The sequence below is a fragment of the Panthera onca genome, chromosome D1 (assembly GCF_046562875.1).
Source record: "Panthera onca isolate mPanOnc1 chromosome D1, mPanOnc1 haplotype 2, whole genome shotgun sequence".
NCBI classification, from domain to species: domain Eukaryota; kingdom Metazoa; phylum Chordata; class Mammalia; order Carnivora; family Felidae; genus Panthera; species Panthera onca.
Window position 1 is genome coordinate 114039203 of NC_138348.1, and position 120625 is coordinate 114159827.

The 120625-nt window shown below is 47.8% G+C and overlaps 2 protein-coding genes across 2 annotated transcripts; one reads left to right on the forward strand and one right to left on the reverse strand.

Moving 5' to 3' along the window:
• Nucleotides 1-17835: 17835 nt before the first annotated feature.
• TMEM123 (transmembrane protein 123) lies at nt 17836-76455 on the forward strand. The gene is made up of 5 exons (XM_060604556.3): nt 17836-18041; nt 23072-23128; nt 71617-71877; nt 72780-72933; nt 74516-76455. Exons 1-5 carry the CDS (start codon nt 17942-17944, stop codon nt 74538-74540), a joined length of 597 nt encoding a protein of 198 aa, XP_060460539.2. The 5' UTR covers nt 17836-17941; the 3' UTR covers nt 74541-76455.
• A 5642-nt stretch (nt 76456-82097) lies between these two features.
• Nucleotides 82098-109925, reverse strand: BIRC2 (baculoviral IAP repeat containing 2). Its single transcript, XM_078432660.2, has 9 exons — nt 109824-109925; nt 106173-108331; nt 105982-106081; nt 102541-102619; nt 101894-101942; nt 85412-85654; nt 83356-83610; nt 83040-83081; nt 82098-82930 (listed from the first exon to the last, which is right to left on the reverse strand). The coding sequence occupies exons 2-9, from the start codon at nt 107068-107070 to the stop codon at nt 82737-82739; spliced, it is 1860 nt and encodes a 619-aa protein (XP_078288786.1). The 5' UTR covers nt 107071-108331; nt 109824-109925; the 3' UTR covers nt 82098-82736.
• Nucleotides 109926-120625: the final 10700 nt, after the last annotated feature.

The window sequence follows — 120625 nt, forward strand, 5'->3', positions numbered from 1 at the left end:
TATTTAGACAAGAATAAAGCAGGACAGGCTTCCTAATTAATTTTTTAGAGGCTATCTAGTAGAACAAAGCTCATCAATACAGCATTTGAATATTAGAAGATGGTACCATTAGTATTGACGTAAAGGTGCTGTGCCAGACCCTTACTGGGATTGCTTCTTCTTTTTTGGCTGATGTCATCAGGTACCTACTGAGTGTTGGCACTGTTCTCAGCATGCTGCGGCCGCATTGGGGCCACCAGCCCTTCTTTCCATTATAAGCATTGTCATCCTTGGCTACAGAAGTAGGGGGACACAGGTAGAGCCGATCAGAACTCCTCACCCCTCTGGTGTCAAGGGCGGCTCCAGAGGTGTGCTTATGGTACACATAGAATATATCCACTTTCCCCAGAATTGTTCTAACTGTAGGTAGCAGGGAAGTAGCCTTTTTTCCTTTGTCGTGCGTCATTAGGATGCAGGACAGACTGCCGGTAAGACCCCCCCCCCCCGCCCCATGCCTGGAGAGAATCTGTCTGACATAGTAGGTAACAGGTCAGTCCAAACTATGGGGATGCAGAAGATACAAGAGCAAGGGAGAGACTCTCAACACTGTCCGTAGGATTCCCTGGGGCCAGGTCTCCCCTGGAGCCCGCACCCTCCCTTCCCCTCCCTAGGGCTTGGTTTCATTCCTAATTCCCAAATTCCTGTTTTAGTTTAAGGTAGTTCGATTTCTTTTTCTGTCATTTTCCACCCAAAAGCCTTCGCTAGCACAGATCCTCAGTGAGAGGCGGGTGTGGTAGAAGGAGCGAGGGCCAGAGAAGGGACAGGTGCAGCCTTAATCCTGTGACCACTCTTCCCTTGGCCTCTCCAAGCTTCACGCGCTTTGTTTGCAAGCTGGAGTTTGAAACAGCCCACTCCTGAGAGTTCCACTCAAGCTCTGGAAGGGCAGGGAATACGTCTCACCTCCCTTCGTATGTCCCCAGCACTTAACCAATTGTCACAGACTGGGCCCTTCATAAATATTTATTGGATGAAACAACAAATGAAAGTTTAAATTGGGAGGTAAATGCCAGAGCGCTAACGCTCCTACAACGGATGGCGAGCGCATGGGAGGCTCACCTTTCTCTTCCGTGGGAAGACAGAAAAGAATCTGTCTCTACTCGCATCTGCTTGTCACTCGTCCCTAGTAGAAACTTCTGACTCACCATTTCCCCCCAGGCACAGTGCCTGGGAAAGGGCAGCTGGGAAAGTCAAGGCTGCAGAGCCAGCTAGAGGGAGGGAGGCCCCAGGCCGCCAGGAGACTCCTGCGACTACACTTCCTACCCACTGAGGAAGAGGCATGGCTGAAGGAGGAGGGCCAGGAATGATGACTGGTATGTGACCGGCTTCCAGAAGGAAAGAGAGAGGAAGAAAACTAAGAGGACACTGGAATCTCCAGGCCTTCGCTCTTTGCTCTCCCAGGCCCTGGCCCCTGTGTCCTTCAAGGGCTCCTGCAGGGGAGGAAAAAAGTTTTCCACCCCTCTCAGGGTCCCTGGTTGGATCTGGAAAGTAAACCGACAAGGACAGATTAATAGGAGCAAATAATACAAATTCATTTAAGAGAAGTTTTACGTGACCTGAGAACTTTCACAGGGAAATGACCAGCGTTTTTACACCAGGTTTGATGGCGAGGGGACAGGGTGGACAAGTGGGTTAGGACAAAGAGGATGAGGGGGTGAGCTGGAGGAGGCCTAGCCAGGCCTGCCTGTTGGGATTCTTCTCCCTCACCCTGGAGGTGAGGCTGCTCCTTCTCTCCTCGTATAGGGAGGACCCCTCTCACTGGAGGGTCTCATGACCTGCATCGGGGAGAAGGGTCAGGGGAGGCCAGAGAGACCGCCCGCTTCTGCCCTCTTCTAACACTGTCCCTCATCTTTCAGGGTAGTGTGTCCTGAACCCCGTCACTTGAAAACCAGAGGTTGGTTTAGCAAAGGTCCTCATGGAGAAAGCCAGCTCTTTGGCCTGTTTGTATTTTTGCTTTTCTCACTTCCCATTTAGCCTTTGAAGATTCCTAACTTCATCAATTTGTTGAAGTCTAGTTTTCTAAATGTCCCTTTATCCTTTATCCAACATTTGTATGCGTTTTCGCTGTGAAAGTCAACTGAGGTGTCTAGGATGTTGTATTGTCAGCGACACTGGTAATTCTACTTGACCATTCGCACAGAGTTTCACTGATTTCATTTCAAAAAGGTTCCCTTTATTTAGTGTTCTCTCTCTTTGTTATCATGGAAAATCTTAATGTTTTAGTCTACCTGGTCTCTCCTCTCATATTTCATCATTAATTCTAGGGTTTCCCAGACTTCTTAAAACTTTCTGATGTTTAAAGCAAATACGTGCTCAGGAGTGTATACAGTTTTTATAAAACAGTCAGCAAAGTAGGGGCGCCTGCGTGGCTCAGTCAGTCGAGCACCCAACTTCAGCTCAGGTCACCAAGTCACGGTTAGTGAATTTGAGCCTCCTGTCAGGCTCACTGCTGTCAGCACAGAGCCCGCTTCAGATCTTCTGTCCTCCCTCTCTCTCTGCCCCTCCCCGATTCACGTGTGCACGCTTTCTCTTTCTCTCAAAAATAAATAAACATTAAAAAAAATAATAATAATTTTAAAAATAAAATAATCAGTCAAACAAAGTAGTTAAGAGCATGAGTTCTGGACGCAAACGTCCTGGCTTTAAATACCCTTTTCCACTTAGCTGTGTGGCCTGTCCCTTGCACTTCCTCGTGTATAAAAAGGGGATGATAATAATAGTACCCCTCCTTGTTGGGGACTGAGTTAGTTAATATATGTAACGTTCTTAGAACCGCCTGCCACTCATAAGAGCTATATTGTGTTGATTTCATTCAAATTATAATTCTGACCAAATTATTAAAATTATTACTGCTATCCAGCACCTGTCAGTGACAATATTTATAAATCAGTAACATTTTTGCATAATCCTAGAGGCTTGAGCCTTACTGGAGAAACCGTATGAAACCATGCTCCTAGGAAGCATAGGGAAGCTAGACCTAAGTGTTTTAGACGAAGACAGAAGTAACACTGACCACTTGCTGAGCCAGATGCAACAGTAGGGGTTTTCTATGAATTGTCTCATGTCTTCTTTCTAACATCACTTTGACAGAGGTGCTCTTATTATTCTCATATCCCAGCTGAAGAAATGGAAGTTCTGAGAAACTAAGGGGCTTCCCTGATGCTTGCAGATGAGGCAAGGACAGATGGAGAATCGGGCTTTGGACGCCACAGTGAGTATGTTTAGCCGGGCAGATGCCCAGCCTCACATCTCTGGAGTCAGCACACGCTCGTGTCCCCTGAATTCATGGGTACGGTTCCACGTTGCTGTTGGATGGGACATAAGACACTCCTTTGTCAAATAAGTCCTCCTGGGGCGCCTGCACGGCTCAGTCGATTAAGTGTCCGACTCTTGATTTTGGCTCAGGTGATGATCTCACAGTTCGTGAGTCTGAGCCCCACGTCAGACCTCGTGCTGACAGTGCAGAGCCTGCTTGGTATTCTCTCTCTCCCTCCCTGTCTGCCCTTCCCCTCCCCTCTCAAAATAAATAACTAAACTTAAAAAAAATAAGCTGTTTCCAAAACGTGTGTGTGTATGTATGTGTACACACACACATATTTATCAGTACTCCTCATTCTCATTTCACCGAAGAGGAAACTAGAGCTATACGTCTGTGGCTTGGGCTCCACAATTAGAAGTGGCAGAAATGAGGCCAGAAATCTGGTCTTCTAACACTTAACGGCAGTGTCATTCACTGTGCCTGTCTTAACCCTGAAGTCAGGCTTTTTTCATTGGTGTTTCATAAATACAGTATCTGATTTATTTGATATGGGGAAAATACAAATTGTTTTGTTAATACAGAAACCCAGGGAGTTGAAAATTAGATACTTTATTATTGTTAAACTTATGGTTTACAAGAAGCAACAAGACAATTCAAAACCAGACAATCTGAACATAAGTACCTTCAAAGAAGTAACCGGTATCTAACTATGTCAGATTATAATGCCACTGTCCTTACAGCCATAGCACCTTTCTGATATGCTAGAGGGTCACCTAAGCCATCTGGTTAATAAGAAATAATATTTTAAGCCTCAGTACAACTTCCTTCTTCCACTGAAGCCTACTCACCTGTGAACAGATAGAATACAAAATACAGTATAAATTAAGACCAAGGCCACCCTGAATGAGACCGTGGGTCACCACCTCCTCAGGAGCTCACGTCACCAGTCCCTGAGCTCCAGGCACCCAGCGAGGCCAGCGCTCGGTAACGAGAGTGCACAAGACCCGGAGGCCCTCAGGCAACTCGGATTCCGACGTGTTATCTCTGACACCTGGAGACTGGAGTGTCGCAGCTAGCTGAGCAGCTAAGCCTTCCCTTCCCCCAGCCTGTGGGGGTCCTCGTGTTCCACAAGGAAGGGAACTTGACGTTCTCCTCTTCGTGTCCCCAGGACCGGGCACAGAGTCCTAATGCAGAGTGGGCGGGGATACCTGTCTTTGGAACGTTGTAACAGGTGAACAGAGGAATCAGTGAGTTCACGGATGTTGCTGTGACCGTGTGACTGTGTCAGGGACAGGATGGTTCAGACGTGGCATCTTCCTCCTGTGGTCACAGACAAGGTCCATGTGCAAACACCAGAAGATTTCTGTTCACCTCAAACTCAATATAAACCAGTCATATGAGATGTGGCTGATAAAAAATCATGAAATAACTTGCAATTGAGTTAACTGGAGTATGGTGCTCAAAAGGGAGAAAGTTAATAGGGCATTCTTCCCTCCACAGTCACTTCCAAATGTTCCAAATGCCATGCTCAATTCAAAGGGGAGTGATCTTTCTTTCCCAGACAGACACTCTCCCCATTGTTCTGTCTTCTTTTCTTCCACTGGCTTGGAGCTTTGTTTGGTCCTCTCTTTCTAGTTCCTTTAGGTGTAAGGTTATGGTGTTTATTTGAGACTTTTCTTATTTCTTGAGCAGGCCTGCATTATTATAAACTTCCCTCCTGGAACCACTCTTGCTGCATTTCAGAGATTTTGGACTGTTGTATTTTCATTTTCATTTGTTTACATGTATTTTTTAATTTCTTCTTTGATTTCTTGGTTGACCCATTCATTCTTAGTAGCATGCTGTTTGCTCTGCCTGTATTTGTGTATTTCCAGAGTTTTTCTTGTGGTTGACTTCAAATTTCATAGCGTTGTGGTCAGAAAAGGTGCATGGTATGACTTCAGTCTTTTTGAAATTTTGAGACTTCTTTTGTAGCCTAAAATGCAATCTCTTCTGGAGAATGTCCCATGTGCACTTGAAAAAAATGTGTGTTCTGTTGTTTGGGGATGGGCATGTTCTGGATATATCTGTTAGGTCCATCTGGCCCAGTGTGTCATTCAAAGCCACTATTTCCACACTGATTTTCTGTCTGGATGATGTATCTATTGATGTAAGCGGGGCATGAAAGGATCCTACTATTACTGTATTACTGTCAATTTCTTCCTTTATGTCTGTTAATATTTGCTTTATGTATTTAGATGCTTTCATGTTGGGTGCATACGTATTTACTATTGCTACATCCTCTTGTTGGATTGTCCCCTTTATCATCATGTAGTGACTTTCTTTGTTTCTTGTTACAGTCTTTGTTTTAAGGTCTATTTTGACCAACATAAGTATTGCTAACCCAATTTTTTAAAAAAAGTATAATATAACCTCAAGATTGAGTTAACGGTAGCATGGTGCTCAAAGGAAGAAAAGTTGGTAGAGGATTCTTCACTGCTGTGGCCACTTCCCAGACATTCCAAATGCGATGCTCAATTCAGAGGGCAATGATCTTTCTTTCCCAGATAGACCCTCACCCTCTTGTTCTGTCTCTTCTACCCACAAAAATCCTTCTCATCCTATCTTCCATCTCTCCATTGTCCTCAGAATTCTCTCCTGTTCCACAATACCACTCCCCACAGCACCAATTTATTTCTCTTTCCCCTAAAGCCCTGTTATGTTATGGTGCTTATCTTTTTTACCTAATTTTTTCATTATTTATTTACACCTTATTTATCAAAAGAACACAAACTGCAAAGCACTGATCAAAGGCAATTGATTTTTATTATTTTTGTTGTACTTGCTCCCATGTGCATTTCATAGCATTCGATTGCGATCTTCTAAAGGCCAGTGAGAGACCTTTGTCATTTCTTTCTTTTTAAATTACACACCACACCAAGCTAGTTGTTCTGGGAGAAGAACAGAAGTTACTTATCTTACCGTTGATTCAGACATCTACAAGCCACGACAAGAGGAAGCTGATACACTGGCCAGGAACAAGAGCAAACATTCTCACCAAGCCAGGAGCTGGGTTTTGCAACATCTCTTAGTTTATAGATCTATAGATATATTTTCATGTACATAAATAAGAGTTAAGCAACTAAGGATGTAAACACGTCGTTCCCAGAAGAGGAAATACAAATGCCTAATAAAATAACCAAAGGTGTGCTGTCTCAGTTAATAAAAAGAGAAATGCAAATTGAACAAAATGAGACTCCATCACTTGCCTATCACGTTGGCAAAAGACAAAGAGGTAATGTTCAGTGTCAGCAAGAGTGGGAATATAAATTTGAAAGTACATTTCACAATGCTGATCAGAATTTTTAAAACACACATGCTCTGACTGAATAATCTCCTTGCTAAGAATACACTCCTCAAAATCACTTTTTCTGTGTCGCCAGGATATTGGCTGAGGGATGCGCGCAGTGCCGTAAATTAAAATTAGGAGAAATCAGAGATAACCTAAATATCTGTCAAAATAATTAATTTTAAATAAACTATACCCATGCACTGATGCCACGCTGTCCTCGCAAAGGAGGAAGCATATCTCTTTGTGTAGCTATGGAAACATGATCACAATATATTGTCCAATTAAAAAAGCAAGTTGTGAAACAATAACTACAGTGTAATTCTTTTTTGTGGAAAAAAACCTGTTGTATGTTTCCATGTTCATATAATTGCACGTACAAATCTCTGCATAACTGTATGTGCAAAAACACACATACAAACAAAAACAGAGGTCTGGAGAGAAAAAACCTAACACCTGTGGTTACCCCTAGGGAGGTCAAACAGGAAGGACTTTTTTTCTTACAGACTTCTGTGTATTGTTTAAATTGTCTTTCAACTTTCATGTGATACTTATGACTCCTTTTGAAATAGAAAATAAACCTAGTAAAAGTAGAGGCTTTTAAACGTTGTTATAAAATGTTTGAATATTCAAGGAAGCAGTGATCAAACTTCAGAGACTTCATGCATGAAAAATCTCTTTATTTTAAGCATTCTTTAGAACTCTGTGCTCACAAAATTATTCACATATATTTGTGTCAGTTACAGAAAACTGAAACCCTGTGTGGTAGCCCAGAACAGTCCCTTCCGTGTGGTAGATGAGGTGAAAGGAACTAAATTAAGAAAAACTTCTCTGGCACTTTGCTTTTAAAGCATTGACAACCCAAGTGTAGGGCTCTCAGAAACAATTCACCCGATCATTGGTTGATGCGAGGGGCCCCAAATTCAAATGCCACAGGACAGGCAAGTCAGGTAGCAACATCAGTGAGGCCAGCTGGGAGTAAGTAAAGAGGGAGGGATGTTTGGGGCGAGCACTGTCTCTAGCTAGTTGGGACTACATCTTTCAATATTTCAAGAGGAATTAGACATGAGAATTTTTTATCGCGATACCCCTGGGTTTTACATTTTAGCAACAAATTATTTAAAATCTTAAGTGCTATGTTGGTAAACTGCAAAAGCCAAACAAAACACCTCTCCCCGCTGGACTTGGCCCGCAGTCTCCCACTTGCCATAATTGGGCTCCACTGTCCTCACGGAGTCTAGGGGACTAGTTACAACACATCCTTCGTGGCCCACATAGGCTTGCTCTTCTTTCATGAGCCCTTCGGCCATGGTGTTCTAGAACATGAGTTCAAAGATAGTTTAGATATTTCTAAATCACTAACTGGAATCACATAATATTTGTCTTCTACATCTGGCATATTTCACTTAGCATGTTTCCAGAGCCCATCCATGTTTCAGAACTTTGTTCCCTTTTGCGGCTGAAGAATATTCCATGGTATGGTGTATAGTGGGATTGTTTTTTGAAGTAGGCTCCACGCCCAACCCAAAATCAAGAGCGCACGCTCTACGGACTGAGCCAGCCAGGCACCCCGTGCATACTGGTCCTCATTTCCCTTTCCAGCAGGACAGCATCTAAATAAAACTCGTGGAACTTCCGAAGTCTGAGAAAGTTCAAGGTGTCTTTTGTTATGTTAACGAGGTGGTTTTTGGAAAGTCCCTCAGTCACTAGCGCAAGATAACTCGTTGCCAGGGGCACCAGCCAGGTGACTCACAGAACGGGGGACTGCAGTCCCAGCCCCTGACCTCCAGGGAGGGGAGAGGGGCTGTAGGTAAAAACACGGCCCACAGGTGATGATTGCATCACCGTACCTATGTAATGAAGCCTCCATTAATACCCAGAAAGGACAGGGTTCAGAGAGCATCCCGGTTGGTAAACACTGTGGAGATCTGGGGGCCAGTGGCTCCCTGGAGCAGGCGAAGCCCCATGCCCTATCCCCATTCCTTGCTCTGTCCTTTTATAGTAAGCCTGTCTGGTGGTTCCTGAGTTCTGTCCTTTTATAGTAAGCCAGTATTCCAGTGACTAAAGGGGTTTCCTGAGTTCAGTGAGCCACTCCAGTAAATCGAACCCAAGGACAGGCCCTTGGAACCTCTGATTTATAGCCAGTCGGTCAGAAGCACGGCTAACAACCGGGGTGACGGGCAGCTGGCCACCGAAGTGTGTGTATTGGGGGTGGGGGAATTGAACCCTTCACCTGTGCCATCTGAAGCTCTCTCCAGGTCGGTAGTGTCAGAGGTGAATTAAACTGTAGCGCATACAGCTGGTGCCTGAGCATTGCTTGTTGGTGTAGGGAACTGAGTGTCGAACATTTTCCATGCGTTTACCACATTCGGTTTATCTGTTCCTTTGCTGATGGATGCTCGTTTCCCTTTGTCAATATTGTGAAAAATGCTGTAAATATTGGATTTACGATATCTGAGTCCATTTTTCATTCCTTTGAGTATATACCTGGGAGTAAAATTGTTGGGTAATAGGATAATCCTGTATTGGACTCTGGGGAACTGCCAATCTGTTTTCCACGCCATCTGCAGCATTTTACATTACCACCAGCAGCGCATGTAAATCCCTTGTTTTTACGATGGAGAAGTCAAGAGTAAAACTGGTTAGATAGCTTGACCTCATACACGGTAAGTCAGCTGCAGGGCTGAGATCAGAAACAAATACTGAAGTCCCAGGACGATCTTCTTTCCGAGGTTAACCTCACCAAGATACGAGTCATATGATCAGGCAAATGGCAGCGATGTCTGCACAAAGACCGGACCTTTGGAAAGAGTCTCCTTAATATATCTGGGGGAAAGAATTTGAACAAGTTTTGGATTTCGCTCTCCATCATAGAATTTTATTTTATTGTTTTCTTCCTCGGGTCTAAACTCAAGAGAAGATTAAATCATGCTTATCTTTCATCTAGTGCCCAACCGGGTGCCCAACACATTTTTTATCATTATTACACTTACAGTTCTAAAATTAAGGCTTAAAAGTATTACGTTATATGTAAAAATTTTAACTTTAGAAAAATGGGAAAATTAACAAAAGTGGAAAGGAAAAAAAAAAAAGATTACCTGGAGAACTATCACCCCTGAGTGCTTTTTCCCCTTGCTTTTTTTTTTTTTTTTTCTAAGAATGGTGTTTTTTGTTTGGTATATATGGTGGAATTGTAGAATCTTCAAGTTTAAGAAAATTATTACAGTTTGGGAGAGGCAAACTTAAAAAATAGAACAGGAAAAAGAGCTATTCATACCCAGCAAACCACAGACAAACCCTCCTACCAACTCAGCAGCCCTCATAGTCTTATGACATCCCTTTTGGTGGTATATTATTACTTATGTGTCCTATGGAAAACTTTCATTTATCCAAATATAAGAGCCTCAAGAGTTTGGCCACAGCTTATACCATTCTGTTCCTTCCTCCATGATGTCATTACAGTAGGTGCCCCTCAAAGAACTTGTGGATGATTTCTACTGACTTCACATCACCTTTGAGGTTAATACTCCCCTGAGTCTCGGATAAGGGGTGACCCAACCCAGTCCCTGAAGGGCTTCCCGTTCCGTGTAAGAAATTAGTTCAGTAATCACAGGCCGTTTGAACGTCATCCGAATCTTTGCCTAACTTGAAGAATACTGAGTGTAATTCCACACGTAACGTAATAGCGCTTCATCCACTTGGCCCCATCCATCTCTCTGGGAGTCTTCAGCCCACAGGTGACTCAAAGCCCCGGTCTCAAAAGCGTCACCGAAAACTCCCTCTAAATGTCATCCCTGTGTTTCTTCGTTTTGCTTTTCTTTTGCTTCTTCCGACCAATAAATTATAGCCCTTTGCATCGTCTTGGTATCCGTTCTTGCTTCTTTGGCTCAGCCCCTCTCTCCTGGGCCACTGCTTCTGCTTAAAGAAAGGTTCAGGATGGGGCTGGCACACTCCCCCCTCTCCTGGAAGGGGACTTAGGAGGTAGTTAGGACTGGGGGGAAGGCCTGGGAGAAATCACAAATGCCTATAATGTATTACCTTGCTTTTATTACATGATGAAATTCTCATATATCATGTATTATTTATTTGGGGTGGGCTACATGAAAGGTCTTGGGAAAAATTACGTGGCCACTTGAAAAGGTACAGTGATGAGTTTTCTTTGACGATGGAGGCCACTGCCTCCCTACCGTCCCTTCTTCAGGATGTCACCTTGAGGACACAGCAGACCTGGTAAAAGTGGCCTGAGCTTGTGATCTCACAAAGCAAAGTCTTGGGCCTCCTGACCCCTGAAAGTGTAAACACTTACTGAGTCAGCTCACAGTCTCCCTCAGGTATGATGAGACCATCACAGGGTCTATCCTCTCGTCTCTCCTGCCTCTCCCCTACTTTCTGTATAAATTTACGTGAAAATCTCTCCAGACTCTGTAGTCACTTGTAGCTTACACCCATGCTATCGCTGATCATGCCTACCCAGCATTGAAACCATGTTCTCTTTCTCTTCTATGTTGTTACAGAGGGGGCTTTTGTTGGAATCTTTCTGTTCTATTTCCCCAGCATTGCAATGATCCTCCAACAACCAGTTTCGTCTCTTCAGCTATAGTTCTTACTTCCCGTCTGCTGTCACTGCAAGTGATACCCCACGTGCACCTCTCCTGGGTGACAGTGGACTTCGGTAACGCCCAGCGCTGCCCAGACAGAGCACCGCTGACCACGGAGACACCAACACACGATCATCGAAACTTGGTTCTACCGTGGCTCGCTCTGCCCGCGTTCTGGAGAGAGGCTGTCTTGCGGGACTTAGAGACGACAGAGGGACGTTGAGGCCAAGTTCTGAGAATGCGTGTGGCCATTCCAGGGAATGGGACGTGGAGCTGTCGCCCACCCAGGTGCTCAAGCCACAAACCGAGGGGTCAGCCTTAATCTCTCTTTCTGTCACCTGCCACGTGCAACCGACTCCACACCCAGTCCACATCCCAAACCCATCTGCGGCTTCCGTTGTCGCCACTTCTATGGTGGTTGGAGACGCCACGCAGTAGGCCTCGGACAAGATTCCCCGTTTCTACTCTTGTTCCTTTAGAAAGCTGGTGTAGTCTTTTTTATTTTTGTATTTTTTAAATTTTTAAAAATGTTTATTTATTTTTGCAAGAAAGAGAGCCAGGGAGGGGCAGAGAGAGAGGGAGACACAGAATCCAAAGCAGGCTCCAGGCCCTCAGCTGTCAGCCCAGAGCCTGACACGGGACTCGAACTCCTGGCCGGTGAGATCATGACCTGTGCTGAAGTGGGCAATTAACCGACTGAGCCACCCAGGAGCCCCTGGCGTAGTCTGTTTTAAAAATATAAATCATAACATATCACTTTGCCAATTCTCGAATGGCTCTCCATCATATGTAAGTTAAAATCTACACTTCTCGCCTGAATAACCCCAACCCTCATCTTGTGCTTCTCTGCCCTTACTCACCAAGCTCTGGCCACAGTGGCTTCCTCTCTGCTCTCCCAACACCCCAGGCTTGGTTGAAATGTACTTCCCTTGGTTTTTTCACAGACCTCCTTTTAAGGACTCGGCTTGACAGTTACCTTCTTAGAGAAAACTCCCCTGAGTACCTGTCCTGAAGGAACCACCCAGTTCCACATCACACTGCTGTTTCCTCAGCACAGCGCTTACTTCTGGCGGGGCCTTGTGTGTATGTGTGTGCCTTCAGTCTCAAACTTCTGTGGAGTGGATGAAAGCTAAGGCCTATTCCTCCATCTCCCCGGTGGGAGACAGGAACTACTGAGCAGGGGTCAAGACTGTCAGAACTTTGTGGGGTGCACGGTGGCTCAGTCGGTGAGGCATCTGACTCCGGGTTTTGGCTCAGGTCATGATCTCATGGTTGTGGGCTCTGGCCCCACATTGTGCCCTGTGCTGACAGCTCGGAGTCTGCTTGGGATTCTCTCTCTCCCCGTCTCCCTCTCTCTCGCTCCCTCCCTCTCTCCCTCCCTCTCTCTCTCAAAATAAATAAACATTAGATAAAAAACTGTAATGACTTTATTTCAGATTTTTTTTAACTTCCTCATCATAGCTATTTTATCTTTTGTCAATTTCTTCATCATGATTAGCCCTGAAACTCTGGCCATAGAAAGGGCTTATGATCCGTGCAGCTGGCAGCGGTGGCCTGGGGACTCGCGACCATGTCCATATGCAGGCTCGAGGAAGGAAGGGCACCGAAGAGCCGGGGTGGTCAGCTGTGACTTGAACGAGGAAAGGAAAGTGAGCCGAATCCCCGTGGCCTCCTCCAGAGAAGGTCTGACAAACAAGCAGGGACTAACCGTGAAAGAGCTCAGGGGGCTTCCCCGTGTCCACCGCCAGAAACCTCTGATCTCGGATCTCCTCTTCCTCCCATCCTCACGACATGATCCTGCCCGGATCGCACACCGAAAACTCCCCACCCCCTCCTCTCCCCCAGACAAGTGCTGTGGTTTCAGACACAGCTCCCCCCTCCCTTTTGGAGAATTAATTCCTTCTAAACTGTCGTCTGCCCGGAACTTTCTTCTCTGATCTCCTGGTTTGGAGAGCAAAACCCAGTTGTGTAGGAGTTTATGGTCTCTGCCATTGGATCTTCACCTTTACTTGGTTTTTGCTTCTTGTGTTCTTTCTTTTGCTCTTGTCTTAATGCACGAATCCTGCAGAGCATTGAATACAAAATAGACACCCAGTAGATCCTTTTGAATTAATTGTACTCTGGGGGAAGAAGCACGAAGGAAGAACGAAAAGCAGAGGGAGGAAGAAGGTGTGAGTAGAGCAGGGGCTCCAGCACACAAGGGAAGGCAGCAGAGTACAGGAGAGGGAGGAGGCCCAGAGAATCCGCGTGCCCTGTGAAGACTTAATCACAGTGGATGCTCCCGTGCTGTGGATCTGCTAACATGGAAGTTGACAGGAAATTGGCAGCGGCAGGGAGATGGCCACAGACCAACCCACACTCTTTTGTTCAGTCCTCCCACTGCCTTGTCTTATTAGCTGCTCCCTCACGGTCTCCAAGTCTGGAAACTCGGGCTCATTCCTCATGCAAATACTGATTTATCAACAGATTGGTTTATGTGCAGTTAGAAGGTAATTCCTTTATTACCTCTTTTTCTTTGAATGAATAAAAATTGACCATGGGATGTAAGGAATTGCAGTGATGGAACATGAAATCTCCGTGTCTTTTGTGCAGACTTAACAAGCAGCTTCTGTCATTCCTATCTGGAGACCATTGCCCTTTCCAACCACTCACTGGGGTCTGTCATTTTAGGAGGCGGGTAGATCTGTGCTATTTGCTGCTGTTTCCCAGCACCCAGCACCGCGCTTGGTAGATGACATGAGTTCAGTAAATTTTTGCATATTGACTGATTGAATGAATGAATGAATGAATGAACGAACGATGGTCCCAGTCTCTACTTCATCCTCAGGTGACCTTACGTCTAAGACACAGATGTATGGGAAATACAGAATGGGTGGGGGAAAACATGACTGAGGGAGAAAAGTACCGTAGTTTGCTCTCTTTATGTCCAGCCCACGTTCGTTGCACAAATACACACACATTGAATGCCTTCTCTATGTCGGAAAGTGTGTTACACTCCCAGGTACAAATGCCAAGACACAGACCCTCATTCCAGTGCGTACTGGTCCAGTATCACATCGTGGCATCCACCACCCTCTGTGTCAGTGACTAGACTCTGCCCATGGCGTCTGTCCTCCCACGAGACTGCCAAGTCTCGTCATCAGGACACTGTCCATCATACTGTAAGCACGCAGCATTGACAAAGCATCTAGTGGAGATTATAGCCACCTGGGGGTGGGGGGAAAGGCGTGTACAACTGGATAGAGCCAGCGTCCTTAGACAGGAGAAGGAAAGCTGCCCCTTGCTGACCTGGCAGGAAAGGAGGACATTGAAGATGCTGGGTGGCTCTCAGGATTGGTGGATGGTGTAGAGAATCATGACGGAGGCTAAGCCTCCAGGAATAATGCCCCAAACCCTGCAGAACTGGTCCCGTGAGAAACTGTTTCCCCTGCAGCTCCCCACCAGTACCACATCTGCATCAGACACTGGGTCTTATGTCCCCGTCCCCCGGGGAAGGGATGTTGCTGTGAGTGCTGGCCTCACAGCCCCCTGCGTCTGCTGCTGTTGGAATCCGCAGAGCTGGGCGCTCCAGGCCGGCCTGGTGCCTCTGCCTGCTCACACCGGGACTGAAGCTTCACGTGCACGAGTCGGATTGGCACAGCCTCTGACACATGCTGGAGCCCAGCCGCAAAGAAGGCTGAGGATTTGAGATAGAAAAGCAGACAAGCTATTCAAAAGATGATGAGTGGCCATAAGTACGACCAGTGTCCACTGTGTTACAGCAATACAGGATAGGAGCCGAACCAGAAACCTGCATCCAGAGACAGTCTTCGGTTCTCATGGGACCTGCATCCCTGGAGGAGAGACAAACACTGAGCATATACGTGAGCGTGACGATGGAAAGTGGTAGGTGCCACCAAGACACATAAAACTGTGAGGTGCAGTCTCCAAGAAAAGCTTTTCTGAGATGAGCAGAGAGCTAAATGACATGAGGGGGTGGTAAGCAGAAAGGCTCTGGGGTGGGAACTGATGTGGCATTTCTAAAAAACTAAAAGGAGGCTGGGGCTGAGTAAGTGAAGGGGGAGAGGGCAAGAAATGGGGCTCGAAGAGCAGCCAAGGACCATGTTGCGCAGGGCCGTGATTTTGAACTCTGGAAAGTGGCAGGCAGGGGAATAGCATCATCTGACTTATATTCTAGAAGGATCACTCTGGCTGCTGTGGGAAGAGGGTAGAAGTAGGGTGACCAAGCTGGTCAAAGTATGAGCGGGGAGATCTGAGCACCAAAACCTGCCTGGGTGACTGGGGAGAAGAAGAGGTAGGAAGGGAATCTCGAAAGGTGACTGAAAACTGACCAGGAGAGGACGTCAGAAGGCATCCTGGCAAAAGGAAGACCAAGAGCAAACACGCAGGGCACAGAAGGCCCCGGAACATTTGGAGAACTTCGAGGAGTCCAATGAGGTTGCAGAGAGGGATCCAGACATGAGGCTGGGAAGGTGGGGGACAGCTAGATCGCCAAGGGCTCCTGTGCTGTTGTTTGAACTTTTCACATCAGCAGGGTCTAATGGTGCAGGGGTGGGAGCAGAAGCAGATCTCCCCGGGGAGGGCAGACCTCCCCTGGGACTTTGCAGGAGGACAGGAAGGACATGGTCCCTTCCTTCCCCAGCCCCCTCACACTGGAGGAAACTGTGGGCCCACCCACAGTTCTGTGCCGTTACTACCAAAGCAAAGCTGGTGGTGCGGAAATCAGACAACAGGATGGAGGTCATTCAGGTCAAGGTCAGTTCCAGAAGAAACTGTCATGTTCACATTTTGTCTTCCAGACTTTCTCATTTCTCTTCTGGGGGCATCTTCCATTCTACCCCAGATTCCCAGGTGCATGTACACCGAGCCTGAAAGGAAGACTCACATGTAGGATGGTCGAGAGAACAGAGGGGGGCATTTCAGAAGGAGAAAACAATGTGTCCCAATGCCAAGGAACTGGAAACCTCCCGTGTGCGTGGGTGGCCAAACCAAGGCTGGAGAGGCACGTTGAACCTGGGCTGTGAAATGCTTGGTCAGTGGGCTAAGCAGTTGCCAGAACAATTTATTCCTAACCCAGACTCCCCAGTGGAGCTTGCTGCAGGGTGGAGGCCAGGGAGTGCTTGCTGGGATAGATTGCCCTCTTCAGTCTCTATGATCAGTCAAGTCCATATTGATGGACTTTGTGAGATCAGTAAGTATATCCCTCCTAACATAGTTTTGGGAACTTAACATTTCAAGGCAACGATGTGGCCTTTATGACATGAAATCTGGGTCAGATATCAAAGATCTGCAGCGTGTAGAGAGCGGTAGCTTGGGGATTCATAGGGATTTTAAGTGTCCTGGATCCTGCTGTTTTCCATCTCAGCTGAGGGGTCCCACTCACTCTTTGTCGTCCTGCATCAGCTACCAGTGCCTACAGGTCCCTTTAGGGCTCTTAGCAGGAACAAAAAGCTGACTTTAGAGTCACTGCAAGTCAAGACAAGTGAGTGGAATCGGCGCCATCGGCTTGAGAGGGACTTGGCCCCAAACTATTCCGAACAGGTTATTCCATGAGAACTGGGCAGCAGGCCCGAGGGAAAGAAGGGAGGAGCAGGGTCTGGGTGGCTCCCCTCTCCACTGGGCTCTGCAGGCACAGAGCTGGAGGGCACGGGCGGCCAAGGATGAGGTACAGCGTGGGGTACAGGACCCCCATGGAAAGTGCATCGTTCCTACAAGACCGAAATGCCGAAATGGTGTCGGGGAAGAGCGGCCCAGAACGTAATGGCTTCTGTCCTAAAAGCAAGCTCCTCCTGGATTTGTTACAACGGGTACTGATGCAGATCCTTCCCGAAAGCCCAGTGGCGTAAAGGGGGGTGCACCTGTCCAGATCGTGGCTGTTTTATGTGTGGATTTAAACTAGGAATTTGTAGAGCCCCCACCACAGCTGAGACTGGGTCCCCCGAAGAGAAAGTCCAGGGGGTCACGACCCCAACAAGAGGCCTCCCCCGGGGCGCGCAGCTCAGCCAGTCTGCAGCTTCCCCGGTGCCGCTGGGCCACGCGGCCCGGGCCCCACCGACCACCACCCAACAACTCCTTCCGGAGGCCCAGCGCCCGCTCCGGTCCCCGACAACAACACCGCCACTTCCGAGAAGAAAGGAAACCGCTGAAGCTTCTGGGGCTCGCCCGCGAGGCAGGGGGGCCTGGCGCCTCAGCGTCCGGGTGTCCGGGCCGCGCCCCCGACAAGCCCCGCCCCAGCAGAGCTCCACCTCCTACTCGGCCCGGGCCCGCTCCTCCGCCTCCGCCAGGTCCCGCCTCCGCCAGGTCCCGCCCCCGCGCTCTGCTTTGCCTCGCAGGCCCCGCCCCCGACCCCGCCCCGCCCCGTCCCTGCGCGCCCGGCTGGGACCGCTGCCCGAGCCAAGCCCCGCCCCCCGCGCCCCTGCCCCTTCCCGCCTCCCCTCCCGACCCCGCCCCACCTCGAGCCCCAGCCCCTCTCCCGCGCGCCGGCCCTGCCCCGCCCCTCCTCCAAACCCCGCCCTCGCCGACCCCCGCCCCGCCTCCCCACCAGGCCCTGCCCCTCCCTCCGCCAAGCCCCGCCCCTGCGCGCCCGTCCCGCCCCCAGCCGGCTCCCGCGCCCTATTTGGGCATCTGGGGGGCCGGCGCCCGTGCGCAGCGGGGCGGCTGTGCGGCGCGGCGGACGCTCGGTCGGGAGCCGCGGGGCCGACGCGTCCCGCCCTCGGAACAATGGGAGCGGGCGCGCGCGGCGGCTGGGCCGCGCTGGTCCTATGCGCGCTGCTGGTGCTGGCGCTGCTGAAGGCCGCCGTGGACAGCGCGGGCCTGGACGGTAGGTGGCGGCGCGGGCTCCCCGGGAAGGTTGTGCGCGCGGGGGGCCCCCCGGACGTGGCCGGGGAAACTGAGGCTCGGGCCGGCCGCCGTAGCAGGCCCGGAGGGGCGCGTAACCTGTTGAGTGACCCAGGCGCGGGCTCGCGGTTTCCTGTCCCCTTCCCGCGCCCCGAAGTTGGTGTGTCCCGGGGGGGGGGGGGTAAGTGCCCCCGGGCCCCCCCCCTTCTGGAAGCTGGGTCGGGTTCCTGCGCACACGTGCCCGCCGGGTGTGCGGAGCCCTTTAGCGCCGGGCTGCGCGGCCGCGGACTGAGGCCCCCAGACGCGAGGTGGGACGTCGCGGGGGGGCGCGCTGCTCCCCGGGCGCCCCCGCGGATGCGCCCCGCCCCGCGCGGTGGGCACCTGCCCCGGCGCGCACCTGCCGCGCAGCCCTCGTGCCACCGCCAGCTGTGCGCGCCCCCGGCGCAGGGCCCTCGTCGTTCTCGGGGTGGGGGTGGTGAGGGGGTCCTTTTGGGGAAGAGCCGGGAAGCTGGGGTTCGCCGCGTGCTTTCCGTGTTCCCTTTGTCAGCCACTGTCGCGGTCGGGTCACCGGGCAGTGGTCGGGAAGCTAGGGTAAGTTCTTTTCAGTGACCCAAGTCCTCCGTAGTTTTAAATTCCGTCCACCTGCTGTGTGTTTAGCGAGGGATGGAGGCTGCGGTTCAGGCGCAACACCTGCTTTGGCTAGAATTATCTGGGTGAAGTTAAGACAATAATACTTTTTGTTTGTTTGGCTGGTTGTTTTGTTGGTTTGCTGTGCTGAATTGTGCGTGTCCCGAGCGGGCTTTGCAGCCCTGAGTTTGGTGATCAGTAAATCACGTCCATCCTATTTTCCATACTAATGAGATGTTTCACTGTAAGGTGAACAATCTGGAATGAAACAGTCTGTTTTGGTGCTAATTTTATACCAGTATTTATAAGGGCAGGTCTCCATTTTTTTTATTTGTTATTTTGTGAAAGTAAACTTTATTGTTTCTGCGGTGAATTTCTGGTCAGAGAAACTGGTTACAGTGTCCTTGCTTTCTTTTTTTTTTTTTTTTTTCCCCCTAATAACAGATTGCCTTGTTTTAATACTCACTGTTGGACCGTTCTGTTTATTACTTAACGTCTCACTAGAGGTGAGCGCTGTTTGGAAATCTGGGAATGAATCTCTGCTGCAGGAGAGCCTTCATTTCATGAACCAGTACAGCAAACAGGAGCTGGAATCCCCGTCTACAGAGGCTAATGTCACTGTGAAATTAGACTAAAAGACGGTTCTGTAGAGAACTTCTCAAAACAAGGAAATGTTTCCTGGCCTTCCTGTGGAGTGTGTAATGTGTATAAAGTATCCTTGTGAAGTACAGTAATTTTTAACAATCATACTAGGGCACGGGGCGCCTGGGTGGCTTAGTCAGTTAGGTGTCCGACTTTGGCCTGGGTCATGATCTCACAGTTCGTGAGTTCGAGCCCCACGTCGGGCTCTGTGCTGGCAGCTCGGAGCCTGGAGCCTGCTTCGGATTCTGTGTCTCCCTCTCTCTTTGCCCTCCCCCCAGCTCATGCTTGCACTCTGTCTCTGTCAAAAATAAATAAACTTAAAAAAACAAAAAACAGTCATACTAGGGCTTTTACAGTGTTTTCAGTAGGCAGTTTCCTGTGTACGTCCTGTCATGCTAATAGGATAATCCTCATCCTGATGAATCCTGACAGTATTCTTCCCATTTTATAGATGAAAAAAACGGAGGCTTAGACCTTACTTAATGTATTCAAAGTATGAATATATTCATACATGTTTGATTTCAGAGATTAAAATCCAAACCCTTAATTAACCATTTTGCCATTAGGTCACTTTAGGTGGTGTTGGCTGTGCGGGTAAATAAAGCTTCAGTCTCCAATGTGCTATTACCTGGAATATTGCAGGAGAAGATCAAAACATTGAAATTCTTGTTTAAAATCTCCTTCAGTCTGCCCTGTAGTTTCGTAAATATCTTCAGTTGGAGGTGTGGGGAAGGCTGTGGACATGTTAGCGAAGCGGCAAGCAGGATAGATGGGGGCGGCGTCCATCAGGACCCTTGGTGGTAAGTCACAGAAACCCACCTTGAACAGCCTTAGTGCAAAGAAGGGACTCTGTTGAGTCTTGGACAGAAAAGTCCAAGAACAAAGGTGGCTCCAGAAACGCGGGAGTCAAGAGTTCAAACAGGTTGCCCGGAGATGGCCACTTGCGGCTCTCTTGATGACCTGTGTCTACTCTCAGGAAAGCCATAGTTCACATTTCTCAGCCCCGGCGAGTCTCAGGGAGGGACTCCTAGTAACTGGGACTTTCTAAAGTGAGTCCCAGGCACCAAACACCACCCTCCTGGGCAGCCAGTTAGGGGATTAAATTAATCCCCAGTGAGTCTGAACCACTTGATGAATGTAACTTTCTACCATTCAGCACATTATTGTATGTTAATGTTTGGTTTCCGTCACAGAAAGCATCAGCCTCTTTGTAGTTAGGTGCTCGGTATCTTTGTCTCCTAGGATGCAAAACCTGCCTACCCACGGTACCTGCTTCATAAGTAATTGGCTGCAAAAAGGAAGAAGGTCCTCGAACTGCAAAGATCATCTGCTTTTGTGTCTTTATCAAGCAAAAAAGGTTGCCAGGAAATGATGCCTCGTAAGAGTGACAATGGCAGGGACACAGAAACAGTAGCCTAGGAGAAAGACAACGGTGTGTTGGGAGTGTAGACAATGCGTGTATTGCTTATCTGTTTGGGGGTGGAACTGAAACCCCTTTGCTAACAGAGGACTGGGTGAGGGAGTGGGGAAGAGGAGTCGTCCAGGCATGACCTCTTGGTCTGGGTTTGAACAACTGGAAACACAACAGCCAAGAAGCCTGGGAAGGAAGCAGGTTTATAGCAGAAAATCAACCGTTGGTTTTCAACGCAGGGGCTTTGTGGTCCAGCAGCCTGGTCCCCATCCACGCTCTGCCCCTTTCTAGCGGGGTGGCCTTCTCTGGACCTCCCTTCCTGGCCCTGACGATGGTATTCCTATCTAGGACCTGTCGGCAGGGCTGGGTGAGCCAGTGCCAGTCACGTGCTCCCCCGCAGTCCTGGCGTGCAGAAGGTTCTTCCCAATATCGGCCAGCATTCGATACCAGCTGCCGGATACGTGAGGACGGTACAGTGAGGCGAACACGCGCCGCTGGGACACTGCCTCGTTTTCACCGGGAGTCACTCGTCCGTGAATGCTAGTGCCCCCCTCAAGGCTGCTCTTAGCAGACACGGGAGAAGGACGGTCTGCAGGCCTTGATCATCCGATTTACCTTCACACCAAATGGAATAGTTCATTAAGAGAAAGAAATGTGCGCACACAGTGACAATAGATCCTTCAGACTCATTACTGCGTACCTTGTGCTGTGAGGGGTGTTTGGGTCGGGGAGGGCTATCTTCGTGGGTAATATACTTGCTCTCTTCCTATGTGATGTGTATATTTTATACTCCATGATACCAAGAGCTGGGTTGAATAAACCCCTCTGAAAAGTTGCTTAACTGGGGCATAGAATTCTTCTAAACTTTTTCCAAATCTTAGAGTACTAGTTAGAAATTAAAAGAATCGCACTTCTGTGAGAAGGCTTGCAATTAAAAATGAAAATCCTAAGGGGCTAATATCCAAAATAGATGAAGACCTTAAGTTAACACCAAAACAATACAATTAAAAAATGGGCAGAGGACCTGAATATATATTTCCCCAAAGAAGACATCCAGATGGCTAGCAGACACACGAAAAGATGCTCAACGTCACTCATCAGATGCAAATCAAAACTCCAAGGAAAAACCACATCACACCTGTCAGCATGGCTAGAAACAGGCAAAAAAGACAGGTGCTGGTGAGGATGTGGAGAGAAAGGAACCCTCATGCACTGTGGATGGGAATGCAAACTGGTACAGCCACTGTGGAAAACAGTATGGAGGGTCCTCAAAAAGTTAAAAATAGGGGCGCCTGGGTGGCTCAGTCGGTTGAGCGTCCGACTTCGGCTCAGGTCACGATCTCGCGGTTCGTGAGTTCGAGCCCCGTGTCAGGCTCTGGGCTGATGGCTCAGAGCCTGGAGCCTGCTTCCGATTCTGTGTCTCCCTCTCTCTCTGCCCCTCCCCCGTTCATGCTCTGTCTCTCTCTGTCTCAAAAATAAATAAACATTAAAAAAAAAAAATTTTTTAAGTTAAAAATAGAACTACCCTATGGCCAGCAATTCCACTTCTGAATGTCTATCAGAAGAGAACGACACTTACTTGAAAAGGTGCATGCAGCCCTATGTTCACTGCAGCATTATTTGCAGTAGCCCGAATACGGAAGCAGCCCAAGTGTCCCTCGGCAGGTGACGGAGAAGATGTGCGCACGCGCGTGATGGGATATTCCTCCGCCGTAAAAAAGAGTGAACTCTTGCCCTTGGCAACCACGCAGATGGGGCTAGAGAGTATGACGTTAAGTGAAGTAAGTCAGAAAAGTATATGATTTCACTCACATGTGGACTTTAAGAAACAAATGAACAAAGCAAAAAACGACAAAGTCTAAAATACAGAGAACAGACCGCTGTTTGCCAGAGGTGAGATGGGGGAAAAAAAGAAAATCCTACCCAGGTCGTCTGCTCTCTGCTGTCCAAAGTCGGGGGTCTTGGTGGTGCAGGACCTCCTGGGCGGTCCACGGTGCTCGGCCGAGCAGAGGGGTCAGTAGCAAAGATTGGTTTCTGTCTCGCTCCTCGCCGTGTCCGCGGGCAGGTGGACGACTTTTCGGTAGCTGGTGCATAGCAAGTACTGCGTGAGTGTTGGTTACATGAGCTGCGTGTTTTCTGTCTTGAAGGACTCCAGTCACACGGCCCCGCTTTTACTGACACTTACTTGAAAGGTACGTTTCAGAGCAACAGTGGCAAAAGTGGACCCTGCTGTGGACATCCGCCTTCCCCCCGCAGCACCACCACCCGATGCCAGGGGCCTCAGATAAATATCAGATGGTTTTTCATCACAGGACATGTTTTTATTTTTACAGGAGCTCCAGACGCAAGGAAGTTGGTGTCTCCAGGAAACAACAGTGCTGACTCAACAGGTGAGTTTAGACAGGTTGGAAAGCATTGGTTTTCATCTGTCTCGGGGACGGGGACAGAAAGTGAGATCGGCAGGGGAGCACGAGGAGCTGGGACGGTGACCTGTTTGGGCCACGAGTCCCTGATTCATAGGTCGCCGCACCCTCCTTCCAGGGCTGCGCTTAGTGGGCGGCAATAACGGGTAGCCCGCCAGGTCATATTCTTTCTCGGGCCAGCAAGGAGCTGAATGAATGCTAACACTTTTGTCTTACTGGAATTTCTTACTGAGCTTCGAAGCCCGTTTTTAGACGTGAAGGTCTGGCACCATGCTGTGGACGGGAAACCTGAGTACTTGAGTCTGCCCGTGTCGCCGGTGCGACGAGCCGCTCCAGGCCCATCCGCCGTGGGTGACTCCAGGGAGACCCTGCTTACGTTTCCAGCACCGGTCAGGTCGCAGCCCCCCGACTTGCTTTTCGTTGACACATGGGTATCTTGGTGGGAACTGAGAGCCCACCGGCATGGAGGGATCTGGGAACCACGCTGATGTCCCGGGCGTCAGCAGTAAACCGTCACGGCACATTGCTTGCACTGAGGTCGAAACCAGAACAGGTACGAAGGTCCCCTCACCAGACCTGTGGTCTCCACTTTTCATCCACCGAGTGGTTACAGAGGGTCTGGAATGTGCAGAGGCGTTCTGGGTGCCCAGGACACAAGGTTGTCCAAGCCCTGACTTCTTGGAGTTCTTGTGGTTTTATTTTATCTCGTTGTGGAAAAATACACATCATGTGAAACCCGGAATGTCAACCATTTCTAAGTGAACGGTTGAGCAGCTTTACGTACCTTCGCATTGTTGCGTGGCTTTGTGGAGTGCCGACTGCCGTCAGCGTCTCCGTGCTCTGCGTATGTCGTGTTCTCAGTTACCTCTGTGCTTCTCATCGTGTCTGCCTCCCCGACTGGCTTCTGGCTGAATAGAGAGCACTCTTCTGTGTTAGCTTTAGTAATTCTGGAGGCAATTCTTCGTCTGGGGAAAAAGACTAGATAGATTACCCCCAGATGTCATAACGATTATTGCCAGACAGTTGTATGAGGGTTTTTTAAAAAATATCTTAACTAGGTTATTAGGTGACTTTTCCTGTTGGCCTTTACTGAATCTAATTGAGTACCGCTGAGCATCAACTTTGCACAAACCCAGGAGGTAGAGGAGAGGTAGCAGTAACAACCGTGTTAATTGCCAGCATTTACAGAATGCCTGCAATGCCTAAGAAACTTGTCACACGTTTGCTGATCTAAGTGCAGATGGGAGGTGTGGTTCTCTGTCACACAGGAGGAAACTGAGGCCCAGGGTGGTTTAGAAGCTTGCCCGAGGTCCCATGGCACTGCCCAGATTTGAAACTCACTTCCTGGGATTCGAAACCTGGGCGCCCTCGCGGCATTTCCTGAAACCGTGGTGTGGTCTTACCTTTAAAAACCCTGTTCAGTGAAGAAATACCACTGCTGACACTTGTGGACAAGTTGTTAAAGATCAATGCCTCTAGTCAGTGGGATGATTTCACACGCCCTCTCCTCTGGCACCAGGAAATTTGTGGAGTGAAAAAGAGGCATGGCCTCAAAAGGTTTTTCTTAAGACATCGGATAATACAGTTGCTATAAAAATTTTTTGGTTGTTCAGTGTGTAACCCTTTCCGTGACTGTTAACTTGTTCCTATTACAGCCTCTTTGGATCTTGAAACACATAACGTGTTGCGGTTGTGTGTTTTTATAGGACGTGATGCTTACTATTTTGTCTTCTGTAGTAACGCAAACCCTTCTATATTGGAAACATTGTTTTTAAACATCACCAATTTACTTGATGCTGTTTGTCCAGCATGGTTTATTTGGCATCGATTCCAAAAGGAAAAGAACACTTTTCTTTAGCACACTGCTGTCTTTTGTGAACTGCAGGATGGTGTTCTTGGAAAAAGTGCAAAGTGCCAGCAACACTGCTGGAGACATTGGTGCCTGTCCGTTTTTGAGGACTCCACACATTAGATTCAGCAAATCTTTTTTCTCTGTTTGGTTTGTTTTTAGTCTCCATCTAAGTTCCTTGAGAGTGGTGTCTATGACTTGATCATCCCAGGCTGTGCCCGGTGCATAGGAGGTAACACGTGGGTTGAACTGAATTGTGGAACCAAATATGTGTTTTGTCACTGCTGACTGACCTCATCAAAGAACCACTGTATGTGTTTTGCAGACGTGACTGGTCTGTGCTCCAGTGTTCTCCATTATTATAGCTGCTTTGTTGTTGTTCGTAGAATAATGTCAATGCCTGAGGTCAGAGAATCAGAAGTTGAGGTCCCTTTGGGGTTGTGCCACTCAATTATATGTAAGGGTTGTATTTTCATACGCCCCCATCGTCATCTGATGAGTATTAGCTATATTTTTGACACTCTTTTCTAGAGGGTCTTACTTCGTTTTAGTGATTCTACAGAAATTTTTAATTGGAGGGGGAAAGATACGTTACCTAAAATGTAATAATGATTGTTGTTGGGCAATTGTGAGAGCGCTTTTTAAAAAAATGTATTTTATCAGATCTTGGGACACGTCTTCAGCCTGTAGAGAAAACAGTTCTTCTCATTTTACATACGGTCAGAGGGCTTCCATTTTAGAGTCTGGATGAATTTATTGTTGACGGTGCAAGGATGCCACATGCCCAGGTTACCTGTTAGCAACAGGTTTGGGCAGAGATACAAGGGAGCTGGACATGGTTCAGAAGAGACAGCATTTCTCACCGGCGACCCCTTATCACTGATGCTTCCCCAGGACAGGGGATCACCATCCAGGCTGAAGCTCTTTCCTTGGGCCTCATCTGCTCTGAGTTCGTCTCCCTTCACGTGCGGTGCACACAGACTTGCCTGGGGCCTGGTGACACATCCCGGGTCCGGCCCTTCCCACGTCTGTAGTTGGCGTGGTTTTGTCCACAGACGTGGCAGGACCAGAGCGATTCCGAGCACACAGACCTGGCTTGAGCTCTGATTTCTGGACACGAGGGTGGCAGAGTTTCCCAGACTGCCCCGAGGAGCTTGCTTGCTCTTACAGAACCGCGTCCGTTTCTGAGACTTTTTGTCGTGTTCAACTCCTGTTTTCAAGATTGCATTTCAAAACTGATGGTGATTTTTTTTTTATTTTTTTTTTAACGTTTATTTATTTTTGAGACAGAGAAAGACACAGCATGAATGGGGGAGGGGCAGAGAGAGAGGGAGACACAGAATCGGAAGCAGGCTCCAGGCTCCGAGCCATCAGCCCAGAGCCCGACTCGGGGCTCGAACTCACGGACCGCGAGATCGTGACCTGAGCTGAAGTCGGACGCCCAACCGACTGAGCCACCCAGGTGCCCCACTGATATTCATTCTTAATATTATGGTGGACCTTTGTATTTTATTTTTATTTCTTTTTCTTTTAATTTCTTAAATGTTTATTCTTGAGAGAGTGAGAGCATGAGCAGGGGAGGGGCAGAGAGAGAGGGAGAGACAGAATCTGAAGCAGGCTCCAGGCTCCAAGCTGTCAGCACAGAGCCTGAGGTTGGGCTCTAACTCATGAACCATGAGTTTATGACCTGAGCCGAAGTCAGACACTTAACTGACTGAACTACCTAGGTATCCTTTAATCTCCTAAAGTATTTTGTGGTTTTGAAACAGAAGTATTGTTTTTTTAAAAAAAAAAAAAATGTTTTTTAACGTTTATTTATTTTTGAGACAGAGAGAGACAGAGCATGAACGGGGGAGGGGCAGAGAGAAAGGGAGACACAGAATTGGAAGCAGGTTCCAGGCTCTGAGCCATCAGCCCAGAGCCCGATGCCGGGCTCGAACTCACGGACTGCGAGATCGTGACCTGAGCTGAAGTCGGACGCCCAACTGACTGAGCCACCCAGGCGCCCCTTGATGGTGATTTTTAACCTCATCAGATGCTGTCTTCAGGAATGTAGGGCGGGAACGTCACGCGTACTGTGTCCACTCGTGTTCAGTGAACAGGTGTTCGTCTCGTGTGCCACCCGCCCGTGGCCGGCTCCGGCATGGGCTTGTCAACAGGACAGCCCTGCCCGCACGAAGGATCTCACAGCGGGTGTAGACGCCATGGAGATAAAAGGCCGAGGAAGGTGTTTTCGGGTGGTGATTTAAAGAGTAAACAGGATGGAATGAACATACACAGAAGTGAAGCAGGAAATGAGGTGGGGGAGCCCCGGAAGGGCTGCTTCAGATTAGGCGGTCAGGGAGGACTTCCCAGAGGTGGTGTGGTCTGGGAGACCTGCCTGTCGGAGGGGGACAGCCCCGTAAGTCCAGGGGAAGGGCGCTCTGGCCAGAGGGACTTGTTGGCACAGGGGCCTGGAACGGGACTGAGCCTCTTATGTGGCAGGGGCACAGGCAGGTCTTGGCTGGCACGGTGAGGCGATGACACTGCGGTCACATCGCCACATGTAGGAGATCAGGGCATGGAAATAGTATTTAAGAAGTGAGGTTTTAGGGGCGCCTGGGCGGCTCGGTCGGTTAAGCGTCCGACTTCGGCTCAGGTCATGATCTCACGGTCCGTGAGTTCGAGCCCTGCGTTGGGCTCTGTGCTGACGGCTCAGAGCCTGGAGCCTGTTTCAGATTCTGTGTCTCCCTCTCTCTCTGCCCCTCCCCTGTTCATGCTCTGTCTCTCTCTGTCTCAAAAATAAATAAACGTTAAAAAAAATTTAACAAAAAAAAGAAGGGAGATTTTATTTGGAGACCTCAAAAATACAGTAGAGCAGGCTTATAAGAAGAAGAGACCAGAAGTGTGGATTGAGGCAACTGTGCTAAGTTCTCTGGGCCTTTCCTGGGCGGGGGAAGTCAACCGTTCAGGGGTTTCGAGCTGCGGCGTTTCTGAGCTGCCGTGGGCCCCGCGATGGCAGGCATCACGGTGGAACTGGTTGGTGTTCTGTTTCCCGAAGCGCCTGCCAGAGGCGTGCTTCGGACTGGAGTCAGGGCCCCGGATCACGGAGCGAGCTGCCGCCACAGACGTTGTCCTGTGAGCCACGGGGAGGTGGCCGCAGCCTCAGGCCTCTGCCACCGTTTCCGGGCTCGCGGCCGCAGGGCTCGGGGACCCACCAGTCCGCGAGGTGGGGGAGAACCCGGGAGCAGTGCCTGTCGGCTGCCGTTCCGGGGGCCGGGCGGGGGGCTGGGCGGGAGAAACCGCGTGAAGGACGTGGACGAAGAAGGCGTGCAGGGATCCAGCAGTGCTGACAAGAACTCCACAGAAAAGGAAATGAGAAAAGTCCAAGCGGGGGAGTTGTTCCACGCTCTTGCCTTTCAGAGGCAGGCAGAAGCAAACACGGTGGAGGTGAAACTCGGCACCAAGGGAAGACCCGGGGCAGAAGAGCCAGCACCCAGACCTCTGGGTGGCGTTGGGCGGGGCATGCCAAGGGCTGGGGTCCGGCACACACGGGGTGCAGGAGCGCCCCCCCCCCCCCGAGTCTGAAGGCCAGTGTGGGGAGTCAGAGCTGGGACTCAGCTGGGACCAGATCCACAGCACGTCTTGCTTTATGTCTGTTGTTTGGTAAATACTCCTTTTCCGTAGGAAGCTGGCGGGCTCGCTCTGGACTCATGACCCACCCCAGCGTGCAGCAGTGCATGGTACAGTGGCCAGAGTCGCGCACTGATGGGCTTCGGGTGCTCAGGGTTGGGGTCCTCTGTATCTCTTTTTTCTTACTGTGTAACTTATTCACAACTAATTTTAACACACAACGCACGTGCACGATAAGAAATTTCAGCAGTGCTTGGAAATATGCCGAACGTGGCTCCAGTCTTCCTGCACCGAGCCCCGCCACGTCCTTTCCCAAATGGACTGTACCAGCTCAAAGCTAGACTCCTTGCCCACCCAGACATCTTCTCCTGGTGTATCCCAGTTAGGGGAATAGCCATTCATGTAGGGTCTGGAGCCGGAAAGGTCTACATTTCCGCAGGTATCCTTGCAAAAAATCGCGTACGCGTGATCTGTCTATGGTGTACACGTTGGCCATTAACATGAGTGGGTGACGCCAGGCACACTGTTGGCTGCCCAGCTGGTCTCACTTAAATCTCGTCCTTCCTCACGGCCACGTGGTAGTGCACACAACAATCACAGCACAGACCTCGTCCTTCCTCACGGCCACGTGCTGGCCCACAGGACAGACGCAGCCTAACTCACTCACGCACCCCCTGGTGATGCACACGTAGGTCATCTGCACTTCGGTTTTAAGCAGGGCTGTGGCGAGCACCTCTCCTGGCCTATCTTGGTGCACACCCGTGCGAGGGCGCCCGTGGGCTCTTTCCTGCCGGCGGAGCCGCTGAGGCAAATGGCGTATTACTTTAATTGGTGACTTTTGCTAAATTTTCTTCCAAGAAGGTCACATTTGTTTCCTCCCACTGGCAGTAAAAGGGGCCTGTTTCCTACAGACTCCAGGTAATAGACATTCTACTGTTTGCTAATCTGAGATGTGATTCATAAAGTCTGTTAGGAGCTAAATTCCTTCAACTGAGTGGGGAGTATTTTCGTACTGGTTTGGGGGGCTTTTCATGGTTCTTTTTTATCTTTATTTTTTTTAATTTATTTTTTTTTTTAACGTTTATTTATTTTTGAGACAGAGAGAGACAGAGCATGAACAGGGGAGGGGCAGAGAGAGGGAGACACAGAATCTGAAACAGGCTCCAGGCTCTGAGCCGTCAGCCCAGAGCCCGACGCGGGGCTTGAACTCACGGACCGCGAGATCATGACCTGAGCTGAAGTTGGACGCTTAACCGACTGAGCCACCCAGGCGCCCCGATTTATGGTTCTTTTTTAAAAACCGCTCTCTTGACGTAAATTTCGCATGCCATACAGTGGAGTGGTTCTCCGTGTACTCACGGATACGTACAACCGTCCCCGCGGTCCATTTTAGGCCATTTTCATCATCTCAGAAAAAAAAAAACACTTTGCCTTTGAGCTGTTACCCACTGTGTCCATCCTGCCTACCTGCCCCCAGCCCCAGGCAGGCCCCGATGCACTTTGTCTCTGTGGATGTCCTTCCAGACTTTGATAGGAGTGGAGTCGTGAAGTATGTGCTCTTTGGAGACGGGCGTCTTGGCGTTAGCAGTGTTTTCTAGGTTCATGCAAGTGGTGGTGTGGCCAGCGGTTCGTTCCCTTTTGTGGCTGAGTACTGTTCCACTGGATGCATAGACGACAGTCTGCTCCTCTGTCCATTTGTTGATGGACGCTTAGGCCGTTTCTACCTTTTGGCTGTTGGGAATCACGCGGCTGTGAACATTTGCGTACACATTTTTGTGTGGATGTGTGTGCTTGGCTGTACTACCGAGGAGAATCGCTGGGTCCTGTGGAAACGCCGTGCTCAGTGACCTGCCAGCCTGCTTCCCACATCATCTGCACCCTTTACATTCCGACGGGCGGTACATGAGGATGCTGTCATGTTCGGATTCTACCTGTCCCCAGGGGTACGTGCGGTCCTGAGATTTGTAAGAAATACATACGGGTCATTCGGATTACCCAAGTATATTCCTCATGTGCTTTCCGTCTTCCTCCATGGTTCCGGCTCACAGCTAAACCCACAGGTGGGGCCGGCCCTACCCTGTGGTTGGTTGGTTGGTTGGTTGGTTGGTTAGAGCTTTCAGTCTCCAACTCTGGGAGGAGAGGTTGGGGGCAGGAGGCTCAGTTGGCCTAGGCTAATGACTTAGTCAGGCGTGACCAAGTATGAAGCCTCTTGGGAAACCCAGAAGAGTGCGTTTGTAGAGCTTCCTGGTGGTGAACAGGGAGAGATACCGGGAGAGTGTCACCTGGCAAGGGCATCAGAGCTCCATGCCTCTTGCCAGACCTCGTCCCCTGTCTCTGTGCGTCTGGATGCTGCCTTGTGTCCTTTATTCCCCGGGTTCTGTGAGCCGCTCTGGCAAATTAAAAGAGCCTAAGGGGTCATTGGAACCTCCAGACCGTAGCAGGTGGTTAGAAGCACAGCCAGCGGCCTGGGGGTGGTCTTGTGGGACCCAGCCCTCGCCTGCAGGATCCCATGCTGTGTCTGGGTGGGTAAGTCAGAACTCAGTTTCCGGATACCCTGCTAGGGTCCCAAGAACTGCGTGGTGTTCCAGGGGGGTGGGGGGAATCCCTCTCACATTGAAATGGGGTTGGGGAGCCCCAGTCTAGCATGAGACAGTGTCTCATTTCTTTGTTGACTCACGAAGGCATGAATCTGTTCTGTGTTTATTGGCCATTGGTTCATCTTGGAGAAATGTCTCAAGTCCTTTGCCCATTTGTTGATTAGGTTGTCATTGTATTAGCTTGTCTCTGCCTTATTTTTTTTCTACCTATAAAAATAGTGTATGATTCCTGTGGGAATTTGGGAAAAGTTTTTTTTTTAACCATTATTCAAATGACTTCCACTAAGTGTTTTTAGTTCTTTTCAACTTGAACTTAACTACATGGGCACCGATTCTTAAAAAGGGAATTAATCGTCTCCTGCAAAACATTTCACTGTGGTTACGTCTTACAACATGAAAACACCTAGTTGGAAAGTGACGGTTTTAGTCTCTCAACTGACCGTAGTGAGAACTGGCTTGACTACTTTCACTCCACAGTGAATTTGATTCACGAGTTTTTCATGTCTCCCCCCTCCCCCAGCCAGTATGCATGCCCTTGTTTCAGGGAAGATAAAAAAGAAGAAATAATTTCTTTGCTTTGAAGTGAGCTTGGGTTAGTTAGGTACTGTCCTGGTGCCTCAGTGCTTTCTGTCAAGTTCAGGTGCAATCATGGGTTAGGTGAGGTAACATGTGAATCAGCTGCCTTTAAAATGGCACCTGGCACAAATGAAAAACTAAATGTGTTCCTGCTTGCTATTTGGCCACAGTGACCCTTTTTTGGTCCCTCCTGTGTTCACCTTCTCTGCCACAGTGCCTTTGCATGTACTGTTCTCACTCCCTGAAGAACTCTTCCCTCCTGCCTTTGCCTGGTGAACATCCATTCAGCTTTCCAATCTCAGCTGAAACTTCCCTTCCTCAGGGAACAGTCTCTGACCAACTGCGTCTGGTTGAGGGTTTAAGTCGGCCTCCCCAGCCCACAAGTCCGTTCTGTCACTCACCACCTCCTCCTCAGTGCTCAGCACAACACCTCGTGTACCTTTCCGTTGAAACAGGAGAAGCCAGTTTTAACGCTTGCTACCCCAGTCTTACTTGTGAGATGAGCTGGGAGCTCCTTTGTCAATGCGAACCCTTCCCTGCCCAGCGTTCCTTGAACTGGATACAGGGCCTTTCACTTTACGGTTGTGAAGAGCGGCCTTAAATGTTAGCGGGAGGGTTGGTGGTCGTGTTACCCGGTCCCGGGGCAGCGGGCAGTGTGTTCTTAGTTCAGGTGAAGTCTCCAAGGAGGGCGGGGATGCGAGGACCCAGGAGGTCAGTGGGGATGTGGCCCGGCTCACCAGGGTTGTGCCCCAGGCCGTCTTCCTGCTGAGTCAGGTGCCCCCCCTCCCCCCCCCCCAGCGGTCAGGCCAGTGACCTTGTGGCCAGGCAGGAACATCTGAGCTCTGCCCTGATCTGAAGGAGCTTCCTGCGGGTGAAGGCGGGGCTGGGAGGAGAGGGACGGGGTCGCCGAAGCCCCTCAGGGAGTTCGGATTCGCCGGCCATGAGGTGGGAGGCACTGCAGGATTTTAAACAAATCAGCCCAAACAGATACCCTGCCTGGATGGCCGTGGTGGAGCTGGAGACAGGTGGTGCTGGATCGTGGCGAGGGGACGGCCAGCCGCGGGCTCAGGGTGTGAGCTCAGGGCGCTTATTGGCCCGGTCCGGTCCCCACAGCCGGGCCCGCGGATCTCAGGGGTTGTCACGGGTCACGGTGAAGAAGGTACGGCTGAGAACAGCTGCGGGCTGGCGGGCGGAGGGGCGGGTCCCAGGAGGGGCGGCCTCGGCCCCTGCCGGCCGGAAGGGGTCAGGACCAGGCGCTGCCCGGAGATGCTGTGGGGGGTGAAGCGGCCCCTGGTCTTGGAGAAAGATGGGGGGACGGCGTGGGAAGTACACAGTGTGAACTGGGTGGGTGACCTCAGATTGAAGCGGTTTCTTGCGGGGTAAACCTCAGAGACGTCCCCTGTGGTTATGTTATCCCATCGGCATGTCGAAAACCTGCAAGCCTTAGAGCAAGGCTCCTCGCGTGTGTCAGCACATTAGAATTGCCTGGAACGTTACAAATACTGGTCTGGGGGCACCCGCGAGCCGTGAGACCTGAGTGGGGCGCGGAGCACGTGGCCAGGGCTGCGGCGCGGAGTCAGGGTGACGGTCACGACGGGACGTGGGCAGGTGGGCGCCAGCCTTTCCAGGGAGCCCCTGCTGAGTCGGCGTTGTTTGCCACGGGGGTGCCCTTTTAAAACTGACTGCCTTGGGAAAGAACGATAAGATCTTACGTGGGGAGAAAGGCAATCCAGGGGTCCTCCTCTTGGACTCACCCCCATGAGGTCGGGGAGGGGGACACGGGGTGCTCTTAGTCCTACCGTGATTTTGTTTTTTTTTCCAGTTTACTTACTTTGAGAGAGCAAGAGAGCGCGGGGGAGGTGCAGAGAGAATCCCAAGCAGGCTCCTCACCGTCTGCGCAGAGCCCGATGCAGGGCTTGAACTCACGACTGTGAGGTCGTGACCTGAGCTGAAACCAAGAGTCGAACGTTCAACTGACTGAGCCACCCAGGCGCCCCTCATTTTGTTATTTTTATTCCCATTGTTTTGATTGGATAGGAGCCCAGTAGTTATCAAGGAAGGGTAGGGACAAATGCCTTGAGAGAAGTCTCATAACCGAAAGACTTATTTACCTGAAAAGCTGCACAGAATAGTTGCAGCCCGTTCATAAAGTTTTTTGTTTGTCACCCTTAACACACCTGTTCTTCACAATCGTGCCTGGTGAAAATTCCCGAAGGTGTTAAAGCAAACTGCCTGAGTTACTTAATCCCGTTAAGTCTGTTTAGTGTGAAACAGAAAGAAAATGGAAGGAGCAAACAGCAGTTAACTTTACAGATAATGAAAACATGAATCATTTGTGATTTTCTCCACAGGAAACTGGCTGAAAACCCCCTAAGGAGTAGTTTGGCTTTTATCATGAAGGTGTGTGTATTGAGATTGCTTGTTTCACCTATAAACGAGAGGACACTCTTTTTTTAAACCATCGTAATGCCACCGTTAGACTTAACATTTTCTACGGTTTCGACGAGAATAGTTGACATACAGCATTGTATAAGTTTAAGGTATAACTGTAATGATTTGATTTGGATTGTGAAGACCATACTAAGTTAACATCCATCATCTCATAGGTAGAAAAACCCAGAAAACAAAACAAACAAAAAAACGGTTTTTTGGTTCTTGTGATGTATGTGGCCTTTGAGGATTTACTCCTAGTTTTGCTGTATATCCTACTGCAGTGTTAATCATGGTACTGTTACACATCACAGCCCTAGTACTTATCCTACGTTGGAAGCTTGTTCCTTTTGACCACCTTCATTTGCTTCCCCTCCCCAACCCCTGCCTCCGGTGACCACACCTCTGATTTCTTTTCCTGTGAGCTTGGTTTGTTTCTTTATTTTAAATCCCGAAGGTAAGTGAGATCATGGAGTATTTGCTTGTGTCTGATTTACTTTGCTTAACGCGATGCCCTCGGGGGTCACTCATGGTGTTGAAAGTGGTGGGATTTTGTCCTTTTTTGTAGTTGAATAATATCCGTTGTGTATGTATCACGTATCAGAACTTCCTAACCCACCCGTCCCCTCATGGACCCATAGGTTTCCATGCTTGTCTGGCTGTTGTAGATAAGCTGCTGTTAACCTGGGGGTGCAGGGATCTCTTCGACACAGTGTTCTTGTTTCCTTTGGGCAAATGCCCAGAAGTAGAATTGTCGGACCATAGGGTATTGCTGTTGATTTTTGGAGGGACCTCCATGCTGGTGTCTCCAGTGGCTGTGCCACTTGACAGTTCTACCAACGGCCCTGGAGGTTTCCCTTTCATCCACATCCTCGCCAGCATTTATCAGTGGTCTTGATCTTACCCGTGCTAACAAGCATGAGATGATGCGTCGGCACAGCTTTGGTTTGCATTTTACTGGTACCGAGTGATAGTGAGCATCTTTTAATGTACTCGTTGACCACTTGTATATCTTCTCTGGAAAAATGTCTGTTGAGGTCCTTCGCCCATATTAATTGGATTAGTGATGTGTTGCCGTGGAGTTGGAGGAGTCCTTTTCGTTGTCTTTTTGGAACTGTAGTGGACATACGGGTTTAGTTTCGGCTGTACGACGTTGTGATTCAACGTGTGTGTACGTTACAAATTGCTCAGCACAGTAAGTCCAGTTACCATCTGTCATCAGAAGTGTTACAGAACGGACTGTACTCCCCATGTTGTACTTTAAATCCCTGTGACTCGTTTCTAACTGGAAATTGGTGTCTTTAATCCCCTTTTCCTGTTTTACCCATCTTCCCGTCCTCCGCCCTGCTCACAGCCACGAGTTTGTTCTTGTATTTGAGTCTCTTTGTGTTTGTTCATTTGTTTTCTTTAGATTTCACGTGTGAGTGAGATCATGTGGTACTTCATTTCTCTTTCCTTGCATTTCATTTAGCATAATACCACTAAGTCCATCTGTGATGTTGCAAATGGCAAGATCTCATTCTTCACGGCGAAGTCCTATTCCGTTGTACGACGCACACACATTATGTGTTCTTTATCCATTGATCTATTCATGGGCACTAGGGTTCCTTCCATATCTTGGCTGTTGTAAAACTGTGGTAAACATAGAGATGTGTGTGTTTGTTTGTTTTTTAATTAGCGTTTGCATTTTCTTCAGTTAAGTACCTGTGAGTGGAATTGCCGGATCGTATGGTAGTTTAATTTTAATTTAATTTTATTTTTTTTTTATTTTTTAAATGTTTATTTTTGAGAAAGAGAGAGAGTGCAAGCAGGGGAAGGACAGAGAGAGACAGGGAGACACAGAATCTGAAACAGGCTCCAGGCTCTGAGCTGTCAGCACAGAGCCTGACGTGGGGCTGGAACTCCGGAATGGTAAGATTGTGACTGGAGCGAAGTTGGGCACTTCACTGAGTGAGCCACCCAGGTGCCCCATATGGTAGTTTTATTTTTAGTGTTTTGAGAAACCTCTGTACTGTTTTCCATAGTGGCCGCATCCATTTACATTCCCACACACTTTTTATTTCTTTTTGATGATAGCCATCCTGACAAGTGTGAGGCGATAGCTCATCGTGGTTTGGTTTGCATTTCCATGGTGATTAGTGATGTTGAGCATCTTTTCATGTGTGTGTTGGCCATTTGTATGTCCTCCTTGGGGAAAAAAGTGTATTCAGGTCTTCTGCCCATTTTTTAATCAGATTGTTTTTTGTGTTGAGTTGTATATGTTCTTTGTATATGTTGGACATTAACCCCTTATGAGATATATCATTTGCAAATGTCTTCTCCCATTCTGTAGGTTTCTTTTTGTTTTGTTGATGATTTTCTTTGCTGTGCAAAAGCTTTTTAGTTTGAGGTAGTCGCATTTGTTTATTTTTGCTTGTTTTGTCTTTGAGGATAAAACTACTATGACTGCTATCCACAAGTTTATGCCTCTGTTTTCTCTTGGGAGTTTTATGATCTCAGGTCTTATGTCTAGGTCTTTAATCCAGTTTGAGTTTATTTTTGTGTGTTTAAGAACGTGGTCCAGTTTGATTTTTCTGCATGGAGCTGTCCAGTTTCCCCAGGACCGTTTACTGAAGAGATGTCTTTTCTCCATTGTATACTTTTACCTGCTTTATCTTAGATTAATTGACCATTTGAACATGGGTTTTTTTTCTGGGCTCTCTGTTGGGTTCCACTGATCTATATGTCTAGTGCCATACTATTTTGATTACTATAGCTTTGTAGTATAGATTGACACCTGAATGTGATACCTCTGGGTTTGCTCTTCTTAGGATTGCTTTCACTTTTTTGTGTCTTTTGTGGTTCCCTATGAGTTGTAGGATTGTTCCAGTTCTGTGGAAAATGTTACTGGTATTTGATAGGGATTGCATTGAATCTGCTCCAGGTAGTACGGATGCCCTAACAATGCAGGCACGCATCAAAAAAATAACAGGCTTGGTTCCAGACCACTGCAATAAAGTGAGTCAAATGACTCTCATGGGTTCCCAGTGCATGTGAAGTTATGTTTACACCATAGTCTGCTAAGTGTGCAATAGGATTATGTCACTAAAAATGTATATACCTGAACTTAAAAATACTTTATTACAAAAAAGTGCTAACCATTATCTGAGCTTTCAGGAGTTTTAATCACTGATCACAGCTCACCGTAACAAATAAAATGAGAGTATATTAACTACCTTGAGAATAACCAAAATGTGACAGACACGAGGTGAGCAAATGCTGTTGGAAAAATGGCACCAGTGAAATCGCTTGATGTAGTACTGCTACAACCTTGACTCTGTAAAAAAAACAAAAAAAAAAACAAAGACCTCATTATCTGTGAAGCACAGTAAAGCAAAGTGCAACAAAACGAGGTCAGCCTGTATAAATTCCATGAACATGGCGTCTCTTTCCATTTATTTGTGTCATCTTCAGTTTCTTTCATCATTGCCTTACTGTTTGCAGAGTATAGTGACTTGGTTAAAGTGATGTTTTGTCCTTTTTTATAAATAGGATTGTTTTATTTGCTTTTGTGTTTGTTACTCGTGGATGGAAATGCAACCAGTTGATGAATATAAATTTTGTGTCCTGAAACTTTGTTGAATTCATTTATTCTACTAGTTCTTGGGTAGATTGTCGAGGATTTTGTATGTACAGTTGGCTATAGGACCAACTTGTGTTGACTGTACTATGTTGAATAAATGTGGTGAGAGTGGATGTCTTTATCTTTTTTCCAGATCTTCAGCTTTTTACCACTGAGTATCATGTTAACTGTGGATTTGTCACATATAGCCAATATTATGTTGAGGTATGTTCCCACATGGCACTTCGTTGAGAGTTTTTATCGTGAATGGATGTTGATTTTTGTCCATTGCTTTTCCTGCGTCTATTGAGATGATATTTTTATTCATCATTTTGTTAACATTGTGTAGCACGTTGATTTGTAGATAGGAAAACATTCTTGTATGCCTGGAATATGTCCCATTTTGTTGTGGTGAATGATCCTTTTAATGTAGTGTTGAATGCAGTTTGCTAATATTTTGTTGAGGATTGTTGCATCCTTGTTCATCAGAGATATCGGTCTATAATTTTCTTTTTAGTGTATCTGTCTGGTTTTGGTTTCAGGGTAATGCTGGCCTCATTGAATGAATTTACAAACATTCCTTCCTCTTCAGTTTTTGGAATAGTTTGACTAGGATAGGTATTAACTCTTTTTCAAATGTTTGGGGGAATTTGTGAATCCATCTGGTCCTGGAGTTTTGTTAGGAGTTTTTTCATTACCAATTCAACTTCTTTTCTAGTAATTGGTCTGTTCAAATTTTTCATTTTTTCCTGATTCACTTTTGGAAGGTCGTATGTTTCTAGGAATTCATTTCTTCCAGGTTGTCCAGATTGTTGGTGTAATTATGCATAGCAGTTACTCTTACCCCTTGTGTTTTTGTGCTGTTGGTTGTAATTTGTCCTGAGTTTCTGATTCCGACTTCTCCCTTTTCCTTGATGAATCTGGCTAAGGGTTTATCAATTTTATGTCTTTAAAGAATCAGCTCTTGGTTTTATTGATTTTTTTTTTTATTAGTCTGTTTCATTTTTCAGTTTCTTTAGGTATCAGTGTTGATGGGCAATTTTCTTGTTTCTTGAGGTAGGCCTGTATCACTATAAGCTTCCCTCTTAGAATGGTTTTTGCTGTGCCACAGATGGGGGGAACTCAGGAACCGTGAGATCATGACCTCAGCCGAAGTGGGACGTTTAACAGACTGATCCACCCAGGCGCCCCAAGGCATTCTTTCATTGCCTCTTGGTTGTCTTCCTTGACCCACTGGTTGTAGTAACATACTGCTGAACATCCACCTGTGTCTGTTCCAGTTTGTTTCTTGTAATTGACTTTTGGTTTAATACTTGTGGTTGGAAAAGATGCTTGATATGATTCGAGTCTTAAATTTTTTAGACTCGTTTTATGGCCCATCATGTCCTCTTTTCTGCACAGTGTTCTGTGTAACACCCAAAAGAGAATGTGTATTCTGGTTTTGGATGGAATGTTGTATATCTCTCTCTTAGGTCCATCTGGTCTAATGTGTCATTTAAAGCCACTATATCCTTATGGTGATCTGTCTGGATGATTAATATAAATGAGGTTTGAACATCCCCTGTTGAAGCATAGATGCTTTCAACTTTCTTACACCATACACAAAAATAAATTCAAAATGTTTGAAAGCCCTAAGTGGGAGACACGAAACCATCAAAATCCTAGAGGAGAACACAGGCAGTAACCTCTTGGATCTTGGCCAGAGCAACTTCTTACCAGAAAGATTGCCGGAGGCAAGGGAAACAAAAGCAAAAATGAACTATTGGGACCTCATCAAGATAAGAAGCTTCTGCACAGAGAAGGAAACAGTCAACAAACCTAAAAGGCAGCCTAGGATGGGAGAAGATATTTGCAAATGACATAACTGATAAAGAGTTGGTATCCACAATCTATAAACACCGTATCAAACTCAACACCCAAAAAAGGAACAACCCAGTTAAGAAATTGGCAGAAGACATGAATAGACACTTTTTCAAAGAGGACATCCAGGTAGCCAACAGACACGTGAAAAGATGTTCAACATCACCCATCATCAGGGAAATATCAGTCCAAACCACAATGGGCTATAACATCACAGCTGTCAGAATGGCTAAAATTAACAACACAAGAAACACCAGGTGTCAGCGACGATGTAGAGAGTGGGGAACCCTCTTGCACTGTTGGTAGGAATACAAACTGTCGCAGCCCCTCTGGATAACAGCATGGAGGTTCCTCAAGAAACTAAAAATAGAACTACCCTACAGTCCAGCAATTGCACTATTAGGTATTTACCCAAAGGATACAAAAATATAGATTCAAAGGGGTACGTGCACCCTGATGTTTATAGCAGCATTATCAACAATAGCCAAACTATGGAGAGAACCCTAGTGTCTATTGACTGATAACATGGATAAAGAAGATACGGTGTATATATACAATGGGATGTTACTGAGCCGTCAAAAAGAATGAAATCTTGCCATTTGCAGCAACATGGATAGAACTTGAATGTGTTATGCTAACTGATAGAAGTCAGAGAAAGACAAATACCAGATGATCTCTCTCATATGTAGAATTTAAGAAACACAACACATGAACATATGGGAAGGTGGGGGCAAGGGGAGAAGAGAGGGAAACAAACCACAGGAGACTGTTAAATACGGAGAACAAACTGAGGGTTGATGGAGGGAGGAGGGTGGGGGGGGATGAGCTAGATGGGGGATGGGCATTAAGGAAGGCCCTTTGTTGGGATGAGCGCTGGGTGTTGTATGTACGTGATGAATCACTGGGTTCTACTCCTGAAACCAAGAGTGTATTGTGTGTTAACTAGAATTTAAATTTAAAAAAAAAAAAAAAAAGTCCCTGACTGTTACTGCCATTTTCTCCTATATTTGGGTGCTCCTGTCTCAAGTACATAGCCATTAGAATTGTGGTGTCCTCTTGTTGGATAGCTGCCTTTATCATTATATAACACCTTTCTCTTGTTACATTTATCTTGCACAGTCCATTTTGTCTGGTGTGAGTATTGCTTCCCCAGGTTTCTTTTGACTTGATTTCCAGTGCAGGGAATGTCTGTTTCCGTCTCCTTGCTTTCACTCTATGTGTGTCTTTAAACCTGAATGAGGCTCTTAAATGCAGCCTGTGGATGGGTCTCTTTTAAATTTTTTTTTTAATGTTTATTCATTTTTGAGAGACAGAGGCAGAGCATGAGCGAGGAAGGGGCAGAGAGAGAGGGAGACGCAGAATCCGAAGCAGGTTCCAAGCTGTCAGCACAGAGCCCGATGCGGGGCTCGAACTCACGAACTGTGAGATCATGACCTGCGCCGAAGTCGGGCGCTCAACCGACTGAGCCACCCAGGTGCCTCTGGGTCTCTTTTAATCCCTTTAATCCCTGTCTTGGAATTAGAGCATTTACATTTAACATAATTATTAATACATTTGCACTTATTGCCATTGTGTTGATTCCTGGTTTTGTAGTTCTTTGTTTCTTCTCTTGTTCTTCACTTGTGATGTGATAAAAATTTCTTCAGTGTTTGGATTTCTTTTTCTTTAGTTTTTGTGCACAGGCACACCTTGAAGATACAGTGGTTTCAGTTCCAGACCACCACAGTAAAGAGAGTTAAATGAATTTTTTGGTTTCCCAGTGCATTTAAAACTTAGGTTCACACTATAGCCTATTAAATGTGCAATAGCATTCCATCTAAAAAAGTACATATCTTAATTTTAAAAAGTTTATTGCTTACAAAATGCTCATCGTCACCTCAGCTTGAAGTGAATCCTAATATTTCTCCTGGTGGAAGGTCTTGCCTCTGTTGTTGGCGGCTGCTGACTGATCAGGGTGTGGTTGCTGAAGGCTGTGGATTTATTAAAATAAGAAGACAAATCTTGCCACATTGTGTGACCTTTTTTTCCCATGAACGATTCCTTCTGTGTCACGCGATGCCATTAGATAATATTTTACCCAGAGTAGAACTTCTTTCAAAACTGGAGTCCATCGTCTGAAACCATAACTGAAAGTCCATCTGCTTTATGAACTAAGTTCGTGTCCTATTCTGAATCCTGTGTTGTCATCTCAACAGTCTCCACAGCATCTCCACCAGGAGTAGATTCCATCTCAAGAAACCACTTCCTTTGCTCGTCCGTAAGAACCAGCTCTTCATCCGTGTACGTTTGATCAAGAGATTGTGGATGGATCCGGTCTGTCTTCAGGCTCCACTTCTGACTTGAGCCCTCTGGCTGTTTCCTCCACATCTGCAGCAACTTCCTCCACTTTGCTCTTGAACCCCCCACAGTCCTCCCTGAGGGCTGGAATCAACTGTTGTGAAGCCCTGCCCCCCCCCCCGTTTTTTTTTAACATTTATTTATATTTGAGAGAAAGAGACAGAGCGTGAGCAGGACAGGGGCAGAGAGAGGGGGAGACAAAGGATCGGAAGCAGGCTCCAGGCTTCTAGCTGTCAGCACAGAGTTGGACGCGAGGCTCGAACTCAGGAACCACGAGATCATGACCTGAGCCGAGGTCAGATGCTTAACTGACTGAGTCACTCTGGTGCCCCCAGCCCCACCGTGAAACCCTTTTTAATGTTGATGTTTTGACCACTTCCCATGAATCGCTCATGTTCTTAATGGCATCTCAAATGGGGAATCCTTTCCACAAGGTTTTTCATTGACTGTGCTCCCATCCATCAGAGGAATCACTGTCTGTGGCAGCTACAGCCTTAGGAAATATATTTCTTTCCTTTTTTAATTCCACCGTAGTTACGGTGTTTTACCGTAGTTTGGGGGTTTACCGGTGTTTACCGTAGTTACGGTGTTTTATTAGTTTCAGGTGTACAACATAGTGATTCAGCACGTCCACATATGACTCAGTGCGCAACATAAGCGTACTCTTGATCCCCTTCACATAATGAAAGGTATTGCTTAAATAACAACACTTGAACGTAGAAATTACTCCTTGGTGCATGGGTTGCAGGGTGGGTATAGTGTTGGCAGACATGAGAACATTGACCTCCTTGGACATGTGCATCACAGCTTTCGGATGACCAGATATCTTGTCAGTGAGCCCTGATTTTTTTTTTTTTTTTTTTTAAGATTCCATTTTTAAGTAGTCTTTATACCCAGCGTGGGGCTTGAACTCACAACCCCAAGTTCAAGAGTCACACGCCCTACCCACTGAGCCAGTCAGGTGCCCTAGCACTGATATTTTTAAAGGAAACTATTCTTCTGAGCACAAGCTCTCAACCTCGGGCTTAAAATAATACAGCGTGGCCTCTGGGCCAATAATTCACCAAAATGACCGACACAGAGGGAAAGAGGAGAGGCGCCCACTGCGTGTTCTCTGGCTTCCTAGAAAACGTGGCCATGTCCCTGTAGCCACATATCTGTGAACCCAGGGGACGCTGTGGACGCGGAGGGAACGGGCTCCGGTGAAAGGAGCGCCCCCTGCAGGTGCCGCCGTGGCCACACCGGAAGTGTCTGCAGAGACTCCCAGCATGCTCCTGGTACCGTGGCGAGCAGGCCGGTGAAGGGCAGGATTCGGCCGAGAACTAGGGCACGTGGCGAGCCGCCGGCTTCCCGAAGCGCGGGAAGGAACGTGACTGGGAAGGAAGGAAGCCACGCAGCGAGGTGCTGGGGCTCAGCGGGGGCGCCGGCCTGGCCGGGGACCCCGTGGGAGGGCCTGAGCTGCTGGGGCCCGGGCCCTGGGAGTACCCGCGCGGGCGGTGTGAAAAAAACAAAAACCTCTGGACTGTTAAAATACTAAAAATGAAAAGCTCGAGCGCTGCCGTAAAGAACAGTGCCGTCATCGGGCTTTGCTGTTCCAACCGGGGCCCGGGTGGGGTAGCCGGGGCGGCACCTGCAGAGTGGCCCCTGGGCCCCGGGCCCCCGCGCGGTCATCGCCGCCCTGGCCCTAGCGGGAGGGTCGGCCTGTCCTGGGAAGCCGGGCGCTGACCCGTCTCCGGCTAGGACATCCTGGGCGGGCCCTTCAGCGGGGGCCGTCTTGTCCACACTGAAAATCTGTCGTTTAGTGTAGCTCCCTCAAGTGGGCCATCCCAGTGAGTCGGCGGCCTCTCCACCGGGTGGCTGCGCTGGGGCGTCGTGGAGACGGCCTCTTTCCCGAGGCCTCACGCACCCACCTGGCCAGTCTTGAGCTCTGTGGCTTCCTCACAAGTGCCCTGGGTGACACTTTGGCGTAAGAGAGCGTCGTGGCTGGTCTGATCCTGTATTGGGACCTTTAGATCGTTGTCCATACTGGCAGTAAGGCCGCCTCACTCGCTCTCTTGCTCGTGTGCTCACCGGAGCCGCGCCTTCCACGTCTGTGTGGAACCTCTCTGCTCACAGCTCGCCGTTAGGCCGCAAGTGAGGCTTTCCTCACTAGGGCCAGTCACTTGCAGCGTTCGAGGCGAGTGGAGGCCTGAGACCCTTCTTTGCACTTGAGCGCTTAGCGGCTGGCACGAGCAAGAACATCCTGTCCCCTTGAGGTCGTTCCAGCCGGACTGAGAGTCAGTTGGACATGAGACGTGAGCAGAAGAGCGCATTTAATAACGTATGTATGAGGAACCCACACAAACATACAGACTCCAGCAACACACACAGTGAGGTGTGTCCGTCATCCTGAACCAAGGGGGTGGGGGTCTGAGTCTTGAAGGAATGAGTCCTCGGGAAGAAGGAGGCGTTTGCCGCGCCACTCACACGATGGGCCTTGCTAGGCTCCTCCCTGTCCTCCGTCCCTCATTCGTACTGGCGGCTGTCTGTGGTGACCGCTGGCTTCCTGGGGCAGGCCCGGCCCCTCCTGTAGGTTGTTTGAGGTTGTTGAGGGCTGGTGGGGGTGGAAGAGCCTCTGCTAAATCTGCTGGTTCCTGATGGCTTTTAGCTCAAAATGGTCTTCGTGCCGAAGTGGCCCCTCCCCCTGTGGTGCAGCCTGCCCTGGGCTCCTGCGAGGCTGTCGGTCTGCTTCCCATACCGTTGTGTCTCAGGGAAGAGGGAGAGACCAGAACGGCGGGTCAGGGCGGCGGTCAGAACACACACACAGGTGCGGTTTGTGGCGCCCCGAAAGAATTAAAATAGGAACGCCAAAGATGACTGGTCGCCATAACAAATGTAATAACGTAAAAGCAGGACACATTGCCACGATCGCCAAAATGTGGCACAGACACGAAGTGAGCAAATGGTGTGGGGGAAATGGTGCTCGTTCGATGCAGGATTGCCATAAACCTTGAATTTGTTTAAAAAAAAATAATAAAGCGGTTGTAAGGTACAATAAAGGGAAGCACGAGAAGAGGTCAGCCTGCATCCCTTACGGGTTTTGGGAGTTCATATAGAACACCGTGTATCTTAACAGTCTCTCCAGTTGGTGGTCCCTGAGGTCAGAACACATCCTAAAAGCACTACGGTTTTACTCTCCCCTCCACGTTTTATGTATTTGACATCATATTGTATGTCTTTTTATTTCATGTGCCTTCTAACTATTACAGATACGGTTTATTTTTACCCCTTTTGTTTTTTAACTTTCATGCCAGCTTTTTTTTTTTTTAAATATTTATTTATTTTTGAGAGACAGACAGAGCGTGAGTGGGGGAGGGGCGGAGAGAGGGGGACACAGACTCCGAAGCAGGCTCCAGGCTCCAAGCTGTCAGCACGGAGCCCGACGCAGGGCTCAAACCCACGGACCGTGAGACCATGACCTGAGCCGAAGTGGGACGCTTAACCGACTGAGCCACCCAGGCGACCCTCATGCCAGCTTTAGAAGTGGGTCATTCGCTGCCTTTATTATATGTGTGCTTTTGCCAGTGAGGTGTTTTTTCTTAATTTTCCTCTAGTTATGGCCTGTTCATTTCTCCTTTAAAAGGTCCCTTTAACAGAGGAACTCCTTTAAGTTTTCCTTGTATGGGAAACTCCTGATCTTTCCCTCAGTGCTAAGCGATAATATTGCTGGGTAGAGTGTTCTTGGTTGTAGGTTTTGTTCTTTTTACTTTTTTTTTTTTTATATTAGCCTTTTTTTAAAGCTACTTATTTTTGACAGAGAAAGAGAGAAAGAGCGCACAAGCAGGGGAGGGGCAGAGAGAGAGGGAGACAGAGATCCAGAGCAGGCTCTGCACTGAGAGTGGAGAGCCCTATGCGGGGCTCGAACTCACGAACTGCAAGATCATGGCCTGAGCCGAAGTCAGACACTAAACTACTGAGCCACCCAGATGCTCCTGTAGGTTTTTTTTTCTTAAGGCACTTTGAGTAGATGCCTCTCCCTTGTGACCTGAAAAGGTTGTGCTGAAAAATCAGCTTGTGGTCTTTGAAGGCTTCCCTTTTATGTGACTGGTTGCTTTACTGTTGCTACTTTGCAGCTCTTTCTGTCTTTGTGGACCTCTTTGGGTTTTTCTTGTTTGGGACTCTCTGTGTTTCCTGGGCCTGGACATCTCTGTCCTTCCCCAGGATAGAAAACATTATCCCTTCACATACCTTTTCAGCCCTTCCTCTCTTCTCCTCCTGGTTCCCCTGTAATGTGAATGTTAGTATGCTTCGTGTCATTCCAGATACCACGTCAACTTTCTGTATTTTAAAAATTCCTTTTTGTCGGGGCACCTGGGGGCTCAGTCGGTTAAGCGTCCTAAGCGTCCGCCTTCAGCTGAGGTCATGATCTCACGGCTCATGGGTTTGAGCTCCGCGTCAGGCTCTGTGCTGACAGCTCAGTGCCTGGAGCCTGCTTTCAATTGTGTTTCCCTCTCTCTCTGCCTCTCCCCCGCTTATTCTCTCTTTCTCTTTCTCCCTCTCAAAAATAAATAATAAACATTGAAAAAAATTTTTAATTCATTTTTGCTACAAATTAGATAAAATTCCTTTCTGCTGCTGAGCTTGGGTGATTCCCACCACCCAGTTTTCCAGATCTCGGATCATTTTTCTGCCTCCTCTGCTTTGCTGTTGATTCCTCTAGTGTATTTCTCGTTTCAATTATTGCAGTTTTTCTGATTGGTTCTTATACTTTCTAATTCTTTGAAGTTCTCCATATGTTCATCCATTCTCCTAATTTGGGGGATTACCTTTTGACTCTCACTTTGAACCCTTTCTCAAATTGTTCATCTGTTTCATTTAGTTATTTTTCTTGAGGCTTTGTCTCATTCTTTTGCTTAGAACGTATTCCTGTGTGTCCTAATTTTGCCTTTGCATTCATCTCTTCTCTTAGGTAGATCAGGTATGTCTCCTGATCTCGAGGGAGTGGCCTTCTACAGAAGGCATCCTGCAGGGGTCTGAGGCACAGTCTCCCCGGGCCACCACAACTGGGCACTCCAGGGATGTCCCCTGTGGGCCTCATGCACTGCCCCTCTTGTGGCTGAGTCATGACTGCTGCTGGTGAACTGGTGGGGCAGGACTCCCCCATCCCCCAGCTGGAGCTGCTTTGGAGGGGGGCGGGGGCTCGTCCTGTCTGAGGCCGCCCACTGAGTATGGCAGGGAGGTGCTTCGGAGGGGCCCCGGTCCCAGCTGAAGCTACACTCCAGGTGTGGTGTGGGTGCCTGCCAGGGTGGGCAGTTTGAGCAAGGGGGCTCTGCGGGAACACTGGGGTTACAGGAGTGACGCTCACACGGTGGGTGGGGAGTGTCGGAAGTGTTAGCAACTGGTGTTGGGTCAGCTAGGCAGAAGGAGAGCGAGAAAAGGTCCTCTGCTGGCCCTTCTGTTCCCGGAGAAACTCCCACGAAGATGCCCCTGCTTGGACTTGGTACGACTTGTCTTGCGGCCTGTGGAACATACAGTCAATGCTAGAACACGTTCCCCGTGCTCTTGAGAAGAATGTGTATTTTGTTGTCGGACTGATTTGCGTATGTCTCTTGGGTCCATCTGCTGTGGGACATTCAAACCTCCTGCTACCTTAGTAATTACTGTTTCTCCTTTTGCCCCTTAGTTTTTGCTTTACATATTCTGCAGCGTTTGGGTACATAAATAATTATAATCGTTGCTGCTTTTGAGACAGCAAGAGCAGAGGAGAGGCGCAGAAGGAGAGAGAGAGAATCCCACGCAGGCTCCATGCTCTCAGCAAGTAGCTCGACTTGGGGCTCGATCCCATGGCCTGAGCCGAAATCAAGAGTCAGGCGCTGAACCGACTGAGCCACCCAGGCACCCCAACAGTTGTGACATCTTTTTGAGGGATTGGCTCCTTTATGATTACATCATGGCCTTGTCTGTGTATTCTTGGCACTTTCAGTTCAAAGTGTATTTTTGTGTCCCCTAGTGTAGCTACTACGAATTCTTCTGTATACCATTGGCTTGAAATCTCTCCCATTTGTTCACTTTCAGTCGGCGTGTGTCTTCAGGGCTATAGTGAGTCTCTTGTAGGCGGCATGTCCTAGATCTTGTTTTTTTGTGTGTTTGTTTTTAATCTATTCGGCCATTCTATGTCTTCTGATTGGAGACTTTAATGCATTTATATCAAAAGTACTTGTTCGTAGGTAAGGATTTACTTTCGCGTTTTTGTTGATTTCTGGCTGTTTTGTAGATCCGTTGTTACTTTTTTCATATCCTGCTTTTCTGTGTTTGATGTTTTTTGGTGTTTGAATGCTTTGACTTCTTTATCATGTTCTTTTGTGTAATTAACTGTAGATTTTATCTCGTGGTTATTATGAAGCTTACATAAAATATTTTAAAATTTAACACCCTGTTTTAAGCTGATAACAACTTCAGTAGAATTGCTAAGGTTGACACTTCTACCTCTGGTCCCCCTTACACTTTAGATAATTAATGGTAGTTTATGGTTTTTTTATGTCGTGTAACTTGTAACACATCTTTGAACATATGGGTATTTTCTTATCGAACTTGTAGAGTTCTAAATGAATTCTGTACCACCGTTACCACAACAGTATCAGTGAGTTTTACACTACCTTTGTAAGTTTTTGTGATAACTTTTGTTTTTATTTTTTTAAAACGTTTATTTTTGAGAGAGAAAGAGAGGATGAGCAGGGGAGGGGCAGAGAGAAGGGAGACGGGGGATCCAAAGCAGGCTCTGCATGACAGCAGCAAGCCCAGTGTGGGGCTTGAACTCACAAACCACGAGATCATGACCTGAGCCCGTCAGACGCTCAACCGGCTGAGCCACCCAGGTGCCCCGACAGCTTTTTTCCCATCAGTATTTGAGTGTATCCTTCCCTTCCTTCCCTGCCTGGAATACTCTTGTTGAGAACCCTGCCTGTAACCTCATGGGCATTCCCTCATATCTGATTTTCTTTTCTCTTACTGCTTTAATGAAATCGTTTTTTGTTTTGTTTTGTTTTTTTTTTAAGGAAAAAAAAATCATTCTTTGTCTTAGACTTTGACAACTTAGTCATAGGGTGTCTCGGCACAGCCCTATTCGTGTTTGACCTTTCGGGGCTCCTTGTGGCCTCCTGAACCTGGACGTCTATCTGTCTCCTGGGGTTTGGGAAGTTGGAAGCTAGTAATTTGTTCCTTTAGTGTGACGCTCATTCAGTTGTTCGTGATTCTGCGTGTGTAAGCAAGCCGTTGTCTTCTTCTAGAGAGTCAGGTCTTCACCCGATGTGTCTGTTTGGGTTTGTGAACGCGGGCAGGTGGGCTTGCTCTTGGGGTCTGTGCAGTCGGCCGCAGAGAGATGGGCGGGACTGGTGGCTGGGTTCCCTGCCTGGGCGAGGCGGCATGGTGGGCACTGTGGCTGCCTGGACTTGGGTGGGGCTGGCCGTCCGGGCTGTCCACAGCGTCTGGGCCATCCACGCTGTCTGCACCGTCTACATTGTCGGGGCCATCCGTACCGTCTGGGCCAGCCGCACCAGCTCCTGAGCAGCCGGGGGCTGGGCTCTGAGCCAGTGTCTCTGCCGTGGGGGGCCGGGCGCTGCCCTGACCGTGTGGGGCCGCCAGCTTTTCTGCAGGTCCATTGACCCACCCGCCGTGCGCCGTGAGCAGCCCTGAGGACGGCCCGTGATGCGTGCCGTGTGCGGTTTTGTCTCCACGGCTGAGCGGGCTGCAGGGGGAACAGCGCTGGAAGGGGTTGCGAGGGCGCGTGAGCAGAACGAGCTCCGGGGCCCACAGGGCTCGTGTCTGGATTCGGGGTGACTCTCTGGCTGAAGCGGGCCACCGGCTCTGTCCTGCGGGCTGACCCCCGTGTGTGCTGCTCTTCAGACTCCAAGCGTTTTGCGGGCCTCCCTGGTGGGGCGGGGCGGGGCTGTGGCTCTGCTTTCCCACCGGGACAGGGCCGGGGCGAGCTTCCCGGCAGGCTGTCTGGGCAGGAAGGGGCCCGAGGCCGCACCCCACGGTTGACCGGCCTGGGCGGGGGCAGGCCGGGCTGCAGGGCCAGCAAGTGTCTTCATTTGAGGACCCGCAAAAGGCAGGGCTGCGGGGCACACGCTCCCTCGGCTCACCCCTGCCTGGGCGCTGCAGATGAGCGGGGTTGCTGGGCCGGCCGGCTGGGCCCTGCGAGGGGGACGTCTGTTTGCTAAGATCCCCGTTGGGCACAACCTGAGTGGGGGCTCCCGAAGAGGCACTGGCGGGATGGGGGAGCTGGATATGCGTCCCAGGTCCTCTCCCGCCTGGAGGGACCACAGGTACGGGGGCATCTGCCTGGTGCAGCGCTGGCCTGGGGGAGGGGCACTGCAATCACCCGTGGCCGCCTCCTACCTCCTGATGTGCTCTGTCTTCGGCCTCTGCCTCACGGTCTGGGACTCTGTCGCCGGTGTCTCGGGTGTGAGTAGTTGTTGAGCGTGTGAGTAGTGGTGGTTCTCGGGGTGGGGGGCACAGAAGCGTCCTGTGTCGCCGTCTGACGCCCTCATTCTCGAGGATTTCTTACCAAATGCCGACGTGCAGTCCCTGCTGTTGGAATTTTTCCTCATCAACATGTACTGCTACGTAGTTTAGGAAAAGGAGTCGTACAAGTATTTTTTAAGTAAAAGTGTGGATTTCTAATGTGTTTAAAATGTGGACCTTGTTGACCTACCTCCTTTTATTGATGAGAATCTCCTTTTTCACTGAGTAAAAGAACACGCGACTCCTGTGTACAAGGAATACGGATGGGCTCGTGATACAGCTGCCAGACGGGATCCTTGACCTTTCCACAGTCATACCCTGTGGTCATGAGAAACTCAGGAAGGACTGGCCAGTACCATGTGATGTGTGGTCTCCAGGGTCAGTGAGACCCCAGAATAAGGCACTACCTTTGCCAGACTGGAACAGCCCCTCCAGCGGGTGATGCAGGGCGGGGTGGAAACTGAAGAACACTGTGGAATCCGCACCCTCAACCCCCCGGGAAAGTAAACACTTACACCCTGCTACTTAGAGACAGATGGTATAGACTTAATCTGGACAGTGCCCATCAAGTGTCTTAACAGGCAAAATCCAAGGGACTCCTCAGGGTATCGTTCTGGGGAGACCACAAGATTTAGGAAAGATGTCGGCAGGAAACGTCACTTTGCCTTACTCGTAGGATTTATCTTTCCGTGTGTTAAGCCCTATCCTGATGCTCAGCTGTGTGATAGTCACTGTGTCAGCTCACGAGCACCCTGCAGCTCTTGCCTGAACCCTCAGACTGAACGAGGAGAAAGTGTTGAGTGGTGCTTGTTGGCAGTTAAATGGACGATTCTAGGCATTCGCTTTCCTTGGAAGTGTCGCCGTGTGATCCAGATTTGGCGTGACTTCGTCCTTTCCGTCCACAGAGCTCCTGTTTCAGGGTCGAACAGTCTGGAGTGATTCTGTACCCAGGACGCTGTGTAAGCGTCATCATGTTGGTGAGACTTGGCACCACACATACGGTCCGTGTGTCACTGTCTCTGCAAAGAGTGTAGCCTCCCTTCCTGCTGGGTCTCCCGGGGTTGCTGCTCCTAATCGAGGCTCCAGGTTAAACTTCTTAGACTAAGTGCTTCAGGCGCTAAATCCCTGTGAATTCAGGGAGTCTGGCCGCGTCCGAAACCTATGCCGGCTTACCACCAAAACGTGCTGTGTGTAAAATGTAAAACTTGTGCTTAGTGCAGTGCTCTGATGGCAGCAGTCGGCTTGGCTTAAGTATGGTGACATGTGGCAAACAAGACAGGAGTTTCTGTTTCTGTGTTCATTTTAGGAAATGTTTTTCTCAAGGCTGGAGTGGAAGATTCAGAGAGGGGTGCTGAAGACCATCTCCAAGAGAAAAGTCTAATTGTAGAAGCTTCCACTTGATTCTCCAGAACTTACCGTGTAACAGAACACTTTCTATAACTGTCCCGCAGGCACAAGCTGAAAAGTGCATTCTGGGGGTGCCCGGGCCGGTTAAGTGCCAGGTCTGGGGGTGACCAAGCTTCGGCTCAGGTCATGATCTCATGGTTCATGGGTTTGAGCCCCACATAGGGCTCTGTGCTGACAGCTCAGAACCTCTTTGTGGTTCTCTCTCATTTCTCTCTCTCTCTCTCTCTCCCCCTCCCCGCTCAGACCCTCTGTCAAAAATCAACATTTTAAAAAAGTGCATTCTTGTAGAAAGACAATTTTTGAAAAGGATAAACCATAAACACTATTATGAAGAACCAGAATAAAATCAAGAAGGAAGTGGCCTCACCTGAGTTATTACTACTTTAGGGCTGGAATGAACAGAAGATCTCTTACAGTGTGGCCACCAGTGTGTCTGTGTGGATTGTGTTCCATCTGGGGAGAGGGACAGGCTGGTCTGGTCACTTGTCTGTCCGCCGTCCCTCAGCCCCACAGGGGGAGCCGGTGGCCCCTGTCGCGGATGGTCGTGGATGGTGCTGGCCTCCGGTCCCTCCAGGACCCTCCATCGCCTCTGTGCTCACCCGTGAGCTGCGGCAAATGCGCTGTGTCCCCTGGAGTCGGTGAGTGGTCACGCCCGTGACCCGCGGGGTGTCGGGTCCTGCTCAGCAGGAGCGTCTCCAGGGAGTCAGTTACCCTGGAGAGGCTTCCCCGTGAGCTCTTCCTGCGGCTTCTCGCAGGTGCAGCTGTGTGCCTTCTCCAGTCTTCACAGATAGGACGTCTCGTCCTGTTCCTGTCCTCTCGGCGGGATGTTTCCTGAAAACTGATGCCCTCCCTGCCCCTCCCCTGCGGCAGCCACCCTGTCCCCTCGCTCCCGGGCCACGGGGGCCTGGGCCCGCCTGACGCTCGCCCTAGTCGGCAGAGGCCAGGGAACAGCAGCCGAAGTGTGTGCAGTGAGCACGGCCACACTGGACACCAGACGTTGTCCTGCCCCGCGCCGCCCACGGGCACGGTGACCAAGAAAGTGGGGGAGCGGACATGCCTACTCTGTCACCGGTGTCCCCAAGCGCAGGACGGTCCCAGAGGTGCACGCCATGCGCGCCCCGGAGAGCCGCCAAGGTCTCCAGGGACAAGTGTGCACCCAAGTTCACCGGGAAGAAGTGGGAACACACATCCTGCCCCGAGGAAGAGGGGGAGCGGGCAGCGAGCTGCACAGGGAGGGCAGGGAGCCATGTCATCGGTGGAGAGGATGGAAGGACGCCCCTGTGTTCCCAACGCAGCCCGGAGGCCTCAAGGGGACCAGGACACAACCTTTTCTGGGGCTCCTTCCCCTGCGCACGGGCTGGTGCGGCATCAGACCGCAGATGCACGGCCCCTGACACACACCTGCTGGTCCACAGTTGGCTACTCCCGTGGTAACAACCCGATGTCCTGGCCCATGCTGGAGCCACCTGACGCCGCGTGACGGACGGGGTGTCCCCAGACCGATAGAAGTTTTCTCCCCGTGTCCGTCTTCACGGGTGAAGGACGCCCATCGAGACATGGGGATCAAACGGCCTTTGACACACGATGCCGCAAGCTCATTGGGTCTCATTTCTCACGCTGCAGGAAATTGGCCCTCGCTGTTACACAGCAGTTTCGGAAGGGATCCCAGATCGTGGCGTGCATTATTGGTTGTGAACCTGCTGCTTTTTTCCATTTCTATGAAGTTAAAGACCATCTCGGTAACTTCCTGGAGACAGCTAAGACTCCTGAAGTCACCCCTTCAGGGAAAAAGTGGAAAGAACTTGATCCTAGGGAAACTTGCACCCAAGACGATGGCTTCACTTAGATGGGTTTTCCTGTTTGTAAAAAATCTGACTATTTGCCCTTTGTTAATGTGGTTCCCTGCAGAGCAGCTGACGGCAGGCGGGCAACCAACCAACTCAGCAGATCGGTGGGAATAGATTATAGCTGGTAGAAACTTCTGCCTTGGTGGGGGGGAGGGCATAAGTGTTAGTAGCCCTTAATTTAAGAATGGGGGAATGGGAAATAAAACAGGCATCTGATTTTAACCTGCAGGGGTTCTGTGAAAATTGACGGAGGCAAACTGTCAAGAGTGTAGCGATGCTTGGGAAACTCTTAGTTCACGAGTGCATTTTTACTTAACTTTTTAAATGTTTAACCATTTTTTGACAGAGAGAGCACAAGTGGGGGAGGGGCAGAGAGCTAGGGGGACGGAGGGTCCCAGGCAGGCTCTGTGCTGTCATTAGAGCCTGATGCAGAGCCCAGACTTGCCAACTGTGAGATCGTGACCTGAGCCAAAATCAGAGCTTCACCCCCAGGCGCCCCCACAATAGCATTTTTGAACTGTTGGCTCTGTTGACTGGTCCATTGGCCTTGCTTTTTCTTACCTTAGTTCAAAGCAGAAGAATTACGATGTGACCTGACACATCTGTGTGCCTCAGTTTCCCTCTACTTAATGGGGTTGTAGTGCGGATTACGTGGGTGACTGTTCGTGTAAGTGCTGGCTCTTGTTCTGGCGCACACACCGCGGTCGGGGGCCGGGGCAGCGGTGGGGGGGTGGGGGGGTGGGTCCGAGCTCTCAGAGGTCACTGCGGATCCTCAGACTCTGCCTCGGGAACCCGGCTGGTCTTGGATCCGAGCCACCTGACGGTTCTGCGGCCCCTGATAGGCCCATGACGTTCCCTCGCCGCGTCCTCCGTGCGCCGGGCAGGGTGCGAGATACGGCGGGAGCCTGGGACCTGATGCAGGCAGTGCCCTTACCCTGCTTGAAGTGTAAGTGAAAAGGCAGGAAAGAAACTGCCCTACCGAAAGGTGAGTGGGCGAAGTGCGGCCCCACAGGGAGCGCTCGGAACAGGAGAGGTGGCTTCCAGGTAGAGGGTCCGGAAGGAGGTCGCTCCTGAACTGGCGAGCGGATGTGCCCATCAGAGACACCTCCTGGGGGAAGAGGTGAGCACGGCAGTCAGGAGGAAGCGGGTCTGTGCCGCGGCCGCGTCTGTGTGCACGTCCCCTGTGGGGATGGAGGCCGTAACCATGGCAACCGCTGGGCTCTCAGGCCGGGCTTGGTACAGGTATCTCCCCTGTCCCCGAATTCCGCACGGTAACCGGGTGAGAGGAGGAGCGTGGCCCTGCTTTAGAGGCGGGGTACGCGGGTTGGAAAGTGTGTGGCCGTTTGAGCGCCGGAGGCGTTAATGCACGAGCCTGTGACGTCCGGCTGCCTCCGCAACGTGTCTCGAGTGCTCGATGGACAGAGGGTCAGACGCGTCACAATTGTCCTTGTTCCCACTGCTGTGTTTCCAACACGCAGGTTCTCTGCCACCTCGGGCGTTTGCCGAAGCCTGTTCTGAGACGTGCCTGCCCGTGAAGGTGAACGCGGGTCGGAGCAGAGCTGCCCGGTCAGGAGGGAGCCCCGCGAGCGGCCCCCTCGCCCTTTTCGGTATCACATCGGGGACCCGGGTGACCCAGTCAGCGTCGTTAGCGTGGGATTCAGGGTGCTGTGGGTCCCGGCTCCACTCCCTGGTGTCTCCCCGTCTGTGAGATGGCGGGAACAAATACTTAGGGAATACTTAATAAACCGCTCACTGTTTTTATAGTCACGTCCTCAGGGCTTCTGGATACACGGGGTCTTTGTTCGTGCCCTCGAGTGGTTCACGTGCCTGTTTCAGCCTCTGCCTTGTGCGGAGACCCGACCGTCAGCCTTGCCTTGGTGTCTGTCGGCCGCCTTCCCGGGGCCCACGCCTCTCTCGGTCTGTGGCTTTGAATCAGCAGTCGGCCAGAGAAGCACACAACAGAAACTTGTTAGCAGGGTCTAAAATTAAAACAGTTTTCTTTTATAGGGACTGAGAGTCTTTTTAATTTCAATTGATGCAAGTTTTTTTATTTTTCTTTTGTCACTATGGGCTTTGATAAACCCGTTCAAGTTAATGTGGGTGCGCTTACTCTTTCCAGCAGCGTAAAACACAGACCATCTAAAAGAGGATCTGCCCCCCCATCTTCCCCTCCCAGTAATTCCCTAGAAATATTACTGGTGTGAATGCACCAAATGGGTGTATACGTGCTGTTCTGCAGCTTGCTGGGAAACACTGATGTTTCTGCATCGGCACAGTGTTGCATCTGCTGTGTGACCGAGCCCCGGAACGCGGTGACGGGAGGCTCGTCTCCGGGCTCCGTAGGTCAGGAGCTGGGCACTAGCACAGCCGGTGCTGACGAGTTAGCTTCAGGAGGCTGGGGGCCGGGCTCAAGGGCCCACTTCCCAGGTGACTCCTCCGCTGGCCTCCAGGCCTCCGTTTCTCCTGGTGTAGCGCCAGCGCCCTCACAAGAGGGTGCCTGCTTCCCCTGAAGCCAGCAGTCCCAGCGGTCACTAAATCCTGGAGCACCAGGCAGGAGCTGTCCTTCCTAAGACCTGGCCTGAGAAGTCACAGAGCGCCGCTCACTCTGCCCTCTGCTTGCTTAGAAGGAGGTCAGTGTCAGGCCTCCATCGGGGGAGGATGGGGTAGGGTTCACCTTGCAAAGGGATCAGAGAACCCACGGATGTGCATTAATCACATCAGTGTGTGTGGCTCCGTCCCCTCCTTGGTTACGTTTCACGGAACGGACGCGCTGTGATTTTCTTAGCCCTTCCCTCATCGGTGCGTATCGTCTTGTAACAAGTGCTGCGCACACACACCCCTTTCCCCCGTGCGCCTTTCCTGGACGTGGGATGTCGGTCGGTGCTGGCTTCCGCGCGAAGGCCCAGGAGGATGGATCTCCTAACGCTCAAGGGCCGGAACGCGTACGAACACATCTCACCTGTGAGCCTTGGAGAGAGCCGTTACATGTCATCACAGCATGGAAGCAGCATCGTGAAACGGCTCTCACGATAACATAGTTAAATGTTGTGAGAAGGGAGGTGGAGGGGCAGATGGCGGCGTGACGAAATTGATGAACATAACGTTAAATACAGAAAACAAGAACGGAAAACACCTCCTGTGCCGAGTTACTCGCATAGAATTTGAGCGTGCGATACTACTGTATCACTTAGAAGTAAGATTACAAAGAAATCTGGGGTAAATTCAGGATTGTGCTTACTCTGGGGACCACAGCTTCCAGGAGTTTCTTAATCAGCAAATTTTTATTAATCAGGATAGTGAGAACACAGTGGTCATATAATTCTTTGTACCTTTTTGTACGTCTTTCAGTTTTAGTTACTTAGCTTTTTTTTTTTTTTTTTTGGCTTAAAAAAATTAAGAGTGTTTCAATATTTAAATTTTTAAAAATCTATGATCTTTTTTTTTTTTTTTAGATGTATTTATTTTGAGATAGAACAACTAGGGGGGAGGGACAAAGAGAAAGGGGAGAGAGTGAATTCCAATCAGGCTCCGAGCTGTTAGCACAGAACCTGACACGGGGCTCGAACCCATGAACCTGAGATCATGACCTGAGCCAAAGTGAAGAGTTGGCCACTTAACCAGCTGAGCCCCCCAGGCACTCCAGCGATCCTCTTATTTTAGCTACAACTTTTGGTGTTAACTACCAATATTTGTTTTGTTTTGAGAGAGAAACAGAGACAGTGCAAGCAGGAAAGGGGCAGAGAGAGAGGGAGACACAGAATCCAAAACAGGCCCCAGGCTCCCAGCAGCCAGCACCGAGCCTAACACGGGGCCCAAACCCACAAACTCTGAGATCACGACCTGAGCCAAAGTTGGACGCTAAACCCACTGAGCCACCCAGGCACCCCCAAGTATTTGTTCATTGATAGTGGTTTAGTGCAGTGAAGGTGGTGAGTGATAAAACAACCTTCATCGGGAGACAGCAAGCAAACACGTGAAAAGGTCACCAGGCTTGGAGTCTGGTGACGGGGTGAGATTTGCTCACCGCCTCCTGCAGTGACGTGGGGCATTTCTCTGGCGTTGGGGTCCGCGTTCTCGCCTGTGGGTTGCAGGGGACAGCCCTGACTTTGAGAGGCACCTATGCACAGCGACTGGCGTGGGCTCCCACGGGCACCTGCCCCCCTGGTTCCGATACCGCTCCCAGCACTTAAATGGATACGGATCTTTCGTAACTGCAAAGTGGACGTTTTTCTTTAGTCTTGCAAGAAAAAAACGCTCAGTATCAAATACCTTCTAACGCCTTCATTCAGTGAAATACTGTTTACTAACGGATACTGGGCTATATGGTTGTCATCTCTGAAGATTTCTTTTTGCTGACATTTGAACAGATAGTTTTTTTGCTGAGCGACCATCTCTCTGTGGTGACGCTCCGAGCGAGTGTCTTTGGTGGCGCTCTGAGCTCTTTAATGACCGAATTCTCCTGTGGTAGCTGCTCATCACACTTGCTTCTTGTCCGTGTTTAGACCAACAATCTTCGTGACTGAACGACAGCACCACCTGCACAGGCTTTTGACATTGCAAATAACAGCCCTAATCGGACACCTAATCATGGTGTTGCAGAACAGTCGGGACGTGTTTCCTCACACGTTTTAGCCCTGCTGGGACAACGAGACAATACAAGGGCGTGAGCGTTTGGGACTGTCGTGTGTGTATTTCTCAACGGAGACGCGCTGGTGTGTGTCCCGCGTGTAGGCTTGTAGGACATGTGGGAGAGCAGGACTGTTTGGTACACACCCAGCTCGGGTTTATTAGACACACAGAGCAGTTCCGAGAGAGCTGTTGTCTCTGTCTAGAATCTGGTGACTGGCACCTTCTCAGCCAGCTGCTTGTTGAAGGCAGCAGTGAGGTGACGACACAGTCACTGTCCCTGAACGAAGCTTCGCCACTTGCTTGTACTACTTTTCGTGACTAGCGGCCAAACACGGTGCCTGAGAACGGGGTCTTGAGTCGCCTGCCCAAGTTCGAACCCTGGCTTCTCTTACTAGTTAGAGCTCACGTTGAACCCCTGCCTGCCTCAGTTGTACCTGCAAAGTGGGGATGACCATAGGATCTGCCTCCAGGGGTGGTTATGAAAATTGCTAGTGTTTATGGAATATTTTGAACGGGGTCTAGCTTGCAGTGAATACCGTTTACTTATCCAGTATGTGTGTGAGGGGTGGACAGATCTCTGTAGAGCCTGTCCACTGAGCTCATTCCCGGTCGGGTCCATCCCGACCATCCCCCATGGTAGTAAAGGCCATGTCCTTCCGGCCGTGTGAGTCGCACAGGGTAATAACAGTAAGGAGGACTAACACTTATTGGCAAATGGTACTTGCTTCCCTCGGACCAGACCAGAGCCACGGAGCAAGGGGCCTCAGTGCAGCTCCCAAGAGTCCCTGTCAGGGCAGAGAGCAGGCAGGACAGGGTGGGGAGGGGTTTGCAGGGACACACAGGTGCTAAGCCAGTGTCTTTGTGCACATTTATGTATGGTGCATGTGTAACACGTATTCGTGCGCCTATTTCTACACCCAAATTATCCTTTTCCATTCTCTTCCAATACGTTTTCTAAGTTACTACAGAGAACAGTGTAGTTTTGGCATTTAATTGGGAGGAAAGATAGAAATGATCAAAGCCACCTAAAATGTACTTCCAGCATCACTCTTTCTGGACTTAAAACAAGGGAGAAACCATTGATGTTCTAGCTAATCCAGAAAAGCTACTCCAGGCCCAGGAGGAGCAGACAGAGCCAATGGCGGAGGTGAGAACCCTACTTCTAAAGTGGGAGTACCAGCAAAGCGGCCCCGTCTTTATACCAAATGCTTCTACTCTGTGCCGCTAACTTCTGTTCGTAAATAAGTGGAATTCTGTTTTTGGATGAACAGCTCTACCCCTGAATCTGTCCCCTCCTCTACTAATGGAGCCCCGTCGAACCCCTCTGCTCACGTGCGGGGATGGAATGGACAGAAAGGGGAGGTGAGCGGCCACTCTCTGGGGACTGGACACAACGGTCGTCGGGGGAGGGGGAGGTGGGTCGAGGCTGCGATGGTGGATGGCAGTGTCCAGTCGTGTGGGTGGGTGACTGGACTGTGTCCAGCCCCAGCCCCACCCCAGCCTCCGACTGGGGGCTGTCTAGCTTACACCCTTGGATTAATCCCGCGCCCATGCGCACGAGGGGTGGGGTCTCCTGGTTTCACGCTAAGCTGCTGGCAGCCAGTAAGTGGTTGTTGGCGACGTGAGGAAGCACGCTCTTCCTCCGTTGCAGGCCTTCCGGAAGACGTCTAGTGCCCAGCGTGGGCGGTGGCTCCGTCGGCCTGACCGCTGTGCGCTGCGTTCAGGGAGAGTCTGTGGATGCCGTGTCGCCTCCGACAGCCAGGAGGATGTCGTTCCGCCAGACTGACGAAGCGAGATCGCCTTTCTCGGAACCCTGTGGTGGGCACAGTTGCAGATGATCCCCGGGGCCGCTCACACCGTGTAATTCCTTCTCTTCGGGGACGGTGAGCCCTCATTCCCGTGGAAAAAAGGATCTTGCAGATGCGATTAGAGTTACCAATCCGTTGACCTTTCGGCCCCTGGTCAGGTGGGCCTGACCTAAAGCCAGCAGGTGTCTGTGGCCGGCGGCAGGGGGGTGGAGAGATGGCAGGCGCGTGGCGGACATGCTGATGCTGGCTTTGAAGGCAGAGGGGCTGCAGGAACGAGGGCGGCCCCTGGAGCGGAGAGGGGGCTCGGAGCCACAGGCTCGGGGACCTGGCTTCCTCCAGCAGCCTGCGGAGAAGAGCTCGGCTCGGAAACCTGGCTGAGCCCTTCCGCTGGAACTTGCTGGAACATCCACAGCCAGGGGCTAATCCAGGGTGGTGTGGACGCTTCTGAACACGTGGATGTGTTCACCCGGCAGCGCAGGACGGTCGTGTCTGGGTCCCAGGCTCTTTCATGAGGCGCTGGATGTCAAACCTCGTCTTCGTAGGGAACTCCTGTGTGTCCCTCTCACAACTGCGGAGGCGGGCGCGGCTGCCTTGTCGTCTTGGTGGGCGTGGCTGGTCTTGGATCGCTGTGCACCCCGGCTTTTAAAAGAGCAACACTTCTCTAAATGATAGACCTTTACTTTCACGAAGTAGAGTCCATCTAAAGTGTGTGCCCGTGTCGGGGCGCCTGCGTGGCTCAGTCAAGAATCCGCCTTCGGCTCAGGTCATGATCTCACGGTTTGTGAGTTCGAGCCCCACATCGGACTCTGTGCTGACAGCTCAGCCTGGAGCCTGATTCAAAGCCCGTGTCTCTCTGTCCGCCCCTCCGCCCCAAAATAAACAAACATTTAAAAAGATGGCGATAAAACGTGGGCCCGTTTCTTAGAGGCCTTTCCCACGAAGGTTTTCCCCCACGAGGAGACAGACCTCAAGCACTGTTCCTCCTCGACCGTGGTCGTCACCCGTGGCGGGAACCGTGCGGACCGCTGGCAGATCGTATGACGTTGGCGAGGAGGGACGCTCCGGGCTGAACCACCCAAGGTGCCGGCTTAGTCTCCGCACTACCGCGGGGGGCAGACTCGGAGGCCGTCTCCTGGCTCCGACCAGAGCGTGCCGTTGAGGGAAACAGGCCCGCCTCTTGCCCCGTCCCCTCCTCTGGTCTCCGTTTAACTTGTTTCTTCCTCATCTGGGCTCGTGGGAGGAACTGGAGGCGCCCTTCCTGTTACGGTAAGCAGGTGAGGGCGGCTTGTGGGCGGCCGGCGTCCTTTTGTCCTTCCACGGCGGTTCTGCCCCGGTGAGCACCTGCCTGTGAGCCGTCGTGAGAGCAGAGCCGTCGCTTCTGCGTGCGCCCCGTGTACGAGCTGATGTGCCCGCGTCTCCCGGGCTCCTCCCCGGGCAGGTGGGCCCGGGGACCCCCGGCCGGACGTACAGCCCCTGCCGCGCGCGAAGTCTCCACGTCGAGGGGCCCAGACGTACACCGTGCGAGCAGCTCGTCCCGGGGGGGTTCTGGGGTTCCGCTCCCGTAAGCCGTGTGCGCCTGGTGCCTGAGGGACAGCGTGGTGACCCTGAACTCCTCTGTTAGTCTTTACAGACTAACACTCAACGGACCGCCAGGGTTTCTGTCACGAAGAGCCACGTGGCCTCTCTCCCAGCCCCGCTCCGCCCCCACATGGCAGCAGCGTGGACCGCATGTAAACAAGTGGCCACGTTCCAAAAAAACTTGACTCACGAAGGCCCGCGAGTCGGGCCTTGCCCATCCTCGCGCCTGGGGTCTTTGACCGGGAATTCAAGTTGTCTAAATCGCGGCGAGCGTCTAAATCGCGGCGAGCGTCAGGGCGCCACGTCGGGGAGCGCTAGGTTGGGGGGGGGGGGGGGCTGCAGCCACTCCTCCCGAGCCCTCGTCGCCCAGCCCCTCGTTCCAGGCGTCGTCACTGCCTCGCGTAGCTCAGGTCCCTGCGGTGGGTCCTGGCCTCCGCTCCTCCTGGCCTGTGTGTGTCCCCCCCCCCCCCCCCGGTCCCCCCGCAAGCTGGAAGGGGGGGCGCGGGAAGAGCTCGTCGTGGAGGCACGTGTGCTACCGCCAGGGAGTCCTCGTGAGTTCACGCGCACCGCTGTCTTCTCAGGCCGCCCCGCACGCGGGTGACCCTGTGCCGCATCGCCCCCGGCGGCACCCCTCCTCGCCACGCTCCTCCTGCCTTTGCGCTTGAGCTTCCTTCCGTCCTCACCGCGTCCGTCCTCTGTGGCATGAGTGCCCGTGCCACACTTGAACGCTAGGCCATGCACGCCCCCTGTGCCACAGCAGCTCGGATGCCCTTGGAGTGCTTGCTCCTCACATCATTGGTAACAGCGCGTCGTCTGCAAACGGGCAGCAAGTGTGTGTATTTACTCCAGGATAAGTTATGCCAGATTTGTAGACTCAAATAATTGGTGGGTTTAAGTGAATTCGGCCTCACCCAGCACTTTGCTCATCCGTGTTTAGGGCTCGCCATGCAGGGCTGATCTGTCGCCGCTTTCCTCCCCCTAGACGGGTACTTGAGGGCTGGGAGGTGTACTCAGTACCGTATCTCAGAGCCTGGCACACAGGGTGCTCGATGCTGAGTGAATCCGGGGGTGGTTCGAATCATGTAGCAATGAATGGATGATCAGTGGGTTTCTTAGCGAGATGTATACTTTAAATTTTAAGAACGGTGAGTGTGAACGCTGAAGAAGTCCCAGAACGCACGAACTTAGAATGGAACCCGTACGTGGGAGAGCCACCTCGAGATGCCGGTTTCAGCAGAGCTGGGGCCAAGCTGGGTGCTCCTGGGTTCGTTCTCCGTGTGCACGAGCTGTCCCTTGAAGGGAGCCTCTGAAAGTAGAGTTTGGGGCCACTGGGTGGCTCAGTCGGTTAAGCGTCCAACTTCGGCTCAGGTCATGATCTCATGGTTTGTGAGCTCGAGCCCCACGTCGGGCTCTGTGCTGACAGCTCAGAGCCTGGAGCCTGCTTCGGATTCTGTGTCTCCCTCTCTCTCTGCCTCTCCCCTGCTTACGCCCTGACTCTCTCTGTCTTTCAATAATAAATAAACGTTAAAAAAAATTAAAAAAAAAAAAAAGTAGACTTTGGACTCTGGCCTTCAGGAGTTCTTACTTTTCCTCCTGGGGAAACCTCTGTCTGCGTCCCAGGAAGGGGTGGTGTGTGTTTGCCGGGCTGACCATGTCAGAAGTCTGTGCGAACCTAGATTCCTTTCTGGTAGATGGATTTAAGCTGCACATTCCTCTCTCTCTCTCTCTCTCTCTCTCTCTCTCTCTCTCTTTTTTTTTTTTTTTTTTTAGTTTTTTTTTAATGTTTTTATTTTTTGAGACGGAGACAGAGCATGACCAGGGGAGGGGCAGAGAGAGAGGGAGACACAGAATCGGAAGGATGCTCCAGGCTGTGAGCTGTCACCACAGAGCCCGACGCAGGGCTCAAACTACCAGACTGTGAGATCATGACCTGAACCGAGGTCAGACGCTCAACTGACTGAGCCACCCAAGGCGCACCTCTCTCTCTTTTTAAATGTTTATTTGTTTTGAGAGAGAGACAGCGTGAGCAGGGGAGGGGCAGAGAGAGAGAAAATCCCAGGCAGGCTCCACACTCAGTAAAAAGCCCAGCATGGAGCTCGAACCCACAAACCACGAGATCATGACCTGAACCGAAGTCGAGAGCCGAACGCTTAACCAGCTGAGCCACCCGGGCACCCTGTGAAATGTCCTTTCTTAAAACGTTTCTGGTTATGACTTTTGTCTTAAACACTATTGCATATGATTATTTATAGTTTCAGCACTGTTTTTTGAGTATAATCGGTGAACATTTAATTACAGATATACAATATATAATGACTCGATATTTGCATGGCGAAATGATCGCAGTGAGTCTGGTTAACCTTTGCCACCGTACATAGTTAGAAGTTGGCATCATAAGAAGAAGCTTTCTTAAGACGTACTCTTAGCATGTTTCAAGTATGCAATTTGGTGTTATTAAGTACGGTCACCCTGCTGTGCCTCACATTCCCTTGACTGACTGACTTTATAACTGGAAGTTTGTACCTTTGACCCTCTAGATTCATTTTGCTCCCCTTCCCTCCCCAACCCCAGCCCACCTCTTAGAACCACCAATGTATCCCAAATGGCAAGGTTTTTTTTTTATCACTGAATAGTATTCCATCGTATACGTACACCACGTCATATTTATCTTTTTACTTGTCAACCGACACTTAGGTTGTCTCCATATCCTGACTATTGTAGGTAATGCTGCAATAAATATGGGAGTGTATATACATTTTTACATTAGCGTTTTTGTTATTTTAGGGTAATCAGAAATGGAATTTCTGGATCATAGAGTATTTCTATTTTTATTTTTTTATGTTTGTTGATTTTTGAGAGAGAGGGAGAGGGAGAGAGGACCCGAAGCGGGCTCTGCGCGCTCAGCAGAGAACCTGATGTGGGGCTCGAACTCGTGAACCGTGAGATCGTGACCTGAGCCAAAGTCGGATGCTCAACTGACTGAGCCACCCAGGCGCCCCTGGTATTTCTATTTTTAATATTTTGAGGAACCTCCATATTGTTTTCCAGAACAACTACACCAGTTTGCATTCCCACGAATGCTTTAAGACGGTTCCCCTTCAGCCACATCCTTGCTAACACCTGTTGTTTCTTATGTTGTTAATGTGAGCCATTCTGACAGGGGTGAGGGGGTATCTCATTTTGGTTTTGATTTGTATTTCCCTGACGATGAGTGACGTTGAGCATTTTTTTTCATGTCTGGTGGCCATCTTCATGTCTGTGGAAAAATTACTCTTCAGATCCTCTGTTTTTTTTTAATTGGATTGTTTTTCTTTTGCTGTTGAGTTGAATGACTTCTTTATGTATTTTGAATATTAACCCCTTATGCAATGATTTGCAAATATCTTCTCTCATTCCATAGGTTGCCTTTTCATTTTATTGACGGTTTGCTTTGCTGTGCAGAACCTTTTTAGTTCAGTGTCCCATTTGTTTATTTTTGCTTTTTTGTTGCCTTTGCTTTTGGTATCTGATCAAAAAAAAAAACAATAGCTATGGGTGACGCCAAGGAGTGTACTGCCTATGTTTTCTGCTAGGAGTTTGTGGCTTAAGTCTTAACATTTAAGTCCTTAATCCATTTCACGTTAATTTGTATGTGTGGTGTAAGCTAGTGTTTCCGCTCACCCAGCGTCATTTGGGGAAGACGCTGTTTTCCCCATGGTATATTTTTTTTTATCTTTTGTTAGAAATTGACCACAGGTGTATGGGTTTATTGGGGCTCTTCTGTTCTCTTGATCTAGATGTCTGTTTTTATGCCAATACACGCTGCCTGGATCAGTACACATTTGTAATACAGTTTGAAATTGATGTCTCCAGCTTTGTTCTTTTTTATCAAGATTACTTGGGCTACTTGAGGTCTTTTGTTGATTCCATACAAACTTACGGATTTCCTCTTTGTGTGAAACATGGCATTGGAATTTTGATTGGGACTGCGTTGGGTTATAGACAGCTTTGGGCAGAATGGATTTTTTAGCGATAGTAATTCTTCCAGTACATGTGCATGGAATAGTTTCCCATTTATTGGCGTCACCTTCAGTTTCTTTTATCAGTGTTTTACAGTTTACTGTCATTTACCTTCCCGGTTACATTTATTCCCGGGTATTTTTTTTTCTTGATGCAGTTGTAACTACAATTGTTTTTTTAACTTGCCTTTTTGCAGGTTCTTGGTCAGTGTTTAGAAATGCTGCCGATTTTGCATAGCGATGTCTGTATCCTGCAACTTAACTGAATTTGTTTATTAGTTCCAACACTTGTTTTGGTAGTGTCTTTAGGGTTTTCTGTATGTAATATGCCATCTGTAGATGGCGACAGTTTTACTTTTTCTTTGCCAATTTGCCTTTTATTTTTCTGCCTAATGGCTCTGGCTAGTACTTCTGATACTCCGCTGAATAAAAGTGGCAAGAGGGGCATCCTTGTCTTGTTCCTGAGCTTATAGAAGTTTTCATTGAGTATGAAGTTTGCTCTGGGTTTGTTACATATGGCCTTTATTGTGTGAGTTATGTTCCCTCTATACCCACTTTTTTGAGAGTTTTTATCATTAACAGATGTTGTATTTTATCAAGTACATTTTCTGCATTTGTTGAGATGATCATAAGATTTCTAACCTTTGTTTTGTTCATGTGGTGTATAATTGATTCAGAGATGCTGAAGCATCCTTTGCATCCTTGGAAAAAAATCCCACTTGATCATGGTGTAGGATCCTTTTAATATATTGATGAATATGGGTCGCTAATACTTTGTTGGAGATTTTTGCATTTATTTTCATCAGAGATAATGGTATTACATTTCTTTGCTTGTGGCATCCTGATCTGGTTTGGGGATCTGGGTAATGCCGGCCTGGTAAAATGTGTTGAGAAGTATTCCCTTCTCTTATATTTCCGAAAGTGAGAAGGAGTGTTGTTATTTCTTTGAATGTTGAGCAGAACTCAGCCTGTGAAGCCGTCTGGCCCTGGACTGTGGTTTGTTGGGAGGTTTTCTTTACTGATTCGATCTCCTTAGTAGTGATAGGTCTGATCTGGTCTGTTCGGATTCTCTTCTCTTCTCATGCTTTCGTCTTAGAAAGTTGTGTGTTTTTAGGAATTTATCCGTTTATTGTAGGTTGACCGATTTTTTTGGCAGATAATTGCTCCTGGCAGTCTCTTACAGTTCTTGCTGATTTTGTGGTATCCATGTATCTCTTTGATTTCTGATTTTATTTCAGTCCTTTCTGTCTAGGTGATTGTAGCTAAAAGTTTGTTAATTGTTTTCATCCTTTCAAAGAATCAGTTCTTTGTTTCACTGGGCTTTTCATTCTCTTCCATTTTTATTTCCGCTGTAATCTTTGTTGCTTCCTTTCTTCACCTAACCTTGGCCTTTGTTCTTTCTCTGGTTCCTTGAGCTATAACGGTAGGTTGTTGCTTTTGGAACTTTGTCTCTCGAGTAGACGTTCATCTCTGTAAATTTTCCTCGTAGAGCCGTTGTTGCTGTATCCCATTCGTTTTGGTGTGTCGTACTTGCATTTTCATTTGTCTTCAGGTATACTTTGATTTCCCTTTTGATTTCTTCTTTGAAGCATTGTTAAGTAGCATGTCGCTTAAACTTCACGTATTCGTTGGGGCGCCTGGGTGGCTCAGTCGGTTGAGCGTCTGACTTTGGCTCAGGTCATGATCTTGCAGTCCATGAGTTCGGGCCCCGCGTCGGGCTCTGTGCTGACTGCTCGGAGCCTGGAGCCTGTTTCAGATTCTGTGTCTCCCTCTCTCTCTGCCCCTCCCCCTTTCATGCTCTGTCTCTCTCTGTCTCAAAAATAAATAAACGTTAAAAAAAAAAAAAAATTTAAACTTCACGTATTCGTGAATTTTCAAGTTTTCTCCTAATTGATTTCTAGTTGCATACTGTTATGGCTGGAATATATGCTTGGTATGTTTTTTTGTTTTTGTTTTTGTTTTTGTTTTTTAATAAGACTTGTTTTGTGGCCTAACATAGTATCTATTCTGGGGAATGTCCCACGTGCACTTGAGAAGAATGTGTCTATCTGTGAAGTCCACCTGGTCTAACATTGTTTAAGGTCAATATTTTTCTTATTTCCCTGCCTAGTTGATCTGTCTTAATGAAAATAGGGTTGCTATTATTGGTTTTCTTTCTCCCTTTTGGTCTATTAATGGCCGCTTTATACATTTCACTTCTCTATGTTGGGTACAGTAAATACACACAAATATCTTATTCTCTTGTTGAATTGACATCTTTATTCAGTGCCCTTTTTTGTCTTATTACATTGTTTGTTTTAAAGTCCATTTTGGGGGCACCCGAGTGGCTTAGTGTGTAGGGCACGTGACTCTTAATCTCAGAGTTGTAAGTTCAAGCCCCACATTGGATATGGAGGCTACTTAAAATTAAAAAAAATAATAATAAAGTCTGTTTTATCTGATTTAAGTGTGGTTACCCCAGCTTTCTTCTAGTTTCCATTTGCACGGAGTACCTTTTCCCATCCCTTCACTTTCAGTCCTTGTCTTTGGGTGAGCTCCACTCAGAGACACGAAGTGAAAAGGCACCAGTGTCCCATTTAAAACTAAATGTGATTGTAGAGTCTCCATGTGTATTTTCCACTGCACTTTAAGTGTGTATTTGATGCCCTGATGAAAACACACGGTCACCCTCAACCTTGAAATTGTTAGGTTAAAGGGAAAACATGGCACCTAGCTATACCCTTGGACCCAAGGCTGCAGGAGTGAGGGAAGTGGCTTGAGCAGAGCCGTAAGGAGACAGCCAAGTAAATCCAGACGGTGGACGCGGTGTCCCTGTTGTCAGTGGTCCTGGACACTGGTCTGGTTTCACATTATTGTCCTGGGTAATTGTCTCGATGAACTGAAGAACCCCGGCACCCTCTTTGATATGATGATGTTCAGATGGCGTTGGTGGTGACCCTGGGGACAGGGGATGTGACGGTGCAGCTCGGTGCAGGAAATACATACAGCTCCTGAAGCTCATGCTCAAAAAAGGGTAAAAATTGGTGCAACTGGGGGAGGGGGGCTCAGTCAAGCATCTGAGTCTTGATTTCGGCTCAGGTCATGATCTCGTTGTGAGTTCAAGCCCCGCGTGGAACTTTGTGTTGTCAGCGAGGAGCCTGCTTGGGATTCTCTGTCTTCCTCTCCCTCTGCCCCTCCCTCTCCTGGTCTCTCTCTCTCTCTCTCAAAATGAAAGTAAAAGGAATAATGACTCACTGATGTTCCCTCTGTCACAGGCACTGTGATACTTGCTCAACCTAAATTATCTCTGTTGCCTCTCGTAGACCCTTGTGTGGCACCGTGTTTTCTAGAGGCAAGAGGGTGAATCTCCTTTTATGAGATCCCTCCCAGTGACCTCATTGTGACTCGATCCCACGTAAGGATCCTGTGTGCCAGTGTGTGGGACATCCCGCGGTCCTGGGGCGAGGGTGTCCCTTTGAGTTGGGCCCGCCCCACGGAGCAGCAGCTGGCATGGGTCGAACACGCCCTTCCCCCACAGCTGTGTCCACTGAGCGCTGACCTGGACCTCGGGTGCCTCTGCCTTCCAGAATAATCCTAAGATGATGAAGCCGTGGTCATCCGAACCTAGGGCTTAACCCTCTCTGCCAGGCTGGGCCACGGCAGCATCGGGGCTGGCGGTGGGGAGGGGACATCGACGGCTGCTGTGCTCTCGTCGTCCTCACATCGCAGGACTGGACGCTGGTGGGCTAGGAGGCCGGACGCCTGCTTCGGGCCGAGGTGGACTCCTGGGCCTCCCCCGGCTGGGGCCCGACTCCTCCTGACTCGGACTCCACACACCCGTGGCCCGGGTCCTGTGTCCTCCCCGCCGGTCACCCTCCTCCCTCTGCGGAGTGTTGCCACAAGGCAGTCACGTGGGGCAGGTGCAGCCGGGTGGGGGGTGGGGGGGAGCGAGCTGTGTACACTGTGCAGGGCCTGGGGGCTGCGTGGGGCAGGGGTGGGGGCCAGACCGGGGTCGTGGGAAATACCGCCTTTGCCGTCGGTGTGAACAGTCTACACCCAGCTCCGCTTTCTAAGCTTCACCGCCGGGACCGGGCCCTCGTCAGGCCAGAGTCACTCAGTCTGTGTGTCCCCACAAGTCCAGGGGCTGCTCCCCCGAAGGCTCTCCTGCTTGGTCTGAAGCTGGGGTAGCGTTCTCGTCTGCTCCTTCCTGAGCAGAGGGGCGAGCGGACGGACACACGCACCCTCCAGTGACGACCGTTTGTGCCTCGACAGCGTCTCGTTTCGGCACTTTTAGTGAGACCCGGTCGCGGCTGTGCGCCAGCAGCTGTGCGTTTTTGCAGAGCCGTCCCCACAGGAAGTCCGAGCTTTAGGCCCCGAGCGCAGTCGCGGGGTTTTGCCTTGTGATGACGGCCTCAAAGATTTATTTTCGGCAACTTGGAAACGCAGTAAGAGTGCGTGCTCGTGCAGTGTGCTGCGTCCCGGGGCTTGCTCCGTGCCCGGAGCCCTGGACCTTGCGAGCCCCTGGCCTGCCCCGGGCGCCACCCACACCCGCACAGCTTCTGTCCCTCGGGGGCCGGAAGACCCGCAAGTGCACATGGGCGCACGAGGGCGTGGTGTCACTGGACGGGAGCTCCTCGCCGGCCTCCTGGGATCACGGTGCCGCTCGTGGGCATCAGGACAGTTAAAAAGCCTAGGGGCCTGTCGTGTCCATTTGCAGAAATGTTCAGCTGCTCGCTTCTTGAACACGGTTGGATTTTCTCACTTGGAAAGACTGCGCCGTCGCGGCTCCGTCTTTGCTCGGGTGACCTGGCGCAGCGAGGGGCCGGGTCTCTGGGCGGGGGCGGGGCAGGCGCGCGTGTCGCGCCGTGCCTCCTGGTGGACTGCGCACAGATCGTGCTGGGCTGAAAATGCGATAGAAACGCGAGCTCTTCCCCGTGTCGAATCCACCGCGATAGCACGCACGCACCGGTTGAGAACAAAAGCGAGCGTGTCCGTCCTGAAGCGTGTCGTCTGAGCACAGAGCACCCACAGTAGCTCAGGTTCTTGCCACTTGTGTCCCCCGCTCGGAATCATGAGAATTTACTGGTTCACCGGTGTACATAGCACAGCAGTGTTCCTTGGGCCTTGTTAAAAAAATGGGGTCACACGGCGCGGACGAGAGCGCACAGTAGGGACCCGCGCCCGGGGAGGTACCGGGAAGCCGGTAGACACGCGAGCCTGGCGTGTCCGCAAGTCTTCGAAGAAAAAGTCCAGCAGACTGGAGGCAAGGGTGTTCCTGTCGGCGGCAGTCCCCTCTGGCAGTGACGGAGCGCGACACCCCCGGCCCGAGTCGCTCTCCCCGGGCCGGCTGAGAGGTGGAGACAGGCCCCGTGGGACGGCAGCGCCGCGGGTGAGCCCGAGGACAGGGAACAGGCGGAGATCAGCACGGCCGTGCGAAGGGGCGGAGAGAGGACGGAATGTCTCGGTCCCCGGCAGCGTGCGCGTGGGGTGAGCCGGCGCTGCCGTCGCCGGGGCGGGGACCCGGGACACGTGCTCGGTGCGCACGGGTCCGAATCGTCCTCGTGAAGGCCTCCGCCCCAGGCGCGAACGGGGGTCTCCAGGATTCAGGGGTGTCTGGAGCTTCCAGCTGTGGGAGGTCGTCCCGACGGCCACGCCCCGGGGGGGGGGGGGGGGGGCGTCACCCCTGACAGGCTCGCGGCCGGCCACGGGCCACGTCGCATGGGGTGCGCGCTCCCGGCCACCCACCACCCGCGGCGCCGTCTCTGTCCTCCCGTCAACTCCCTTCCCAGAGATGAGGGTCCTGTGTCACGGGCACGTGACATGTTCATGTGTCTCATTGTCGCAGGCAACGCCACCACGGTGACCTCCAGCCACACGGGTGCGCCCCCCAACACGACGAAAGCCCCCACGCCCGCCCTGTCCCACGTCCTCAGGACACACGCTGTCAGCACCTCGACGCCCACAGCAGCACCCGGATTCACAACAGGGGGGGCCTCCCCGAATACGACCTCCGCCACCCACGTCTCCCACAGCGCGTCCCAGACGCCGTCCACCGCGACCACGGCCCACAACCGTTCGGCCACCTCTGTGCCTTCACCCGTGACAAGTACGTATGGGAGCTGAGCCCCTTCCGTGCTCAAAGCCGGTGTCAGATGCCGAACTTGCGTGGCTCCTTTCTGGCGGGAGTGCGGACGACCGTGTCGTGTACAGAAATCACCGTGTGGGTGCCGCCAACCTTGTCCCCGTAGGAGGCAGGTTTCCCCTGAACCAGGCCATGTGACTGGAGGAGGAAGTCCTACCCGGATGGTCCTTCGCGTGGTTGTCCGGGCCCCTCGTGTGCGCCTGGGCGGGGCCTCCACCCCCACAGCGTGCTCACGGTGGTGGTGGCTCCTGGGTGTCACGGGCGCGGCCACACATACGGTGTCGGCCAGCACGCTTTGTGCTTAGACTTAAGATAGAACGTGAAACCACGAGCTCAGAACCTTGGCATCGTCCCTTCAAGGTTTTCCAAGTTCAGGTCCGCTTGAAGGCCAGCACAAACGGCAGTCTTCGTCGTGTCTGCCGCAGATTTCTGTATTTTCTACCCTAAAGCCTTATTCCTGCAGTTTGTGTTCTGAAATCCGCTGTAATGTCACCAGGGCCCTGGGTGTGATACAACAGTCTATTTATCGAACGGAGAACTTCCGTTAGATGCCCTCATTCAGACGGGCGGTCCAGACACCCTGGTTAAGGCACCGATTCTTCCCGGGACAAGGGAATAAGGAAACAGTCCCAGAGGGTGCTGCCCGAGGCTGTGGTCCCCCGGCACAAACACCCTCAGGTGGGGGAGGGGCGGGGGGAAGCTCTGCAACTGCGACTGCTCGACTGCTCGAGGGGCCCCGGGGCCACCAGGCAGGAGGCCGGCCAGGGAGCTCCTCCCCGGCTCTGCTTCCTTGGATAGAAATTCGAGTAGCAGCTTTTTGTAATGTTTTTTAAAAACCACTAAAGCCTACTTTTCTTTCCTCCTAGTCACAGCAACTATCAATTCTAAAGAAAACCCAGGATCGAAATTTGACATTGGCAGCTTTCTCGGTGGCATCGTATTAACCCTGGGAGTTCTGTCGATTCTGTACTTTGGATGCAAAACCTACTATTCACGAAGAGGCATTCGGTACAGAACCATGTGAGTTTTGATCGGATTTCTGTATTTCTTTCACGATCGTGACAAAATACCGAAAGGGGGCCACAGATTTATGAATTGTACTTGCAAACAAAAAATGGATGCACGTGCGGGTACAAATGTCCCGCTTCCTGACGTTCTCCCTCTTCACTCACCCCTGTAACCGTACCAGGAGGGTGTGGCTGGTGCTCGTCAGTAGCACTAAGGGAACATCCTTGGTAGAAACCTGGTTTTAAAGAAATTCTTCACGGTCTCATTTTCTAAGTCATTGCATCAAGTGAGTTAAGAGCTCTTACCACGTTCACCCTTTCCATAACTGTGTGGGTCTTACATTGTTTGTTTGGAGGGTTTAAGTCCCTTTTGGGGTTTTTTCACTCTTACTAGAATACAAGAGCCAATGCGTTCTTTTGATTCTTAATGTACTGTAAATACCACCAAAGGGCTACTTTTCCCAATTTTTTAACTCATCGTACACGTGTGTCCCACACCAACTTTCACGTCGGGAGCTGATTTAACAAAGTAAAACATAGGACGGGTTACTTTGAAGGGAATAAAGTAGGAAAATACTTCTCATGTATTAGTTCAAACTGGTTTAGCACACTTGCTTTCAGAGCATCGACGTGTTTTGCCAGATTCTGTGTTTCTAGAAATATTTATCACGTGTGCTTGATGAATTTCACCAGCTGAACAGAAGGTACGTCTCGATCATAGGACATGAAATGCCACTCACTTTGTTATAGCGTCAGTGTTTATTGGTGTAAATGAGGCTACAAGTAGTGAAGCAAACCGTGTCTTCGTTTTAAGTTGCCTTAAGCACACAGCATGTGGCTGTGGCTAGTAGGAGCCAGTCTTTACATACACAGCCGTGCACCGCTGCCTGGGAGGGGCTGTGCCTGGAGTCTGTTGACAGAGCCCCAGAGAAAGTACCTCACGGACTCGAGCGAAAGTCCGCACTGCTTTCGTTTTGTTCCCACTCTACGGCACGTCTCCGAAGTTAGGGTGCACCTTACCATCCGCGGACCACAGCGCCTTTTTCTTAGTGCTACGTGACAGCACATTTAGAAGCCAAGAGCTGCTCTGAAGTTCGAGTTCTTACAGAACGCTGGACTTGTCTGTCCCGCTCAAAACTGGAGACGTTCCCCATGTAGCAGTGAGCATGAAAAGGTCACCCGCGGTGACAGAGAAGCGTGCAGGGGTGGGGTTTGGTGCAGGAGCGGCAGTTCTGGGCACCTTCCCACATGCCTGCTTGGCTTCAGGTCCTCTGCAAAAACGAATAAAGGAAGTCAGTACGTAAATAGGGTTTCCGGGAGGATGAAAATGAGGTATGTGACACCCGACACACAGGGGATGGTCAAGGAAGGAGGGGCCTGTTTTAGATTTCTGTGGCTATCGGCCGAGAAGCCACAAGGGGCAGAGCAGACATTCGAGGGTCGCTATGGGAACCCTTACGCCCCATGGTACACTGGACACTTGAACAAATTTCACGTAAATGACAATTTTCATTCTGCAGCTTTGAAGTTATTTAAAAATATGAACCGAAACAGCTTTGGCACGAATACAAAACAATTTTACCTTTTGATTACAGCGATGAACACGATGCCATCATTTAAGGGACTCCAGGCACCAATGGGAAGATCAATACAGCCCTATCGATGAATTTGGATGATTCTCCTTGGAAACAGTATACGCGGATCATGTTTATATAGTACATTGTATGTTATACGCATGTAAAGATTCCTCAGGATTCCTGAAGATAGAGTTTGGTTTCGGTTTTTAAATGAGCATTTGCAGTGGTTACAGTCACTTCTAAAAACACACAGACCAGTGCCGTTCTCCTTCTTGTGGTCTTGGTCACGCCGGGGGAGTAACTCACTGTGACGGCACGTACCGACGACGACGCAGACCTTCACTGCTCCCCAGAGCCGGCTCTGCTCTAAAGCCACACCGCAGAAGTTCCGAGTAAATCAGGTCTCCGACATAACTTTAGTTTTAAAGCTTCACGCTTGGGTGAGAAACAAAATGCACCACCCTGCCCCCAGCACGAGAACGTGTGGCTGAGCCCCTGTTTGAGCTTGTGTCATCATTACAGCTTCTGTGGCGCTTAGTCTGTCTCTTCCCTCTCTCATTTCTGCACGTCGTAGCAGCGTGTTCACGATCTCGTCCGCTTACCTTCCTACTGTGAGTGTTGCCGCTGCTGGAAACTGCGCTGTTTCATACGCACCAGTTAACTGTAGGTTGAGTTGTAGGATGGTTTAATGTAGTGTAAACATACTAACGTAAGCCCCTGTGGGATTTCTCTAGAGCTCTAGAAGGCTGTGTGGATCGATCCAGGGACAGGAGGGCACCCCTCAGGCTACTGACCTACAGGAAGAAGATGCTGTATTTTTGTGCACTGTTGATTTTATCTGATTTGGGGATAGACTAAAAAACCTTTATTCCAAATACAAATCCTTAAGCAGTTTTTAAGACCAGAAACTCTTCTTATTCTTCAGGCCCCTCCTCTCCTGTAGAGGGGCACTTTAGGCTGTATTAGGTTAACAGAAAAAGCACAGTATTGTCGGGACACCAGTATTAGTCAACTTATGTTGGGGTGTTCAGTTTTGTTTTCGAGTTTACGTTACAGCAGTCAGAACTCACGGTCAAGTTTTGACAAGAAAAAAAGCTGTTTCAGTCATCTAAATGACTACACAAAGTCAAGTACCACCACTTTCCGCCCACAAGCTAAGCTGTCCTGATGACGGTGCGTCTACACTGAAGAGGTTGGCCCTTCTGGGACCAGCTTTTGGCCTTCAGAGAATGTCAAGAATTTTGATACAGGACAATCCTTCCTAGTCACTGTGCAGCCAACTGAGGTGGTGACCATGGGTAGTGTGGTGAGGACAGAGAGGTGGGCTGATTGTGTAACTTGCCTACCTGGTCTTTAAACCGCTTGATGGATACAGTGATGGGGGCCTTTTACCTTTTCCTCCTTTTGTCTTCTGCATTCTTCAGAGTTCAGTACTTGAGGTCGAACCTTGTCTTCCCTGATACTTGCTTCTCTAGCACTTTGAAGATGTGAAACCACTTTTTTAAGTACTGCAGGTCATCATATGCCTTTAAAGATAGAAATAATGTAGTTAATGTTTTCTCTGTTACCTTCAAATACCAGTACTTGGGTGCAGTCACTTTTTTTGGTTATCTGCAAAAATAGAGGGAAGTGGTAACATGAACCACTGTTTCCCTAAGCATAAATTCATATCCCAATTATGTTTACTTAAATATTTAATCGCATTCTCGGAGAATGTATTTACTTGAAGATACATTAGAATCCAATCTGTGACTTTAAATGTCTTTGGATAATCAAAGTTAATTTGCATACAGATAAATGAGAGTTCGCAATATAATACAGTGAGAATTTTGTATTTTTGAGGAGGAAAATTTAAAGCAAATTTTTTACCTCTTTTTTCTTTTTCTTGTAATGACCAGCTTTTGGTATTTCATTGTTACTGAGATCTATTTTTAGAATAAAACTTTGTCTTCACCTAAGAGGTTTGTGTGTGGTTTTCATTCATTTCCACAAACTCAAGAGAAATGAAAAGCCCCAAATAAAGACATTATTTAAGTGTGTTTGGCTGAGAAAGCTGTTAGAAGCGTAAATTCTTACCCACACCCAGACATCCTGATTCAATGTGTTAATGATCCCACACGGTCCTGGGGAATTCGTAGGACCACCAACCTCGGAGAAGGAGTGCTCCGGATTCTTTCATGACCCTGCTTTATGCAGTTGGGTAGAATTATAAAAACAGGTATATTTGTGTTAGAAATAAAAAAATGTCCCCAGTATACAGTCCAGCAATACACTGAGGGGTCTCCCCTGCACCTACAAGACCCCCATTGTGGTCTCGACCACTTGGAACCTGTCACAGGAGAGCTTGGGGGGGCCTGCGTGGTTCAGTCACTTGAGCATCCGACTCCTGATTTTCAGTTTGGGTCATGATCTCACGGTTTGTGAGATTGAGCCCCACGTTGGGCTCTTGGTGCAGAGCCTGCTCGGGATTCTCTCTCAAAAATAAACACTAAAGAAAAAAAGAAGGGAGGTCTTGTGGCAGGTAGCACTTCGGTCTGTAGAGGTCGGACGGCATCCTACCTGCAATGCCCGAGTTCACAGGCATCCCTGCTCACGTGCAGAAGCAGCAGACTGGTGCAGTTCTGCCTGACTCGGATCCTCAACAGAAGACCGTCAGCAGTCCAGGAAGCCTGGTCTGTCCCTGCCCAGACAGGAGCTGAGCTCTAAAAGCAAGAAAAACATAAACATACATCCTACCAAGACTGAATCACTAGGCAAAAATCTCCCCATGAACAACAGCTGGGACCAGGTGGGTTCACTGGTAAATTTTACCAAAGAAGAAATAATGCCAATCCTTCCCAAACTCTTCCAAAAAACTAAAGGAGGGAACACTCACAAACTCGTTTTTTTTGTTTTTTTTTTTTACCTTTATTTTTGAGAGAGCACGCAAGGGGGAGGGGCAGAGAGAGAGGGAAACACAGAATCCCAAGCAGGCTCCAGGCTCTGACCTGTCAGCACAGAGCCCGACACGGGGCTCGAACCCACAAACCGTGAGATCATGACCTGAGCCGAAGTCGAACGCTTAACCGACTGAGCCACCCAGGCCCCCACAAACTCATTTTTTAAAGTAATCTCCATGCCCAACATGGGGCGTGAACTCACAACCCCGAGATCAAGAGTCACGTGTTCCGCTGCCTGAGCAAGCCGGGCGCCCCCCACAAACACATTTTAAAAAGCCAGCATTACCCTGATCCCAAAGGCAGAGTCCCTGATGAATATAGATGCGAAAATCTTTAAAAGTAGCAAAGAGAATCCGGCCCATTTAAAGGATCATTTGCCGGGACACCTGTGATTTATCCCTGGGATGCAAGGCTGTTCTGACACATGCACGTAACCAACGTGATACACCACAATAATGGACTGCGATCATACAGGTTTGGTTTTCTTAGACAAAAGCATCTGACAAAATTCAACATCTGTTCATGATGAAACCTTAAATTAGATCTGGAAGGAATGTCCTTCCGCTATCATACGTGGACAGCGTACAGGCTATCATCAGGGTCACAAGGAAGACGGGGGTGGGGCACCTGGGCGGCTTAGCCAGTTAAGCGTCAGACTTCAGCTCAGGTCATGATCTCGAAGTTCATGAGGTCGTGCCCCCGTGTCAGACTCTGTGCTGACGGCTCAGAGCCTGGAGCCTGCTTCGGAACCTGTGTCTCCCTCTCTCTCTGCCCTTTCCCTGCTCACGCTCTCTCTCAAAAATAAGTAAACAAAAAAGAAAAAGAAGGATGACGGGGTAATCACTATTTGCACACAAGATGAGAAGTTCGAGCCAGAGCAGTTAAAAAGAAAGAAAAGGCATCAGAATTGGAAAAGAGTAAGTACCATAGTCTTTATTTGCACACATGTTCTCATAAACAGAAAACCCTAAAGATCCACCAAAACCGGTTAGAGCTAATGGACACAGTAAAGTTGCGAGATAAGAAACCAATGCTCAAAAAGCAGTACTTCTATATACTGACCACAAAGCATCTGAAAAATAAACATGATCCCATATTTATAACACCAAAAACAAAGTACCTGCGATTAAATTTAATCAAAAAAAGCACAAAGATTTCTACACTGAAGACTACAAGACACTGGGGAAAGACACTGAAAACATAAATAGAAAGGTATCCTGTGTTCATGGATTGGCAGAATTAATGCTGGCAAAACCCCTAATCTGTAGTCCTCTTAAACCTGGTACCCATCCTGCCTGTCCAGCCTTGTTTCTCATCTCAGTATTCACTTTCTTTTTCCAAAAATGCCTCATCCATTTTTGTCTTTCTTCATATTTCTCCCTCTGCCTGGAAAATACCTCTGTTCTCCAATTCAGCATACTCTAATCCTACTTAATCCTTGATAGCCAACAGTAGACAAAAATCAATGACATTGACAGACTACAAAACCCAGAAATGGACCCACACCTATATGGTCAGCTCATCTTCGGCAAAGCAGGAAAGAATACACAATGGAAAAAAGTCTCTTCAACAAATAGTGATGGGAAAACTGGATGGTTGACATGCAGGAGAATGAAACCGTACCACCTCTTTTTTTTTAATGTTTGTTTCTGAGAGAGACAGAACGTGAGTGGGGGAGGGGCAGAGAGAGAGGAAGACACAGAATCCAAAGCGGGCTCCAGGCTGGAACCAACGAGCTGTGAGAACATGACACTAACCGAAGGCGGACACTTAACTGAGCCACCCAGGCACCGCCTGTACCACTTCCTTACACCAGACGCAAAAATAAATTCAAAATGGTTGAAAGGCCTAAATATGAGACAAGAAACCACCAAAATCCTAGAGAACACAGGCAGCAACCTCTTTGACATCAGCTGTAGCAACTTCTCACTAGACTTGTCTCCAAAGGCAGGGAAACAAAAGCAAACATGAACTATTGGGACCTCATCAAGACAAAGACCTTCTGCCCAGTGAAGGAAACAATCAACAAAACTAAAAGACGACCTACTAAATGTTAGAGGATGTTTGCAAAAGACAGACCCAATAAAGGGATAGTATCCAATCTCTATAAAGAACGAATCAAACGGGCAGAAGACATGAATAGACCTTTTTCCAAAGAAGATATCCAGATGGCTAACAGATGTCACACATCTCAAAAAGTGTCCTATACTTACATATTTTATATATATACTAATATATATTTATATATACTTATACACACACACACACATATATATATATATATATATATTTTTTTTTTTTTTTTAAGTGTATTTATCTTGAAGGAGACAGAGAATCCCAAGCAGGAGCCATGCTGTCAGCACAGATCCTGACATGTGGGGCTCGAGTCCATGAACTGTGAGATCATGACCTGAGCTGAAATCAAGAGTCCGACGCTCAACCAACAACCTCCCAGGCACCCCTCAAGTGACTTACTTTAAAAATCTGCATAGGGGGGCGCCTGGGTGGCGCAGTCGGTTAAGCGTCCGACTTCAGCCAGGTCACGATCTCGCGGTCCGTGAGTTCGAGCCCCGCGTCGGGCTCTGGGCTGATGGCCCGGAGCCTGGAGCCTGTTTCCAATTCTGTGTCTCCCTCTCTCTCTGCCCCTCCCCCGTTCATGCTGTGTCTCTCTCTGTCCCAAAAATAAATAAAAAAAAAAAAAAAAAAAAAAAAAAAATCTGCATAGGGGCCCCTGGGTGGCTCACGTGCTTAAGCATCAGACTTCGGCTCAGGTCATGATTTCACAGTTAGTTCATGAGTTAGAGCCCCGCATCAGGCTCTGTGCTGACAGCCTGGAGCCTGCTTCAGATTCTGTGTCTCCCTCTCTCTCTGCCCCTCCCCAACTCGCATGCACCCAAACATCAACATAAAAAAAAAAAAAAAAAAAAATCCACATATACTGGTCTCACACAGTATATGTGTGCTGTTCAAGGCTCATCCGTACCATGTGTAGACCGCCACCCAGGCCTCCAACAATCTACACTTCACTGAGCCTAAATTTGCACCGTTTACAAGTCTCCTAGGGTTTTAAGCATTAAATAAAGCAATTAACAAAGCATCTGACATTTGCCTCTTGGTTCAAGTACACCTGTTATGATTATCATCGTTAGGAGAGCAAAATGGAAGCGACTAAAACCGACTCACCCTGATCTAGGCAGACAGGACTCAACAGGTAGATAAAATGTGAATCACGTTACCACTTCCTTACACTTCATGCAATATTTTTACCGAATGCAAGAAAGACGTTCTTACACATTAAAATGGACTAGCTGAACAAAGCCAAGATAGATAAACTTTCAAATACACAGAATTCAAATTTAAACACTTGGTTCTTATGCTGGATCACAGTCCATGCAATTTTTAAAAATGTTAACGCAACTTACTAGAATAATTTGTCCAAAAAGCACAGGCTAAGGAGCCAGGCAGACCCATGTTCAAATTTTCCTTTATGGCTGTTGACAGGATTCGGGCTAATGTGCTTCTCGCACATTGCTGTCTTCGAGGGCCACCGTAACAAAGAACCGGACTGAGTGACTTAAACAGAAACTTTCTCGCCATTTCTGGAGTCAACAGGCTACAAGATCTGGTTTCTTCGGAGGCTTCTCACCACGACTGCTGATGGCCACGTTCCTCTGCTATCTCTGGGTGTGTCTGCATTCGGATCTCTTGTGAAGACACCAATCCTCCTACACTTGGGCTCACCGGACCTCACTTTGCCATCATTACCTCTTTAAAGGCCCCACCTAGAAATACACTTCCATTCCCAGGTACTAGGGAGAGGAGGATGGGGAGCATAACTCAGCCCGGGACCGCATCCTAATTGTTTAAATAATACAGCACTGGGCCTGGCACACAGTGGATCCTCAACATATACAGCAGCAATCAAGCAAAAGAAACAGTTTCTAAAGTGATTTAATGTGCTCTCAACTCCTTCTGGAAGGGCAGGGACCGACTTACCTGCAGACACACGCACGCGGACCTACCAACTCCACCAGCACCTCCCGCTGGAAACAAAGGTGGGAAGAGACTGGAGGATGGAGAAATCTGGACTCTTCCCGGTCTCTGTCTAAGGGATCTAAGGAGTTACAGGGTAAGAAGAAACACGGAGCATCTCAAGTATCGGAGCTTTCCATGGGACCTCAGCCATCGACCAGATCTGGGACAGTAAGCCGGGCCCAAGGACGGGTCCCCCACCACTGCCTGCATTCCACCTCCTCAGCTCACCAATGCCCACGCAGCAAAGCCATCGCACTCGTTTTTAAATCCCAATGCAGATTTACCAGATTTGTTTTAATATGGATTTTAATAATTTCTATAATATAAGGGCACCGGGTGGCTCAGGTGGTTAAGCGTCCAACTTTGGCTCAGGTCATGATCTCACGGTTTGTGGGTTCGAGCCCCACGTCAGGATCTGTGCTGACAGCTCGGAGCCTGGAGCCTGCTTTGAATTCGGTGCCTCCCTCTCCCTCTGCCCCTCCCCTGCTTGCACTCTCTCTCTCTCTCTCTCTCTCTCCCTCTCAAAAATAAACATTAAAAGAAAAAAATAGTATCTATAATATAAAAGCAACTAGATACCATCATCTAAAAGAATTTCATAGATCACATTAAACACTTCTTAGTAATCTGTTTTATGAATTCAATTTTTTATTTAACAGCTAACATCTGTGTGCTTACAGGGTGACCGACACTACATTTATGTACATTAACTCATTTAAATCTCACAAGGCATATAGAAAATAATTTTTAAGAGAAAAAAATGATGGTGCAATCTTTTTAAAGAACTTTATTAAGATGTTTCTCACAAATTAAGAAAAAGCTTATGTACCAGTAAGAAAAACACACTTATTTCAAAACACAAATGAAAAAACACCACGGAGAATTTGGCACCAGGATTGGGGGAAAGTCCAGAGCTCCCGGTGTCCGTTTCTTTTACACTACATGCTAATGAAGCCCTCAAAGCTTCCAGAAGGAATACCAACACCAGGCACTGCTGCAGTGACTCCCCAGCGCTGAGGCTGCGCCTGTGCTCACACACGTACGGCACTAGGGCCCGCCAAACGGAAACCTCTCCTTTTGTAGCAATAAAGACTAGCATTAAATAGGATAAACGATACTATTTTTTGAAACAAGATCACTAGTACCAAAGCAGATTACAAGTGTCATAATTAAAGAACAATCATTCTTTCTATACTCCGGATGGCTTCAAATGTTCAACCATGTTTTCGACACTTTCCTATATAAGCAAACATACGGTTTTTCTTTTATGAGAGAAAGGTCCGGACGGTGCCCTTGATTATACCCCTGCAAATGGGGCATTTTCTGAGGGAAGGGGCGCAGTCTTTGCACACCACCAGGTGGCCGCAGGGAATGAACACTATGGACACTTCTCGGTCCATGCACACTTTGCAGGTTCTTTCCTCCTGCAGCCTCCTCAGCTGCTCTTCCAGCGACAGACCTGAGACGAACAGAACACTTGAGTGAAATTCAGTTCCTACTTAATTCCCGTTAGAAATTTTAACCACGGTAACATTTCAGGTTGGTCTTGAGTCTGAATTTTGTTTTACCTGAAACATCTTCTGTTGGAATATACTTCATGTTCTTGTCCACTAAGGAAAGAAAAACAACAAAAAGCATTATTCTACCAAACAGAAGGTGGCTTCACCTGCTCGTTCCTCCCCACCCGCTGTCTAGTGAACACAGGTTCTACCTACAGACTGTCAGGAAGCACGTAGCCCTACTACGTCCGTGATGAAATCTTCCTTTTCTTAGAGCGAGTTACATTTATCGACTACAGTTTGTGAATTACATTTATCTTGTTTGTCAAACTTAAAAGTGAACATCATCTCAAAGGTTTCTAAAATAATTTTACCAAAAACTCACCAAATAAGTTCTTATATAATGTAGGGTCAATTTCTTTTAAGCAGCTTTTGAAGATGTTGGCAGCAGCATTTCCTTTGACCAAAACGGTATCAATCAGTTCTCTTGCTTGCAAAGGTATCTGTGTTTTTTGCTTAATAATATCATGTTCCTGTTTATTAATGACATTGGCCTTTAAAAGATTATCCAGGATAGGAAGCACACACATCAACTGTTGAAAAAGAGCCATTCTGTTCCTCCGAATTAATGACAGATCATCTTCATTTAAAAAAGAAAAAAGGAAAAAAATCCGTGAGATTTTAAAATGTTCCAACCGTGTGCACACACACAGTCACTAACAACCAAGCCTACAAACAGTGCAGGCAGTAAATACATAGGAGCTTGAAAAAGCAGCACAAAATTACCTGTTTGCGATTTAATGCCTATCATCTAGAAAACTTCTGGAAGATACGGCTAGGGCATATTGTGTAGTGCACACAACACACAGTGTCTGTTCCTGTCACTTCTAAAAGTCTACATACTTACCTGTCTCATGACCCTGCTACCTAAGAGAATTTTAAAGGACAGTAGAAACTTCCCACCTCTACTTCTCCACCCCCCAGCGAAATTGATAATACTGACTTGTTTTTTTAACGTTTACTTATTTTTGAGAGATCGCACACGTGCAAGTGGAGGAAGGGCACAGAGTGAGGGAGACACAGAATCCGAAGCAGGTTCCAAGCTCCGAGCTGTCAGCACAGAGCCTGAAGTGGGGCTCGAACCCAAGAACTGTGGGATCATGACCTGAGCTGAAGCCGGACACTTTACCGACCGAGCCACGCAGGCGCCCCTAATAATACTGACTTCTATTTGCATTATATCACTTTAATTTCATTAGCACTTTCATATCAACTGCCTTATTTGATAAAAAGATCCCGTCAGGTAAACAAGGCAGGTACGACGGTTCTCACTTTCAAATACGGACACCACCGCCTCAGCAACGACTGCCGTCCCTGCGGTCAGAGAAAGCACCGGCGGCAGAGCCAGCATCCCAGCAGAGTGCTCCCTCCGAGTCCATGGCTACCGCGGAGCCTCCCCCGCAGCCCAGCCCCCCTGGCTGCCTGCCCTGAGCGCGACCCCTTCCGGGTCGATCGAGTGAACACGAGGCGTCTTCAGGTGCTTGCAGCTTCTCCCTTCACCCTAGAGCGACCCACACAGCGCGTGCCACTGTCATCTCCACTCCACAGGGCACACGGCCGACGTCTGGTTACGGAAACTGCAGCGTGCTGACTGACAGAGCCCGGATTTAAACACAAATCTGTACCAACTGAGAAACCAGACCTGAAATACTTTCCTACATGCCAGAGTAAGGTCCTCAACTCCTCCTGTGGTTCCTCACAAGCTCCAGCCCAAACCCCAGTGGACACTACAGACACCACCTCCCTCCCCTCTGCCGGCTCAAGTCGGGGCCTCCCCTAGACCCCACACCCAGTCTGGGAGCCCCCGAGCAAGCACCACAGTCGGCACAGTACTTGACACAGGTGCTCGCGCTCAGTGAACACTGCAGAAGGAGCGATCACTCGGGGGGCTTAGCCTGACCCGGACGGACACCAAGAGAGTGCCCTTGGGCCGGGGCTGCTCACCAAGTCCTAGGACTTCATCACTAGCTCTACCTTCTGTATGAGGACCACTCGGCAAGGATCAGGGAGTTAAAATACTGCTTTAAGAGTACGATTTGAAGAAGGTAATCTTAAACAAAAACAAAAAACCTGCACTCAACTTTAAATCTTCCTTTCTCAAAACAATTTAAAATTGTTCTATATCAAGAAGAAAAGCAATACGGCTCAAGAAAAGCGATGCCAAGATCCTCTGATCAGCGTAAGTCTCAGGTGTTACTGAAAGATAAACGTATTTTAGAAAGCCTAGAAAGCCACGGTCAATGATCGTCAGCACAGCCCACAGGGCAGAAGGAGACGACGCGCGGCCGCCAGCAGTGAGCAGAGGCGGGTAGGCCTGCGTCGGGTCACGCAGTCCCAGGATCCTCGTGGCAATAAGGCAGGTGACTAACACTCCCCAATACCTGATGCCAGCTCTTCAGTTTGTCTTTCCTTCTCTTCTTCTCTGGTCTCATCTTCAGCATCAAGAAGTGCCAACACAATATCACTGACTGTTTTGTAATTCTCCCCGCTCGTCAGGATCTTGCTCTGAACGGTCTGCTTCACCAGGTTTCTACTGAAGCCCATCTCCAAGGCCGCTTTCACCACGGGTGTGTTCATCATGACGGCATCTTCGGAGGAATTTTCTCCAGGCCCAAAATGAACAACTATTTGAAAAGACAGGTTACCGATGGTAAGTTTCACAAACATAAAAATACGGAGAAAAACAGTATGTCCCTTACCAGGCATATATCCTGGTAAGGGATATGAGCTATATGCACCAATTACCTATAATTCCAACAAAAGTATCAACTCAAGAAGGTTCAAGTGAGACTGTAGTAACAAGTGAGACTGTAACAAGTGTAATACACTTTTCCAAAATATCACTTCCTGGGCCGTGTCCTGGAACCTACTTGATGAGAGACTCGCTAAGGACAGCACTTAGGAATCCATGTCTTTTTTAAATCCCCAAAATGATTCTGAAGCACGGCCATTTTGGGGAACCAATACACTATATAAACGTAGGTACAGTCCAGGAAAGTGGGGGGAATCAACAAAGACTTCATTAAAGATGGCATCAGAGTTTGGACTTGAAGGATAAACAGCATCTACAGAGGTGAACAGACGAATCAGAACAATATGGGAAGGAGAGTGACATGGGAGACCAGTTCGTGCAAAATATGTCTCAAGATGTAAAATGTGGGTGAAGAAGTAATGTGATATCAGACAGTGACAGGTGTGGAAAACGAGAAAACGAGTAAGATAAACTAGGAGGCAGGTAGACAATGGAAATGATGGGGGTGGGGGGTGGCCAGGAAAGCATTACCAGGGAACAGGGACACTTGCGTGAAAATTACAAAGAAACCTGACTGCCACCTACTGGAGAACTGGCATAATAACAACTCCCTTGTTCCAACGTCTGGGGAAAAGCTGTCTGAAGGTAACACCAGAACACATATGGGAACCAGAAGGAGCTCCGGGAGTATTGGAAAAAAATCTCTAGGCAAACAGAAAAGCAACCGTAAAAGCCCTAAACAAGACAAAAATCTCAGTGTATACAAGAAGTGTATAAGTGACAAGTAGTCAAGAGATACAATGATCCCCAGATCACGTAGAGCCTTGCACATTTGTATTTTACTATGTACTAGAATGTTCTGCAAACACTTTAAGCAGAAGAAAGATGAAATTTGATTTGTTTTTCCCAAAGGTGACTCTGGCAGCTCTGTGATCAACTCTCATGAGGTAGGATGGGATGAGGAGACCAATCAGGACACTATGACAGACAATGATGACAGGTCTCCATCAGGTGGACTGGGGCACAGGCAATGAAGGCACGTGGACGGTCGTGCTGGGCAGGGGCGCTGAGATCTGGGGCACAGTATGAAGGCAGGAGATGGAAAGACCTCCACGGATTAAATATACAAAGTAAAGAGAAAAACTGGGATGATGCCTACCCAGAGTCAACTTTTTGACCTTAACAGGTGGGGGCCGTTAACAGAGCTAGGGAAGACCAGATAAGGAACAAATCCAAAGGATGACGGACAAGAGAAAAGATTTTACTTTGGTCATATTAACCCTGAAATACTCACTATAGTCAAGTAGAGATTCAAACATGTAGTTGGACATGCCAGCCTGAAGCTCATAAAATGAAGAAATAAATTTGGGCCAAGTGTTGAGGGATACTCTATCATTTGTGGTTTGAAAAAGGAGCCACAAAGGAGACTGTTCGTGATTAAGCAGAGAAATAGCGGAAAACCAAGAATGTGGTGTCCAGGAAGCCAAGCAGAGAAGATGTCTTCAGAAGGATGCAGAACAATCATGTCAGCAAGACTTCTGAGTAAGATGTCCCCCCACATGTATCTTGACTCAACAGCAACTTGGATTCCACCTGTCAACAACAGTGCTTCTGAGCAAGCTTTGAGATGCAGGCAGATTTTGAAACCCCAGTGGAGAACAAAACCAAGAACTGTTTTAACAAGATGGGCGGGCACCCACAGGGCTGACAGTCCTGGCTACAGACCCACGCACAACTCCATACCCTTCAGGACTTGGATACAGGCCATCTGGCTTGGTCCTGCACCAGCACCCCACACGGCCTGACCCTGCACCAGCACCCCCCCCCTACATCTTGGTCCTAAACCAGCACCCACACAGCCTGACCCTGCACCAGCACCCCACACGGCCTGACCCTGTACCAGCATCCCACACGGCCTGACCCTGCACCAGCACCCCCCACGTCTTGGTCCTACACCAGCACCCCACGCGGCCTGACCCTGCACCAGCACCCCCCCTACATCTTGGTCCTAAACCAGTACCCCACACGGCCTGACCCTGCACCAGCACCCCCCACGTCTTGGTCCTACACCAGCACCCCTCACTTCTTGGTCTTAAACCAGCACCCCACACGGCCTGACCCTGCACCAGCACCCCCCCTACATCTTGGTCCTAAACCAGTACCCCACACGGCCTGACCCTGCACCAGCACCCCCCACGTCTTGGTCCTACACCAGCACCCCTCACGTCTTGGTCCTACACCAGCACCCCACACGGCCTGACCCTACAGCAGCACCCCCACACGGCCTGACCCTGCACCAGCACCCCCCACATCTTGGTCCTACACCAGCACCCCACACGGCCTGACCCTGCACCAGCATCCCACACGGCCTGACCCTGCACCAGCACCCCCCACGTCTTGGTCCTACACCAGCACCCCACACGGCCTGACCCTGCACCAGCATCCCACACGGCCTGACCCTGCACCAGCATCCCACACGGCCTGACCCTGCACCAGCATCCCACACGGCCTGACCCTGCACCAGCACCCCCCACGTCTTGGTCCTACACCAGCACCCCACACGGCCTGACCCTGCACCAGCACCCCACACGGCCTGACCCTGCACCAGCATCCCACACGGCCTGACCCTGCACCAGCATCCCACACGGCCTGACCCTGCACCAGCACCCCCCACGTCTTGGTCCTACACCAGCACCCCTCACGTCCTGGTCCTACACCAGCACCCCACACGGCCTGACCCTGCACCAGCACCCCCCACGTCTTGGTCCTACACCAGCACCCCACACGGCCTGACCCTGCACCAGCAATCCCCACAGCCTGACCCTACAGCAGCACCCCCACACAGCCTGACCCTGCACCAGCACCCCCCAACGTCTTGGTCCTACACCAGCACCCCTCACGTCTTGGTCCTACACCAGCACCCCACACGGCCTGACCCTGCACCAGCACTCCCCACGGCCTGACCCTACAGCAGCACCCCCACACGGCCTGACCCTGCACCAGCACCCCCCACGTCTTGGTCCTACACCAGCACCCCACACGGCCTGACCCTGCACCAGCACTCCCCACGGCCTGACCCTACAGCAGCACCCCCACACGGCCTGACCCTGCACCAGCACCCCCCACGTCTTGGTCCTACACCAGCACCCCACACGGCCTGACCCTGCACCAGCACCCCCCACGTCTTGGTCCTACACCAGCACCCCACACGGCCTGACCCTGCACCAGCATCCCACACGGCCTGACCCTGCACCAGCACCCCCCAACGTCTTGGTCCTACACCAGCACCCCACACGGCCTGACCCTGCACCAGCACCCCACACGGCCTGACCCTGCACCAGCACCCCCCAACGTCTTGGTCCTACACCAGCACCCCACACGGCCTGACCCTGCACCAGCACTCCCCACGGCCTGACCCTACAGCAGCACCCCCACACGGCCTGACCCTGCACCAGCACCCCCCACGTCTTGGTCCTACACCAGCACCCCACACGGCCTGACCCTGCACCAGCACCCCCCACGTCTTGGTCCTACACCAGCACCCCACACGGCCTGACCCTGCACCAGCATCCCACACGGCCTGACCCTGCACCAGCACCCCCCAACGTCTTGGTCCTACACCAGCACCCCACACGGCCTGACCCTGCACCAGCACTCCCCACGGCCTGACCCTGCACCAGCATCCCACACGGCCTGACCCTGCACCAGCACCCCCCACGTCTTGGTCCTACACCAGCACCCCACACGGCCTGACCCTGCACCAGCATCCCACACGGCCTGACCCTGCACCAGCACCCCCCACGTCTTGGTCCTACACCAGCACCCCACACGGCCTGACCCTGCACCAGCACCCCACCACACACAGAATGAGGAGCAGCTAGGCCTACCCATGCTTTGGCAAAGAGACATACAGACCTCAGTTCCAGGTCTGTAGACACTGAAACTGCCTGTGAACTGGATCTGGCATAGTCTGGGAGCCTCGAGAGATAAACACACCGAATTCAGTCAAAAGCCAGACTATGAAAGGACCTCATAAGGAGGCTCCAACCTATCCCAGCTGCAATCTGCAGACAGGCCTGCTAGCCCCAGGACCCAGCAAGAGACATCCCCAGTACACACCTAGAGTGCCTGAGGGACCCCTGTACTTGGCTCCAGCTCCCCTAGTCTCGGTCCACAGCAATACAACTGGCACAGGACACTCCTGTCTCCACCTCAGAAGATCTTGAAACGGCTCCGGCCTCCAAATGCAATCAGGAAACAGTCCTGCCCGCCAAGCCATCTAGCAGGAGACAAGGCCACCTGTGTCTCCACAGCCAGGTCTACAGACCTCAATCCTGGCTGTAGGACCTGAAACAGCCCTGGGACTCAGTTCCAACCCCTCTCAGCCACCGTCCAGGGCCAGTCCCGCCAACCCAGGAACCCATCAGTGACCAAACAGGAGCCCTCCCGAGGACCCAGAGGGAGCCACACCCATCTGTGTATATGGTAACGGTCGTGCTGTCTGAGGACCCAACTGTGGACACTGAAGCAGACCCTTATCCCAGCATCCTACAGAAGAATGTACTGGCACTGGAGGCAGTACCGCCCGACAAGGGATGGACCAGACAGGATCCATGCCAACCCCAGCCGCTGGAAACAAGACCAGCCACAGATTCCACCACAGACCTAGCAACAGCTTTGAAACTGGCTCCAACCAAGCATCGGCCAAGGGAAAAGACAGGAAAAGGTCTTTATCTGCCAAAAACCAGTGTAAAGACTAGAAAAGAAGGTTCTTCCTTCAAATGCAGACACCACGGAAATGCTACTCAGATCATGCAAAACAGGCAAAAGGACAACACCACAGAAAACCAATAAAGGTCCAGTAATTTACCCCAAAGAAATGAATACAGATCTATAATTTGTTACCATCTTACACTTAATGAAATTTAAGAGAACAAAGGAAGGCAACTAAATGAAATAATACGTGAACAAAATTAGAAATTTAATAAACAGAAACCACACACAAAAAAATCCTAGGGCTGAAAAATACACTGAAAAATTCAGCACAGGTCTTTAGTAACTGCCTTGACCACGGAGAAGAAAGAATCTGAGAGTGAAGGGAGATTATCTGAAATTAGCCGGTTATAGGAACAAAAAAGTGAAGAAAGCCTATGTGAATTACAGGACACCACCGAACAAGTGAATATCCCATCACAGGGGTTCCAGAAGAGAAAAAGCAGGAGAAAACTTATTTAAAGAAATAATAACTAAAAAGTCCCAAATCAGGAGACAGATATGGATACCCAGCAACAGTAAAATCCAAGAACCCTAAACATGATCAACCCAAACATTCCTCTAAGATAGGCAATAATCAAAATGTTAAAAGTCAAAGATAAAGAGGGAACTTTGAAAACTGAGGAAAAAAAAAGACTCCTTGTATACAAGGCGCACCCTCAGGCTACCTGCAGACTCTGGAGAAACCCTGCAGGCCAGGTGAGACTGACAGGATACATTAAAGAGTGAAAAGACAAGAACCACACTAAGAATAACTGCAAAACTGTCCTTCAGAAAATAAGAAAAGGTAAAAACATTCCAGACAAAAGTTGAAGGAGTTATTCACCCTAGACCTGCCCCACAAGTAATGCTAAAGGGAGTTGGGCAAGCTGAAGGGACACTCAGTAACATGAAAACCTATACAAGCACACAACTTACTGGTGAAGGTAGACAATCAGTCAAATTCAGGATTCCCTACCATGTAACCATTCCTCTGGTATAAAAGCTAAAGGACAGTAATAATGGTAAGTATAGCTAGGAGCACCTGAGTGGCTCAGTCAGTTAAGCATCCGACTCTTGACCTCAGCTCTGGTCTTAATCTCAGGGTTGTGAGTTCAAGTTCCATGATGAGTGTGGAGCCTACTTAAAAAATAACTAACTAAATAATACCTATAGCTAAAATAACTTGAATAGATACAAAATAGGAAAAGATATAAAGTATGGCATCAACAGTGTAAAATGTACGGTAAAGATAATAAAAGTGTAAGTTGTTACCAGCTTAAAACAGACTTACATCTATACTTTGTTTTAGGTTAAACCTCATGTGAACACAAAGAAAAAACCTAGAATAGATACACAAAATGTAAAGAAAAATTAATTAAAAGCATACCACTACAAAAAATAAATTAAAAAGAACTACAGCCAGAGAGGAAGAAATGAACAAGGAATTCAAATGTCTTCACATTACCAGTAATGACCTTAAAATGTAAATGAACGAAGTTCTCTAATTAAAAGACACAGAACAGTTGAATATTTTTTAAAAAACAAAAAACAAAAAAGAATGCAAAAAAAGAATGAACTAAGCCCATGGTGGGCAGAAAGAAGACAATATTAAAGATTAGAGCAGAAGTGACACAGAAACTGTAAAGACCATAGGAAAAAACAGTGACACTAACAGTTGTTTTTGAAAAGATATACAAAAACATGACAAACCTCTAGCAAGACTAACCTAGAAAAAAAGACTCATACAAAATTATAAATGAAAGAGGACACATTAAAACACATCCAAAAATGCAGAAGATCCTAAGAGACTACTGTGAACATTACAAACTAAACAATCTATACGAAATGGATAAACCGCTAAAAACCTACAAATTAACCACGAATGAAATCAGGAAAACATAAAATATCTGAACCGACCAATAACAACTAAGATGACTGAAGCAGTAATAAAAACCTCACAACAAAGAAAAGTCAAATATTAGATGACTGAATTCATGAATTCTACCAAATATTTTAAAAAGGATAACACCAATCCTTCTCAAACTCTTTCAAAAAGATGAAGAGAGGGAACAATCCTAAACTCATTTCATGAGGCAGCATGACACTAAAGATAGATAAGGACACTACACGAATAGGAACCACAGGCCAATATCCTTAATGAACACAGACACTAAAATTCTTGGGGACGGTGAGGGCTAAAATGGCAGTGGAGTAGGAGGACCCCAGGCTCATCTCATCCCTCCAACACAACTAGGTAACTATCAAATTATCCTCCATATCCAGAAATCAACCTAAAGACTAACAGAACAAACTCCACAACTCAAGGGAGAGAAGAAATCACAACTGAGGAAGGTAACAAGTGTACAGACGTGGTTTGGGGCCGGGGCGGGGGGGGGGGGGGGGGGGGGGGGGGGAATGGATCACAGGTGCTGTGGATGAGGGCGGGGGAGGGGGGTGGTTGGGCATGGTCGCAGAGAAGGGAGAGAGAGAGAGGGGGGAACACACAGGTGAATGCACAAGGAGAATGTTTCCCCAAAGCCACTGGCTTGGAAAATAAGAGGGGCTGATTTTCATGAATTCTTACCACCAGGAGGGCTTAAAGCCTGGAGTTTCAAAGGTCAGAGGGCTCAACTGAGATGGAGCCCCTAAGAGTTACCTGGGGAGAAGGCAGGCAAACAACCTGGAGGCAGACAGCATGGAAACAGGATCTGAAAAATGCCTGGGGCACGTGGCTTACCTGTGAGGCAGCATTCTGGGAGACCGGGGAAAAAGAAGCCAGCTGCTGCCATTTCCCTCCCCTGCCTCTCAGCATCAACAGAGAGCCACCTGCAGTAAACAGCACAGCGCCCACACTGGCTGCCTAACCTGCTTACACCAGATCCCACGCCCCTGCGCTCTACCAGTACTACCCTTCTCAGTCAGGTTTGCCTCAATCCCAGTGTGGGCGACTCCTTCCTCAGAAGACAGACAGAAACACCTGCCCACACCACATAGAAAACACCCACCCACACCACATCTCCGAACCAGAGAGCTCTGCAGAGCTTTAGTTCCAATGGAGGTGGTGACAGGTCTCACTTCACAAGCAGACCAGAGTAAACATCGTCAGAACTCGCTACACTCAGGCCAGGGACCAAACGCTGCCCACAGCCCTGCAAGAAATATTAAAGGGGACTCTGAGTGGAAAGAGAGACCAAAAGTGACAAAGATAACAAAGGAACAGAGGAAACCTCCAGAAACAAAGTAATAAAAAAGCACTGAATTCCTATTTATTGACAATTATTCTGAATGTAAATGTACTAAAGTCTCCAGTAAAAAAAAAAAAAACAAATAAGGTATCAGAATGGATTAAACAACAACAACAACAACAACAACAACACACAAGACTTGTCTATATGCTGACTATAAGACTTTTGGACCTAAAGACACCTGCAGATTCAAAGCAGGATAGAGGGGCGACTGGACGGCTCAGTCGGTTACTTGGCTGACATCATGATCTCACGGTTCATGAGTTCAAGTCCCACGTCAGGCTCTGTGCTGACAGCTCAGAGCCTGGTGCCTGCTTTGGACTGTGTGTCTCCCCCTCTCTCTGCCCCTCTCCTGCTTGTGCTCGCTCTCACTCTCGCTCACTCTCAAAAATAAATAAAAAAACATTTAAAAAATTTTTTTAAAAAGCGGGGATAGAGAAACATTTATCATGCAAACGGCGTCTAAAGAAAACGGTCTAAATGTCTAAAGAAATGGTAGCACTACTTACATAAAACTAGATTTTAAACAAAAGACTGTAACAACAGATGAAGAAAGGCATTATATCATAACAAAGGAGACAATCAACAAGATGACAACTGTATATATTTATGTCCCCAACACGGGAGCACCCAAATATATAAAACTATTAATAACAGAAAAGGACTCATTGATTATAGTTCTGTAATAGTAGAGGGCTTTAACACCCCACTTACATCAATGGACACATCATCTAAACAGAACTATATGTTAAATATTATTTAATGTCAAATTGGTTTCCATACAACACCCAGACCTCATCCCAACAGGTGCCCTCCTGAATGCCCATCACCACTTTCCCCTCTTCCCCACCCCCCATCAACCCTCGGTTTGTTCTCAGTATTTAAGAGTCTCTTAAAATACACATACTTTTCAAGTGCACATGGGACATTCTCCAGAAGAGATCAGATATTAGGTCACAAATCAACAAGGACAAAAAAATGAGATCATCATGCATGTGTTCTGACAACACTGCTATGAAATTAGAAGTCAACCGCAAGAAAAAACTGAAAGACCACAAATACATGGAGGTTAAAGAACATGCTACCAGGGGTACCTGGGTGGGCTCAGTCGGTTAAGCACCCAACTTTGATTTCAGCTCAGGTCATGAGCTCACAATTCTTGAGATGGAGGCCTGTGCCTGCTCGGGATTCTCAGTCTCCCCTGTCTCTGCCCCTCCCCCCTGCTCATGCTCGTGTACTCTTCCTCTAAAATTAAATAAACGTTAAAAAAAAAAAAAAAAAAAAGAACATGCTCAAGAAGCAAGAAAAATCTCCAACATACAACCAAACATTACACCTAAAGGAGCTAGAAAAAGAACGACAAAGTCTAAAGGCAGCACAAGCAGGGAAACAATAAAGATCAGAGCAGAAATAAATGATATAGAAACTAAAAAAATTGAACAGATCAATGAAACCAGGAGCTGGTTCTTTGAAAAACTTAATTAAAAGTGATAACCCCCCAGCCAGACTTATCAAAAAGAAAAGAAAGGACCTAAAAATAAATAAAATCACAAATGAGAGAGGAAAAAGAACCAACACCACAGAAATACAAACAAGTATAACAGAATATGACGAACAACTATATGCCAACAAATTGGACAACCCTGAAAGAAATGGATACATTCCTAGGAACATATAAACTACCTAAACTGAAACAGGAAGAATAGAATACTTGAAGAGACCAATAACCAGCAAAGGAATTCAATCAGTAATCAGAAAACTCCCCACAAACACAAGTCCAGAGCCGGATTGCTTCCCAGGTGAGTTCTTACCAACATTTGAAGATGAGTGAATACTATTCTTCCCAAACTATTCCAAAAAATAAAAGGGGAAGGAAAATTTCCAAATTCCTTTTATTAGTCCAGCTTTACCCTGATACCAAAATCAGACAAAAACTCCACTAAAGATAATTACAAGCCAATACGCCTGATGAACATGGTTGCAAAATTCTCCACAAAATATGAGCAAATCAAATCCAACAATACATTAAAACAATCATTCACCATGATCAAGTGAGATTTATTCCTGGGTTGCAAGGCTAGTTCAATATTGACAAATCACTCAATTTGATACACCACATTAATAAAAGGTAAGAACAATATGATGTTTTCAACAGATACAGAAAAAGCATCTGACAAAATATAACATCCATTCATGAAAAAAGCCTCAATAAAGTATGTTTGGAAGCAATACAACTCAACATCATCAGGGCCATATATGAAAATCCCACAGCTACTATCATAATCAAGGAAGAAAAACTGAGAGCTTTCCCTCTATTGTCAGGAAGACAGGCATGTCCACTCTCACCACTGTTATTTAATACAGTACTAGAAGTCCTAGCCACAGCAATTAATCAACAAAAAGAAATAAGTCATCCAGATCAGCAATGAAGAGGTCAAACTTTCACTATGTGCGAGTACCATGACACTCTAGATAGAAAACCCAAAAGACTCCAGCAAACAACTGCTAGAACTCATACACAAGTTCAGTGAAGTCACAGGATACAAAATCAATGTACAGAAATCTGTTGCATTTCTATACATCAATAATTAAAAAGAAAGAAAAATTCAGGAATCAATCCCATTTAAAATTGCATCAAGAATAAGATACCTAGGAATAAACCTAACCAAAGAGATTAAATATCTATACTCTGAAAACTATAAAATACTGATGAAACAAACCGAAGATGAGACAAAAGAAATGGGAAAACATTCCATGCTCAAGGATCATTAAAAACAAATATTGTGAAAATGTCAAAACTACCCAAAGCAATCTAAACATTTGCAATCTCTAACCACAAGAGACCCCCAATAGCGAAAGCAACCTTGGAAAACAAAAAAAAAAAAACAAAAAACACAAAAAAACAATACTGGAAACACCACAATTCCGGACTTCAAGTTCTATAACACAGCTGTAGTAATGGAAACACTATGGAACTGGCACAAAAGTAGACCCATCGCACAATGAAACCAATAGAAAACCCAGAAATGGACCCACCACGATATGGTCAATTAATCTGTGTCAAAGCAGGAAAGAATATCCAATGGGAAGAAGAATGTCCCTTCAACAAATGGTGTTGGGAAAACTGGATGGCAACATGCAAAAGAATGAAACTGGACCACTTTTTCAGCCAAACTAAATTCAAAATGGATGAAAGACTAAAGTGAGACAGGAAACCATGAAAATTCTAGAGAACACATGCAACAACCTCTGACATCTGCCATACCAACTTGTTAGATATGTCTCCTGAGGCAAGGAAAATAAAAGCAAAAATAATCTATGGGGACATCATCAAAAGGCTTCTGCAAAGGAAGCAATCAAAAAAACTAACAGGCAACCTAAAGGAGAAAATATTTGCAAATGACGTTATCTAATAAAGCTTTAGTGTCCAAAACATATAAAAAAACTTGTAAAAAAAAAAAAAAAAAAAAGAAAAAAGGCAGAAGACACCTGGGTGGCTCAGTTGGTGAAGCGTCCGACTTTGGCTCGGGTCATGATCTGGTGGCTTGTGGGTTCGAGCCCCAAATCAGGCTCTGTGCTGACAGCTCAGAGCCTGGAGCCTGCTTCAGATTCTGTGTCTCCCTCTCTCTGTCCCTCCCCTGCTCACACTCTGTCTCTCAAAAATAAACATTAAAAATTTTTTTTTAATGGGCAGAAGACATGAATAGACCTTTCTCCAAAGAAGACATCCAGATGGCTAACAGACACATGAAAAGATGCTCAACAGCACTCATCATCACAGAAATACAAATCAAAACCACAATGAGGTATCACCTCACACTGGTCAGAATGGCTAAAATTAACACAGAAAACAACAGATGTTGCACTGATGATGGTGCAAAAGCAAACTGGTGCAGCCACTCTGGAAAACAGTATGGAGGTCCCTCAAAAAGTTATAAATAGAACTATTCTACCATCCAGCAATTGTGCTACTAGGTATTTACCCAAAGGATACAGACACACTAATTCCAAGGGATAGATGCACCCCAATGTTTACAGCAGCACTATCAACAACAGCTGAATTATGGAAACAGCCCAAGTGTCCACCGACTGATCAATGAAGAAATAAGATGTGGTATGTATACGTAATAGAGTATTACTCAGCCATCAAAAAGAATGAGATCTTGCCATGTGCAACAACATGGATAGACCTAGAGTGTATTATGCTAAGCAAAGTAAGTCAGAAGGACAAATATCGTATGGTTTTACTCACGTGAAATTTAAGAAACAAACAAGAAAATGGAAGAAAATAAACAGACAGCCAACCAAGAAATAGACTCTTAACTACAGAGAACAGACTGATGGTCACCAGAGTAAGGGTGGGTGGGGGGATGGGGAAAACAGGTAATGGGGATAAGCAGGGGGACACTTGCTATGATGAGCACCGGGTGATGTGTGCAAGTGTCGAATCACTATACTGTACACCTGAAACTAGTGTATGTTAATACACTATACGTATGTTAAAGGGAATTTAAATAAAAACTTAAAAAAAATTATCAACAAAATACTACCAAACTGAATTCAACAGCCTATTAAAAAGATCACATATATAATGAAGTGGGATTCATCCCAGGGATGCAAGGATAGTTCAACATATGCAAATCAGTAAGCATGATAAACAACATTAATAGAATAAAGGATAAAAAGCACATGATCCTTTCAATACTCAACAGATGCAAAATTTGAGAAATCTGAACGTGAAAGTCAACACCCTTTCAGAACAAAAGTTCTCAACAAATTGCATATAGAAAGGACAAACATGGACATGGAAGGACACAACATGAAAGCCGTATATAACAAACCTGCAGCTAACATGCTAAATGGTGAAAAGCTAGAAGCTTTTCCTCTAAAATCAGGAATAAAACAAGGGTATCCACTCTCACCACTTTTATTAGTACTGGAAGTCCTAACCACAGCAATTAGACAAGAAGAGAAATAAAAACGAAGTTTTAATTGTGTATGTTCGAAGATGACATGATCTTACATATTCAAAATCCTAAAGACTCCAACAAAAAAGTTACAATAAACAAATTCACAAAGCTGTAGAACTAAAAAGTCACATTTCTATACACTAACAACATAGTATCTGAAAGAAAAAAATCCCATTTATAGTAGCATTAAAGCAACTGTATCTCAATAAAACAATAAAATACTTAAGAAAAATATTTAGCCCGGGGGGTTAAAGATCTGTACACTGACACGGATTTAAAAAAACAAATAAACAAAAAAACGGAAGACAAAAATAAGTGGAAAGATATGCCATGTTCACGAACTGGAAAAATATTGTTAAAATATCCATACTACCCAAAGCCATCTATAGAGTCAATGCAATCTCTATCAAAATCCCAATGTTACTTTTTCACAGAAATAGAAAAGAAAAATTCTCAAATTCACCCCAAACAGCCAAAGCAATCATCAGGGAGGAAAAAAACAAAAACAAAAACAAAACAAAAAAAAAAAAACAACCAAGCCTGGAGGCATCACACTTCCCGATTTCAAACTTAATCACAAAGCTAGAGGAATCAGAACAGTATGGTATTGGCATGAAAGAGACATCTAAGGCCCATAGAACAGAACAGAGAGCTCAGAAAAAAAATAAATTCGTGCATATAGTTAACTAATATTTCACAAGGGAGCCAAAAACAAACAGGGAAAAGCGAGTCTTTTCGACAAAGTGCTGGGAAAATGAGAGACTCATATGCAAAAGAATGAAACTGGACCCAAACCTTATACCACCACAAAAATTAACTCGAAATGGATTAAAGAGTTCAATATAAGCCCTGACACCATACAACTCCTAGGAGGAAATACAGATAAAAAGTTCCCAGACACTGGCCGTGACCAGAATTTTTTGGATAGGACGCTAGAAGCACAAAAAACAAAAGCAAAAACCAATCAAGGGCACTGTATCAAACTAAAAAGTATCTGCAAGAAAGTATCCGGAAGTATGTGAAAGAAAGTATCTGCAAACATGTATGAGAGAAGCGGTTAATATCGAAAAGTATATGAACTCCCAGAACTCCAAGGCAAAAAAAAAAAAAAAAAAATTTAAACATGGGCAGAGGAGCTGAAGGTATTTTTCCAAAGACATACAGATGGCCAAGAGACATATGAAAAGATGCTCAACATCACCAATCAATGGGAAATGCAAATCAAAACCACAATGAGGTATCACCTCACACCTGTTGAAATGTCTAGAATCAAAAAGACAAGAAATAACAAGTGCCAGCAAGAATGTAGAAAAGGGAACCCTGGTGCACTGTTGGTGGACATGTAAATTGATGCAGCCACTGTGGATAACATCATGGAAGATTCCTGGAAACGTTACAAACACAACTTCCCAATGATCCAGCAATCCCACTTCGGCATATGTATCGGAAGGAAATGGAATCACTCTCTCAAACATTTATCTGCACTCCCGTGTGTACTGCAGCAGGATTCACAACAGCCAATTCATGACGACCTCTAAGTGTCCATCGACAAATATGAATACAGAAAATGGAGGCCACGCACACATCGGAGTATTATTAACCCATAAAAAAGAAGGAAACGCTACCATTTGCAACACGGATGGACTTTACCAGAGGAGTATGCTGTGAGGATCTGATGAACGGTGTATTGGCGACAGCTGACAACACTGTATTACACACTCTGAAGTCACTAAAAAAGTAACCCTTAAATGCTCCTATCTCACAAAAAAACTAAAATTATGTGAGGAGACCAATGTGTTCATCTTAATGTGGCTCAACTGTGCACTTCACACCCTAGACTTACATGGTGCTGCATGTCAATTACATCCCAATAAAGCTGAGACGAAAGGGATGAAGCAGTGAACATTTCTAAGGCTGAGGACAGATCAGTGCATTTACCGAGCTGGTGGTTCTTGGTGACCATGACAAGAACAGCCTACAGCCGAGTAAGCTGAAGAAAAAATGACAAAGAGCGTAAGCTCAGATTAAATTCTTCCTTTGTTGTAAAAGGAAGCCAAGAAGTGAGACAACAGCTAGAAGACAACACAGGTGCAAGAAAAGGTCCTCTTAGGGCGGTGATGGCAGAGGAAGTTTGCACGATGAAGTAAGTAACTTGGAGACAGAAAGGGAAGATCACTGCCCAAGCCAAGATCTTAACACCGGCAGCAGGTCTGAGATACGAGGACAAAGGCCAAGTGCAAGAGCTGGCCTCAGTTCTTTCAAGAGGGAATGGACAGGAGACGTCAGGATGGACTGCGGACGCTGACTCTGCTAGGGGAGACGGAGCAGTTCTCTCTGCACCCGTGAAGCAAGGCTATGAGCTGCGAGGAAGTCAGGGAAGAGGGTGTCGAAACTCAGGGAGAGAGGCAATGCCATTTTCTGAGGGAATCACGGCAGGGCGGCCCAAGACCACTCGGCCCCGGTAGCTTTTCCAGTTCTAACATACAGGAAGGAGTTATCACGTCAAACACCAATTCCAAATCCTCAACAACCTCCCATGTCATGGTTCCCAAGACCCATATGCATCAAGGTCACCTCGTTCTGGTCCTGCTGCAATTCTGACAATATTCCTTTCAGTGGCGTGCCACCAACAGAACACCCCTTTCTCAGTGCAGGGCAGAAACCATGGACTGTCACCTTCACTATTTTGGACACACTAACGTATGTAACTTACATATGTTAACTAAATGCCTATCCTTGCACTAGAATACTACATACCTCATAAATAACTAACATGTAGCGTAAGTCTTCCATCATGTCAACTGACCCTTTTCAAAAACACCAGCTCGTGGCAAGCTTCCCCTCTACGGAGGGCGTATTGCTCACACCTCTAATCTGGTACCTGTGAGCTACCTGTGATGCTCAGGTCTCTTCTGCAGGTGTCTGGTCTCCCCAGTTGTAACGTCAGCACTTTAAGAACAAAGATTAGTATACCTGCCAGAATCTTCTAAAAGGGTCATGAATCTTAGTAAATACGTCATATTTGTTAACCTCCCTACACTTTTTCCTATGTCCTTATAAATCAAATTCTCTTTACATCCTTTCATGTTTAACATTCTTATAAAAATGTCCATTCTATACGTGGAATATTTTCATACATACTTGGTGGATCAGTATTTTCATCTCCAGGAGTATCTGAAGTTGACAAAAGCTACGAAACAAAAGAAAAATTAATAGGTAAAATCGGAACTCTCAAACAACCTTGAACAGTGCCCCATTAAGATCAGTGTACCTTAAGTAATGTACATAATCATCTGACAACTAGATAATTTATAAACTTCCTTTGCTTTGTTTCACCTTAACCATCATAAAAATCCCCATAAACTTCACCTACTTCCAAATTAAAGTTCAAGTGTTTCTGTGGTTTCAGGAAAGGAGGAACAAATATGAATGGCTTCTCATTCCACTGAAAAGGTGTATTTCAGCTAGGTCACTGTCAGTGATTCCAAACTCCTAACAAGTTGGTTGGTTTGTTTTTTCTTGAAAAGACACAGGAAACACTACAGATCCACCTCCAGGTGCACCACAAATCTGCACAGGGGCAGAATGATTTTCCAAAAGACTAAAAGCAAAAAACCTTCTCTAAAAAGCCTTGAGCAACGTAGTTACAAAAAGTAAAATTACAGATCTCACTAACTGGATATAAATTAACCATAATTTACAGGAAAACAGATGTAAATATTATTCATAATAATTTTTGGTCATTATTATTTAAGAGAACTCAGTGTTGCCAAATATAACTTACTCACCTGCTCAAGAAGGTGAGGGTATCGAGCTTGAATCTCATCAACAAAATCCTGCCCCTTCATGCGAATCAAGAACTCACACCTAAAAAAAAGGAGAAAAATTACTTTTAACAAGTATTATATACCAAAAATATAACCTGATCATTCTAGACAAGTGGCTTTCAAACTCTGTGTCCCCGAGTATAAATATTTTACATCACAACACAAATATGTATGCATTTGTACATATCAAACAGAAAAAAAAAAATCCCTGTATAACACTACTAACTCTTACTACGTATTGATGCATTCTGGTATTTTCTATTTAACCACATTTACACACAACAACAATGAAAGGGTCTGAAACTCAAAGGGAGCACAAGGTAAACCTTGAAAAATGCTGTTCTGGTCAGTTCACTTTTGGGGTTTCACATAGTTTCAGAAACTGTAATTTGGTACTTCTAAGATATAGTCTTTCACAACAAAGTAACTAATGATCTTTCTCCAGGGTCCGTTCTTCCATTATATGTGATTACATGTGAAGCACAAACCCTCCCTCCAAAAAATACGCAAGTATTTCTATCTACATACAGTGTCTCCCAAATTCTTGCTTACAAACCACAACTTGTTAAAGAAGTTCCCAGTAACCTGCATTCCATTCCTTTTGTTTTTCAATAAAATGGTTCTAAACAACTCAATACCCATTTGCAAAAAAAAAAACAAAAACAAAAACAAAAACAAAAACAAAAACCCTCCATCTTTGTTTGCCATACTACAGGCAAAAGTCAACTAACAAAGAAACACAGAACTAAGCTTTAACCCTAAGGCAATGTAACTTCTAGAAGAAAAACAGTAGAAAATTCTCTTGTCCCTAGGTCAATTAAGACTTCTTAGCAAAGAGATCAAAAGCATAATCCAGATAAAACTGAAGAACTACCATCCTTAAAACCCACTGTTAAAACAATGAAAAGACCAGCCACAAGCTGAAAGCTGGCAAAACACTCTCGATAAAGAACTTGTACCCAGAATTTAAGAACTTTTCAAAGCTTAATAATTAAAAAAAAAAATTAAAATGGGCAAAAGATTTGGACATTTCACCAAAAGACATATGTAGATGATAAATAAGAAGCTCATCATCATTAACCATTAAGGAAATGCTCGCTGAAATCGCAGCGAAATACCACGACATACCTCCGAGAACGGCTAAAATAAAACCACCTGCTGATACCAATCGCAGGGAAGAACATGAGCACCTGGGGATCTCCCACACCGCGGGCGGGCTTCCGAAAACAATAGAGGGGTTCTCAGGAATTTAAAACTTGCCATACAACTCACCAATCTCACGCCCAACTATCCACCCAAGCAAAAGGAAAACGTATGTTCCCAAGTGTTTACAGTGGCTTTATTCAGTATCACTCCACGGTGAGAAAAACCCAAATGCCCTTCACCTGGTGACTGGGTAAAATCAACAGACATCATCCAGGCTTGCTCAAAACTTAAGTTTATTGTCAATGAGATAAAACAGCTGGTTGTCACTATGTTCTCGGTCTTCACACGGTTTTAATTTATTTTTATTCTGGGACCAATCAATTTATATTCCTGATGATTACAGCAGGAAGTAAAATGAACCCTGGTTAATATATCTCCCCTCCTCTAATAAATTTGATAAAGACAGATTTGTCTTAGTCACTGCTATGTCTCCCGTATCTACAATAGCATCCAGCAGGCACTCAAATATTTGACGAATGAACCGTTACAATACAGTGATTAGCAATTAATCCATTTTGGTTTCTCATTTACTGAGATTAAAGGTTATCCCCAATTGAAATTGCTGTTTTCAGACGGTTTACTAAAAGCACCCTGTCTTTTCCCTTATTTAGCCATCTAAAAACACAAATGACAGAAATAAACCAAGGTTTGGTTTGGTTTTACTTTATAAAGGACAAAATGCAGTAATTCAAACACTGGAACAGGAAAGCTGTTTTTGTTTTTTTCATACAGTATTAAATTTCAAATTACGTGTACACAACCCCCTGGAGCTAGGCATAATCAAATCATTTAAAATTCTGACAATATGCTTTTTCCTACATACGTAACTTAACCAAGATATAGGTCACTTTGAGAGTTAAAAAGTCAAATGTTCTATTATGAATTTAAAGATAAAATTTTAAAACACAACTTTTAACAATGTACTGATCCATAATAAAATATTTCTTACTTCAGGTTTTTTACTGTATCACACAAAAATGACAAAAGGATGTTTCAATTTCTTCAAGGGGTTCAAGAGACGACTCATTACTGTGAAAGGCACTCACAGGTCACAACACTGTGCTGTGCAATCCCACCTACATGAGGTAACTAGCTCAGTCAGATTCAGAGATAGGAAGGAGAGTCCTGGTGGGAGCAATGGGTACAGATGACAGCTTGGGAAGGTGAGAAAATCTGGAAATGGAGGGTGGTAATGACGAGGAACGATGTGAATGCACTTAATGCCACAGAACTACAGACTTAAAAATGGTAAAAATGGTAAAAGTGATAAATTTTGTTATGAGTTCTTAACCACAATGTAGAAAAACTGTCTAATCCAACGCCCCCATTAGAGAGATGAGGACAGAGTTTCAAATGGGTCACACGACGTCCAAGTTCACACAGCTCCTCAAAAACGAAAAATTTCTAGTTCTATTTCCACTAACAACAGGGCCTCTCAATTCTTTGTAGGCGACAGTATAAAACAAGAGACACCACTAGAGACACTGTGACTAACAGGAGATGAGCAACAGATCACAGATAACCCGTAAAGGGGGCACCCGGGGGGCTCAGTCAGTAAAGCATCCAATGTCAGTTCAGGTCATGCTCCCACGGTTCCAGAGTTCGAGGTCCCGCACTGGGCTCTCTGCTGTCAGCACAAAGCCTGCTTCAGATCCTCTATCCCCATCCCTCTCTGCCCCTGACCAGCATATTCTCTCTCTCAAAATAAATAAATACAGTTTAAAAAAAATAAGATAAACCGCAGAGAAAAAAATAATTTACAATCATAACCAAACTCAATCAGCTTTTATTCTATGTATTTTTAGGTCTTCTCTAAATCATCTTACGTCCCTTCTTATTCTTTTTCCTTTTTTCCTATGTATGTTCTTTTGTGCTGTTTTACATATCCTTGTAATCCTTAAGATTTCTTTAAAGCAAAATGGGAACCTCATAAATAAAACGCAGGGCCAAAATGGTAAACCAATCATCAAGAGTAAGTTAAACTACATCCTGAATACATGGCTTACAAAAGAAGAGAACATTCTGAACCACTTTTCATCAAAATAATTAATGCTAACTAACATTCGGGGTTTTAAAATGTTCCCCAATGGCATAAAAGCAGCTTTGATATACTGAAACGTAAACATAAACCACTCAAGGACGTCTACCCCTTGTAAGCACAGGGTTTTGTGCAGAAATACCTTTCAGAAGAATTACCTTGGAAACCACTTGGCGTGCTCCACCCACGGGTCGTCTCCAGACTCCCAACACCTTAAGCCACCATCACAACAAAAGCATTTGACGTCATCATTGCGACCTAAAGAAAACAGACCGAAGTTCAACACGCAGGTTCTAATACGTAAACAGAAGTGAACTGGAGAAAACACACAGCTGTGCTAGGCTCTCACCCACGTAATAGAAGCCGGCACTGGCGAGCTGCTCGGGTTGGACCGGGACGCTCGACGGCCAGCACACGAACGTTCTCAGCCGAGCTGCGTGCGTCTGCATGCTCAGGTTTGAAATGCTAAACCTCAGCGTCTCCAGAGAATTTTCCAGAAACGGGCAGTTGGGAAAATGTCTCCGATGCTCTGACAGAGCGTCATCCTTCGGCTCCCAGTTACTGAGAGTGCCACCGCAAGCAAAGCAGGCCACCTTGTCCCCAGGCCCTATGTAATAGAAGCCGGCTCTCGCCAACTCTGAGGGTGACAAGAAGGTTAATGGCCACATGTGGTAAGTCAGAAATCGAGCTTCCTCAGTACTCATCGCGTAACTGTAGGGGTTAGTCCTCAATGGGGAGAAGTCTTCGAGTGCTCTAGAATTCACAGGGTTTGGTGAAAGGTTGGAATGAGAACCACTGAATGTGCCACCGTGTTCCAAAGTGGGAGACAACAAATGTGGAAAACTGTTTCTCATTGGAGAAGCACTCTTAGAGGTGGATTCCAGACTAGTAAGAGAAACCAGACTGTGAATGAAACTACAGCTGGGATACAGCTGTTTGTGCTTTTCAATAGGACTGTCTCCATGCTTCCAGTTGTCCAGCATCAGGCCACAGCAGAAGCATCTAACCTTGTCCTTCACACCAGTGTAGTAAAACCCAGCACGCGCGAGACTTCTTTCTGAGACAGGAACACCGGCGGGAAACGTCGAATACGTCGACATCCTATACAGTTCACATGAAAGGTCATACTGTATTCTTTGTTTGCTGCCGACTGTCCGATTTGCGAAGATCGTGCTATCTTCCATCGTGCTCTTAATTCTCTGACAAGAAGAACCTGGCACGAGTCTCTGGGAAGTAGTTTTGTGCATGAGTGATTTCACTTTTTGATGGCTAAAAACCTTCACATGAAATTTGTCAACTCTTCGCCCTATATTAGGTTTTTTTTTTTTTGGTTTTTTTGTTGGTTTTTTTTTTTTTTTTTTTACCGTAAAAAAGAATCAAATAAGGTCCTACTTATGTGAAGTTCACCACACCCTCTTTACAGGATTTATACCTGAGTTTACACTCAGGTGGGATGAATATCTTTCCTTAATTATCAAAATACTATTTAGTACTGTTTAAGATTATAACATCATTTGGTGTATTGCTAACATAAAGGCCTCAAAGAAGCTGATACACGAATGAAAATATGTTAAAACTGCTGGATTCTGCAAGGAGGCTGATATTCCCAAAATTCTAAATTAACAATGTACCTTAATTATGCCTTTAATTTACTCTTAGTTATAAGGTACAAAGCCTGTTTATCAAGACAATTACTGATTATGCCTCAAGAGGGAAAACCTATACTCAGATTTCTTTCAAGCACTTTAACATTTTTTTTAAAAACTTGTTTTATTCTAATAAACAAGAATTAAAGTCTTCATAGAGTCATATTATCTAAAAGCTAATTTCACATAGGTTATCACAATATTCACTTAAGTGGGTTACATTAACTTCAGTACCTACTTCTGGGGATATCAACACCCACAAGCTTTATTGAACCTATAGCCTGTTTAGTGTGTATGATGTCAAACGAAACGAAACCTCCCTAAAGCGAACTCTTCCACCTTTGTTAAATATTGTCTATATCTGTTTCTATTTCCTGCAGCATCGTTATGTTGTCTTTCTTCCTAACTCTGCCTACAGATTTATTATACTTGACCAGTTGAAGGTATTTTCTTCATCAACTACTGAACCATAAAATTCCCACGAGAGAAACTTCTACACTGCATTTAAAAAGCCAATAAACTATCCTTCATTTAGAAATCATGTATATAAAATATTCATTTTGTAGAGATAAGTCAACTTACGAAGATAACAGCTTATTGTTTCTAGTGTTACCACAAATGCTTAACAAAACATCACAAACAGAATTACTATTTGTGCACATGTACCAGCAACTGACCCTACTAGGCTTCTTTCTGAAAACGCTTAATGTTTTAAAACTGTAATTCACACACAAAATTAACTCTATAGGATTCAAACTATATCCCTTTATAAAGTTCCTCCGTAATGGGACTCTCCATAACGGGATTACTGCAGGGGAAAGAAATGGGGGGCGGGGGGAGTCGACTCTTCAAGGCTGGAAATCTGGAAAGAAGAAAAAAGCTATTTTAGAAAACTGTACTTTCATGGTAAACAACTAATAGACTGTTCAGGGTATTCACTAAGTCTAAAAACGATTTACACTTCAGATAACTCCAGAAAGTCACCAAAATTTTCCAACTAGAAAAACTCTTAATTAAAATAAATGCAACACACCCCATGAGCACTGATTATACCTTTTTTTAAAATGGTTTTCGTATTTATTTCTCTGTTCCTTTTTTAAAAATGTTTATTTTGAGAGGGAGACACAGACGAGCAGGGGAGGGGCGGAGAGAAGGCCAGACTCTCCAGCAGGCTCCACCTCAGCAGAGCCCCAGGCAGGGCTGGATCCCACGACCCCGGGAGCACCACCTGAGCGGAAATCAAGAGTCCCGCGCCCAACCGACTGAGCCACCCAGGCGCCCCAGCACTAGGATGATTTGTAAAACACAAACAGTGCTGAGCACAGACATCAGCACCTAGAAAGCTACGCTGCTGTTGGTCCCCCCACTTCTGGTGCCCACTTCTAACAGCTTAAGGACACGTCTGGCAGCTTGCTGGACGCAAGAGACGGCAGCGGAGGAGGGAGCCTGCGGTCCCTAAGAGGCACACGAACAGCAGTAACCTGACGGTCACGCTGTGCTAACGCCGAGTCTCTGCAGGGCCCGGCGACTGGCAGTTAAGAAGAGAGGCAGCGAGAGCTCGCCCCTCTCAACACCTCACCCGCGCGCACAGAGCAGCTAGAAAACCCGCACACACCGCGGCCGGCGCGAGGCTTCCCTCACCTCGGACCCCGCCCTCCCGAGGCCGCGGGCGAAGGACCCCCCCCCCCCCAACAGCGCCGCCCTCCGGAGGCCGCGGCCGAGGGACCCCGCGCGCCCCAGACCCCGCCCTCCCGAGGCCGCAGCCGAGAGACGCCCAGCGGCCCGCCCCCGCCCTCCCGAGGCCGCGACCGAGGGACCCCGCACGCCCCAGACCCCGCTCTCCCGAGGCCGCAGCCGAGGGACCCCGCCCTCCGCAGGCCGCAGCCGAGGGACCCGGCGGCCCGCCCCCAGCGCCCCGGACCCCGCCCTCCCGAGGCCGCAGCCGAGGGACCCGGCGGCCCGGCCCCCCGCACCCTAGATCCCGCGACCCGGACCCCGCCCTCCGGAGACCGCAACCGAAGGACCCCGCACCTCAGGTCTCGCGCCCGGAACCCCGCCCTCCAGAGGCTGCAGCCGACCTGCCCCCGCGGGGACGCTGAGCGCGCGGCTCTGCCGGAGTCCGATCGACGAGGCGGGGGCGGCGGCCGGAACGCATTTCCCGGCAGCTCGGCTCTGACTCCCCTCGCCCGCGAGCCTCGGGGCCGGGCTCTCGAGCCGCACGGGAGCGTCGGCGACCGAGAGCACAGAGCCCGGGCGCCTGGCCGAGGGACCCGCGGCCTTCCCCTCCCCCCACCCAGCCTGCGCGCCCCGACCGCCCCGAACCCGCCCCGGACCCAGACTGGGGCCGCCCTCACCGCGGACACGGCGCGCCGGCCTCCAGAGGGCCCGAGCGGCGGCGTCCACCGGAGATGCGGCCGGCCGGCACCTCTGCGGTGTCCCGAGCCCCCGCCCAGGCGGGGCACGCGCTGACGCACGCTGACGTCAGCGCGACGCCGGGGTTCGCGTGAGAGGGCGGGGCCTCACGCCAGCTGGCGCCCCGGACTCACTTCCTCCCGAGGGGCGGGGCACACCCTGCGGAATTCCTCCGGAGCTGCGTCGGCGCCTGCGCCTGCGCCTGCGCTTGTGCTGTGGGCGCCCGCGCCTTCGGACGGTCGCGGGCTGCGGGGACTTTCGCTCGGCCGGGCTGGGCGGATGGGGCAGTCCCAGCGGTACGCGGACGAGCGTCCGGACACTAATCTTGCAGTCGGGACTTTGTACTCTCTCGGGAATCCTGTCTATTCATAATCGCTCAGTGTGTCCTTTGTTCTTAAACTGTTGGTGTTGCGGTCTGGGAGCACGTATGTCAGGACAGCGTCCTCGTCCGGACAGCGTCCTCGTCCCGACAGCGCTCAACGCTGCCGTGAGCGCAGTACGGGGCCGGGCTTGGCGGCCGGTCCGCTGTGGACCGGGGACCGGGGCCTGCGTGCACGGCGGGCAGATAGGACGCCCAGGGCGTCCACGCACGGTGATGAGCCGCGAGTGACTGCTTTCATACGCGGTCTGTCTTCTCGCGGGGACCCTGGGGGCGACCTTTCCAGACTCCCAGCTTGCGAGCCACGTGGTCAGGCGGCCGGGGAATTCCAGGACCTGAGCGGTCTCCGTTTCCTGCCCCTGTCCCTTCTGCCGGGTCACCGAACAGGACACAGGGCTCCCGGTGACTAAACACTTCCAAATACGCGCACATGCCTCCCTACTGTGTCGGAATGCAGCTCAGTCCCTGTTTCTCGGAAAGTTGCAGAACCTTCCAAATATAGGTGGGAAAATACATGTAGCAACACTGTGCGTTCTCGAGTCAAGATTATTTCTCTTTTTCAGTTCTTGTCCTGACCAAAAAAAGTAAGATAATGAATATACTTCCGTCTAGGGAACATTTCACGTTTGAAGCACTCAAAAGCCTTAAATACTCTTCCCAAAAAGTATGTAATAACATTCAGGTATAATAAATACTGCTTTTTAACCTTAATCTTGTAGAACCTGGTGGTTTACTGTTAAATTTACTCAGTTACCCACTTCTTCATATTTCCAGTGTGGAGTTGGTGGTAATTTTTAAAAATAGGATATATATTTCTGCTGAGGTTGCCATTCTAACACTTTTCACATTCATGTAGGAAAAACACAGAATCTGAGACAATTTTGCAAAAAAATAGGACTGAAGGGACTTGTTCTCCAGACACCAAGTTATATGATGAAGCTGTAGTAATTGAAAGGGTATGGTATTAGCACATGGGTGGACAAATACAAGAACAAGATGAGCCCAGAAAAAAAGACGTACTCATATTATGTATATATGAATTCGATGTGATGTTGGTATTACACATTAGGGAGAAAAGGATTAACTGGTCAATAAGTAAGGCTAAACAAATGGTTATTCCAGAGGAAAATGAAATTAGAACGTGACCTAAGCTATTCAATTACTGGTGGATAAAAACCCTGAAAGTGAACAGCTATCATTATGAATCCGGGGATTAAACCTTTTTCATGACTTGTACTCCATTCAGTTCTTGTCATTATTGGTGGGCGGGGGAGATAACTTTTTCCTCCATCCTTCTAGGTTCTTGGCTGAGACGCCCCTGTGGCACAAAGATGAACGAGAGAAAAACAAACACAAGTTTAATAACATGTATACCTCCTGTATACCATGGGAGAGACGGGAAAACAAAAACTCCGTGAAATGGGGGAAGTCATCACCTTAAACAACACCTTCAGCTGAAGACCAGACGTTGGGGTGGGGAGTCAGTTAAGGGAAGTTACAAGAAAAGCACAGTTGACAAGGCTAAAAGCTTCTATGCAGATATAAGTCCTTGCCTTCTCCATTGATAAGAATTTCTAGAGATGTGATCATCCCCCTCTTCCTGGTAATGCCAAGAAGACACCCTTACAAATGGGGATTTCCCTTGTACACAGAAACATCTCTTACAAAGGGCAACTTCTACTTGGTTTTCAGAGTTTATCCTGTGTCTGCTGTTTCTTAAAAATAACCAGCTCAAAAAAATTCTTAGGTCAAACACATTTTGGGATGGCAAAATTCTACTCCACCTCAGGGCTCAGGTTTTATCTTACTCACCTTGGTTCCTGAGTCCTTTTTAACCTGGCCCTAGTAGTCTTTGCTCCCTGGGCTGGTTTTCTACATTTCTTACCCATACCTGTAATAAGCATTTATTCAAAGTGTCCCAGTTCATTGAGTGGTAGTTTTCAAGTATCATAAATCTGAATGTTTGTGGTGCTGATTCTTCTCGAGTTGTATTGTTTTTATAACCTGTTTCATGAAGAGAGCCAGGTAATATGGTCTTGTGTTTTGGGGGGGTTCATTTTTTTTCAAGTTCATTTTTTTCATGGTTCATTTCATGGTTCATTTTTTTTCAAGTTGTAGTTAATCATATACTTATCCATATCTCCCCTTTTCTTAGATAGATGGCAGCATACATTCTTCTCCCCTTTTTCACTTAATAATATCCTGTCTCCATTCTACTCCCTCCCTAACCCATAGGTAATGATTTAAACATTTTTTATGGTTCATTCTTTTTCAAGTTGTAGTTAATCATGTATTTATCCATATCTCCCCTTTTCTTAGATAGATGGCAGCATACATTCTTCTCCCTTTTTTCACTTAATAATACATTCTGGAGATCACTCAATACTGGTGTATATGTAGAGAGAGATTCCCCACTTCTGCACAGTAGTCTGTTGTATAGATGTACCATAATATATTCAACTAGTATCATAATTATTCAAATACTTCCCTCTTGATGAACATCTTGGTGGTTTCCAATGTTTTGCTTTTACAAATAGTACTATAATGAATAATCACAAACATACACCTTATTTTAAGATATATTCCCAGAAGTTGGACTTAAGGTCAAATGGTAAATTCATATGTAATTTTTCTAGACATGGCCAAACACCCCTCCCCTTCCATAGGAGTGCTAGTGTTTTACAATCCAGCCAGCAATATATGTGAGTTCCTTTCTCTGCACAGCTTCAGCAGGGGAGTACATTGTCAAACCCGCAGATTTTTGCCAGTCTGTTAGATTAATAGTATTTCAGTATAGTTTTAATTTAATTGCTCTATTTTGAATGAGATTGAACATCTTTTCATGTGTACCAATTGCATATGTAACATTTTATGTATTTTTAAAAATTAAGTATAAAAGAATGTTAGGATTGATTATGTGGTACTGCTAAAGAAAACCTTATTCCGACACTTGTTGAAATGGCAACAGGTGAGAACAGGTAAGGGAGACTTTATTCAGGACGGTTGCAATAAGAGCATTGCAACAGGGAGACACAGCAGGCTCGAGTCTGAATCCCACCAAGGCAGCTAAGGATTTACAGCCAACCAGCAGAATGAGGGGGTTCATGGAGTCATCAAGGGCAGGGGGATTCTGGTTGAAGACAGGCTAAGGGCTTATACATCAAAGGTAGAGGGTAAGAAATTTGTTCAGATATCAAGGGTGGGGACATTCTCACTAAGCAGAAGTAGCAGGATTCTTGCTAAAACTGGGAAAAGGGAAGGCAGACAGAAGATGCGGGGCTTGACCTGCAGAGAAGGCGCAGACTTAAATCTGCAGAACAAACCTCACCCTTCTTTCCTGTACTTTTCCTGCTAGCCTCCCAGAACCAGCCTCCTTGTACCTTTATTTTCTTTGGTCTTTAGCTGAAGAAGGTATTTAAGCCTGTACTTAGCCAATTCAAGGAGTTACTAATTTTTCCCATGTATGTGTAAGGTGTACATGTTGAACTGCTGTTTCTTCTTCTCTTGTTAATCTCATAGTCATGAACTCAGAAGGGTAGAGGGAAAATTATTTAAAAAGAATTTACCTTTATTTTGAGAGAGTGAGAGCACAAGCAGGAGAGGGGCAGAGAGAGACAGGGAGAAAGAGAGAGAGAGAGAGAGAGAGATTCCCAAGCAGGCTCTGCACTGTCAGCCCAGAGCCCAACATGGGGCTCAAACTCACGAACCATGAGATCATGACCTAGGCCGAAACCAAGAGCCAAATGCTTAACTGACTGAGCCACCCCAGACACATTGAGAAAATTATTTTATAGTACATAGTCATATACTGCAAGGAGGGTTCTCCAGCTGGGGTCCTGTAAACTAGACTGGACCAAGATATAGCAACAAGAGAAAAACAGTTTACTAAAATGTGCATCACACATGTACATATGAGAACCCTCAGTAATGAGTAACCCGAAGAGGTAGTTAGAACTGGGGTTTAAACACCAACAAAGGAAAAGAGGTTTGGGGATTCTGGGTGAGAGAGGAAAGTCATAGGAAAATGACCAGGAAAAATATGGTAAGGGTTTCTTAGTAAGATGTGTTTTGGCAGATTTAAGACCATGCCCTCTGCATTGGTAAGAGTCAAGAGTCCTTCTCTTCCTGATACTTCAGAAGGAGACATGTCTACAAATGGAAATTTACTTTGTAAATATAAATTTCTGTTTGGGAAAGGAAAACTTGTGTCGTTTTTAGAGTTTTTCCGGCATGTGATGGTTCTCAATGGCCTTCAGCTCAAAAGAATCCACATAGCAAGGAGACACATTTTGGGGTGGCATTTTCTGGTACCACTGAGTACACAGATGAAATGTATACTTTCCTGAATTTTTGAAATATTTCAGTAAAAGGAATGAACAGAACCCAGAACATTAAGCACTGGAACGTTTCGACCCCATCGCGGTTCTTTGGTCCAAATTTAGTTACTTACAAGCATTCCAAGCACTACATTTCCACCTGTTGGTTTTTTTTTTAATCGCTTTATATTTCTGTCTTAAGACTTTGTTTTGTGTTTTCAATATATAAAACCTTTTCATTAGGGTTTTGACGGGAACTAGAAAGAATCTGAACTCACTTGCTTTAATCAGCATATTTTACATATGAAGACTTGACCAAGATGACTGCAGAAAAGTTTGTAGAGCTCTCTCCTGGAGAAGCTGAATGTTCATGGCAGCTTTAAAACTGTGTTGTCTACCAAAGTCAAATTTTCTACATTTCAGAAATATTTAAAAGCTTAATAAGTAAACTTTAATCATTTAATATGAATTAAAATCTCAGCAGCTCTAATTTATTTTTTTTATTTTTTTAAAAATTTTTTTTTAACATTTATTTATTTTTGAGACAGAGAGAGACAGAGCATGAACGAGCGAGGGGCAGAGAGAGAGGGAGACACAGAATCGGAAGCAGGCTCCAGGCTCTGAGCCATCAGCCCAGAGCCCGATGCGGGGCTCGAACTCACGGACCACGAGATCGTGACCTGAGCCGAAGTCGGACGCCCAACCGACTGAGCCACCCAGGCGCCCCTCAGCAGCTCTAATTTAAAAAAAATCAATGAATTAAAAGGATGATAAAGGTGTTGTACATATGGGTTAAATCTGGTCCCTATATACGGGCCTCATACTATTTACTTCTCTTTTTTTTTTTTTAATGTTCATTTATTTATTTTGTGAGAGAGAGAAGAAGCAGGGGAGGGGCAGAGAGAGAGGGAGAGAGAAAATCCCAAGCAGTCTCCATACTGTCAGTACAGCGCTCATCTCCTGGCTCGATCTCATGAACCATGAGATTATGACCTGAGCTGAGATCAAGAGTCGGACACTTAACCTAGTGAGTCACCTGGCGCCCCTCAGACCATTTACTTCTTCACAGCAGGGTGGGATCAGTCGCTGAAAAGCTTGCCTGCGCCAAACTCAAAATTTCACACATCTCATCGCTTTAAAATAACGCTATTTTGCCTGCCTGCTTTGCCTGCCTAGCTAAAGACAAGCCCTCAAAAAGCCCCTAGGCCACCGCTGCCCTCTTGGCCTCCTGACCCCGAGCTTCCCCGTCCAGCTGTTGTGCAACTTCACATGTGAGCCTCCCTGCTAGCGGAGGCCCCACCTCTTGGTTTCTGGAAGGTCTGCTCTGAGGGTCTTCGGCTTGCACGTTGTCAAGGCACCACCAAAACAGCGCTCACGTTATACGCTGCTGCCACCTGTTGCCGTGTCTTTAATCAGCCTCCGCATCCTCCTTGAAGTTATCACAAAAGGAATCACAATCCCAAGGAAAAGCCTCACGAATGCAGAAAATTAGTCACAAGAAGTCGTGCGGGCAAATACAAGGCAGAGGGGAGCTGGTTCTTTCTGTATGTCCTGACAAAGGAGGCAAAGATAAAACATTTCTAGGACCCACAAAGCTGATGCAGGTCTGGGGTTTCCCAGACAGCAATCATGTGGGTGACTCTGGACAGCTGAGTCCATAGTTAATATTGTTAGAAAGCCTTGAAAAAGTGCAATAAATAAATAAACAGAACTGTAGGTGACTTAGAAAGTCGCGTTCTCCCCATGCCCATTTATGTAAACGAGATTACATAAATATGGAAAACATATATTTTTAAAAATGACAGCATGAAATGATTCTCATCTTTGCAATATATCCAACACGTCACAATGTATTAAACTTAAGCATGAAAATGAAACAGCCTTTACTTTAATCTCTGCTGCTTTTCCTTGGGTTATATGGCCTTGAGCAAATTATTTGACTCTTTCATTCTTTTAAGAAGTATTTATGGAGTGTATACCTTGGACATAAGTTCTAAAAGTGCCATGCCTAGGAGCTCACAGGTGACACAGAGTAGCTTCCTAGAGAGAATAATATTTTATAATGCACATTACCTTTGTATACACTCTGATGAGTCTCTAATGTCTTGGAAGTGAGAAAATTAAGAGCAACTCTATTTATCTAGACCTGGCTGTCCAATAGAAATGTAATGTCATCTACATAAGTAATTTTAAACTTCTAGTAACCATATTAAGTAAAAAGGAACAAGTGAGTTTATTTGTAATAATATATTTATATAACCCAATGTATCTGAAATATGAGTCAACATGTAATAAATATAAATTATTGGAATATTTTCTATTCTTCTGTACTAGAACTTTGAAATTCATTGCACATTTTAAACTTACCACACATCTCAATTTAGACTAAGCTACCTTTTAAGTGCTCAGTAGCCTGGCTAAGGACCTACCGTGTCAGAGCACACAAATCTATTTTCCACCAATATTTTCAAGTTTGAAGACCTCCTTCTCAAAATATTTTGAGAATAACCACATTATAGTTCGACACTTTTAATATCCACAGATTGATAAATCATTGAAAACGTTCTTAGGAATAAATTCAACACTGCTTTTCCGTGTGTATTTATTTTGCGTGTGTCTACTGTTAAGAAACAAAATTGGGGGTGCCTGGGTGGCTCAGTCGGTTAAGCGTCCGACTCTGGATTTCAGCTCAGGTCACAATCTCAAGGTTCATGGGACTGAGCCCCAAGTCGGGCTCTGTGCTGACAGCGGAGCCTGCTTGGGATCCTCTCTCTCTCTCTCTCTCTCTTTCTCTCTCTCTGCTCCTCCCCCCACTTGCGTGCAAGCACTTCCTCCCTCTCTCTCAAAATAAACTTAAAAAGTCAACCGAATGAAGATGTACTGGGATGGGTGAAATGGGCACGAAGATGTACTGGGATGGGTGAAATGGGCACCGGCCCTTCTTGCACGTGGAGGGGAGTTCCGAGGGTTGACTAGCTGGAGGAAATGAAAGGTTTTATAGGAAGGAGGATGGGGCCAGAAAGTTGTTAGCAAGAGGATTGTTCCCAGGAGGGGGAAGGGGGGGGGGGGTCTTATGCACATGACCTCATCTTCCCCTGGGGGATGGAGAGGCTTCCGTGGCTGACTCACTGTTGCTAATAGAAAATTCCTGAATGACCTGTGAAGACTATTTCCTGGGGAGCTTGAAACGGCAATTCCATTAGGTATTAAGCCCTGGTTTGGGGACACCATTTTTGGGCCTGTGGCCTTCTTTCTAACACCATGTATGTTTGGAAAATAGTACAATAGGGCATGGTATTATATCACATTAGAACACGCTATGGATGCTAAGCTACTCTGAACCGAATTTTGGTCTGACAAAGTACGCAGATGGCTCTTTCTAGGCATGACCTAAGTTGTGCCGTAAGCACACCTATCCAGCAAGATGATTTGAGCTGACCTGATGACCCCTTTGTGACAGGCTCTTTACAGAGGTGACTCATACATCCTGCCGGCAGAATGACCACCAGACAAAAGGATTCCTACAATCCCCCAATTTTGGGCAGCAATTAACCCTGTTCTCCTCCCCCACTCCCCCCTCCGCCCCCCCCCCCCCCCCCCCCCCCCCCGCCTTCATGCACCTGCCTGGAGACCCCAGGTGAGGACTGGGTTGTTTGCATGTTCTGTAGGATCCCCATTCCACACAGGTTCATACAAAGGTACAGATGTTCAATAATTAGCCCAAGGGGACTCAGCTGTGACTTGACCCCCAAAGCCTATATGGCTCATCCCTGTGCTATGCTGCCTTTCTTTTCTTTAAAAAAAATTTTTTTCGGGGGGGGGGGGCACCTGGGTGGCTCGGTCGGTTAAGCGTCCAACTTCGGCTCAGGTCGTGATCTCGCGGTCCGTGAGTTCTAGCCCCGCGAGTTCGAGCCCCGCGTCGGGCTCTGTGCTGACAGCTCAGAACCTGGAGCCTGCTTCCGATTCTGTGTCTCCCTCTCTCTCTGCCCCTCCCCCGTTCATGCTCTGTCTCTGTCTCAAAAATAAATAAATGTTAAAAAAAAAATTTTTTTTTTAAATTTTTTTAATGTTCATTTATTTTTTTTTTTAATTTTTTAACGTTTTATTTATTTTTGAGACAGAGACAGAGCATGAACGGGGGAGGGGCAGAGAGAGAGGGAGACACAGAATCGGAAGCAGGCTCCAGGCTCCGAGCCGTCAGCCCAGAGCCCGACTCGGGGCTGAAACTCACGGACCGCGAGATCGTGACCTGAACCGAAGTTGGACGCTCAACTGAGCCACCCAGGCGCCCCACGTTCATTTATTTTTGAGAGAGAGAGAGAGAGAGAGTGTGTGGGAGGGGCAGAGGGAGAGACCCAAGAGAGACAGACAGAATCTGAAACAGGCTCCGGGCTCTGAGCTGTCAGCACAGAGCCGGACGCAGGGCTCAAACTCACGAACCGCAAGATCATGACCCGAGCTGCCTTTCTTAAAGAGCAGCGCACCTCAGATAAGACCCTGTGTGGACACCTAGCACGTGCAAGTTCTGCAAACGTCTGCCATTATCAGGATTCTAATGCCTGTGTTTGTGCCTTTTTAAAAATGCTCTCTCCTGAAACACTGCGCTCCATCATTCAGGACATGGCTCCACACCCCACTTTGTTCATGACTCTGTTTTGAATTGGACTGAGCTTTCCTTTCTAAACCGGCCTTTTGCTACCTAAAGGAGTGCAGCATTTGGCCCCCGGTTCTCGGTCGGTGATGATGCCATAACACTTTATCGATGGCAGGAACTCAGCAAGAAGAAACCCCACCCCCACTCACAGAAAGGGGCTCAGTCACTCATTTGTTCAGTGAGGGCCTTTTCCAGGCCAGGCTGTGTGCTGGCCACATGCCGGCGAACAAAACACATGGCCCCCGTTCCCATGGAAATGTTCACGATGGAGTATGACGTTAAACAAATAAATGTATAACTACAAACTGCGTTGCACAGTAAGCATTGTAAGGAAAAAGTACAACAGTCTGCGAGATAGAAGTCAGGCGGGGGAAGTCAGAGAACACCTCTCTGAGGAGGTAACACACGGGGACAAGTAAGACCTTAAGTATGAATAGGATTTGTCAGGTAAACGGTGAATGAAAGGACATTCCAGGCAAAGACTTGAAGCGAAAGAGCGTGTCGCATTTAGAAAGCGCAGAAAGGCCACGTAGCAGGGGTGCGGTGAGCCTAAGGGGAGAGGGGCCAAAAGTGAGGCAGAAACCTAGGCAGGCCGTGTGGGAATCTGATAAGGAGCAGGTAGATTGTGCAATGTGAAAAAAAATCCCTATTATTTGCACAGAACAAACTGAAAATTCGCATAGCTCCTCTTGACCACATGAGTGGGGGTGGGCACAGTCTTAGAAAGAATACTAGTGTCTTTCAAGGATATCAGTGTTGTTTCTAAAACAGTGAGTCTCTTAAGCGTTCCATCTGATAGTTTGGCCTGGAATATACTCAGTCAACACCATGAGGCCCACTGTGGTGTGTAAGGTGTCAGGGGGGTGTGAAGATGGTTAAGTGACGGTGACCAAAAAGGGACCTAATGGCTAACAGCATCAGGTACACATGGGGAAGTGGGAGAGGTTAAACTCAGGGCAAAGGTCTGAATTACAACGCTTTTTATATGTTGTATACTGAGCCCCGTTTCCAGGACTGGAGGCCAGGTTGGACAGGGGCACAGGGGTCAAGGCTGGGGACAATCAAGTGAATTAATGCGCATCCAGTGCTCCCAAACGGGGCCTGACATATTGTCAGCACACCAAGCTGCCCTTACTATCCATAGTGATTTATTTTTTCCAAAACACAATTTCACATTAAGTAACACATAGGGCGATAACAAAACATTTGAATGAATAAGTTGGCTATGTTAGCAACGTATTACCAAAATGAGAAATGAACAGGAGTCTCCCAGTGAAGATGGCAAATTTAAAATATTGTGTGTAGTATGCGGTAAGAACCAGATAAAAAAAAAAAAAGGGAACCACACTCTGTAAACATTTATCTTGTAACAATGTTAGGTTACAAACCACCTAA

Excerpts from the sequence above, each read along its gene's own strand:
- BIRC2 (XM_078432660.2), bottom strand. The coding sequence starts at position 107,070 with ATGCACAAAACTACTTCCCAGAGACTCGTGCCAGGTTCTTCTTGTCAG. Across the intron at positions 83,611-85,411 it reads AACTGAAGAGCTGGCATCAG|ATGATCTGTCATTAATTCGG; the intron begins GTATTGGGGAGT and ends TTTTAAATGAAG. Across the intron at positions 83,082-83,355 it reads ATTATATAAGAACTTATTTG|TGGACAAGAACATGAAGTAT; the intron begins GTGAGTTTTTGG and ends TTCTTTCCTTAG.
- TMEM123 (XM_060604556.3), top strand. The coding sequence starts at position 17,942 with ATGGGAGCGGGCGCGCGCGGCGGCTGGGCCGCGCTGGTCCTATGCGCG. Across the intron at positions 18,042-23,071 it reads GGACAGCGCGGGCCTGGACG|GAGCTCCAGACGCAAGGAAG; the intron begins GTAGGTGGCGGC and ends TTATTTTTACAG. Across the intron at positions 23,129-71,616 it reads CAACAGTGCTGACTCAACAG|GCAACGCCACCACGGTGACC; the intron begins GTGAGTTTAGAC and ends TCATTGTCGCAG.